Consider the following 119,534-nt stretch of genomic DNA (forward strand, 5'->3'; position numbering starts at 1 on the left):
TGTTTAATTGCTACAATAACATCCATTAACACCTTCATCAATTACACGCACCAGAAAATACAATTATTGTACCGAATAGTGAACACCTGTTGAAAACTCAAGATTGTCATCAGTTTCCTTTAATCTTCAATCTATATGCATAAACATGATGAATATCGTTAAATGAGACAATACACTAAATAAAATGATGAAAAATATTCACATTTTAATTATGTTTTTCTCTTGTTTGATTTCAGTTCTTAATTTGTATTTCACAATTTGTGTATGTATTTTCTGGACAATTATGCACAAATAATGCATTTTGCAAGTTAATTATATATTGTACAAAAATAGTTTTAAAAACAATTAAAAAGACAAAACATATTATTGTTCTAAAACACAAGTAAGAGTAATACCATAAAACGACAGGGTAAAGGTAATACTTCCTGTGATACCTTTATAAAATATCATGTAAATAAATGTAGCAACTGAATTAGATTTACAAGTTTCATTTTTTTCCCTATCAAAATTAACTTTCCTGTCGTTGAAATTGTTTTCTTTTGCATATTTTTTTAATATTTATTTCGAATAATTAATATAAATAAAAAAATGTTTTCTTGTCGCTAAATAGTTTCTTGTTGCTAATATTATTCTTCTTGTCGCTTCTTGACGCTTTTTGTCTCTACAATTCTTTTTGTCTCTAATTATTACTGAACGTAAATTCAAAAATCTAAATGTGCCTAAAATTACGCTATTTTTTTAAAAAGAAAATAATAAACAGAAACGAAAAATATGGTTGTTAACATTTCATGTTCGGTGTCATTTGTTCTCTTTTGGAAAACTGTCTCATTGGGATCACACTTTCTTTCGGGCACCCTTCTTTCTAATTTTTATTGACGGAAGATACTAATATGATACGCAAAACTGATACAAAAAAGACGGGAGATACCAAAGAATAATCAAAACTAACATGTCAAAACTCATAAGTCAAAGAGACATGATATACCATAGAAATAAATAATTAAGAAAAAGATTTGGTGTCTTTAAACTATGATAACCCCATCACAATCGTTGTGTGTGTGTCCCAAGTCTGGAACCTGCACTTTGTGACAAATGTCAGACCTGCTGGTTGAAAAATAAAGTCCTGAATGAACCTGTGTATATATAGTTAATTCAACATAGCTTATAAAACATTTGCATTTTCATTCAAGAAGAGTCAAAAGCAACTTAAATTGTGATAAAAATATTTAATTTTAACGATAATCCAATTAAAAGATTCAAGTGAAATGTTTATTTAGATTAATGATCCAATTATCACCTAATATCAATACAAGGTGTAAATTACAACTGGCACACGTTATGTAATTAAAAATTTCAATGGACGAACACACGTCTTTAAATTATATATTTGGTTCATGGGGTAGCAATACTATTATTTTTATTTTATAAATAAAACAGTTTAAGATATATATATTAATGCAGTATAAGCAAGTTGAATTAGTTTGAATAATTTCACCGGGCAATCTTCTTTTTCTCTTTAGGTTTAGGATTCATCATCAACAAGGTATTTTGTATTCAAATATGTTCCTGTATAAATATAAAGTCATTCTTTCTCTTCAATGGACACTTGTCTAAAATTAAAACAAATAGAAAAGACAATGCTGTGCGAGTTTAAATACATCTACCCCTATGATCCTGTTATTCATGTCTTTTATTTCCCCGACAAGGTCCGAATTTTGTAGCTCAACCATTATATTTTCGATAAAATTCTTTATCATTTTAATGATAAATTATACCTTTCCTATAACAAAATTCATACTTCAAGGAGATTGATTGAAAACAGTTAAAGATTTTGAATAAATTTGACCACAGTCTTTTCAAGCAAATGTATGTTATTTAATTTTCCGTTCAGGTCCGAGTTTTCAACGATATTTTTCATATCTTTTTTTTTAACTTTATCATTATACTGAATTTTTAGTTTCACAAAATCTAAAGTTGAAAGATAACCATTCAATATTAAAAAAGTTATTGAAGTTAGAATTAGTCCGAACATAGATTTTCAGGTCCCTTCAGGTCTTTTCATTTCTCCCTTCAGGTCGAACTTTTGGCATCAAAATTTTGTTTTTAATTTAAAAAATTTAAATTTTAATGAAATATGGCTATTAACAATTGATTAAATTCCAACTTGAAGAAATTCCATCCAATAATAAAAAAGTTGTTGCAATTTGAATAATTTTAGTCGTATACTTTCAGGTCTTTTCAGGTCTTTTCAGGTCCACTTTCAGGTCTTTAGTGTAACCCCATTAATACATAAATAAACCGCGACTTGCGATTTGGAACAAGAACGTTTATTAAATGATATGATGAATGGTTCTCCATTTCTTTATGAGATTACAGTATCAAATATCAGTTTCATAACGGTAAAATATAGAAATACTCCACTTCAGTTCTTGTGACAGAAATAGAATTATCGATCGGCTTTCAGAGAACTCTCGCAAGTTATCAAAATTGGGGAATTCCCTCTGACGTGTTTCTAAATTTATAAAAACACTAAATATAAATGCTGTTTAATTCTGATTTTCCGTATAGTTAAAAACACGCAAATAAGTCTAGGAAAATATCACACTTCAAGATTATGAGTAAAACATTACAGGAAAGTTGTTTATGTTCAATTGATATGCTTGTTTTTACCTTTTATAAAGCAAGACAATCATAAGAATCTGAGATGTTGCTGAATGTTTAGAATAAAACGAATGACGTGAGGGAGTGTATCATAGGGTCAACGGTAAAAGTCTACAGATTGCTTGACAGCAATCGTATCCCAAAAACTATTTACAAGAAAATTTACAAATAAAACTATGTACATCTGGGGTCAAAGGAGTTCTAGGTGTGTGAAGCTCCTGTCAAGGCCTCTGGCAGGATGGTAAGGCTGGCCTTGAACTCTTCTAGTGTAGCTGCTGTTGTGGCTTTTTCCGGTAGAGTGTTCCATTCCCTGGTTGATCTTGGGAAGAAGGAGTACCTGTATTGATCTTTTAGAGTGCGCTGTTGGTGTATGCGGTGGCCTCCTCTGGTCCTTGAATCTCCGGGTTTGTAATAATTAGAGGGGTCAATATCCACCAATCTATTGCGGATCTTGTATGCCATGGTGAGTCGGTCTTTGCAGCGGCGATCTTTAAGAGGCTCCCATTTGAGTCTATCCATTAGGGAGCTGACACAACCTGGGGATACGTCTTGGTATTCATTGTACACGAACCTAGCTGCCCTTCTCTGTACTTGTTCTAGTTCTTTTTCAAGGTTATGTAGATAAGGGTCCCATACAGTGGATGCATATTCCAGGGTTGGTCTGACCATGGTGATGTAGGCGTTGGCTTTGACTTCTGGTTTACACCGTCCTAGGTTCCTTCTCAGAAAGCCTAGTGTCCTTGATGCTTTGCCTACTGTCTGGTTGATATGTGTCTTCCACTGTAGGTCATGGTTTATGGTGACTCCCAGGTATTTCCCATGCTCGACTGCATCTAGTGTGTGACCATGTAGTTGGTAGTTCCTTATCAGTGGGTTTCTTTTGTTGGTAATCCGTATCACGATGCACTTCTCAGGATGGAAATTCATCTGCCATTGTGATTCCCACTCTTGGAGTTTGTTTAGATCGTCTTGAAGTGTCTCGCTATCCTTCACATTCTTTATTTTCCTATAAACTAGGCAATCGTCTGCAAACAACCTTGCCTCAGAAGATGTTGATTGTGGCAGGTCATTAATGTAAGCCAGAAATAATAGGGGTCCGATGACTGTTCCCTGAGGCACCCCTGAGATGACGTCTAGGGGGCCAGACTTATGCCCTTCAAGCAATACGGCTTGTGTTCACTTGCTTAGGAAGTCTTGTATCCATTTGAGTGTTACTCCACGTATTCCGTAATAGTCCATTTTTTGGAGGAGTCTCTTGTGGGGCACTTTGTCAAAGGCTTTGGAGAAATCAAGCAGAATGATGTCTGTCTGTTCTCCTTGGTCTAAATTCTTGCCAATTTCGTCTAGTGTTATCAGGAGTTGTGTTTCACAAGATCTTTTGGATCTGAAACCATGTTGATGGTCACAAAAGATCTGGTGGCGGTCAAAGTGATCCATTCATATGTTCAAATAGAAATCCATTAAATGATATGTATCTAGTATAAATTTGTATTTTCTGTCAATGTTGAACCAGTTTCACGCGCTTAAAAACACGACATCCAGATATCCTGGGCTTAAAAAACACAAAATCCCGAGGTCCCAAAATTCGAAGAAAGTATTCCTGATCCCGAAAGGGTCAATCCTGAAATCCTGAGCTTAAAAACACCCGATCCCGGAGTCCCGATAAAGATCCTATCCCCCCTCTGTATATCTGTCATTTTTCAATGTTTTTTTTTTGTTATTAGGACCATCATCATATGGGTCAATGCATGATTTAAATAAAAAAGTTGATTTGATCAAAGATAAATTATGTCACTTTATCTTTAATATACTGAGATGATAGACCATAGACATACGTGATAATGACCCAGTTTTTTTTAATGGAAAAAGTAAAAACACAAAAATAGTGAACTCCGAGGAAAATGGGGACTTACAATGTTGTATTTCAATATAAACGTTGCCTTATGTAAGGCTTATATTTATAGAAATTGTGTCTTGCCTCATGTCAGATAACTATATTGTCATGTCAATTCAGCATCACTCTATATGATTGTTTTCTTTTTTGTGATGATCATGTGCCACGCAAAGTTCCAACGGGTGGGAAAAGCTAGAAATACTCCGAAGGATTACTACTGGTTACCTTTTGTACCAGTTCGGTCTTATCTAAATACCACAAAACAAAATAAATATATATATAAGGTGTATAACTCTGAACGGGTACACGACAACTCGTACTTTCGGCAACTCGTACTCAACTAACTCATACCCTATATTTACCAACTCGTACCCATGCATTATTTGATATTATTTATCATGTTTATATGTATAGTTATTGTAACTTTCTTTCGTATATCAGTATATATAGCAACATTTAAATAAAAAAAAAACTTTCATTGTTTCAAATAAAATGCAAATAAATTGTTTTGAATATATATAAAAGCTTCATAAGTATTCCTTAGAATTGATTGTTTGAAATTGTTTGGACGGCAATTTATTTGATATGCACATTAAAATAATTATGAATACACAATATACTAATCAGTGGTCATTAGTGGATATAACATACCTACAATAATAAAACGGATTTGTTTAAATTAGAATAAACATAGCGAAGTAAATGGAAACAAAAATTCGGTATAAGTGCGGCACTATGAACATCAGAGACCGTTGAGCTATTTAAGAAATTATTCCTTCACGTCATGCTCTATGCTCATTTTAACATGGGTAGGCGTTATCTTTGCAAATATTTTACACTGAGCGTTAGCCAATGACATAGGAAAAGGTACTATTTTTTTAAAGAAAAATCACATCAAATTATTTTGAAAATAAAAACTAACATACAACATGATAAACTTTTTGATTTAAAACTTATACATGTTGACACTGTAGACAAACTAGTGAAAAAGATCAATATAAAACTGTAGCGTCTTTTTGCAAGTCGTTGATGTAATACAGAGAGAGACTTGGCTCAAAAACTGAGCGTTATGGATACTACACATAAATCCAAATGGACGGATGATGAATATGCTCATTTCTTAAACGACCATTTGCGTTCTTCCAACCGAACAGTTCTTTGTAAACATATTGGTGTTGACTCTAATACATCAAACTAATAGTGTGTATACAAGTAAGCTCTAATTTGCCTAAACATGTTTGCCCTAGCGAAATTCTTTTATCGGTATACATTGTATTAGTTTGTTATCCCGCATGTATGATGTTCTCTAAATCAGCAGGATTAGCCTTTACTAATACCATGAATACTAGGTTGTAACTTGTAAACAATGTTGATTATCTCACAATAGGTCATAAAAGATGATACAATTATCATATGCTCCACAACTTTACAACATATTGACGTCAGGAAATTGGCTTGTTGTTTGCTGCAGTATTGTATTGATTCTATCTAACTCAGAACTGGTGGAGGAAAAATCCAGTCTGTTGGGCTGAGCACAGAGTGTAAAAACAAATTAAGTGACATTGGTAAAAGGCTATCCCAATTGATTGGCAACTCGTAACATTTGTACAATATGCAAACAGAAGATGTCTATGGTGATATTTTAATTAAAAAAATATTCACCTGTATAAAAATCAGCTCAAATGAAAAAATAAACAGCTGCGCCATGAGCGCATGATACGCCCGACGTCTTGTGTGGAAGTTTTATGCAATAATCATAAATAGTTTCTGCTGAGAAAGTTTTAAGCAATAACCATATATTGTTTTTGAGACACGGCGGGACATGTAAACCCCCAACCCTGTTTTTTTTTTTTACAAAAAACTAAATATCACTAAAATAAAATTTTGAATCAAAACCAAAAAGTATACAGATCTTTAGATTAATATAACAAAGAAGTGTGTAAAGTTTTAAGCAATAATCATAAATTATTTTTGAGATACGGCACGACATGTAAAAAAACCCTCCCCTGATTAACAAAATACTCAATAACTCCAAAATAAAGTTTTGAATCATCACCAAAAAGTATACAGATCTTTAGATTAATATAACAAAGAAGTGTGTAAAGTTTTAAGCAATAATCATAAATTGTTTTTGAGATACGGCACAACATGTAAAAAATGGAATTTTGAATCATCACCAAAAAGTATACAGATCTTTAGATTAATATAACAAAGACATGTGTAAAGTTTTAAGCAAAAATCATAAATCGTTTTTGAGATATGGTGCGACATGTAAAAAAAAACCTCCCCCTTTTTTACAAAATACTCAATAACTCAAAAATAAAACATTGAATCATCACCAAAAAGTATACAGATATTAAGATTAATATAACTAAGAAGTGTTTAAAGTTTTAAGCCATAATCAAGAATCGTTTTTGAGAAACGGTGCTACATGTGAAAAAAAACACACCCCTGTTTTAGTTACAAAGTGCCGTAACTCAAAAAGTTTTGATCTTATTTTCACCAAAAAGTATACAGATCATTTGACCATCATAAGAAACAACTATGTTAAGTTTCATGAAATTTGGATAAGTCGTTCTCAAGTTACGGTGCGACATGTTTACGCCGGACAGACAGACGGACGGACGGACGGACACCGGACATTTGTATACCATAATACGGGCGTATAAAAAACCCAAATCTTTTTTTTATATATTTTTTCCTTAACTTTAGTATCCTCGGTTTTCGTTGTTGTCTTTTTGTCATGCAGCTTCTTTAAGATGTATTGAAGTACAAGATTATGGTTGTTGATAGGATTTTTAAATGATTGGTGTAGGGGTCATATTGATTCTAGTGCTGTTCTTCAAGTCCCAACATGGGTAATTCATATCCCAGCCAATGATGATATTGGAATAATTAGTATTTTACAGTGCTATATTTATTTATTAAGGTATACAGGAATTTTTTTATGAGACAAGTGCCTGTGGTTTCACCGTATTTTTCAAACCATTTATTCCTCCATTATGAAAATCTGTCACCTATTCAACATGGCTGCATATAACCAAGAAATGGCCTGATACTGCTGAATAATGGGAAATACAGGTTTTACGTCAATGAGCCATCAATGTTTGGTAATGAAATGTTGAATTAGCCTTAAGTTAACATTGTATCGTTTTGTTTAAAATAAATAAAAAGACCAAAGATTACATAGGATTGAGTTGCAGCACATTTCTAACCCATTATCTGAGATCTAGCTTCTACATTTTATTAAACATGTTTTTTTCAGATATTGTAGTAATATTCAATGATTTATGTATGTGCTTGTTTTTGATATAAAATAAGAGCCTGCATCGCTCACCTGTCAAAATAATATCTTGTATTGGTGATTTTTTTATGCTGTTTAGTTTCTTCAAATGAAATAATGTTGGCAAAAACACAAAAAATGGTCAAACATTATCAGTTATGGGGAATAACTATTTATTGCTATAAAAAGTCATCTAATGTTTTCAGTCTGACATTTTTATACATATAGATTGTATTGCAGGTCCTTTAAATACAGTCAAAATCATCATTAAAGGGCAACCACTCCTTAAAGAGTTGTGGGATAATATAGCTGGTGGAAAAAGGCTGCAGATCTTGCCAATCCAAGCATTTCCTCGATCTGTTATGATTTTCAAAATTTAGGACAATTAAAGTATTGAATCTACAACATAGACGTCAAAAAAGACTTTTAAGGTGAGCTTAAATCGTAAATGGAGGAAATACAACCTTTTGATTGAAGGGACTTGCTGAAAACAGCATTTAAAGATACATCATCTTTGTTTTTAAAAAGCAATTCAGGACACTGTATAGTTATATATCTGAAGTAGTCCAAATTTCTTCTATTACTTTATTAATAGACCCTGAATACCTTCTTGAAAGTTTTGTGCTGTTTGGAACTATTGTTATAACCAGATGCTTCGCAGGGCGTAGCTTTATACGACCGCAGAGGTTGAACCCTGAACGGTTGGGGCAAGTATGGACACAACATTCAAGCTGGATTCCGCTCTAAATTTGGATTGTGATTAAATAGTTGACACAGCATAGGTTTCTGACACAGAATGAATGTATTCAAATGTACTTAAAATTTTTGTTTTCTCTTAGAGCAATTCACTATGCTGTTGAATATTAATCCTCTCAAAAAAATGTTTGAAGAAATTTTCTTTTTATTTATGAAATTTCAAATGAGAAAAATTGAACCCAATTTTTTAATCACATCCCCCTTTCCCTTATTCCAAAACTAATTTCAATTAAAATATTCTAATGGAGTTTGCAACAATTACTACTCATTTAAATACATCATAAAATATTAAGATGTCAAAAAACTGCTTGTTATCACTGAATGGTAAAGATTATTCAAATTTATCAGTTGGTAGTAAAAAGTGAATATACATTGTATATTGTATATAACAAAGATTTAAGTTGATTCTGGTCAAAGAAAGATAACTCCAATTAAAAAAAATTCTTGCAGATATTTCTTGCTTACTATACTGGACAAAGAAAGATAACTCTTAATTAAAAAAAAAATTGCTATTTCACAATATTGTGAAATTAGATATTTCTTGCCATTGCACAATACTGTGCAATTGAAAAGACTTGCTATTGCACAATACTTAATATAATAATTTAAGATCCTGATTTGGACCAACTTGAAAACTGGGCCCATAATTAAAAATCTAAGTACATGTTTAGATTCAGCATATCAAAGAGGCCCAATAATTTAATTTTTGTTAAAATCAAACTTAGTTTAATTTTGGACCCTTTGCACTTTAATTTAGACCAATTTTAAAACTGGACCAAAAATTAAGAATCTACATACACAGTTAGATTTGGCATATCAAAGAACCCCAATTATTCAATTTTTGATGAAATCAAACAATGTTTAATTTTGGACCTCGATTTGGGCCAACTTGAAAACTGGGCCAATAATCAAAAATCTAAGTACTTTTTTAGATTCAGCATATCAAAGAACCCCAAGGTTTCAATTTTTGTTAAAATCAAACTAAGTTTAATTTTGGACCCTTTGGACCTTAATGTAGACCAATTTGAAAACGAGACCAAAAATTAAGAATCTACTTACACAGTTAGATTCGGCATATTAAAGAACCCCAATTATTCAATTTTGATGAAATCAAACAAAGTTTAATTTTGGACCCTTTGGGCCCCTTTTTCCTTAACTGTTGAGACCAAAACTCCCAAAATTAATACCAACCTTCCTTTCATAGTCAAAAACCTTGTGTTTAAATTTCATAGATTTCTATTTACTTATACTAACGCTATGGTGCGAAAACCAAGAAAAACGCTTATTTGGGTCCCTTTTTGGCCCCTAATTCCTAAACTGTTGGGACCGTAACTCCCAAAATCAATACCAACCTTCCTTTTGTGGTCATAAACATTGTGTTTAAATTTCATTGATTTCTATTTACTTTAACTAAAGTTATTGTGCGAAAACCAAGAATAATGCTTATTTGGGCCCTTTTTTGGCCCCTAATTCCTAAACTGTTGAAACCAAAACTCCCAAAATCAATCCCAACCTTTCTTTTGTGGTCATAAACTTTGTGTCAAAATTTCATAGATTTCTATTAACTTAAACTAAAGTTATAGTGCGAAAACCAAGAAAATGCTTATTTGGGCCCTTATTCCTAAAATGTTGGGACCAAAACTCCCAAAATCAATACCAGCCTTCCTTTTATGGTCATAAACCTTGTGTTAAAATTTCATAGATTTCTATTCACTTTTACTAAAGTTAGAGTGCGAAAACTAAAAGTATTCGGACGACGACGACGACGACGCCAACGTGATAGCAATATACGACGAAAAATTTTTCAAAATTTGCGGTCGTATAAAAAATTGTAAGCTGCATAAATAGAAACAAGCTGAGTGTGAAGTCATCCAAACATGGTTGAAGCCATTCCTGTGTGGACAGTAGGAAATTTTCTTTTGAAGTTCTCCTTCATTTACAGTAAGGCAAAGTCCATGTTGTGCTATGTAAAAACCTTATATATCAGTGGATATATAGTAAAAATGAGGAAGTGAGGGGACACTGCACATGGTTAGAAATAATTGTGTCAACATGTGAATTGAAGGAGATTTTGCATAATACCTTTATGAAAGATAGTGAAAAGGACATGTCATGAAAGATAGTGAAAAGGACATGTCATGAAAGATATGGAGATCATTAAATATCTGATATAAATAATTTGTAAAGTTTTTAAAGGATATATATTACTATTAAAGGATTTATAAAAAACAAATGTAATAAATATTTTTTATTAATATAAAATCAACAGTTTCCATAAAATCCTTACACACAGCCACTCCCACATCAAGCATGCATACACACACCTCTCAACCACCCACTTCTAGCAAAATTCTCATGAACACACACATAACAAAGTACTTCACAATTATCTTATCCTCCGTAATAAAATAATTAATCCTATTGCCAAGGCGAAAAATGTTATTAAATACATATCCCAGTCAGGACCAAATAAATATCTGGGATCTAGTTTTTGGAAAAAATTATTCATTTCTTCTATCTGAAATAGACAACATAAAAAACATTATTAATTTGCATATAAGAAAAATTAGTGCTTTGAATATTCATATATTTATCTAAATACATCTTTTATATGTATCAAAGTACATGGTCTTTTTTAGTTTGAAATATTTGTCTTTTTGTAATGCCTTTTATAACTTACAAAACAGTATGAGTTTTGTTCATTGTTTAAGGTCATAAGGTGATCTATATTCCATCCATGTCATTTGGTCATTGGTGAATAATAGTCTCATTAGCAATAATTCTACATCTATATGTGTCAATATAGAGTGCAAAATATCAATTTAAAATTTGAGAGAAGGTTGGTTTGCATATATATAAACAATTTAGCATATTTCTCAATTTAGCATATTTCTAACACATTATCAAATAAATACAACTCAACAGCTTTTTTTTTTCGAGGATAACTTAAACCTGTTGACTTACTTCTTTATTAAATACATCAGCACCATAAAATACTCCTAATTTAAATAATGCTAACATAACAGGAACTTTAGCATCTATACTGGTCTCTGCAGCCATGTCATAAAATCTTTTGGCTAGATGCAGATCCTAAAATTTAAATAACAGTTTTAATATACTGGTACAATCATGGGTTCCAAAATTTATAATATTACATGTTACAAAATTGATGTTTATAAACATTATAAGTCACTATGCATCACATAGTTCATAAATCTGTACTTGATTGAAAATATTACTTGGGTTTTCAAGAACCATAACTCTTTAACAGTGAAAGTGAAAATCGTCAATATCGAAATTGACCTCCATTTTGTCTTCGTAATAGTATATTAAAATTTGAAAGGCTTTGATTCATTGGTTTATGAGTAAATGCACTGACACTGTTTATCAGCTGCCAGCCTGTCTGCTGTATATCCCTAAATCTGGTTTAAAAGCAAAACAATTCCTGTCCTTTTTCAGGTCTTAAACATGTTGAATTTCATTCCTTACAGTTCGCAAATGAACCCTTTAAGTAATGCTTGTGTGTTTAAAGACACTGGGCATATATAAAATATACTGATAAACTGAGCAACACAAAAGTCAAAAGTTAATACATTTGCCTACCTGTTTAAGACCAAGACCCTGTTCATGCATATATCCCAGATTAAACATGGCTTGAGCATTATGTTGCTGTTCAGATGCCAGTCTGTACTGACTAGCTGCTGATTCATAGTCTACTTTAGTACCATAACCATAGTAATGATAATCTCCCATCTTAAGCCTTGCTATAGTAGATCCTTGGGAGGCAGCTCTACCCCAGTGGAGTAAAGCTCTCTGATAAATTTCATCTTCAACAAATAATCCAACTTCACCTGAAATGAAAACTTTACCATAAAATTTTTCATCATAAGGTTAAAGAAAATGTACAGTAAAAAAATGTTTATAACTTTAGTTTGAAATGATTTTCTTCTGGTGTGTTCAAAATAGTTCATATACTATTTGCTTGATCAGATATAGAATCAGAAGACTATAAATATAAACATCAGTCTGCTCTTATTAGACAGACTTTAAATTAATAAAGAAATAATTCCTTCATGTCATACTCTATGCTCATTTTAACATGGGTAGGCATTATATTTGTTGATATTTTACACTGAGCGTTAGCGAGGTGTAAAAAGTGGTCAAATATAATGCCTACCCATGTTAAAATGAGCGTAGAGCATGACATGAAGGAATTATTTTGAATTTAATAGGACAAATACAATATTTTTACAGATCGAAGCGTACGAAAATACCGTAAAAATGTTTAGCTGTTCCCGTTTCCTCCCCGAGGACTCTGTACAATACATTTCATATTTGATAAGTTTAAAAAATACGAGCAGGGTAAATATATGTTGTTCAATATAACATATATTATAAAATTTGTGACGAGTGAACCAACACCTTCTAACGAAAAAGCTGGTAGAGTAACCAAGATGGATACCGAAGTATGCTGCGGTTGTCTTAAAACCTCATGGAAATATAATATGTAGAGATAACAACATCTGGGTTACCGCAAGGTGATAGTTTTATTGAGTCGACATGTTTCGCTAATGCGGTGTCATCAGGACAATATTACAGAGTTTACATGTTCATGAAGTGTATATAATGCGGTTGTATTAATGACGTAAAAGAATAAAAGTGAAAGTAACAATGTAAAATACTGTTCATAATGTAGCAAGAATAAAAGTTAAAAATAGAAATAAAAACAAATGTTTATCTTGACTGGTATGTTCCGAAGTCACTGTGATTGAGGTTCATATATAAATAGAAAGTGAAAGTGAAATTAAAATAAGAATCTAGTATAGTTAAAAGTGAAAGTTAGTAAATAAAGTTATTAACGATGTGGTTAGCTGCTATTCTTGCACGTCTGTGTAGTGGTCCTCATAGAGGTTTATAAAATGTCAGTTCATTTCCAAATTGGACAACACCCCATTGGCCATCCCGTACCAATTCAACTGGCTTCACTCCGAGGGAGGTACTGCTTCCATTGAGGTAGTAAAGGGTGAAGTGTATGATTGCCGCAATTTTGGGAATTGTAAATCTTGGTAGATATGTTCATAAAAATTAACTTGGCTAATAAAATGTCCGTGGATCAAGCTTTTCTTTATAAATTAGGTTTATGGTTTATGTGGTATAAATAATTTTCTGTGAACCCCTGCATTCGCACACGATCCACCTTAGCCGTCCTGCGTTGTAGTTACACGAATTTGTTTACAAAGCGTAATAAGGATGTCATATTAGAATTTTTAATATACTTTAACTAAATTACCTGTCAGTTAAATTAACAAAGAAATTCAGAAATAATTGAATAAAATACTTTGTAAATTTAAACAAAGCAATACATTACCATTATCCAAAATATATGCTACATTTGATTGAGCCACTTCATATCCTAAATCTGCTAGGAATGTATATTTCATTAAAGCTTGATGCACATTTCCTTCTTTGTACAGTGTGTGAGCTTCTTGTAACATAGAAGCCCAGCGTCCCCTTTCTGCCACATTTTTGAAAAACTGAAATGAAATTAAAATGCAAAATACAACTTCAGATGATTTGTTATGTATATTCAAGTGCAAGAAGAGTACTCTCTGTTTTAAATGATAAAGGCTAAAGGGTCATTAAAAGGAATTTATATTGAAGTGGCCATGGTTTCTAAAGTTTGCTGTTCAAAATATTTATATTCAATTGTATAACACAGGCTTTAAATAAGTAAGGAGAACAAGATGTCTTTGAGTTTCACTGATGAGTCTTTTTGTAGACGAAATGTGCGTCTGGTGTAAATATAAAATTTCAATCCTGGTATCTATGATGAGTTTATTCTGTTTTAAATTAAGGTTAATCAAACCATAATGTGACAATAAACAAGTTTCACCAGAATTATTATTAGCAGATGGTCCCCGAGGGTATCACCAGCCCAGTAGTCAGCACTACGGTGTTGACATGAATATCAATTATATGGTCATTTCTATAAATTTTCTGTTTACAAAACTTTTAATTTTTCGAAAAACTAAGGATTTTCTTACGCCCAGGAGTAGATTACCTTAGCCGTATTTGGCACACCTTTTAGGAATTTTTGGGTCCTCAATGCTCTTCAACTTTGTATTTGTTTGGCATTTTAACTGTTTTGATCTGAGCGTCACTGATGAGTCTTATGTAGACGAAACGCGCGTCTGGCGTATTAAATTATAATCCTGGTACCTTTGATAACTATTTACAACAGTTCTCTTTTGAAAGTTTAAACTAATTTTTAGATTTAATCTAGTTTATTATAAAAATTTGCATTTTCAGAATTTGACATTTAATTATAAAGTACTTACACAAGAATGATAAAAGTGTTTAAGGCAATAAATAAGGTTACATATTATAATAGCCCCTTACCTCTACAGCTGTATGACAATTCCTTAGTACCCCTGTCCCTGTAGCATGCATCTGTGCTAGGTTAAAATAAGCTAATACATGTCCTCCTTGGGCAGCCAAGTTAAAGTATTTCACTGCCATTTTATAATCCCTTCTTACTCCTTTACCACCTACAACAAAATCAACATGCATGCAATATATTGTAGATTATTGTTGTTCACCTCACCGAGATTGAGCTGGTACAGCAAAAATGAGAAAAGCAATCAATTTGAGATGACCAATGATCCTCTGTTTATCAATAGTTTACCTATGACAATGGTTATATTGATAACACCACATGCCTCCTTAGTTTCTGGTGATTATTTTTCATATCACTCGACTTTGCTATGAAAGGAAATTATCAGTCAGCAAGATAAAAGGAAAATTTCGTAAAACAGCGATGAATACCATTAAACGAAGAAAAAAATTAAACTGGGCAAGAATTGAAAATTTGAGAGTGCTTACAAGATGGAAATTCTCACTGAACATGGATCAAAGGATGTCAGGTATTTCTATGTCCCCAGCAACAAGTTCCAGGGACAATTATCAATGAAAATACATCAAATAAACATTCAGATTTAATTGCACTGAATCTTTATTTTGTATCCACACACATAAGTGTATGTTGTTACAGAAAGAAATAGTTACAGATCAGAAAGAATAAAATATCCTTTAAAAGTAAATTAGCTGAATGTCTACATTGCTATCTTTTAATACATGCAACTACAATAGAAACAGTAAACGATTCTGAACATCCAATAAATATTTCAATCTATATGTACTATACATTGTATGATGACTTACTGAAGTACATGATACCAAGCTGTAACTGTCCATCTACCCATCCTTGGTCTGCTGCTAGTTGGAAATATTTATAAGCCTTATTAAAATCCTGAAAACAATCATAAGATTTTCATATTAATGTTCAAAAGGATATGAAACAAGAATGTGTCCAAAGTACACGGATGCCCCACTCCCACTATCCTTTTTCATGTTCCATGGACCGTGAAATTGGGTAATAATCTAATTTGGCATTACAATTAGGAAGATTATACTATAGGGAACATATGTACTAAGTTTCAAGTTGATTGGACTTCAATTTCATCAAAAACTACCTTGACCAAAAACTTTAACCTGAACGAACGCACAGACGGACGAACGAACGTACGAGTGAACGAACGAGCCACAGACCAGAAAACATAATGCCCCTCTACTATCGTAGGTGGGGCATAAAAATACAGATGTTTATAAAAACAAAAATTCAAAATTAAGTATTGCTTGTTTGTTATATTTTTTTAAGGACTGGTGGGGGATGAGCTGCACTCAAATAAATTAATTACAGGTATTTGCATTTCACTTAAAATGTTGTAAGAATTAATAAGTAAAATGAAAATTTAATGGTTTTGGAAGATTGGGTTTAAAAAAAATAACAGTAAAAACTACCATAATATACTATTTCCAGAAAAGCAATGGACTCTAATTGCTCAGTTTTATTAAAAGTGTAAATATGTTACTTTTTGCTGAAAATCATACCAAACCGAATAATTTTTGAAAAGATTTAGAAAAATTACCCCCAAAATGTTAATGCAATTCTTAGAATGTCATACAAAATGTTCAAAATCGTGATTTAACAGTTCAATAACTTTGTATTATTTTGTCTTTATAGGAATACAAACAAGTTTTCTTCTCTAAGGCAAGTCACTGACAAAATGTAAGCCATGTATACACTTACCTTTGCCACACCTTTACCATACATGTACATCATTCCAAGACCTGTCTGACCTACTGCATTTCCCTGAAAGTCAAATAAAATCAATAGATGATGCTGGCATTGATAATACTCTTGACATAATAGACAATTTAGCAAAACCTACATTTAATTGTAGGAATAAATAAGTCAGCTTAAGTTCTAAACAAGAGTTTGCGTAGGATGACATGTCCTCCTGCTGATCGTTGTCCAGAGAAAAACAGATATAAAATCTGAAATTAAATATCAGTTCAGCAAGAAGCAGTGTAAATGCTGCATAAATAAACAGTCAGTTAATTGTAATTGAGCATTTAACATCCACCAATCAACCAATACATTGTATATAATTAATTCATTGGTATTTGTTTTGCATTAAATGCTACATTTTTTTTTAAACAAAAGTTTATTTCAAAGTTACATGTATTTTTCCTTTGAAAATGTTTTTTATGAATCTCTTGTGTATATTATTTATTTATTAACAAAAGTAATGATTTTTAACAGGTAAACATTATAGACAGTTGTCTCATTGGCAATCATACCACATCTTCTTTTTTATATTATAGCAATTTTCAAGATTTATAGCCTTGACAATTGATCTGTTATATCATGGGAACCATGGTTTGGAAAAAAGCAGTTTTAAGGATGTCCCACATCATGGTACAATCAAAATCAGAACAAGAGGACAACAAAGTAAATTGGTGCAGGATTCTCATGAATTCAAAGTACATATGACACTGTATTAACTCACCTTATCAGCTGCATTCTTGAAGTACATCATAGCTGTCTGGTTATTCTGTTCTACTGCTGCACTACCTTCTGTATACATCTAAATGTCAAAAGCATATTAAAAATCAATACAAATGTTCTTTGTTTTACAAATAAGTGACATTAAATGTTTGAATCTTTAGATGAATTAACTGCAAGATATATCTGAGAACAATATTAATATAACGACTCTTTTTTGTTCAATTAATAATCTGGGATCATGATTAGATAAGAAATGCTCATCTCATTTTAAAATAAATCTACTTGCCTTCCAAAAATTACTGCCTGAAATCCCTTTGTACTTATTGTATTAGAAATTGGAAAAAAACATGTTTCCTAAGTGTGTGTTTTTTAATGCATATACATTTCCAAGTTAATCAACATTTTCAATCAGATATTAATTCTTCACAATATTGAAATAAAATCTTAATTACAACATGACCATATGAAACAATATTTCTTTTTACAAACCTTTCCCAGATAAGCCAGAGCATTGGCATTCCCAGACTCTGCTGCCATCATGAAATAATGTAAAGCTCTCTGAAAATATAGAGGAATTTTTGAAATTAAATTCAATCATCTTGAATAAAAAAATAAAATTGATACACATATTTGTACTTCTGAATATTCAATATTTTGGCCTTGTGTCTTATATATTTTAACATCCTCATTCTTTAGTCTATGGTAGATAGTTATCTCAGTTAACTTATTCAATGACATATGGATCTAAAGAATATGTTTTGCATTTTCTTTTAAACTTTAAATTGACTTCAATAAACTCATCATAGATACCAGGACTAAATTTTGTATATACGCCAGACATGCGTTTTGTCTACATAAGACTTATCAGTGACGCTCGAATCAAAAAATGTTTAAAAGCCAAAATAAAGTACAAAGTTGAAGAGCATTGAGGACCAAAATTCCTTAAAGTTTTGCCAAATACAGCTAAGGTCATCTATGCCTGAGGTAGAAAAGCCTTAGTATTTCAAAAATTCAAAATTTTGTTAACAGTTAACAATGTTATGTTCCACTGTGCTATCATTTCTTATAGTGCTGATAGTCATCCTTATGCTCTGAAAATTAATATTTTTTCGTATATGAAATCACATACAATATCAATTCTATTTTTTTGGGAAAAAGCTCTAGCCTGTTACAATAAAAATTGTATTGAAGCACTAGATGAACCAATTTTTACTCCCCCTCCCGAAAACAAAATCTAACACCAAACCAGTCTTTACCATAACAGATAGTTCCTAGATGCATTCTAGATTAACAAAAAAAATCCTTATGACTTCAGTTTGTTCACAAGAACTTCCCTGTATGAATTGGAGCTTTTTATCTTATGTAGATTTTGTACTGTTGTGTTTATCTGTTAACCTTTGCACTTGACAGCAAAGACAATGATAATGATGGTCAGTAACTATCATTGCTATTTTCTTTCTTAATTAAGACAATTAATTTAATTACCTCATGATCTACTGGTACTCCTCTTCCACCTTGGTAATACAGCTGTCCTAGTACAACCTATCAAAACATAAAAATCCCTCACTTATAATCTCAGGACAAAATTTTACATTCAAGATCAACTAATACGGATAATATGAATGAACAAAATAAATATTATCTTACTTATAGGAAGGGTAATTAGTGTAAACATATACCTATGCCTAATAACTTTAAGTTAAACTTATATGCAATGAAAATAGTAATAATTTGAAACACAATGACCAGACACAGATTAAAAGCAAAACAGGTGTATAACATCCCCTCACAAAACTACTGTACACCAACTTATTTTCATGGTTTATTCATTGGGATTTTACAAGTACAAGATTAATGTCTGAATTGTTGTGAATTTGGGATCATCAACAAAATCAACTGAAAGACTTAAATGTGAAAATAGAATGGCTTCCAGGTAACAATAACGAGCTGTTTTCACCAAAACCTTTTTTTTCACAGAATTAAAGATATTGTAACATCTTTAGCACCTGTATTGTAATATAAAGCAAACTTTGTATTTCATTCCAAACACATTGTTCCTCTAAAAGGCTGAAGTTCAGGTTTTGTTTTTATTGATTCTTTAAATATCATTAAACATGAAATATCCTGTCCACTTTTGGTTGATAACTGATAAATCTTTAATGTATACACATACCTGAGCTTGCACATCTCCTTTGTCAGCTAGAAAGTGATAATACTGTAGTAAATCATCATCCATCAATGCACTTTGACCTGAGTTTTGATTCTCTGCTTCTTCATGTAATCTGATTCTCTGTATGGCAGGACCACTCGAAAATGTTACAGCATCTGCCACTGTAACAAACAAATATTACATTCATCAGTCTAAAACACTAAATACTAGATTTTTTTCTGCTTAAGGATCCAAGCAACAACTCTCCTTTGGGGGTGGAGGAGTAGAAATTTGTACACCAGCATCAATTTTTGATGTGTTTGTGGTACTAAATCTGGTCTGTCATTTTTGTTTGTAATAGCTATATAGTAATGATAGTGTTGTCCCCCTTTCTTTATTAAAGTTTGAATTTGTGCTCTTTAAATACACTCTCTTTTTTTAAATATCAAATTTTAAGCTGAAATATGTTTTTCATCAGTAATTTTCCTGATACCATAAATATTTATCCTCTATGCATGGCAGCATTAAACTGACATTTGCAATAATTTTTCACTTTCACCAAAAAATTGTTTAGAAAAGCGTTACATTCAAAGAAATTGGAAATATGCATATACATAAACATATTAATATAATTTATGTCTTTTAGAATCACACTATATTTTTTAAAGGTGAAAGTGAAACTTTAAACAAGGATTTAGAAATCTCTCAAATTCAAATAAACTTATTTCTTTTCTAATATTTCTGTGATTGATTCAATACATTTATGTATTTATGTATGTGTTCATGTCATGATTGTCAAAGTGAAAAACTAATGATCGTTTCTGATAAAATTTATACATATATGATCTTACCAGTTGATGCTGCTTTCTTGTAATAAGTTAATGCAGATTCACATTTGGTTTCTACTCCTATCCCTGACCAATATCTGTAACCCTAGAAATTAAATTAATATAGTTTAATTCATCAAATAACATATTTCTGCTAATGAAGAAATTACAAATTGTATAAAAGAGGCTTTTTTTTTAAATACTGTTCAAAACTGTCAAGACTTTTTCCCAGAGTCAATACTTTTTTTTAAAAGAAAGTGGGTATCTTCATGGAGATGACATCTCTGGTAAAAATCTTAATAAATAGTTTTTTTATTTGAATGACAAAACAATTTGATCTAGATTGTGGTTAAATCACTGCCCTTGTATTATCTTACTAGTTGTAAGTATTTCTGAATGCTATTGTTTATTCCATTTAATTCTGACTTGCAAGACAGCGCAAAATCTTACTCAAATTTCATCCTCAGACTAGATTTAGTTTTTAATTGATGCCTTTTCCTTGTTTTTTTTATTCTTAGTCTTGTTGCATTACTTCAGTTTTCTCCAAAGATTGCCATGATAAAAGCTGACAATGTTTGGTTAATTTGAACAAAATCTATCTGTTAATTTGTTATCATATCAATACATACTAAAGTCATCTGTGCCAATGGATCTCCTCCAAGTGAAGAAAATGTGTAGAATATCAAACCCTGAAAAATATAAATTTACTATCATACCTTTGTTAGTTATGAAAAACATGTAATAGTTTCACTGTTGTTTCAGTGTATTTAGCTTAATGTGCTTTTTTAAGATCACAAGCATTGTAGATTTCTTATGCATAGATAACATCAAATATGTTAACTGAGAGTGCAAAATAAAATTCTCCCTAAAAAAAGAATCATTTTTAAGAAATTGGTCTTATTTTTATTTTGGGTTTTATAACAATTGGCTAGTTTATTTCACACAATGATTCTTTTGAGCACTGTAACTTTAAATATTGTCTCTTGTGGTATTAACTTTGTACAGGAATGTTTGTACATTTATTTTGTAATTGGTATAGCATACAATGGTGACCAAAAAGTGGTTAGGTGTAGGTGTATTCACATTTTATCAAATAATATTGTTGATAGGTATGACAGAAAACAATCAAAAACTAGGGTGTACAACAGATGGAAGTTTTTAAAGACATTGACTAGCTATACAGCCCTTGCACGATTGGACTACTAGGGTGTAAGAATATGATAAATCCTTTTAAAGGGCTGTTCCATAAAATCATACATGGGACCCACAATTAGGCACTTCCAAATCTCAACAATGGGTGGGTGTCATCTATGTTTTTGAATAGTTGAAATGTAAGTGAAATTATAATTTGCCCTATAAGAGGTTATCCTGTTTCAAAGTGTCTTCCCTGGATACCATATATGTTTAAATGGAACAGCAATACAAAGAGAAGTTTTGTGACACTGAAAATATTACCCTTAAAACCTCCACAATCTTGAAGATTTGAATTCCATCCTTGTCCTTTTACTGTGGAGTATATTATATTCAAAAATATGTTAACATTTCAAGTCTGAACTGATATGAAAATATATGTTAAGACTATGTTCTAGTTATTGAAACCTTTTAATACATGCTTTGATTATTTTAAATTAGAGGTAGTCAATAACATACCTTTGCCTGGCTGGAGTTGACTGCAATTCCTGCACTACTGAGAAATCCCATTCCCTGTAAATCAAAAATTCAATTAATTATCTGGTTATGAACAGTGTATTTCTTTATTTTAATACTTGGTACATACATATTTTTTTTGTATTGTCAGTATTCCATATTTCTACTCTGTCATAAAATTAAATTAGGAAGTTGGATTAACTTATCCATGACTGGATTTCAGAAAATTTTGAAAATCTAAAAAAAAAAATTATTACTAGGATTCACTGAAATAAGTATAAAGATCTACTTTTTATATCCAGTGTGGTCCTTCCTGTATCAACTCTTGAGATTTGGTTTCTCATGGAGTATTTTTTATTCTAGAGAAAGGAAAAGGTTAATTTTGTACACTCACCAATTGTCCCCTTGGTGACCCTCTGTTTGACAAATCAACAAATAATTCTTTAGCTTTTTCAATACTCTGTGGCATATAATCTCCAAACAGGTAGGCAAAAGCAATATGTTCTAAAGCTTTTGTATGATTCAGATCAGCAGCCATCTTGAAGAATTGGTGTGCTCTACAATTAGAAATCAGTTTAGAAAATTTCTTATTTCTTACAGCACAAGTAAATGGGACAAAATGAAAAATGGGTACCAATATATCAATTATCAGATTACACTGTTTGATGAAAAATATATGTACAGCTAAAACAAACTTTAACTGGAGTCGCACACAGCAATTCACGGTATTTATATTGAATTTCACTATGGAATGTGGATAACAGTACCGCCAATGTTCTCCCCAGGTCGGCTATATACATGTTCAAACTCATGATATTGACTATTGCATAACAAAGTTTGGCAATTTTTTGTTGTTGATTTTTTGTTAACAGGAATACTTTTATTCTAACATATATGAATAATGAAACATTAAAAGATGCTATAACCTTTTCTCAAATTATTATAATGTTACTAAAAACCAGCACAAATGTAATACTATCAAAATAAACTTCTGACTAACTTACTGATGGTAGTCTTTTTGGAATGTTTCATTTATAAGAGCCTCTCCTTGCTTGTAGTATTCTTCAGCTAAATATAATTCAAAATCTTTATTTATCAGTTATCCTAAAGATAAAATTATGACTAGCAAAAATATAGATTAATTTTGTGTACGAATTCAGATGTCATTTTGTTCTTATGCTTCCATTTTATTTGACTATTGATAGTGCTCGAAAACTTTCTTGTACATGTAATAGTATAATCTAATAACTTTTTGTTTTGTTTCTAGGAATTTATATGTTGTTTTTCTTTTTCATTTCATAATAATCGTATTGTAATAATCAAATGACAGTACTTGTGATATTAAGTTGTTAAGTACAAGTTCACTATAACTTTGTATATTTCAAATTAAGCTGGTAGAAATTTGCCTTTCACTTGATCATAAATTAGTTTAAAAAAAAAGACGCATTCTGTATAAGTTTGTCTTAAGGCAGGAAACCTGTAATTCAGAGGTTGTTTTACATACTTTTTTTTATACATAAATCAGGTCGTAAGTTTTCTCATTTTAATTGTTTAACATTTTTTTTAATTTCTGGGCCTTTTACAGATGACTATGCGACACAAGCTTTGCTCATTATTGGAGGCCTTCAGTTAATCTATACGGTAGTTGTTAATTGCTGTGTCATTTGGTCTCTTGTCAATTGTAGAGAGTTGTCTTATTTGCAATCATACATCTTTTTTTTTTACACCACCCATTTACTCGCGCACATCAAATGTAGTTATATATTTTAATGTTTGAACGATTTAATTTTCAATTTAATACAAAGACATTATATACCATTGCCTGCATATGCAAAAAGTTTCTTCAATCAGAATTCTCTTAATTTTACAATACCTTTAAGTTCTTCTGGTGACAAGGGCTTTTCTTCTACAACTTCTTTTGCTTCCTTTTCTATAAAATTTAATGTCAAATATTAATATAAACAGTGACATAAATTCAGAAGTTTAAACAGCTATTAAAAGTTTAAAAGTATTATAGCAAACCAAATGAAAGTTTTCCACAGAGTCGTCTGCTCTTTACCAAGGTATTTAAACTTTTGCAAGTTTACCTGTCCCATTGAATCAACACAATAGCTATTGTTCTCTGTATAGTTTATTCACCTGGACATTTAAATTTCTTCTAGGAGAAATCTATCACTCATTGATTAATTTGCCTGACCAAAAAAATATCTTGGTTGTTGATTGAAATACATGTATAAACTCACATAAACTGCATGTGATACAGTATTTATTCAATATCAATAATATATATATTCAATCTGTTCAATATAAGCACTGATTTAATCGAGGATTTAATTATAAAAAGTTTATTTCTGATTTTTTTTTAAGTACTGTAACTGCATGCATTTATGTTTCAAAGAATCTGCATGATTTTCATGGTTCTTCAGTTATAAAGGATACATTTATGAAGACCTTTATCTAAACATTTTCATTTTAAGTTTTTATTTGTGAACAGACTAAAAAATAGCAAATTTTAATAGGTAAAATGTTGAAATTTGATCAGTAATCAACTTTTAATTTTTATATCAAACAAATTGAAAATGTGTTATTGATTGAATAAATACAACATCACATGCAGTTTAATAATTACTTATTTGTACATGTATTTCCATCATTGACAGTTCAATTTTTTGTTCAGGTAAATTAATCAGTGAGTGATAGATTTCTCTTGCAAGAAATTTAAAGGTCCCAGTGAATAAACTATACAGAGAACAATACCTGTTGTATTTGTTAGATGGGACAATAGAACTGCCAAAAGTTTAAATCGACAGGTAACTTGCTGGTGAATCTGTGGAAAACTATGATAGGCTTTGCAATAACATGTATCTAAATAATCTAACAATAAAATGAAAATATTTATAAATAGAGTACATTTGTTATTATTTTTATATAGCAGACATTTTTTATTACTGTTCCTTTAGCTGATGATGAAATTTCATATACATTTTTTTGCATAAGCAAATTCATATTTTTTTAATTTATATAAGCTACTTTAGCTAGAACTTTATACAAAAGAAAATAAATTGAATTGTGAAGTTGAATAATAAATTTGAATAATAGAAAAAAATATTAATCAGCAAACACTAAAAGCATATAGCATATACAAAACTTGCAACAATACACAAAAATAAAGTATACAAAACACACAACAATAAAAAGTGAATATAGAAAAATAACAAAAGCATAGTAAAATATACATCTATTCACCAATATGTGTACAATTTATAAATAAATTAATATCATTAACCAAAAATATAAAGAGGAACAAGGTATATGTTCATGTGTAAAATAATGGTTAATGAAAAATTATTCAATATTTGGGAAATTTTGGATTTTCTTACTTTTTATTCTAATTGTTTAAAGAACTTAGAATTAAATATAAGAACAGAGAGAAAGGAGGAGACAACTCTTTTGACTCTCACAATCTTTTTACATATTTTTAAGTATTTATACATTTTGTACCTAAAAATTGTTAGTCTTGAGTTTGATTGATATCAAGTACAAATGAAGTAAATAAAGATCTTTCCTCTCTAAATTCAAAGTTATCCTATTAATTTATTTCTGGAAAAGCTTGAAAGTTTAGTTAAACGAAAGGTCACTCATTTGAAGAGTAACTTCATGTGCTGCAAACAAAGTTTCTATATATTCAATTAAATCACACTAAAGACTTGAAGAGGTATTTTGTATTATAAACTTCTTCAAATAAATTGACTTCAAATTAATTTATCAGTGTTCCTGAAACCACATTAATGGAATTTGTCTCAGTACTTACAATGTATAACAAAACTTTTCAGATAGTTGCTGATTCTATAGAAAATTCCCTTAATGATTTTGAGGAAGGAAATATATCCTATCAACATATTGTTTACATAGATCTGCATGTATTACTTGATCATATTAAATGGTTATAATCCATTTAACTTAAATTTACATGTAGCTGTGAGGCATATATAAAACCCTCTTAACCATGCATATATATCTCCAAAAAATATACATGTACACCACAGAAACAAAATTTACATGGTGTTTTTCCATCATGCATCAGAAGCAAAATGGTAAAATTTAAAGCAAAAATCCTCCACTGTTATTGATCTTTCCATTTTCCATGAGCAGCAGAATATATTTGATGTACAGTGTACATGGGATTTATAGACAGCCTCACCTTGTACATATATATCTTCTAACTTCTGATTCTGGGACACTAACTGGGGAGGGGAACCAGGCTGAATGTATTGTTTTACCTCTGTAGTTATCTCCCCTGATGGTTCTATTGTCATCTGATAGACCTGTCCTCTGACTGTTCCCTCTTTATTAGGTTTATAGATAACAACCTCTCTTTTCTTGTTTCCATTTACACTCCTGCTTATCTGATCTACCTCATCCATGTTAAGTCTTTTCTCATTAATAATCTTGGGAAAGTCCTCCATTGTATATTTTCTTGGTTTTGTATAAGATTCTGGGTACTTGAGTTTGTAATAAGTCTTTATATACTCTTGCCTCCCTTCCATCAAGTCAAAAACAGGCATATCATAATAATTACTTCGCCAATCTACAGCTTTCACTTCAGCTTGCTTTTCTTTTTTACTTTCTTGAGTAGCTTTCCACGTCTTCAAGGTCTCTTGTATTTGGGTATATGTTTGGGTAGCCTTCTGTTCGTAAGCCTCCTTGACTTTTTTATCAAAATGTTTCAGCTCTTCCTGATCTACAACAACATTCATAGTATCTCTGAGATGCTTTTTGTGCTGGGTTTTTCTCATCTCCTCTACCTCCTCTACCGACTGTTTTCTTTGACTCAAGGTTTTTAATGCTTCTTTAAACTGTTTTTCAAACATAGGCTTGAGTTGTTCAAAAGCTTCTGGATTTATTTTCTTCAACAGCTGTTCATTGAGGTTTTGTAATTTTTCTTGTTGAGACTCCACAGGTTCAGTGCTTTCCTGGTTTGTAATGACATTTTCAAAATCTATTTCTTTGTTACTCCTTTGTTTATCACTTTCTTTTGTAGATCCATCATCTTTCTGAGTCTCGATTTCAACAGATTCATCCATCTTTAAATGAGAAGGCCACTTACCATTCCTTCTTTGCTTTTCCCATTCAGAGGCATCTTTACCATCAGCACTGTCACCATTGTTTTGTACATGTGGTATATTCTTCTTTTCAGCTTTTCCTTTAACATCTGCAATCTGATCTTGCCTCACTATTTTGTGTGGCAAGTCATCAGATTTAAATTGGGCATGCTTATTAGAAGTGCTACTAGGATTATTGTTAGAAGTACTAGTGCTAGATAGATCACCCACAATATTAGTAGAACTAAAACTACCATGTGCATCAACTTTACCTTCAGTATCTGTACCGTCTTTTGGTTCCCTTCCTGATTCCACAGACTCTGTCGTTGATTCTATACTATGATCATTTAACCACTGATCATAATCCTCCTCAGACAAGGTATCTTCAACATTTTTCTTCAGTTCAACCTCTTCAAAATTTGTTGGTTGATCACCTGTGACTTTATTCACATCATTATCCTTCTCCAACATCTTCTCATTATTAGCCTGGTTTACATTATCTCCTGGATTTGTATCATCTTTTGATCCTGTTCTTTCAATTTTGTTATCTGTATGATCATTTGTTCCTAATGTACTAGCAGGAAAGCCTTCTCCCTTTTCAGAAGAAGGCCCAGGTTTAGAATTTGGACCAGTGTCTTCTTTATCATTTTTATGAGATTCACCTATTTGATCTTTAATAACATTAGTATTAACAGTGTCCTTATCTATATCATTTTGATTCATTTCTTGAACAAGATCATTTTTAACTGATTCATCAACCTTTCCTGATTTAGGTTTAAGGTTGTCTACATCTTTAATATCTTTGCTTTCTTTATCATCTTTAACATTAAGTTTTCTATCATTCTCAGCCTTTTGATTTACTTTTTCATCTGAGAACTGATTTTGAATTGATTGTTCATTAGATTTAACAACATTCTCTACATGTGAATTATCATCAGATTTCCTACCTTGTGTATTTACAGTTTTATCAGTATTGGTGTTAATGTCTTGTTCTGATTTTAAGTCTTTCTTTGGTGTCTGTGGAATTTCTGTGTTTATTTTTTCTGGTTTTACGTCTTGCTTTGAGACCTGTTGGTTTTCAGCGTAAGTTAATGAAACACATAAACAAACCAGAAAAACTATTTCCAATGAGAAGATGACGCTGGTGTTTCTTTTATAACCAGCTTTCTTCATTTTGAATTTCTCAAGATATTGGTAACAACCTTAACACCTAAAAAAGAAAAAAGATTTTTTTTTAGTTACATGAAAATGTACATTTATAAGACACCCATGCAAATATTTTGAATGTTAAAATGATTAACTTCGGAACAAAGTATATATATTTTAATCTTTAATATCAAAAATGTCTAAAGATTTAAATGAAAAATTATTAAAAATGCAATAAGTGATTGTTAGAGAAATTTTGAAATTAAAATGTGAACCCTCTAGGCCAAGACTATTGATAACTACTAAGTCTAAGGACTGGTGTAAATCACTTCTGTTCAATGGACGAAACTACAAAATACATCTTCTGATAACCAAAGTCAACTGCAAATTGTGAAAAAAGCTTGAACACTTGTGACCTCTATAAACAAGACGCCCAGGAGCACAAGACTTTTCGGTGACATCAAATAATAATGTTTGAAATATATAATATTCATTTTGGCTATACGATACTCAATATCCAATACAATAAATACTAAGAAAACTCCAGTTTTTGGCAAACTTGGTTTCTACCTTTTGGAGCACTTCTCATCCCAGTTTTTATCGTGGTTTAGGTTGCTTATTCTTTTAACATTTTTAAGTAGTTGATTGAGATCTTTTTTCGTGCTGTGGTGTACAGCTATTGCTTTAATTTGCCCCTGGGTATCACTATATATGTTAAATTTATCTTCAAGGGCTCTTTTTTACAGCAGTTCTAGCTAATTTTGTGCAAAACATGAGTTATGAAATGTTGCAGAATTTAGGGAAGTCTTACCGAATTAACTATCTTACAAAATATGTGCTATGTCAAATAGCATGTCGCTATAAATCGTCGCAAATTCAGTTAATTTTGCCACGTCCTTTTCACTCGTTCCCTTTTCCATCCATGTTTATTGTTTTGGTTGTGTGGGGAAATTTGATTGGTTGTTCCACCGGAAACAAGATTACCTAATTGTTTCGTCCCATATATTTTCGCCCTATCTTTGGACCATTTAAAAAATATACAATTGGGTGCTAAAAATATAATAATAAAAACAATCGATCTCTTATTTAGAAATAAGGTAGATACTCAATTGAAATAAAATAAAACAAAAAGGTAGAAAAAGACAAATGTGTTCACCTATCGAAAACCAAGGATCTAGTTATCATCCTTGCAGTAATTCACACAAAAATCATAATATGGCTTTACAGGAATATATTAATATTATTAGATATACTGTTCCTAGGGCTATAAAAGATATAAAAAAAATACTGACACTTGATTTCTCACAGAATTGGCATGTGATGGCATGTGATGGAAATATTTCAAGATAATTTGTCCTGCAAAAAAAAGACGGACATCAATTAAAAGCTGTGTTTTGTATATCAAAATCATCAAAATACTGGATAGGACAAAAAAAAATAGTTTTTGACTATCACGATTTTTATAGCTGAATTAAGATAGGTGAAATACTTTTGATCGAAGACTGTATGTCGAAAAAAATATTTATGATAAACCAAATAAAAATTTTAAAGAGATGTTGTTAACCGCGGAACCATTAACATTCCGAGCAATGAATCCGGTTCCTTACCTTGAAGAAGAAGAAGAACCGAGCTCAGAAATTTCAAATGAGATACGATACGGGAAAAATATATCGATCCTATAAACAAACTTTTTCTATATAAATATGTTTTTTACCAATTAAACATTGAATGTGATCTTTGGATATTGTTTCTATAGTTATAAATGTTGATTGTGTTATCAGTAAATTAAAACTACTAATTATAATTATAATATAATTGTTTTAGAAATACATAATAATTTCACAGTTTTATCAATCTGTCGATCCCTGTTTATCTGGACATTGTACACGGAAAGGGTCGGAGTGTTCTCTTGCTATATAATGGTAAACACAGACGTGCCGCTGGTATGCATGGTAACTTTTTTTTTATCAGTGAAAGTCATTTATTTCAATGGGGTGCAACTTTACAGAGGTAATATATCAATGGATAGAATTTTGACTTTGTCAATGGGTCCGGCATATATATAAATGTTCGTGTTCGGGATCTATCAATGAGTGTTTTTTGTTAGAAGCTGCATGCCATATTTGATTTTCGTTCATTGTTTTGAATATAAACAAGGCCGGTAGTTTTCTCGTTTAGACCGTTTACATTTATCATTTCGGAGCCTTTTAAAGCAGACTATGCGGTATGATTTTTGCTCATTGTTTAAGGCCGTACGGTAATCTATATTTGTTGATTTTTGTGTCATTTAATTACTCTCTTGTGGAGAGCTGTCTCATTAGCAATTATACCACATCTTCTTTTTTTATATATTCTAGGAAGACATCATTAAATTATTTATACATGTATGTTTATCAAGTTATTTTATATTTTGTTGGAAGCTGCTAGATATCGACACCGCTGGTAATCTTACCTTATACCTGTTGCAATCGTGGATAATAAAATTGAGAATGAAAATGTATAATGTGTCAGAGACAACAACCCGACTAAAGAGCAAAAAGCAGCTGGTGGCCTTCATTACAGCGAGAAAATCTCGCATCCGGAGGCGTGCTTCAGTGGACCATAACTTGACAAATATGTGTACTAGTTCAGTGATAATGGTCTCAAACCAAACTCCAAAATATATAAAAGAAACAAAAATTTAAATTTCATACAAGACTTACAAAGGCCAGAGGCCAGGCGCAAAAATGCGGCGGGGTTAAACATGGTTTTTGAGACATCAACCATCCCCTTTACCTCTTGCCATTGTAAAAAAAAAACACTCAAAAATATGCACAGTAATACTCAGTTTCAAAAGAAGTCCGAGTCCGATGTAAGATCGATTAACAGAAGAAACTAAACAAAATGACAATGATACATAAATTTTCAAAGGACTACTAGCAGTTACTGAAATGTGTGCTCTAGACCTCAATTAAACTGATTGAAAGATTATGTCTTCATCATATGAATATCAAGCACAACCTCTCCCGTTAGGGGTTTAGTATTATACCATTATAAAATATATGAGAAGAACATAACCCGTATCACATATAAAGCCAACAACTATCATTTTCTGTGTGCAAATGATCAATGTCAGTAAAGTCTTAAGTTTTGCAGTTTATCCACATTGTTACACATTTGTTTACTTTGTTTTAGTTGCTTCCTTAGTAGGGGTGTTGTCTCTTTTGACGTTCTTTATTTAAGAAAGAATTCATGGAAGCCTAGATTGTTGGAAATTTACACATGGCCTAAGTCGTGATATTCGGATTTTATCCTGAGCGTTAGCTAGCTAGTTATGATCAGTTATCAAAAGTACCAGGCCTATAATTTAATACGTCAGACGTGCGTTTCGTCTACATAAGACTCATCAGTGACGCTTAGATAAAAATATTTAGTAAGCCAATCAAATACAAAGTTGAAGAGCATTGAGGACCAACCATTACAAAAGATTGTACCAAATACTGCTAAGGTATTCTATGCCTGGTATCAAAAAATCCTTAGTATTTCGAATAATTCATACTTTTGCAAACAGTAAATCTATAAAAATGACCATACAATTGAAATTCATGTCAACACCGAAGTGCTGACTACTTGACTCCTCTGGGCCGAAATATTCACCACCAGTGGCATCGAACCAGTGGTTATGATAGTTATCAAAGGTACCAGGCTTACTATTTAGTACTTAAGACGCGCGTTTCTTCATTTATAAGACTCTTCAGTGACGCTTAGATATAAAAGGCACCGATATAACTGTTACAATGTAAAACAATTCAAATCTAAAAACCAACGACTTGATTTATGTATTAAGCAACACACACACCATTCACTGAATCACAGGCAATTCACTATTAGTAAGTTATTTTTACTTCCTTGATAGATGACACAACCATGAATAGAGAACATGTTTTAAAATCTACATGAAAATTATTAAAAAAGACATGACGCTATACTGCTAGCATTTCAACAGATTTGAATAGACATGGAAAATAATACAAATAAAGTCACATTACAATATAAATTCATTTGTAACTTAGAGGAGAACATTGTTATCTCATACTGTTTGAAGCTATTATAATCTTAGGAATTATATTATTCCCCACTACTGACATACCAGTAGATTGAAAGTTTGAATGATAATCTTCATAGTACGTTGTTTGATGTTTCATTCCTTAAAATCAAATGAAATATATTTTATTGTTTAGACAATGATCCAATTGATAAGCAAAAAACTGTTTTAACGTTTACATATATACGATCATTCCAAGACTTTTTTTTTTTTTTCAACAATGGCCCGCTGACAAGGAATCTCATTTAACTGAAATGCATATTTACCAGCCTTCTTTTCGAGTGATTGTTTAAAAGTAAAATATATGTTTCTGGGTCACGTTATACTTTAGCAATGTGTGTTATCTTAATTGCATATATATATTTTACTAACTTAGAAGGTATAGTCAAGTTTTATAATAACTTAACTTAAATCACAAAGTACCGAAGAGAAAATAAAAAAAACAATAGGCAACTAGAGACTCTATAAAGAGCCTGTGTCGCTCACATTGTCTATGTAAATAATAAAGGAAGCAGAAGGATTCATGACAAAATTGTGTTTTGGTGATGGTGATGTGTTTGTACATCTTACCTTACTGAACATTCTTGCTGCTTCCAATTATCTCTTATCTATAATGAACTTGGCCTAGTAGTTTCAGTGGAAAATGTTAGTAAAAATTTACAAATTTTATGAAATTGACTTTAAAGGACAATTATAACTCATTGACCATTTGGGTCACGTTGAATTATTTGTAAATATTACTTTGCTGAACACTATTGCTGTTTACAGTTAATCTCTATCTAAAATAATATTCAAGATAATAACCAAAAACAGCAAAATTTCCTTAAAATGACCAATTTAGGGACAGCAACCCAACAAAAGGTTGTCTGATTCATCTGAAAATTTTAGGGCAGATAGATCTTGACCTAAAAACAATTTTACCTCATGTCAGATTTGCTCTAAATGCTTTGGTTTTTGAGTTATAAGCCAAAAACTGCATTTTACTCCTATGTTCTATTTTTAGCCATGGCGGCCATCTTGGTTGGTTGGCGGGTCACCGGATACATTTTAAAAACTAGATACCAAATGATAATTGTGGCTAAGTTTAGTTAAATTTGGCCAAGTAGTATCAGAGGAGAAGATTTTTGTAAAAGTTAACGACGCAGGACGACGGACGACGACGGACGCCGAACGGACCCTTCGGGCCAGATGAGCTAAAAAGGACAGACACCAGTATGACAGGACGAAATAAGACGTACATACACATATCAGTTCATCAGCATTATTAAGAAAACAAGGTCTGAGTAACTGGAAGCAAACCGAAAAACCGAGAGAAGGGTAATTAGGTGCTCCATTCACATAGGCATTTAAAAATCCGAAAATTAGTCGCATATGGTAAAAGCATAATCGAAGAAATATAAGAAGAGGTCGTGCTACTGTTTTACAATTCAATGTGTCCATCCATGTATCTTTTTTCATTTGCTCAGGTTTTGAATAATGTTCTGGACACTTTCTTCTATATTTCCCATTCTCCTTCATTTACTTGTTAAACAAACATGTCTACAAGTATTTCATTCAACTTCAATCAAGTCTGTGAGCTTCACAGAGAGTCAAATAATACATAGTCATGTCACTATCACAGCTAAGATAAAGGCCTCCTCTGAACATTTGAAGGTTCCCACTATGTATTGGTTACCTAAATAACACCAAAAACTTAATCGTCAATTATAGATCGGCCTCTAGTAATATTTCTACTACTAATATTTCAGTGTATTTAACGAGTTGCTTCACTACTTTAAATAATATAGTGAAATCAACCATTTTTGGAGTGTAACAATTGTTTTCAATGTTTTATATAAATTACGTGCTTTTGTTGGGCCTTTTGGTTCAGTTAATAGTTTTGTCTTTTTCCCTCTTTAGATAGATAGATACATTATTCTCTAACAACTAAATACAAGTTTACAGAAAAACATACAATATAATTACAGATACAATAGTTGATGTAAACAAATAAAGTATTGCTAAGATATTTTAAAACTACAAAATTATGATTGCATACATGTTTAGTAACATGTATAATTAAAGCTTGAACTTAATAGAAAAACTTTATAAAACACTTCTACACAATCTAATCGAACAAAACTTTTCAATTAAATGGTCGTTTGATAAAATCTGATTGCATATTTAACTCATATAAGACCCGTTTCTTTAATGAGAAAGGTTAACACAGTAGATATACTTCCCGAAGAAGTCATGACATGATTCAAGCTATAAATGTTCTCTTTGACAACATAAACGTACGTTTAGGCCAAAAAATTAATCGACAGATTTTATGTATTCATATGGGCACCAATTATGCCCCTGTAATAGCAGACTTGTTCCTGTACTGTTTTGAATCACAGTGTATGACTATTACTCAGTAAAAACCATCCGAACTTTCATTTAAATAATAAATTCAAACACAGAAGCAAATATTGATCTTATTCCACTGTCCCAGGTTAGGGGGAGGGTTGGGATCCCGCTAACATGTTTAACCCCGCCACATTATTTATGTATGTGCCGGTCCCAAGTCAGGAACCTGTAATTCAGTGGTTGTCGTTTGTTTATGTGTTACATATTTGTTTTTCGTTTATTTTTTTTTACATAAATAAGACCGTTAGTTTTCTCGTTTGAATTGTTTTACATTGTCTTATCGGAGCCTTTTATAGCTGACTATGCGATATGGGGTTTGCTCATTGTTGAAGGCCGTACGGTGACCTATAGTTGTTAATGTTTGTGTCATTTTTTTTTGTAGATAGTTGTCTCATTGGCAATCATACCACATCTTCTTTTTTATATTGTACTTTTAATTTTGTTTTCAAGCATAGCAATTTATTCTAGAATAGAATTCTATAATCGTTACATTTTTTTTTCAAACGATAAAAAAAATTAAAAATCAAAAACACTATATCCTGACTTCGAATCAATTATGCAAAAACTAGGTTTAAAATCTTTAAAAAATCTGTGAACATTTTGGTGTCATAAAAGGCGCAAACATTTTCACATTCCAAATCTGACGGACATGTATATCAAAATATAAATTTAAGTGTACATTATTTAAATTTTTGAATCAGTACATGTAATAATTTGAAAAAAATACATGTGCATTTATCAGCCTTATCTAAAGAATATTATCAAACACTTTGTAAGTACTCAAATGTTAAAAGTAGTTTGATTGTAATTTGCACGACTTAAAATAAAGATCAAACAACAATGCTGATAGAATGAAATTCAAAACAGTGTGGCTGTGGCTATTGATTGACAGATTAAATTCATCCATTGACTGGGACAATTTACGTGAACGTGTTTCTGTAAAGGCCACTGTTCACGACGTACCTACGATAGACATTTAAACTGTGGGGTCACCAAATGTTTCTAAACGCCTTTAATTATAAAATAATTCGAAAAATTAATCAGGAATAATCTTTATGTTTGGATTGATTTAATTGATATAAATCAAAACATCGTGTTATTTTTTATTAATTTTTCGAATTACTTTATTTAGGTGTTGAGAACCTTTGGTCACCCCATAGTTTAAGAGTCTTTTACAAGTGCATAGTGAGCAGTGGTCGTTACATACAAATTTTCACCTAAATTGTCCTAGTCAATGGATGAATTTAATAAGTCAATCAATGGCCACTGCAACACTGTTTTGAATTTCATTCTAAATGATACTTCGATATTTACAAGAAGATATTGAGCGGGTATACATGCTTAACATGTTTAACCCCGCCGCATTTTTGCGCCTGTCCCAAGTCAGGAGCCTCTGGTCTTTGTTTGTCTTGTATTATTTTAATTTTAGTTTCTTGTGTACAATTTGGAAATTAGTATGGCGTTCATTTCCACTGAACTAGTATATATTTGTTTAGGGGCCAGCTGAAGGACGCCTCCGGGTGTGGGAATTTCTCGTTACATTGAAGACCTGTTGGTGACCTTCTGTTGTTGTTTATTCTATGGTCGGGTTGTTGTCTCTTTGATACATTCCCCATTTCCATTCTCAATTTTATTATTCTGGAATACCGTATAGTCTTCTAGAAAGGCCCCCTACACGACAAATATAAAGCAATTCAAATGATAACAACTAACAGCCATTTAAAACAAACAATTCACGAAAAACAAATATGATAGACATGAACCAACGACAACCACAAATTAACAGACTCCTGACTTTTGAATAGGCACATATACAGGATATGGCGCGGTTAAACACTCCTGACATTGGACAGGCACATACAGAATATGGCGCGGATCTCTTTTATGCTTAATTTACAACAGAAATCATATTTTGTGTATCATATTACTTTGGGTAATAAGTCTTTAACCTCAAAATTTATTTTTGTTTTGTTTACAATTGGTTTTTTTTTTGTGAACATTTGTCCTTCTTAATCCAAAAGTTTACAATTCAAGTATTAGGATAACATTTTAACCTTCTCTGTTAAAGACTTCCAATTTTATCCTATTTCAGAATATCAGCCTGTAAATATACAATTAAAACTTGATAGTGAAATAATTGATCATAGGATGCAAAATACATGCAGTGACTAAAACTTTGCATAAACAGATAACGGCGAATGTAAAGTTAGATTTACAAATGAAGCGTGCTTCTGAATTTTTTCATAACATGTGAAACCCAAATTGGTGAATCCCATTGTAACACTTAAAGCTCATTTATCAAATCGGGTAGACAAAAAATGGCAGGTTACTCATCCGTAAGATAGTTGATCATTAAGTTACTATATGTTCGTTAATCAGTTCTATGACTGAACTTGACACTATTGCAAATGGCCAACACTAGTTTCAATCGGCATGTAAAAAAAGATTTTAACCGATTTCTGAGGTTAAAACCTCTTCTAAATCTGTGTCCATGACATCTTTGAAAAGTTAGATCCAAAATTTATATAGGGACATAAATGCAGCAGTTTCTGATAGTGCTTTTATGGTATCGTGAAGTGGTCAATATCAGGAATGTGATGTTAATCAGTCTGCTCTTATTTCTTAATAATAGATTTGAATCAAGAAAATCAATGTAGTAACATATCATGAGTTAAAAACTACGACATGAGTTAAAAAAAGGCAAGGAAACATTGAATCTTTGTAAAGCTTACGAAAACGTTAAATATAGATACGAAGGGAAATATTAATAAACACCGAAAAGATGAACTTTCAGTGTTACTAGTACATTTGATAATGATGGATTTGGTCAATATCTCCTTCTTAGTACAACAAAGAATTTGGTATCTAATTTTTTTTTATCAAATTTATATTCGTTAGATTTATTGGATTTTCGGAAGCATTGAGGAAAATCCATTGTACAAAATTGACAAAACTTATGATAAACGTTTTGAATGTCATAATGATTCAAATACTTCCGTGTTGAATACTTAGCATGATCATTCTCTTATAAATTAACCAAATATGATCTTTTTATTACTATCATATTTATCTCAACATGTAGACAACACAGATTAATTTTCAATTTTATGTAAGTTTATAATAAACAAGTATTGATAACATTTCAAATTGAGTTCTAAATAAAACTCTGCGAGGTGTTCCAAACAAGATATAAACTCTCTAGTATCCAATAAAAAGTTCGAGATCGAATTAACCAATGAAATATCATTCATGGATATAAATTGGAGATATAAATCTAATTATTATCGATGGTTGTTTAAATTCTTAGAGGTCTCAGTCGATTTTAGAGAGGAAGAGAAAAAAATGTCCTATTTTACTGCAAATATTTTTCTCTTTATTCTGTTAAGTCGGGATGGAAATTGCTCACATTTCAGAGGAGGAACTATTAGCTGGAAACCAATTCATGGCCATACGGTAAGATATCACTAGGCCGTATCTTAGACCGCCGATTAAACGAAAGGTATGAAATGTGTAACTATGGTAGTATTATAATGATTACATGGTGTAACTTATGTTAAAAAGAAAATAAAAACAGGAAAACCGAAAAACCGGGGACACATATTTAAACGAGGCTGTGACAATATATAAGAAACTAGACTAAACTAGACTGATATATATTGGTGTATTGACAGACTAAACAAACGTTTGCGAAATAAGAATAACATTTTATAAAATGCAATCCAGAATATTGACAACTGAAATGTAAACTTATATTTTTAATGAAAAAAGTCACAACAGAAACGGGCAAAGCGAACGAGTTGTGAAATATAAACACTGTAAGATGGAATCAAAGGGACATCATCATCCAAATGAAGGAAAATTAACAATATGGAACAAAAAAATAGTTCCTTTTGTCGTTAATTTTAGTGTGGATTTTTCTGTGTGAAACTGAAATATCTAAATCTAGGATCTGACAGTTATTACCGTTTACACTTGATTTATTTAAAGTAAGTTCCTTTGAGTACATTTCGGCAGTATCTTTATAAAATTCTTGAAAAATTAACGAGAAAATATCATAAAGATAACTGTAATTGTTGAATTTATTAAATTAATGAAACTTAGAGAGGTCTTTACTGAGTTTGCATTGGTCATACACTTTGATACATAACAGTACAAAAACAAGTCTGTTATAAACGGAGCGCAATAAGTGCCTATAGCAATACCTACAACCATGTTGATAAAGTTTGTTGACGAAACGTACATAAATATCATAAAGAAGAAAATTAACAGCATCAGTCATCTAATCACACCCCAAGTTTATTTAGCTTTATTAACTGTCTCATTAGAGAAGAGGGCTAAAAATTAATTCCAGAAAATATATTTGCATTCAGATTTACCAGTAGACAATTTAACTAAATAGATAAACTGTTGTTTCATACGATTGTGTGTAGTTTTAAGAGTTGAAAAGTCAAAACTGTCAAGAGAATCAAAAGGAACATCAAAAACACGTAATTCATATATAACATCCAAAGGATTTTTTACACTAAAAAAATAGTAATTTCACTATTTTCATATATTGTATTACAAAAAATTACCTCTCTCTTTAAAGAAAAGGGCTTTAAATGAGTTGCAGCAATTTTTTTTACATTCAGATTTACCAAAAGAGTTGAAATGACCATTTCATTGAGCATAAAAACTGTTATTTGATTATTTTTTATTAACTGTTATTACTTCTGTGGAAGTGTAGTATACATAGATGAAAATTCAAAAGTACCACAAAATAAAGGCAACAGTAGTACACCGCTGTTCAAAACTCGTATATCTATGGACAAAAAACAAAATCGGGGTAATAAACTATAGCTAAGAAATGTGTTTTTTAAAAACACGTTATTTATCTAAACCCTCCAAAGGATTTTTTACACTCCAAAATAGTAATTCCACTATTTTCATATACTTATATATATTCATATATAGGAATTAGTTCAACGCACTAAACATATTAGTTGTAGAAGACTTTCAAGAGGCAGAGATGAAACAATATTTACTGTTTTATTTAGGAGTTATAATTAGGTATGCAATCCATAGTAGAGACCTTCAAATGTTCAGAAAAGGCCATTAGCTCTGTGGTGGTTATGATATGTTTGCTTGATATATATGACTTTGTGGGAGTAGACGAATTTAATTTTTCATTCTTTAGAACATCTGTGTAGTATTAACGGCTTGAAGTTTATTTATAATTCTGGAAATAGGCGTATGTTTTTAATATTGTTTCATTATTTGAAATTCAACCTCAACACTCAACACCCACCTGCTTAAGCAAACAAATACACAATTGGGTTAGACGGAAGAAACACGTTTATAGCAATCAGATAACAACAGATTTCTTGTTTTTAGTTTATCTATCTCGTTTATTTTTGTTTATTTGATGTTTCTAATGAGACAAGTAAGTTTACCCAAGTCAGGAGCCTGTAATTCAGTGGTTGTCATTTGTTTTAGTGTTACATATTTGTTTTCTGTTCATATTGTTTTGTTTATTTTTTTTGATTATATATATATACATATATATATATATTAATAAGGCCTTTTTCACGTTTGAATTGTTTTACATTGTCATTTCGGGGCCTTTTATAGCTGACTATGCGGTATTTGCTTTGCTCATTGTAGAAGGCCGCTTAACGGACATGCACCGGATATGGACGGACGTCTAACGGATAAGAACGGACGTGTAACGGACATGAACGGATTGAAAAAAGTTATCCGTTAGGCGTTCGTTAGAGCTATCCGGTAAGGTGTGACCGAGGCTTAAGATGGAAAACAATAAGAGAGAGTACACATACGTCATTTTATCTTTGTTGGAGAGTTGTATTATTGACAAAACAAAACACCATCTTCTTGTTTTAAAATGAAAATGAATGTCTAGGGATACGATAATTAGGCCGTGTTCACATTGACCTAAACTCGGTGTTGTGTAAGTGTAACTCACACGTAAACTAAACAATGTTATGTTCCCATCGATAAAACTTAATGTTTACATGTAGTGTAAACTATGTTTTGTCTACATGCAGTCGATACTCGATGTAGGCCTTGTGTAGGTTAAGTATACACAAAACTAGGCATTTAGGACATTAGTTTTACCCTGTAAATATTTAAGGAGGAAACTATTTTTGCGTAAAATTGATATTTTTGATAATTATTAGTATAGTTGAGGAGGGATATGACCTTTACCGTGACTCTGGGATCGGGTGTTTATAAACTCGGGATTTCGGGATCCGGGAATTCCTTTTCTTGAATTTCGGGACCTCGGGATTTCGTTTTTTAAGCCCGGGATTTCGGGGTTTCATGTTTAAAGGCCCGGGATTTCGGGATCAGGACCCCTCCTATCCCGCTCCATAGTTCTTTACAGAAATTGTTGTCTAAATTTTACAGATTTTTTTTTGTTAAATTTTTTTAACGTACTTTAAACAAAGCAGCATCATTGCCGAACCCATAAGGCAGCAACCAATTGATTTTCGGGGGGGGGGGGGGGCTATTATAGTTGAGTATAAAACTTACAGGCAAGGGGCTGGGGGTGGTGAGCTATGGATTTTGTTTTGGAAAAAAAAATGTTTCCAGTTTTTGGCCCTGAAAAATTTTTTGTTTGTTTCATCCTCAGTTGCCACTATATATAATGTTAAAATTGATATCGACTTGTCACAAAAATTTGTCCTGAAAAAAAATCAATAGCTCACGCCCCCTTCCTCCGCTCCTCCTCCCCCTCCCCAAAACATGAAGTAAATAGTTGCTGCCTAATTCATTTGAAAAGGTGTCTTCCCGAATCGACTTGACGTACACAGAAATATTCGCCACTGGTCTTTACTCAAACAACGATTCACGCATAAATGCATGACTAGTAAAAGTGTGAGGTAAAATGATATGTTTGTCTAGTATCTCAGATCCGTTAAATAACACTTAAAATAAATTAAAAAATCGTAACCCTATTCCTTAACCAAATACTCCTTGGAGAAGAAATACCATTTGAAACGAACAGAAAAGATACAAATGTAGTGATCCCTAATATCTCAATCCTTTTTTTCGGCTGTAAGCACGCTGTTGCAGCTAACGTTTTCTAATGCGTAATTGAGACATGTCTAGTATATTCAAACTACTGCAAATTATAAAAATGGCTTTCATAAAGTAGCAACCACTTAACTTAAAACGAGGGTAATTTTTTTTTATCTGAGTCAGATTTTGTTTCGCGTGTTCGTTTTTATTCCTTTTTTTTCGATGCTGGTGATCAAATACTTTTTTCAATATTATTTTAACACTATAATGTATGAGAAACCCTTGATTCAGAATATTTTGACATATGGTTTACAAGTGGGAACAAATCTTATGTACAGGTAGCTAAACAAGGTGTATAGATGTGAACAAATGTAATGTGAAACCAGTGTACACTACACTAAACTAATTGTAAACATGTTTACTCTACACGGCGTTTGGTGTGAACACGGCCTTAGACAGCAGTCTAACACATGAAAATATGTACCTTTAAATAATATATTAAGCTATTAAAATTTCCATATTACACGACTATCGTATCACCAAATCCTCCTCATAATTACTTGCCAACTGATCACCTACTGCAACTTATTGCCTATTTTCCCATTAATTAAACGATTCCGGAAATGCCGCCAGTTGAGCAAGAAATATGTATCTTCATATAGTACTTGGAGAGTTCCACATATGTTTCTATTGTATTTCGTGTTTCTAATTTTATAGTTTTATCAGTAACATTTTTGTCTGTAAGTGTTTGGTTGTTTGTCTTTCGTCTTTTGCCTATGGTGATGTCTTTTAAGTTTGGAGCATGTCAACCAGTATACACATTTTCTGAAATAACAAGATCGATTAAAAAAGCCAGTGAATAAAATATTTATATTTTGAACAACACGGACAATGCGTCTCAAATTACATATTTTAAAAATTAACATGCAAAGTTACTTTCTATATTTAAAGAATTCTTGTTTAACCAAGTGCCAAAGTACCAAGTACCACCAACTGTCCCTTCAAATCTAATATATTTCAAGATTAACATTTAGACTAGTTACTCTTTCAATGTCATTTCATTTAGTCGATTTGGAAAATAACCGATAAAAATCCTTTTTCTTAAGTAAATTTAATGAAAATGATTAACTCTTAAGAATTTCAATTAAGTACAAAATTATAAAAACCATAAACTAGCAAACAGACTTCAAATTTTATTTTGTTATTTGTGGTCAAAACGTAAATTTTCACATAAATATTCATGAAGGACCAACAATGACTTTATGATAACTATGCGAAATATATGAGGTACATTTATATCAGACAACACAATTGGTATAGCACAAATAATATGTTTTAAATATAACATAGAGCTTTACAGAACCAGAAAATAGTATGATCACTTCCTAAAACAAAATTGAAGACTAAAATTGTAGTTGATGCTGAAGTAACACGTTTCCGATATTCTGTTCATATTGTTTTGCTATTCTTAATATACTTGTACTTCTGATTATAGTGTGTTTTTTTTCCGTTTTAAACTTCTATTTAAATAGCGAATCGAATCATCGTGAACTAAAAAAAAGGATCTATATCCGTATTAAGTCATAAATAGCTCATTGTTGAAAGCCGTCATTATAATCATTATTAATGGCATACAATCATAAAACGATGCATTTGCGACCTTAATAAATTATCAGGGTTTACACGTTGTTGAATGTTTTTCTCAGTAAGCAAAGTTGAACTTAAATACTGCAACTGCAAATATGTTGTCTAAAGCGATTTTTAACCAGCTGCTTTTGCCGTCAGAGATAGGGTTCTGTAGTAGCGAGCACTATTCACCTGTGATTTCTAAATTTAGAGCCGTCTTTTATTTTCTTGTTTAAGTTGGTTGTAACTCTGGTGGTATCAATACTATGCCGATGTATTGTGTTTTACTTCAATGAAACAATCTTAAGATATCTAAAGAGGGAGATGTGTGTGCGCTAGAAATATAGTTCCATCACGAATTGTGCATGTACCGAAATTAGGCAACCTCGACCACGTTATTGTTCATTGTTGTTTGTCTAATGTTCTCCGCAATATCTTTGATGATTCATGCTATCCTTTTGGTGTATAATCATAAAAAAATGTTTTTTAGAAATGTATATACAACTTGAACTCATTAATTTTGCCGCAGTGTTTTAATATTTTAATTACAAAAGACATGATTACGCCTTTTTTTTTTAACTTTTAGTATTACAATGGTTTGATAATGAGTTCTGGGAATAGGAAGCGAATCATTTTTTGAAAATATATGAAAATCACCAGTAGAACTTGTACCCAAAAATCATAAAAGTCTGATTATCATATTTTTTTAACGTATTTTTCAGCCTGATATGCATCTTGCAAAAAGAAAGAAAGAAAAAAATAACCAGGACTTTTTTTGTTTTTGTTTGTTTCTATCTAGTGCAAAAGCTATGTCAAATTTAAATCCTTTATATATTTGAAAATGTTCATTAGAAATTAGGTCACAAGTCAGGTATCTAGGGCAGACATTTCCGTACATGTATTTTTTGAAATTCTACTGAATTTTTTTTTAGATTTTCAAATTGCAATAAATTTTCGTTTGAGATAGGAAATTAACTGCATAGACTGACAGGAAATTTAATCTAAAACCTCTCTCTCCAGCTGAGACATTAAGGCAACGAGCCACCTATGCCACCATAAAATTATATTAACACTTATGAAAATGAATCAAGTCCTTGCTAAGCACATGACATATAGCCTTATAATGTTTTTTATGTACAGTATTTTCTACTGATATTTTGTTTCAACTGGTAAAAAGTATCAAAAATCGACACAAAAACTGTTAGTGAAGGTAATTGAAATACTACATTACAAAGTTATTATTTGATCCTTGAAATATATGATTTCGTTCCAGAAAAAACCCAAATGAACATTCGATGGAGACTTTTTGTCTGAGAGTAGACCATTTACTATTTCAGCACAAGGAATAACATCATCACCCCAGTAGTCAGCACTTCTGTGTTGACTTGAATTATCATTGATATGGTCATAATTATAAATTAACTGTTAACAAAACTTTGAAATTTTGAAGTACTAAGGTTTTTCTACCTCATGAATAGATTACCTTAGCTGTATTTGGCATTCAATTTCAGTTTTTGGTCCTCTGTACTCCTCAACTTCGTACTTTATTTGGTTTTTGAACCTTTTTTTATTCGGGAGTCACTGATGAGTCTTTTGTAGACGAAACAAGATTTTTTTTTTCAATCTGGTATCTATGATGATTTTATTTATTAAAATAGTCAATTATCCTATCAAAGTTGTACTATAAATATTGTAGATTGAATTCACATTTAAAATGGGATGGACTTTCGGAAGTGGACCAGGATGTTCTAATAGTAAGATTGGACAGTTTGTTAACGATACATTTATAGGTGATAAAATCTGGAAATGTGATCAAGGTTGTAATGTGGCAAAGAAGCCAGTCGGTACTGTTTTCTATTATTGTACCGGCGCCAATGAAGTAGGTAGTGATGCTGAAAAATGGGAACAAGGAGAAAGTCGTTTTCAAGAGACATTCATTGGAAATGGACCTTTTATTATAAGGTATGTATGAAAAACAAAAGATGTAAAGTAAATCATTGTAAGTTAACATAAAAAATAGAAACAAAAAGATGTCAATGAATTCGGGAGTGAAAGGTATAATATAAGCATGCAAAAAAATTTAGCGAAAGACTAATAGTTATCAAAGGTACCAGGATTATAATTTAGTACGCCAGACTCACGTTACGTCTACATAAGACACATCCGTGACGCTCATTATAAAAATATTTTTAAAGCCAAACATGTACAAAGTAGAAGAGCATTGAGGATCTAAAATTCAAAAAAGTTGTGCCAAATACGGCTAAGGTAATATATGCCTGGGATAAGAAAATCCTTACTTTTTCGAAAATTCAAAGTTTTGTAAACAGGAAATTTATAAAAATGGCCACATTATTGATATTCATGTCAACACTAAATCAAGCCCAATGAAGGTACGATACAAGTGAGAAAACTAATAAATGTCAGAATCATGAACGAGTACAGCTAAAAGTGGTTGAATTAACCGACTAAGAAAGGCTACGCACCTTAGAGAATTGAGTCAATCGATAGAGCTCAAGACGTTACGATGAAAAGTGATCTGCTAAAAGAGCATATCATTTGGCTAGTTTCCAAATGGGAAGATTAAAAAATGCCATAAAACTAATATAACGTAATCCCCTAGACAAACATAAACTTGAAATAAACACTTCTTGGAATTAAAACCAAAAGTGTGGTGTTTAGCTTGTACCTATAATACAGGCATGGAAAGTTATGGATCATTGGACTATGAGTATTTAATGAACATTGAACGTGTTCAGATTTTTTTTGATGTAATCCCCTTCAGAACTAAATATGATTTCCGGAATTTAAGAATGTGATGATGACTTACATATTGAATAAGCATTTCGTTCCAGTTGACCAAATTTTCAAAGAATAACGATTCTTGGAATTGTTCTTGGTGATTTTTAATTTATTTTGCTATTCTGCTGATTTGCAAATAAACAATGAACAATGTATGGTCGTTAAACGAGGGGCGAACGATACAAGAGGGACAGTCAAACTTATAGATCGAGAATAAACTGACAAAGCCATGACTCAAAATGAAAAAGTCAAACAGATAAATAATAGTACACATGACATTGCATAGAAAACTAAAGACTAAGCAACACGAACCCCACAAAAAAATGGAGGTGATATGTGGTGCTCCCGGAGGGTAAGCAGATCCTGCTTCGCATGTATCAATGTTTCGTCTGTATTTTGTCTAGACGTAGACAAATTAACCATCGATATGTCCTCTGAAGACTGCCTGCAGCATATAACTTAATATAAACATAAATATAAATAAAGACAACAGAAGAATACCATTATTCGAAAGACAAAAAATTGATTGAAAAAAACAAATCAAGGATACAAACTAAAACCGAGGGAAACACACCAACTATAAAAGGAAAACAAAGGAAGAATAAGTACACGGAAGTGCCAACATATATTTAAAAAATATGGTGAGTTGAACCTGGTTTTATTGTTAGCCAAACAACAATTAAAACACTACATGACAGAAATATAGTACAAACAAACGAAAGAACACTCGACAACACTAGCAAACTGCTGAACAACAACGAACATTTTCCATCAACGATAAAAGCACAGCAAATCAAAACAATTACACACTGTTATAAAAAAATGTAGAGCCCACATGCAATTGGATTTTTCCAGGTCTATATAATTTCATATTGTACGTTTAAAATATATTCGTCAACGTTATTACTCGTATGAGAATGATTTATTTAGTGTGGGTTCAATCAGTCAATCAAAGGGTTCATTTTACACTTTCAATGATGACATTCTTTTCCTTTTATTAGTTGAAACGTTACCCATCTCCAGCTAAGAAGTCAAATTAAAAGTCACATTAATATGGATTCAAAGAGGTCGAATTATTCACTTGCAAGTGAATAATTTATCAGCGATGTTCCTTACATCCATGGAACAAACTGGTTGCCTCAAATCGAATTATTATTTCACTATCTGAAATTTTGAACTAAAAAATAACATTTTATTGTATATCTCGTAGCTAAGAAATGCCCCCTTTAATCTATTTCAAGATTGGATGTGCCTTTTTTCTTTTGATTGACTATTCGCAATAATGTTGAAGGTGGATACTTTTAAGGCGTTTAATTTTTTAACACATCAATCTCTATATTTGTTTTATTTTCTTAAACAAAATAGTTTCAGATGTGTAAGCAGATATTGCTCTATCCGTGTTGCAAAAAAATAAAATCAAACAGAAACCTCGACAGAAACATGCGATTTCATTAATGAAATAAAAAAAATCTCTCAACTTGAGGTCACTCTTCAATTTGCTTATAAAAAAACATTTAAATTTTAGTTAAAATGTAATGTGTGCTCAATAGACCTTCTTGTTTTGGCAACTCAAGTTCAGTTAATAACTTACATAACATAGTTAACATAGTTTTATAAACACTAAAATGTTATATTAATTACAACTAAACTTAAATGACCGCAATTTTATTTGAACTCTTGGATGTTAGAACTCCACATCTCTTTTGAATGATATTTGTTAAAAAAAACCTAAAAATACATTTAACATGGATGCAACTTACATTATGTAGTACCATGATAATTCAAAGAGGTGATCGAATGAAAAATATTCACTTGCAATTATTTATTTGCAGTTATACTGGAGCGATGTGGATGAATTTAGATTTTGGTAATCCAAATGGATGGAATCTTCAAACAACAATAGATCTCAGAGTTAGAGACGATATAAACTCTACAAATTCCAGTCCAATAACTGCCAGTAAACCACTATATACGTACGTATCCAAATTGAGAATAAGAATTTTGAAAGTGGTGTCCTGCCCTCAACTCTGAAGTAAAGTTGAGAATTGAAATGTGGAATGTGTCAAAGAGACAACAACGCGATCATAGAACAGACAACAGCAGAAAGGGCACCAATAGGTATTCAATGCTGACGTTGCTGTTAATAACAAAGTCAATTTAGGACTTTCTTTGAGGTATTATAGTGTCTGGAAGACTCAAATGATGATCCGCAGATGCAAAATGATTACCAAATATACAAAGTTTAGCACTAAGGGCACATTTGTTTAAGCTTCACTGTAGGAGGAGTTATCCGAAAACATTACGCACCTTTTATGTCATTTAATACTCCACAAAAAAATACAAAAGTTCATCTATCTCACAAAAAAGAATTACCAATAACTTAAACAATCAATCTTTATTATTGTATCTTTATTTCTCGATAAACCCAATTACATAACTTTGAAGTTAAGTATGATAAATGAAACCCATAGCTGGTCGTAGATGAATTTGACTATGATTTTTATGTTACTTTAAGTCATAGATACAAGAAGATGTGGTATGGGTGCCAATGAGACAACTGGTTATCCAAGTCCGATTTGTAAAAGTACACCATTATAGGTCTTCAACACGGAGCCTTGGTTCACACTAAACATCAAATTATAAAGGGCACACAATGGCCAATTTAAACAAGAAAACCAACGGAATATATAAACAGAAAAAAACCACTAATGAATCACATCAACAAACTGCCACGACTAAGAACAGTGCAAACAAATTCAGCGGGTTTAAAAGATTTAATAGGTTATATCAATTAACATAAAATACCTATCCTTCGTTGTTTTTCAAATTGTTAGGTTAGAACGTTCTTGATACAGATATATATATATATATATATATATATACAACTCGTCTAAACATCAACCCATCAATGTTAGATCTGTAAATTTGCTTTCGCAAATTTTTGGTTCTTCCCTCGCCGGGATTCGAACCCATGCTACTGTGATATCGTGACACCAAATCGCCTGCACTGCAGCCGTCCCGCTAGAACATATATATATATATATAGAAAAGTGTTTCGGACACAGCAACTTTACAAAGTGTTATGTTCGCTTGGTTCTACAGGAATTCGATCAAACATTGAGGAGACAAAAAGATATAAAAAAAACCAACAAGATTGACATTTACAGTGATCGCTCGCAAAAAATTGGCACAGTAATATTTGGCATACTTGCATATATAAAGACGAAGAGGTTCAATTCCTGAATTCAATAAAAACAAATGAATATATTGTGTCAGCTTGTGCCACAAAATACGAAATACATTACCGACAAAAATATTTAAAACATGTTTATGATACTTTTGTTATTTCTTATTTGAAGATTACAGTTTTCTTGTTACCACGAGCTGAAACTTCCAATGTATGATCCCGATGGTGATCTGGTTAAATGTAGATGGGCCATTGGTAGAGAATGTGAAAGTGTGTGTCATGCCTTGCCATCTTCGAGTCTAGACGAGGTAAGTTAAAATCTGAATGCTTTGATCTGCATCGACATTTGAATGATTGCAAAGTGCAATTGTTGTTTTTATAAAACATGGTTTTAAAAGAGCGACCAATGATAACAAATGGAATTTTTTTCTAGTTAAATCGAAAATAAACTGATAACGCCATGGCTAATAAAGTCCAACAGACAAACAACAGTACACACGACACATAATAGAAAACTAAAACGTGAACGCACGAACCTCACAAAATATAAGGGCAATATCAAATGCTCTGTAAAGGTAAGCATATCCTGATCTTTTAGTGGAAAAGGTCATGCTGCTCATGCAAGTACAACCCTGGTCATAGGATCGGCATTTTTTGCAAGACTGAAAAGAATGCAGATAAATACTTTGTTCATTTTGTAATTATGTTCAAATTGCACAATAAAGTTTAATTACTGGTTACGTATCTTTATTGACACGTGTTTTCGTAAATATATTGAAATATGTGGATAAGAAAATTAAGATATGATTTTTCTGCAACAGGATTTATGTTTTAAAAAGTCTAAGTTTATCAATTTGGAAATAATACTTTATAGAATTGTTGGACAAAGAAATTTCCCCAAAACCTATATCCCGAGTCTACAATGTGAATAGGAATGATATAGGTCTAGGTAGAGAGCAAACTAGATGTGTTCATTACTAGAGACCTTTACTCATTTGAATGTCATTAAGTAAATGCAGTTTTGTGTTTTCAAATTCAGGACACTTGCACGTTAAAGTTCAACACTTCTACTGGAAGTAACTACATAAATGACGGTTGGTATGCTGTAGCACTCACGATTGAGGACTTTCCTACGAAAACGATACACGTTGGCAATGAACAATTCAATGAGACAAAACCTATGTCAACAGTTCCATTACAGGTAAAACTAAAACATCAAACGTCTACAATAGATACGACAACATGATGGAATGTGATTATTTTGAAGTTCATTAAAACTTTTTGAAACCATTTTGGGTATATCACTTACGCTTCATAAATGTTTTCAAAGAGCATCTTAACAGATGTACAGAAGCATATATTGAAACTTATATATATAATTTATAAATCATTGTTTAAAAGGGCAATACCTGAAAAATTCATCCTCACTAATTTATCTCAAATTCTCCTATTCGACTAATTACATACTGAAACGTTTATCCAAATCAAAATATTCTAAAATAAAAAGTTGATGATGCGTTAACCCAATATAATGTATCATCATTTCTTGTGTATTTTAGTCTAGACGCCATCTATATAACCATCAAGATCGCCTTCCAAGACTAATGACGGTCACACAACCTTATATCAACATAACCGTTAATATAAATAGATAACAGATTCGTGAAATTGGATTTTTCTGCTTGATTTCATCGTATAGATGTAAACAATATGTAAATATTCATTTTTTCCAGTATAAAAAAAAGGTTTTTGCAGATTGAATCAGTCATTTAAATGGTTCACCCTTGTTTGTTTCATTGTCAACATTCTTTTTATCTTCAAAGCTTAACATGCCTAGCACATGGGTTATCCATCTCCAGTTAAAAGGTTCAATTGCAGTTCACAATGAAGTCGAATTAAACCCTTGCAAGTGAATTATTCCTCAGCGATGTGTCTTCGCCTATTTTTATCCAAACTGGCTGCGAATTATAATTTCACTATTTCAATTTTATTAATCATTGAACAAAAAGTAAATTATTTTATCTATATCTTGTAGTTGATGCCTCGTAAAAGGTTTAAACAGCACAAACATGAACGGATTTTTTCTTTTTTTTTGGAGAATCAACATTTACATTTACGTATAATAAATGTGACAATTATATAAAATGCATTGTTCATAGTTTTAAAGCAAGTGTTAAACAAATACAATTCCTTCAAATTGGTTTCCGAAATAGTTGTCAAAGAGTTCTCATTAATCTGATTTTGAAAAGTTTCAACAGCTATGATTTTATTCTTTTGTAAGATTTTTGAAAATTCTTTGTCATTTTAGATACAATTGACTACTTTCTTTAAATAAGTAAACCTATACAATAATTCTCTTTTTTAAAACTTTAACCATCTACCCTGTAACTGTTTCTCTGTATAATTGTTATGTACTGTTTCAATTCAGAAATGTGAAATTCAGCATTTAAATAATAACAAGAGAGGCAATGCGATAATCATATAAACTGCATATAGTTTTTAAGTGAAAGTTAAACGTATAATTTTTCACATTGTCTTCCGAAAGTTTTCATCCTGATAGTTCTCTATTAATCTTATGTGAAAACAAAATGTTTTATTTTCAGCAGCTAGGGTTTTTTTTTTGTGATGTTTTTCTGAATTGTTTACATTAAATTAAGGTGCAATTTCATAGATAAGTAAACATAATAAATAGGTTATTTTATTTATAACTTTGGCATCTCCTCTGTAATCGTGTCTATACATTCGCTGAATTAGTGTACTGTACTTTTTTCATGCAATCATGTGATGTTATTTTTCCTTTTCAGTTTCTTATTCATCTGGTGGGGAAAAATTCACCGTGCAATTGGAAACCAGAATTTGTCTCGCCTACTCCTCTTGCGGGAACAAAAATCAGCATATCGGCTGGGAAATCATTTACACAGAAGATATACGCAGCAAACTTGGCAAATAAAAAAGAAACGTAAGACTAAATAAAAAATGGTTATTCATTGATGAAAATATAACGTATAGTTGGGAAGGATTTTCAAGTAAACGACTATTCGTCTTGTATGTATATTATTGTGTTTTATTAAACTTTTTTAAATTTTTGCAGCGTGACCAAACTTAGTCTAACCAGGCCTGCAGGAATGGTTTTGAAAGGTCCGACAAACGTTCCAAAAAGAGCTGGAGTCGTTTTCTGGGAATTGTCATGGACACCGACAGTAAATGACAAAGGGAATCACATTGTATGTGGCATGGCTGAAGACAGCACAGGGTAAAATCTCAAAAATGTATAAATAACTTTCACTAAAATCATATGAGACCGATCGCAAATAATATTGATTGCTATTGACTTAAATGACTTTGTAATTATTATGAGCATATGATGTAATTGCCTTTCCAAATAATAGAGCCTGTAATCTAGTAGTAGTCCTTAGATGATGTTTGTAATTTTTTTTATGTTTATTGTTATGTTATTAATCAGGCTGCCTTTTTGTTATGCCAGTGATTTCTCATTGTTGACGGTCGTTTAGTGACTTATTGTTGGTTAGATTAGTTTCATTTTGGAATCTTTTGAAGAGTTGTCTCATTTACAATCCAATCACATTACAGTGACCCATCTATTATGACATCAAAACGTTAGAAAGAAAACAGTGGCTTGCTTTTTTTAAATGACCACGCGTCTAAGTGACGCAAACATGTTAAAAAAGAGACATCATTTGCATACACAACGGCAGTGGTTAGATATGAACGAATTTCATCTGACATATTAGATAAAACAAAGAAAGTAATTATTCGATATCAAGGAAATTGAATAAAGATAAAGAGATATTTTAAATAAAAATTCATTATCAACTTGTTTGTATTATAATAACTAATATAGCTTGATATGCCTATTGTTAAACAATAAATGTTCAAGTTTAAACATAACCGTCATCTGAACACGCGTCACAGGTTTTATTGGACAATTGCAAGCTGCCGTTTACTTAAAAATGTTTTGACAACTTGAATAATATTTTTCTTTTTTTCAAACTTAGGCATACAAGTGACATGAGATGCATAACACTGATAGCCTGGGGTAAGTATCACTATAAAATAACGCTAATGATTTTTTTAAAAGTTGTCTCATAAAGTCATTTTGAATTAAACCAATATTTGCATGTACCGGGATTATAACTATGTTCGCCAGACGCTCATTTCGTCTACGAAAGACTCATCAGTGACGCTCGAATAAAAAAAGTTTAAACGTTCAAGATCGCTTAGGACTTAAAATAGCTATACGTGTTTCAAATAAAACGTAACGGATATCATATACTATTCAATGTTCTTTTGTATATCAGAAGTGCAATGCTATTTGTAGGTTCATTTATATTTATTTTGTTTCTCTTGATTCAGATGCAACAGATCCTTGCAACCCAAACCCGTGCAATAAAAATCAATCGTGTTCAAGAATTGGGTCATCATTAAAAATAGAATGTGTTTGTCCGAAGAAGACGAGATTGATTGGACAAGTATGCATCGCAGGTAATGAGTTTTTCAATAAAAAAATAAAAAAGTAAAAGGTAAAGACTAAAAACACTAACTAAAGTCTAACTGAAGTTATAGCTTGTTTTAAAAACTAACCATCCTTGTCGAATAGAATTTAGCACAGACTATCAAACATCTGTTACTATCGTAGAAATCTCTAAACCACAAATTAAAAAAATAAAAGTTAATGATGCAGAAACTGTCTTTAGTTTTCTAATTCCCGTTTAGAGAATATATTGTTTAAGAAATGTACAATGACCCATAAAACACAAATACAATAGTATTTTTTATGCTCAGTTTCAGATATACCAACAACTATCCCTATGATAACCACGCCTATGACAACTTCTAAGACCACGACCATGCCGTCGATAATATCAACTACTCAGCCGACTACAACCAGGCCAACAACGACCACAACTGTTGTAACGAATTCCACAACCATGCCAACGACCACCAAAACTACTAAAATGACCTCCACAACCACTCAACGGAGTACGACTACGCTAGCTTCAAAAACGTCGACAACTACAAAGAGTAGAAAGTATCCACAGACAACAACACAAAAGACCACATCACATATGAGATCAACAAATATAATGAAACAGGTTGCGACGGTCGTAAATGTATTTACGAAAGTTATAAAAGCAACTTCATCATCCATACAAATACCGTCAACAATAAGTACATCACAAAATGGTAAATCTATAAGGTTTATTTGGGAGATGGGTTTTGTTTTTTCTCAATGTATTTATAACTTTGAACACCTGTATACTACTGTTGTTTTCATTTAGTGAATCATTCGGATACAATAATTGTTTCATTTAGGACTTTGTTTTGTTATAACTTTGTTTTATCGGCAGCGCTGTATGTTCATTTGTCAATCATATGTTTTTAAATAATATTGTAGATTTTGGCTAATTGTAATCATCGTTGTTAGAACTGATTATAGGCGTTTACCACATTCTTATGTATTGTGTTTGAATGTGAATATGGTATCTTGCGCCTCTCTATGGATGTTGATTGGATGTGCAGGGTATTTTGATACACAGGGAGTCATATCACTGACATTGATGTTTTTGTAAATGTTGCTAACGGGCTATTTCATGCCTCCCATGTACACTATAAAACAGTATTTTATGCTGTGTGTTTACCTGTATACCTGGATAGTGGATAGTTGTCTCATTGGCAATCATACCACATCTTCTTTTTTATATGATGTAAAATGTTAGAAAAAAAATACATGTGTCAGTTTGCCGAGGTACTAGACCGAACAAGTACTTTTCAAAAAAATGCTGGCTTGAAAATGCATGTATGAATCTTAAATATAATTGGCTGTATTATAAGAATTTACCCGCCATAATACCATGGAAAAAGGACCGTCAACTTGTCTTAAAATGCAAGGTTAAACTTTGTCATAAAACGTAAGGTTCAATTTCAGAAAATGTTATGTAGTATAAATAGTATTACTGAATATGTATTCCTGATTTATTTATTCAATTTTATGCTCAAATAGTTAGTAAGAAAAATGGAAAAAAAAAGAAATATAGTTTCTTTAACACAAAAGGCTAGGCCTACTCTATGTTTTAAATCTGTCATTTTAAATTTTAACAGGTTTTTTTCATTTTTATAGGTGATTCTGTAAAACTGAGTAAAACGTCCAATGTACACAAGAAAACCTCAGGACATATCTGCTTCAAATCAGAACCAGTAATTTTATTAACAACATTCTTTTCTATTTTACTGTTTGCATTGGGAGCAGTTGGTGGAATATTGGGATATAAGGTGATCAAAACGAAAAATCAACTCAAAGTTATGGATTCATCAAACGAAAGTTTTAACATAAATTCTGAAAAATGAAATAATTTCAAATTTAGTATCGATTATAGCTGTATAATGTTTCTTTCTAAAACCAAATATGTTTTAGGCTTTGAAACGTTTTTTGTTGTTGTTGTTTTTGTTATGTAAAACGAAACACTGAAGGGTAGACGAAATCCTGACTTTTAAAGACTGAACTTGGTTAGCTCTTTGGTAAATACGTTCAGCATGGTCAATAACTCATTCAATAAATGATGGTCGATAAATCATTATGTGAATTTGAAGCTACATCGCGGACAACTAGATTATTTATATGAAAATAACGAACGTTCAATCATTTTCCGTTTTTGAAGTTACAAAACATTTGCTGGAGACCTCGACGTTAAAACATGATACACTTTCATCGTAAACACGACAGCTTTGAAATGTTGTTTTGAACAATATGATGTACATCTGAATAATAATGCGTATAAAAAACAAGTAGTAAATATATCAAAATGAGTCCATCGAAGATCTACCATTAATACAAAATTATCTTAATAACAAAAAAATATGTGACAATGCTTTCGAAATTCTTTACTTGTTTCTGGGTAAACCTAGATGTTGAAGATTTCAACCCAAACGTTGTTGTCTCGATTATTGGTGCTCGCAGTTACAGTAAGGGAATTTCGTTCTAAACTATCACATCGACTTCTGCACCTGATAATAGATTTCATACAGCAACTTCATAAGTAACAGAGGAACGAAAGATAGCAGAGGGACAATCAAACTCATAACTCGACAACGCCATGGTTAAACACGAAAAAGACAAACAGACAAACAATAGTACACATGACACAACATAGAAAACTAAAGCATAGGCAAAACGAACCTCACCAAAATCTCAGGTGATCCTGCTCCCCATGTGAAACCCGTCGTATTACTCCATGTTATAACAAATCCGATAAATAGTCTAATTCGGTAGGTCACATTCATGAGAGAGAAGGGGATTGTGGTTACGACGTAAGGAACATATCCGATATCATCTGTGAAACGGTTATTCCATAACGGTCAACCAGCTCGTGATGGCGTCCGTAAAATTTACGAAGGGATGATTTCAACTTTCCCTGTGGAACTCTTGGTTTAATAGTGAGCAGCAACAAACTATCAATAAAAGCATGAAAGGAAATACAAGCACGGGAATATCGTATCAATTGGGAGATATATGGTCCGAGTACACAGTTATCGTCCTTCACGAATATAGTCCTTAGTGTGGACATTGTGTTACTTGCCAATTTTCGTTATACCCCTTCCAAATTTATTTCGCCATGTTTCATTTCTCATATAGCAAGTAGGGGGTGAAATGATACTGTAATAAAAAATTGGGTCATAAATATAAATGTGAAGTAGTGATTAGGTCCAATTGAAAAAGGTAAAAAATTAGCACTTCGGACGCTATCTAAAGATTTCAAGACCCCCTTAACATAAAATTGTCCATATTTTGAGTGAGAGCTGATGAAGTTTTCTTTAATTTGTCCCAAAAGTAGTACAACACACTGTAAAAATATTGCTAAGAAAGCGCAGGTGGTTTTTTTTTTTTTTTCATTTTTGTCTTAACGAAATAACTGTGTACTCGGACCTAAATATATACCCCGTGTGCAGGTGCTGCTGAAATATTGCTACTGAAATTGGAATTTTCACGATTGGAAAGCTGAAACCATCTCTTTTGTCGAAATTTTTTGTTTTCAACCGAACCTCATTGTCAATTTCTAGATGTTAGTCAAGATATGAGGTCGACCTAACTGTATCTGTTGTATCTTTTATCTCTAGTTCAATGGGATAGATACGTTCAAAATAGTCACCATTTTTTTAATTATTTAGCGGGATATCATCTATATAGCGGAAAGTAAATTAAAGGATGTTGCTTACTTCTTATCTTTCTTCCTAAGGAGTTTCTGTATAAATTCAGCCTCATAATTATAAAGAGTTGAGTCGGCAAAAAGAGGGGCACAATTATTTCCCATTGGAATACCGACAGTCTGTTGAAAAACGTGTCCTTCTAACGTAAAAACTGTGTTGTCAATCAAGAAGTCAAGCATCTCCATAAAGTCAGATTCAGATAATTTTTTGTTTGTATCAGAGTGATCCTTTACAAAGTATGATTTATCCCTCATGAGGACAAGATACTTTTACGTTGGCCATTTTTTTTTTATGAAACAAAGCAATACATATATATATAATATATGAAGACACGATGTATACTGAACGATTTTAAAAACGCAACACTCATTTTGTTGATTTTTTTTTACCAAATCTTGTTTGATTTTCTTACAACTACTTTTCATGCTTATCATACTTCTTTCTCCTTACAAAAAACTAAAATCTAATTAACCTGTGGTTAATTGACCATACCGAATTTTGAAGTCGCACGAATTTATTAAAGCGAAATTTTGGACCCATGAAAGATTGTTTCATTTTTTTTTGCCTTGTGAAACAGTTCTTGCAATCCTTTGCCTCACTTAAATCAGTTTCAAAAGAGGGACGAAAGATACCAAAGGGACAGTAAAAAAATGTTGCATCTCCATTTTGCCAAGAATGAGAAATAAAAAACTGAATTAGGCCTTAAGAATACTGCAAACATTTAAACATAAACGTGCTGCAAGCATACTGAATGACTTCAAAAACTCGTCTTACTGTCCTTCCGAAAACGATACAAGTAGACAAGTTTTGTTGCTGGCCATCAATGAACAAATCAAAGTGTAGTGATAATGAAACGTCAACAGAATTTGATTACGCAACGTCATTTGCCAGACATGTTTACGACCGCAACGTCAACTGCTAATCAAATTGCCGAGTGCCATTAAGTACAGATTCATGTCATAAATATTTCCCATCAACTGAACTGCCAAAGAATTGACTGTAGGAAAACCTTTAAAGCCCCCAAGTTACAACCGCATAATTGCTAAAACCAATTAATGGGTTGAACAAATGCAAAATCAGAAGGTGTAAAAACAGAACCCAAAACATGTCAGACAGAATTTGTTGATCTTTCTGACAATCACTTTGGCATTTGTAACAGGCAGTCATCGCTTTTGACGGTGACACATTCATTCAAAAATAACACAAACATAATCCAGTATTGCGTTTCTTAAGTCGGTCAGTATACTTTAGAGAAGGTTTACAAAACAATTTCATAAACAGTTCCTAGAGATATCATTTTGTACATTGTCTAGAATATATGGGAACAAAATATCGGTGCAAAAAAAACTCCAAAAGATGCATCTAACATCTTAGTCGCGACTTAAACGAATTTCCGTTAATCTCCAAAAGTACCCGACGAATGGATTGAGCAACATTATAATTATAATAGCTGCCAACGAGCTTAATAGTCTGATTGGTTGTCAAAAGTTCAAAACACACTATAAAAAAAAAAAAAAAAATTTGTGAAAGAACTAAAATATTCCAAAGGTTGAGAACACTGAGAGGTCATACCGGTGTTATGATGCCGCAAAACGTTTCGCACACGTACCTTGCGCTTAAAATCATTTAAATCTATTTATCCTACAATTGGGTGTTCTACTATACAGATACATCCCTACAGATATCACTATGCTGTATCTGTATACTATATCGCTTTAAAGCTCCGCCCACTATCGGACTGAGTATTGTATGAACCCGCGTGACCTCAGAATCTGTATTGCAATCGCATTCCAACGACGTATCAATTGCGAATTAACGATTTCTTTTATACGTTCTGTTTCTTTTCCAACATTTCTTTAGAGCAATAAGAATCACACCAATTTTCTGATAACATACACAAATAAACAGCAGTGTTTTCTACGATGACAACTATCGATATCAAAACTTGAATGTGTATGATTGTGTAACAAAACCAACCATGTCAATTTCAGCATGCATGTTTAGTGAATGTCGAGTCTGAAGCGTAGGACAACTCGTACACTCCTGTTTCAAATTGAACAATGTTTCGTTATTTGTTTTTACTGTTGAAATTAGTTGTTATGTTAAAAAAGATAATTATTCACTTAGAGCGATGTATTATTGTTGACCATTCGAGATTCTTTTTTTGCGAACCCGTCTTCAACTGAATGTGTGATTACTGTACATTGTATTACTACACGGGCCTCAAGGGATTTCAAATGAAAAATAAATGCGAAACATGTGTTTTTTGTGTCTTTCAAAACACAAATAATATACAGAAGTAATTGCAGGATAAAGACAATAACTGTTTAGTGTCTTTAAATATCAGCTATATTTGTACTCCGCTCGAAACAGGTGTAATAGCTCGCTAAAAGCTCGCATAGACCTTGTTTCCTAGCCTCTTACAAATACAGCTGATATTTAAAGACACTAAACAGTTATTGTCTATGCACACGCACCGTAAATTGTGTTTGGGGATGAAACTGTCATTTATATCATGTGTATTTTGATAATTGTAAGGTCACTGGTGTGCATATCTGTTTGGTAGTTATCGTATTACCACCAGTCATGTATTCATCATCCAACATAACTTGCGGTCATTCAATGTACTTTAATTAATGTTATATTAGCACGTGGCCTTAAAACCTGGAATATATAATAGAATTTGATATATCAAATAGTTTTGCTTGACTACAATATGAAAAAGAAGATGTGGTATAATTGCCAATGAGACAACTATCCACGAAAGTCCAAAATGACACAGACAGTAACAACTAGAATCATATTCAAAACAGTGTAGCTGTGTTCATTGATTGACAACCTTAAATTATCTCATTGAATGGGGCACATTATGTGAACGTTTGTCTGTAACGACCGCTGCTCACTATGTACTTATTAAAGACACTTAAACTGTGGGGACACAAAAGGTTCTCAACACCTAAATAAAGTAATTAGAAAAACTAATCAGGAATAACACGATGTTTTGATTTATATCAATAATATAAATCAAAAGATATAGTTATTTCTGATTATTTTTTTGAATTATTTTAATATTAAAGGCGTTAAGAACCTTAGGTGACCCCACAGATTAAATTCTATAATAAGTAAGTAGTGAGCAGTTGTCGTTACAGACACACGTTCACCTAATCTGTCCCAGTCAATGGGATAATTTAAGGTCATCAATCAATGACCACAGCTTCACTGTTTTGAATATGATTCTATATAGGTCACCGTACGGTCTTCAACAATTTTGCACTTTAAGTTTTCTAAAACATCTATCTTTATTATTTCTGTGGATTTTTTTCCCACTAGTGCTTTTGTGTATTGAAGCGACCATTACCGACCTTTTTTCTGAAAATTTCTCTTTATTTTAAAATTATTATTTTTTTACCTGCTTCAATCTATATTGAACTAAACTTCAACTGAACATCTTAGCTAGCGAAGGGTTACGCAATAACTATGCGTTTAGCAATATTCAAAAGAAAAAGAATGTCAACATTTGAAACAAGGGCACCCATTTGGTTGACTTCTTTGATTTACAAATACTCAATCATATACAGGGTTGCGTTCAATATAGTAGCAGCTACGTAGTGCTACGTAGATTTTGACTGTTGAACGTGAAGCTATAGACTAGCTGCTACAAAGATATTGATAGAAGCTAGGTAGCCCCTTCGTAGCTGCTACGATATTGAACTCAACCCTGCTAAAACGATTATTAAAATATGTTTAAAACCTGTAATACGAAATCAAGCTGACATAAATAAAATCTTATTGCACGAGTTCGCTTTCTATTTACATCTATTTTTATGTTTACATCAAGTAGTATGACCTTACAGACTTTAAAAGGGTGACCTCGAAATGTGATACACATGATCGAGTCTGCGCTATGTAAATTGTTATTTTAAACTTTTTAAAATATGGATTTACGTTTTAGTATGTTATGAAACAAATTTCGGGAATTTGGGTCAATTCGATGAACATAAGTTTTACAACTAAGTTACATTTAAACAAAAGAAAGGGGATTCTTTGTTAAAGAAGGTAAACATGTCAATTTGGTATATTTGGACATTTATACATCTGTTTCTTAAGGCTTTCAAAGTTGAATGTATGTTCGTGATTTAAGGTTTTGTGCATCTCACATACGTATTTTTACTTTTAAAAGTAAACTAACAAAAATATCGAACTCCGAGAAATATTCAAAACAGAATAATAAACTAGTAATTAAATGGCAAAATCAAAAGCTCAAACACATCAAACGAATGGATAACAACTGCCATAATCCTGATTTGGTACAGGCATTTTCTTATGTAGAAAATGGTGGATTCAAATATTAATGGCTCTTCGAGATAATTGAACACTTTTAAATAATTACATTAGATGTATGTTTCATTATATGACGTTATTCTGATTGGCTAACTGCACTTCACATGTTATTCCGTAAGCAATTGCATAAGACAATAAAATTTATCATTCATGATGACACGAGGTCTCACAATAAAGTGCACAGGTGAATCAAATAAAACTTGATAAAAATCGTGTTTTCATGATCCTAGCTAAAACAAGTGAAACTGCGAGCTACTGCTCACTGATGATACCCCCGCCGCAAGTGAATAATATTAATAGTGTAAAAATATACAAGTGTTCGGTAAACAGGAAGTTGTCGAGTGATGAATCTGAAAACGCATCACACGGTATAGCTGACTATATAAATCCTGAAACCAAATTTCAGAAATCCTTGTACTGTAGTTCCTGAGAAAAATGTGACGAAAATTTTCAACTTGGCATTCATGTGTAAAATCATACTAGTGTTCGGTAAACAGGAAGTTGTCAAGTGATCAATCTGAAAACGCATCACACGGTATAGCTGACTTAGATAAACCCTGAAACCAAATTTCATAAATCCTTGTATTGTAGTTCCTGAGAAAAATGCTACGAAAAATATTCATAGGACGGACGGACTTACTGACGGACTGACGGAAGGACAGACAGAGGTAAAACAGTATACCCCCTTTTTTTTTTTAAAGCGGGGGTATAAAAATGTAATTATAAGTATTGAATGCTTCTTTTTGTAACTTTATAGGGTTGTTAAAGAGTTGATCGTGCGTACATTTTTAGAATGAATTTAAAGCGCTTCCGCGCTTAATACAAAATGTACTTCGGTCAACGCTTTTACATCCCAATTATTTACAAAAAGAAGCATTTAATTCTTAAATGAAAGACAACTTTTCGCAAAACAATCGATTTTGGTAGGTACAAGTCAAATACATGTAGTTTTATTTTCATTCCACCGAGAGAGAAAAGAGAGATGCAAGAATGATCTTTATAAAAGAGGTGTGTTTGAATGTTTTACTTACAAAACATGACGGGAAAAAGTCTAAAAGGATCTTTAAAATGCAAAACTTGAAAAAAGATTTGTATGTGTTATCTCGGGTATTAAGTCTTCAACCTACAACACAAAATATTTTGTCTGCTCTTCCACAAAATTAATCTATCTAAAATTCACCCTTATAACCGATCAGACAATTATCATAAATTGACAGACTATTAAATGATGCTTAATAGTTAGTACAGTAAATACATTTTTCTTTGTAGATAAAACAGGGTTGCGTCAATATCGTTGCTGCTACATAGGGCTACCTAAATGAATGACTATAGAACGTGTAGCAGCTTGGCTAGCTGCACGTTCAATAGTCATAAATCTAGGTAGTCCTATGTAGCCGCTACGATATTGAACGCAACTCGGTTATATAAGAATCGTGACGAAGTTGTATGCCAACTAAATCTATCTGGGTTGAGTTCCATATCGTAGTAGCTACATGTACGTAACGACCACGTAGCTGCTCTGACGTTACGGGCGATGTTCGTACATGTAAGCGTAACACAACGTCGCGAATATTTCGTAACGTTCAAACCAAAAATTCGACTGAAACGTTGGTTTTAAACAAGTGCGACATTCTTGTCAGACTCCGCAAAATCGACGGTGCTTTTTAAGAACTTATCGAAAATTGACGTATTTTAGTTTTTTGAAAAATTAAGAAAAATAACATTTTAAAAATCATAAAATTCTACCATGATAAGAGCAGTGATAAGCAAACAATTGACGTAAATTTGAGTTCAGTTTGTTTTTACGTAAACAAATGGCGGTGCGGAAACCTTGTAAGCCTTTGAAAAATCGCTCATAAATTACCATAGGAGGCCTGTTTCATTTTTCAGGATATTTGTTTTTAAATTAATAAAATTAAGCAAATAACATTGATGTAGTAAATACAAATACTCACCTTTTTTTTATTTGAGATGCATGTTTTTTATTCTCAAATCTGGAATCCCATTTTTTTCCCGTGGGACAGATTTGCCCTTGAAATATGGACGTCATCATAACGTCATAAAAAATGCACAAAAGACTGAAGGAACCATTCTGTTTAATAATGGAAAAACCCGTTTTTCAAAATATTAAAAAGTTTTGACTAAAATCATAGTTAAATGGTTACAATAAATGAAATATGTTACGCGGGACAACCTAAAAATCGCCGTTTTTTTTTTAAATGAAGCTTGTCGCATGCAGCATAAAACATAGTTTCAACAATTATTTTTTCCGTTTTTATTTTTAAAAATCGTTATTTTTTAAAATACGTACAATAGCAAGGAATATGATATCACAAAATTACATATTTTGGACTTGCATCTTGCCAACTACACCGAATTTCCAATGAGGTACGAACATCGCGTGTAACGTCTATCAATATCTATGTTACAACTAGTCTATAGCTACACGCTCAATAGTCAAAATCAACGTAGCACTACGTAGCATTATATACCTGCTATGACATTGAACGCGACCCGGGTTTCAAGATCTATGTTGACAGCGCGTCATCCCAACAATGGCTTCCATTTTCACGAATAAAAGAATCTATGAAGAAATGATGGCTGTTTACGATGTAAAAAGATGTACACAATCCAAGTATATAATTCCTTCTCTAATAAAGAGTTCTACTTCTTTGTTTGATGATTAAGATATCGGCCTATAAAATGTACTATTTAAACTTGATAGTGAAATTTCTAAATATCTGATGCAAAATATTTGCGTTGACTAAAATTTCGCTGAAGGATTGATATGTCGTATGTACGGTAAGATTAACAACTGGCGCGTGTGTCTGGATTTTTTTCGTAACATGTGAAACACAAATTGTTGAGTCCTATTGAAACACTTAAAGCTCATTTATTAAATCGGTTTGACACAGACCAGCAGGGTTACTTGTCCTTGTGATAGTTACACGGTCAAAATATGTTTCATCCGCATATAAAGAAAAAAATATGATCACACTTCTGCAAAGTTTCTGGTAGTGCATGTATGTTGTCATGAAAAGTTCAATAGGAGTTTCAAATGAAAAATTACAATGATGTTTATAAGTCCGTTCTTATTTTCTGTTTTATAAATTTGAGTGATTCTGTGATTCAGAAGATTCACTATAGCAACACACCAATAGTTAGAATACAACATGAGTTTCAAACATTGAAACGTTTTTTCAAAGCTACTGAAGATTTTATACAAGATGTAATACAATTTGCTATGAAGTAAATATAAGTATACACCGAGGAGATGAACTTTCAGTGGTATCTTTAATAAAAGTGGATTTGGTCAATATCTTCTTCTTAGTAAAACAAAGTATATGATATTCAATTTAAATATATTTCTTATCAAATTTAAGTTCGTGATATTTTATTGGATTTTATGAAGCATATGGAAATTCGTTGTATAAAGTTTAATGTCTAATGAGTCAAGTACATCCGTGTTGAATGCTTAGACTGATCATTCTGATATAAATCAACAAAACATGATCTTTGTTAGTATCATATTTATCTTAACATGTAGACAAAACAGATAAACTTTCAATTGTATATAAGTTCATAATAAACAAGTATTGATAAAATTTCAATTTGAGTTAATCAATCAAGTCTTCCAAACACGACATAAACTATCGTACAGCCAATAAAAAGTTGTTGAGATCGAATTTGTTATCAATGAAACTTTTATGTTTTGAAAATAAATTCACCAACAAAAAGTAATTCTGAAGACGTAAATTGGCAATATCAATATAATTACTATCGAAGAATGTTTCAAATTTAAGACACTCTTAGCCAATTTAGGAGAGAGAGAAACATGTCATATTTCACTGGAATAATTGTTCTCTTTATCATGTTAAGTCAGGTTGGAAACTGCTCACATTTCAAGAGGAGGAACCATTAGCCGGAAATCAATACATAATCATACAGTGAGCGTTTGGAATTAAGTCACTGGGTCTTACCATAGATTGCCAATTTTGTAATGTAACTAAAAAAAATTACTTAAAAATGAATGTACGATAACAATAAGAGGAAAAGAAAAAGAAAGAAAAAAACTTTCTTGCTTTGGGGTTTATTTTCTAATGTTTATAGATAAAGACTTGTGTTGGCTTGTTTAATTGCTTTGTTGTATTAATGTTTGCCTAAGAATTGTAATTAAAATTTATATTTGCAAAAAAAATATACAATAGGCAGAGTTACATTATACTTAAATTTCATTAGATGTTATCCTGAAAGATAAGAACATCCAATTGTACAAACCCATGTTGGTAAGGTTTACCTCCAATTCATATTGTTTATATTGTTTGCAAATGTCAATCTCATTTACAATGGTTGGGCACACGTGTATACCAACAAAGCAAGCTAGTCTACCAATGTTCAAATCTACAAGCACAAAGAATTTAGCTCTAACACATCTCATCATCGCAGATTTCACTCATATAAACATGGAAAGAAGTATTATTACAAACGTTTTATAAATATTAGAAATATATAAAGTTGAAATAACAAAATGCATATATCATCACGTTTTTGTATACAAGAAACATTATGCAAGGGTCATCCTTTGTGTTGGCCATGGTGTCTTAAGGGCATACGATACAGTTTTGATCCCATACTGAAATTTTGATGAAAATTTGCAAATAGGCTATTGTTTCCCTGGTTTAATCAAATATGTTATAAGAAATATATCTTCATGGGCTACTTTTGGAGTAAAATGAGGACAAAATTTCGGATATTTTCTCAAATTTCGGATATTTTCTCAAATTTCGGATTTTTGGACAAATATTTCCCTTTGACAGAAATGCACAACCATTTTGTTTCAAAAGATAAACACAAGCTGTATTATTTAAATTATTTATTATTTCTCTTTTATATAACTATCCTATAAATTTGTGATTTGTTTTTGTTTAGAATTTACAAAATTTAACAAATGTTCATGAATGTAAAAAAAAATGTATATTTATCAAATTTCAAAAAGTTGAGTTATTAACTTTTTCATGAAATTTGGTACAAATAGTTTTCATAAATAATCAAACCGATCCTGTTTTTCCGTGAAAATACCAATTTTCCGTCCTATCCAACCCTACAACAAAATAACCTATATATTTATATCACACTGTTTATATGGTCTCGTCTTAAACATGCATGACATATTTGCCACCATCAGTCTCTAAGCAATTAACAATCAAGCAATCAATCCCTTTTGGACTACAACCTGATGTTACGAGTAAAGCAAAAGTAAAATCATAAAAAACTGAACTCAAAACGGTAAGTCTTTAATCAAATGGCAAAATCAAATGATAAAACACTTCAAACGAATGGACAACAACAAGGCACGTGTATCCTTAAAGAACTGTTTGAAGAGTTTTACGTAAGTTGGTGTGTTTTGTTTGTTTCATGTTTAACTTTCTAAATCTTTATTTTAGTTTTATAAGTAATAGTGGTGTCTTTTTTTTATTATCTTTATACCGTTAGTCTTTTTTTTAAGTTTGAAGCATTTCTACCAGCATACGAATTGTCTGAAAAAAGATCAAATACGAAAGTAATTGAATAAAAAAATCTACAACACGGTTTCTTTTAATTGCATTTCTTTTGAATTTTTGTCTCAAATATAACCAATCTGATAATGTGTAAGATTGTCATTAAAAGCTGAATCAACTATTTACGTGTCGCACGAATTTGGACTGAGGAACATTTGTATTGGACGAACCACTGGATAAAAAAACAAAATTATAAATTTTAAATACAGAAAGGAATGGATTAGTTTAGCTGTTGAGACATTATTCTGATAAAGTGTTTTGTTTTTGTTGAACATACTTTTAATCATGGTTAAAGCGTGTGTTTTATTTTTTAAAACTACATTCTAAATGGTTACTCAAATTAACGGGAAAATAAAACATATTAAGGCAAAGTCACAAATAAAATACATATTCCATATCATTGTTTTTCTGCAAATTTCAGAGCTAAAATTGGTTATCTAAATAGCCCTTCAACACTCGGTCTTTTAACCTAGTTTGTATTACTTTAAAGGCTCAACAATGTCAACCATAGACTTTATGAAAAAGAAGTCCGAAATATTATTCACATTGGTCTTCTTGGATTTTTTGAAACGCATTGTATTTGCTAATACCATCATATCCTTATTGTATAAACCAAACTTTACATTCTATTATAGCAATGGTCTTTCGTGTTATCTACATATTTACATATGAATAAACAACCAAACATGTATTAATTTAGATTTGAATGTGAAATGGAAGAAATCTTGAAATTTTTTAATATTCATTATGTCACGTTTTAACAAACAGATTACCGAAAGTCCAATGAAAAGAAAGGGCCTTTAAAGATTACAGTATATGAAAATCGAATTCAAGTATTTATCATTTTAACGGAATTATGTAGAACACTACTACCACTGTTTCTTTGTAGATAACTGTATAAAAATTAAATTACAGGAAGTATAATATATTTCTTACTATAATTTCGATGCAGCATACGATAGGAGTAGGTGTACTTCTTTTTGTGTTCAGTTATTATGGAGAATGTTCACATTTCAGAGGAGGAACTATAAGCTGGAAACCTATACATGGCCATACGGTAAGACAAAACACTCCAACTAAAACATATATGAGAAAAAAAATTGTGGCATGCGATTTTTCATACTGTAAATCTAAACAAATCTATAACTTCACTATAAAAAGAACAAGTCTATATTTCACATTTCAAATCAGATTAGGTCGTAGAGGAAAACCCTTTTGATTGAAAAAGAAAATTGTTTATTCTATTGTAGAAAATCATAAAACAACCAGTTGGTTGACACATTAATCCATGTCTTCTCTTGGTAAGCATTGTTGCTGTGGTTAAGTCATCCAATGTTTTAATGTACATGCCAATATTTAATTTACTACTTGCCAACATTTCTCTTAAAGTACAAACATAAATTGATGTAAGAATGACAATGTTGGATAGCAAGATTGTATTAGTAATTGCCGTGTTAACTATCCATACGCCCCCGACAAAAAAAAATTGCTTTTCTGGGTTCGTATGGATAGTAATCACGGCAAATAGTAACAAACCCCTGTGGTTGGATTATTTAAGGTTTATCATAACAAATGGACAAATATGGCCGTATTTTCACCTCAAAAACTACTCTGTGTACAGACTTACCTGTGCTGTTTGGAAAGTTTTAATGCCTAGCATCCACTAGATATATAAAAGTTAAATGCATTTTGTGTTTAAGAAAGATAAAATCTTTCTTGGTTTTTGATTGGCATTTTTTTCCCTTTCTTCAGAAGGTGCAACAATAAACAAAACACTTGAATTACTTTGATACTGTCCACTCTCTGACTCAGATAAACTCTTTAACTCACCTATAGTTGTGAAGATACCTGGTGTCCATGTCAATTTAGGACAATGAAAACAATACAAACCGTTTTTTTACCTAAGGGAGCATCTCATAGTTGTACCACAACTTAGTCAATTTTCACACCTTTTGCATGAAGGGAAAAAAATGCCCATCAAAATCCAAAAGAGATTTTATCTTTCTGAAACACAAAATGCATTTAACTTTATTATATCTAGTGGATGCTAGGCATTAAAACTTTTTCAACTTTACAGGTAAGTCTGTACTAAGAGTAATTTTTGGCCTGTAAATGCAGCCATATTTGTCCGTTTGTTATGATGAACCTTAATACATCGTTTGCTAAATGACGGTGAATTAAAAACATGCCTGCCTAGTCGTATTATTAGTTGCCTTTTATACTTAAATACTTGAACTGTGAATTCACTGTCTATAGCGATATTCAACCAGGAAATTTAACCGCCTGAACTAGTGTTTAGTAGTCCATTCCATTCTGTGATTTCCAAATTAGTCCTTGAACCCATATGATTTCGTTCGAGGAAAAGGTTATTCGAATGACACTTATGATCTAAACGTAGACCATTTACTATTTCAGCCCAAAGATGGCATAGGGAAGGGCCTGATTATCCTAATAAAGTTGTACTATACATATTGTAGATTGAATTCACATTCAAAATGGGATGGACTTTTGGAAGTGGACCAGGATGTTCAAATAACAAAATCGGACAGTTTGTTAACACAACATTTATAGGTGATAAAATCTGGAAATGTGATCAAGGTTGTAAAGTGCCAAAGAAACCAGTAGGTACTGTTTTCTATTATTGTACTGGTGCCAATGAAATAGGTAGTGATGCTGAAAAGTGGGAACAAGGAGAAAATCGTTTTCAAGAGACATTCATTGGAAATGGACCTTTTATTATTAGGTGTGTATTAAAATTATATAAGATCGGGATATAAATCAATTCAATTTGACTAAAAATAAAAGAGTAAGTATAAGAAAGGCTACTTGCATCCTTATTTGCATAAGAATGGAGAAAAACGATCAAAATCAAAGACGATATTCAGATGAAATGTGATCAGCTGAAAAAGCGAATCTTTTTGCTTATTTTCAAATTGAACGATAAAAAAAACCAATCCTCTACAAGAACTTATACCCCGTTAAAAACACATTTTAATATTTTCTTTGTTGATATGAAATGTACATACACTGCCTCTACTCAAAAGGTTAGAAACATTTTACTTGCTCTGATGTTTTTAATCACATTCAGACCGTTCCAAATTGTTATGATTAATGATGTCCTACGTATTCAATTTTATTTCGTTCTGATTTTTGCAGAATTAAGGTACTTGGACTTGAAATATAAAATAACGTTTTTGTTGGGTTTTTTTGTGGGTTTTTTTTGTTTTTTTTATACATCGTGTAGAGTTTTTGCACTTTACTGCATGATGATGAATCACGATTGGGTTTGCGTTTGTCGCATATGACTGACTCTTCACGACAATTCGTTTTTCAGTAATTTAATAAACAAAGTTATTATCCTTAACAAAGAAGCGAAACACACCAAAAATAAAAAAACGATGCAAAGTCCAAGAGAAACCAACAAAACTATGAAAAAGAACAAAATAAAAAAAAAAAAAAAACACCAGACATTACTATAAAAAAGAATAGAAAACTAAAATATAAGCAACACGATTGCAACAAAAGATATAGAGGTCTCTGGAAGAGTAAGCAGATTCTCCACCTATAACACAGTACGAATTGTCAACTTAAATACTATTTTCTATTACTGTAATAAAATTAACGAAAGTCTGTCTACACATATCAACTGTACAAACTGTCTTGCCAAATGTTAGGAAACTATTACGTCTAGATCACGCTGAAGCGTTACAAATTTAAACACAGGCAAGAATAATTCACTGATGATTTGAAAACTTTTAAATTGGTGTTACATGGGGAGTGAAATAATATTTCATAGAGTCAAACAAGCGATGAATTAGGATGACTCATATCATGATTTGACGATCAATATATCTTTTTTTCTTAACGATCTGAGTTCTATGGGTGCAAGTATATTTTAACTTATGTAACTACATAAATTCGTTGTAATAGTAAAAGTGTCCTGGTCTCAAACATGATGCGTTCCAGTCTATCGTTTTCCCTGAACGTCAAGTGTTCCAAACTCATCCACGATTATAAAGACACGTGATGTATTAATGTACCGGATGTGTGTTTCTTAGCGGGCTTGTTATGAATTGTAAAAAACATCGACGATGAAAATGAACAACAAAACTTGATTTAATAGGTATGTATGTCTATATTTATAACACATAACGAACATAAAATTTATTTTTTAAGTATTTAATCGACAAATTCCTCTCATACTGAAGTATAAATGGTAGCAGAACGTTTCGTTTGAACACCGAACAATTCGTGTTGAATGTGCTGTTACGTCTTGATCGTTTCAAAAAGTAGGAGGTTCTTTGCGTGAATAAATATAAATGAAAAATATCATATTTTCGTCTTTTCAACGAATGTAAACTTCTATATGTGAACAAACCCTTATGGTAAAGAACCACTAACTCAGACCCGGTCGGAGAAAACATACTACATACTTTAAACAAAATTGTTCCTACGCATAGCTGCATCTCTTTCAATAGGTGAAATATTTGGGTAGTTTCTGGTATCAAAAGAAAGTTTGGGGACTTTGTTTAGATCAGAAGTACCTGTTTTGTACTATGTAACTTCCAGGAACCAGAACTCTCTAATACGCAATTAAAGGTATGACTTTTGAATGTTTTAGCACAAGTGCAGATAAGGTATAGTTTTGATATGAAATGACTGCCACTTTTTTTTTTAACTTCAGACAAGGTAGCCATTGCAAGATTTAACATAGAAACCAATGGGCCTATGACTTACTAGTAGTGGTTTTATACTTTATGCATTGCGGTTTTATCATACTAAATGTATATCTTCAAACGTGTGGATAATCCTCTTATCTAATTGTTGCTTTCTTTAAACATTATTCGCCTTAGGTAATTGTCATTATTTATTAGGGGGGTCATTACCAAAACTATACCGCTGGGGGGCTGCAATCAAAATATCTATTTACTGAGGGTCAAACGAAGAAACGTTTTATGTCTGACAAGCAAATAAAGTATTGGCAATATTGAAGTGAGTGTGCAATCTTTTAAATATTTATGTCGCTATTAAATCTTTGATAGTGTACAGCACCAGCAGGATGCATAATCTTCCAAAGATAGTGAATATGATCACTTCTAACAGAAATCACCCCGTATAACCCCGATAAAATTGAATCCGGAAGTTGACGCATTCAAATCGAAACCTCATGTACAACTGAGTTCAGACAGTGGAGAATTGACAATTTAAAAAAAGTCCAATATTAATTCTTCGGATATTTTACTCCAATGTATTCTTTGCCGTAATACTCATTTTTGACTTCAAGGTTTTTCAAATATGTTATATAATAAATGGCAAACATTATAAAACGCCTGACCACGCCACTTATAAAAGCATGCTTGCATTTTAAATAAATTTTATATATGTTTCTCGTGCCTCATATTTTTTAAAAGCATACATTTTTGACAATATCATAGTTTAAGATTAACAAACAAATTAAGATCGTAGGTTTATGTTTTATCTAGAAACAATGGAATGCATGTTTTAATGGGATTTTAACTGGCAAGGTCAACCACTCAGTTCAAACTGCAACACTCTAATTTTAATGTTCTCATGTATATGGTTTTGTTAGTTTTCACATTTTTAATTATTTGATTCTAAAAAAGAAATAAGTTATTTATTTCAGCACTTCATATTGTAATGTACTCCTTTGCTACTGTTTAGGGTACAAACACAGCCATTTAGAGGTTATTCTGCATACTTGGAGAAAGCAGAGAAATAACGCAGATCTTGTTACTTTGAAGATGACTATTTATCCAGCACCATAAAAGTATCTTATGTAAGTTTAAGAATTGCATGAGTGCGTATTGAATCCTTACAATTTTAGGAGTTTTGGAAATGCAGATTTATCACTAAAACGTACGCCCTCACAAACAGTCGATGAAATGAATCAGAAAAGTATTTCAGCAGAATCTATACAATTACTTCAAATTTAAACCAGGGAAGAATTTTGATAATCAAATGGTTGAATAACCCGTATAAATACAGTTCAATGATGAAATTCCTAAAAATCTTTAAAAAAACACAAATAACAAGCAATTGGTCTTGTTGAGATGTTCGCAGTCAATTTAGTGGCTTAAAAAACCTACAATAATGACCTTTGCTGTACTATTCCTTTCTTCTCTTTTTTCCCCTCAAAAAGCTGTGTAACGCGAGAGCCTCGTGCTTGGAAATGTACCACTTTTGACAAATCAAACTGTAAAAAAAAACATCTTATAAATGAACTAAATTTAAAATCATACAAGAATAACAATGGCCAGAGGCTCATGACATGGGGCAGGCGCAAACAAGCGACGGGGTTAAACATGTTTTGTGAGATCTTATCCCTCCCTCTATACCTCTTGCCAATTATTTAGTTATATACTTTATATTTGAAATTTCAGAACTGGAGGTTGATATATAACAAGACTAAGGAGTAGTTATAACCAAAGGAGAAGAATCCACTTAATTGAGGAAGCTCAAAAAACAATTGTAGGCGACTCGAATCAGGTTTTTAAAATGTCAAGGTAGCACCCTTACATGAGCACTGACTCCGATTACTAGCAGCATATCCTCAGCATAAAGAGGATATTTTATGTCTGATATTGACTATCTGAAGTGCTATGCAGGCAGTGGATTCTGGAAAATGTTGGTGACAAGCGATCTATTGACATCTAAGTTTTTGTAAAGAAATTTCGGGCAATGCTTGACTTTAGAGATTGTAAACGATGAGTTAAACTGTGTTCATAAGCCAGTAGACTTTCTTGGTTTATGACTTTATTCAACTTGACGAAATTTTTGAATGATTAAATCAACAAAAAAGTCGACGGGAGGACGAGAATCTGTAATAAAGATGTATATATATCTATATGTATATGGACACATTTTGTCAATTATTTGTTTGTGAAATTTCTAACTTGTCTTATACTTTATCACACTAGGACAACGATCTAGCGACGACCTCAGAAATTATGAAAAATTTTGGAAGTCGTGGTCAGATCGTGGTGGTCGTTGTTAGGTCGTATATATAGTAAGGACCAGCAAAGTCTTCATGATCGCTGAGGTTTACGACCAACTTTGAACATACTCAAAACATTCATAGTGCATTCGTGCATTCGTGGCCACAACTAGTTGTAGCGTTGGAAGATCGTATAGTAAGAACGAAGTAAGATCTGAATGGGCATAGACGCCTCTTATTGGAAACCTGGTTCAACTAGTAAAAACAAATGAAACTATTTTACTGCGACCTAACTACCATTTCATTGAGACTATCCCGATTTCACTACGTCTTTATTATGCTTCTGCTACGATATTATTACGATGAAGAAAACAATAATACGCGCTTGTCGTCATGACCAGTCGTAGAGTTACAAAAGTTTTGTGAATACGGGTTCTGTGCACGATAGTTGCACGAGCTTATTCTGTTAATACCTCTAATTTCAGTACTACGTTGTTTTTTTTGGGCAAATACTGGCATGATTCTTCAAGGAATGTACAACGGGAAAGTTAACTTATAACTAAAAATATCTTTAAGTAATTTTCCTAAAGTTTTGATGAACAATTGTTTATAATATCGTTTTACTTACTTTTTAAAAATATCTTATTTTACGTTTTCGAGTATCGGGAATTTATTCATAAAAAGGGGTAATTTTCCAGTTTTCGGAAAATAACTAAAAAGCGCATGTACTTGTGGTTATGTCTATTGAAATAAGCTTTGATTTGTTTTGATATGACATGTAGTTGTGGGGGGATAACTTTGTTCTTTAAAAAATCGTCGAAAGCTTCCATTTGTTCACATTTTGTACGGTTATATGCTTATATTCATTCATAAATGAGATAAAAGGGTGACGTGTGAACCTAACACTTGTAATGGGACTTTTTATCAATATAATATGTATGTAAAGATATTATTAGACGGATTTAACATGTGCGAGTACACAAACCTCACCCTCCGTCCCTCTTTAACCCGGAAAAGTAGTGTTACATCCCAATAAACGAACCAATTCATATGCCGAAATGAAACTGACAAAGCCATAACAAAAACTGAAAACTACAAAAAACAAACAACAGTCTAATAAAATTAACGGTACCAATTTTCTTGCACCAGATGCGCATTTCGACAATACATGTCTCTTCAGTGAGGCACGTGTCCAAAATATTTGAAATCCAAAGCTTATATAAAAGATGAAGAGCTTTTATCCAAAAGGTCAAAAAACAGCATACAGAAGACATGCTTCACATGTGGCACACTTCGTGTTGATCAGCCTCATTCGGGATATTTAGCAACAATTTTATTTACATGATGGCATATTCATTTCTTATTGAACAGTTCTTTGTCATTCATGGGGAATTTTTTATTGACATAATTAACATACCATATAATAAAATATCTTTTGTATCGATCACCGAAATGGAAAGTGGTTGAGAACACAGTATTATTTTCTATAGGGGGTTCACTCTATACACGCAAATTTTTATTGTCTTCACTTCAAGGTAAATCGGGCAAATTTCAACAAATTTTGATGTTTTACAGGTTTTCACTTTTAACTACGGGCTCACGAGGATCTTATATCTGATCTTACTGCTGTGTCCACATTTATAAACCTACGTATTTCACCTGTATTGGTTTGGACAATTCCATGGACTATTCCATACACACACCATTATGCTTAAGGGGTTTTCATATGTCATGTCAAGATGATATAGGCTATTTACCGTTGTTTGCCACAAAAAAAATAATCTGGTAAAGTCACTTTTCTGAAAAACCAATATAAATATAGTTAACATATTTATATATTTTATCTAACTGTTCATTGACCCGAATGTTAATGACAACACACACCTAAAATTCGTTTTGGTCTATCCCATGACATTTGCGCGGGAAATATTAATCAGAGACTTAATTTTAATGGACGTTCATTTGGAAAATTTTACAATCTATTTTATGTGAAAAATTGTCATATGTGTTTGTGTTTCATACATTCAAAGGATTGACGTTATAAAATTTCCTATATCTTCATTTGACATCAGGTTTGTACGCATTTAGTCTCTTCTCTTGTCTATAATCTAAACTGATGGCCGCGAAGGATCATGACATGTGCTGCATAATCCCACACATCTCAACGAAAAAAAAACAAACTATTGAATAGACTTTATCAGCTGTTTATAGACATATCTATATGCATTTCATCTAATGCCAGTCATGACAACTGACATTAACAGCGGAAACCGTGTATTCTATGTCCTTCGCCTGCTATGGACTATTCCATACAACATTGTATTTTAGGGGTTTACATTATGGACGATTCCATATAACATTGTAGTTCAGGGGTTGTTTACATGTTTGGTCGTATCTTATCTTCATGATAACGTATGTATTTTTTATGCCCCACCTACGATAGTAGAGGGGCATTATATTTTTTGGTCTGTTCGCCGTTCGTCCGTCTGTTCGTTCGTCCGTCTGTCCCGCTTCAGATTTAAGTTTTTGGTCAAGGTAGTTTTTGTTGAAGCTGAAGTCCAATCAACTTGAAACTTAGTACACATGTTCCCTATGATATGATATTTCTAATTTTAATGCCTAATTATATTTTTTACCCATTTCACGGTCCATTGAACATGGAAAATGATAGTGTGAGTGGGGCATCCGTGTACTTTGGACACATTCTTGTTTAAGTTAACAATAAAAATATTTATTTCGTGAGCATTTAAACGCAACAAACTAACAATAAGAGTAAACATTTTGTGTACCATAATTCAAGGCGGTGATTAGAGAAAAGAGTCTACTTGCAATCATTTTTTTTCCAGTTATACTGGAGCGATGTGGATGAATTTAGATTTTGGTAATCCAAATGGATGGAACCTTCAAACAACAATAGATCTCAGAATTAGAGACGATATAAACTCTACAAATTCCAGTCCAATAACTGCCAGTAAACCACTATATACGTACGTATCCAAATAGTACGAAAGTCGGTTAGTGTCCGGGTGAATTTTTTTTTTAGTCGTTATAACGACTTAGCTAACTTGTAATAACGAGTTTACCGTCTTCCGTTAAATAGAGAATAGGAATGTACAGGCACGGCCAAATATAATAATACATGTAAAAGGATAACACGAATGGCAATAATACGACACAGTACATATGGAATATAAATATAAAATGTATTTTTACAGAGAGTATGCTACAATAACAAAATGTATAAACAGCAAAAATAATTTAAAAATGAATATCGTACTTAATCGATGTCTCTACTTTTCTTTTTAGATTACAGTTTTCTTGTTACCACGAGCTTAAACTACCAATGTATGATCCCGATGGTGATCTGGTTAAATGTAGATGGGCCGTTGGTAGAGAATGTGATAGTGTGTGTCATGCAATGCCGTCTGCTAGTTTAGACGAGGTTCGGTATAATAAATAACAACCACCTAATGCTTTGATTTGCCTCATATTCAAAACAATTGCAATACGTCATTTATATATTTTTTAATAAGGTCTTAGATTACATCACGTGTTTGTAACAGAGAAGGGCATGCAATAGTTTGTCTCTGTCTCTTTTGGACAGTTGTCTCATTGGCAATCATACCTTATCTTCTTTTTTTTTAAATTTGCAGGTTGGTTTTTTTCATTTCTTCAAATTTGAATGCACAATGAAGTTTTATATTGGATATTTTTAATGGGTTCGTGTTATCCTTAATATATTTCATTATATATTAACAAAGTTTTGAACCTGAATCATGTTTAATTTGAATTATCATTTGAAAACTAAAACTATACCATATGGAATCTTCGGGTGACGAAAGATCTTCAAATCCGTATTTATTTTTCGCAAATAAGGTTCATCTGGATCATTATCTTACCCACTTTTGTCAAACTTGTCTCAAATTTGTAGAAATCATCCCTTCGTAATTTTTACGGAAGCCATCACGAGTTGCTTGACCGTTATTGAATAACCGTTTCACAAATTATATCGGATATGTTCCTTACGTCGTAACTACAATCCCCTTCCCTTTCATGAATGTGACCTACAGAATTAGACTATTTACTGTATTTGTTACCGGATTTGTTATCACATAAGCAACACGACGGTAGCCACAGGTGGAGCAGGATCTGCTTACCCTTCCTGAGCACCTGAGGTCACCCCTAGTTTTTGGTGGGGTTCGTGTTGCTTGTTCTTCAGTTTTCTATGTTGTGTCATGTGTACTTTTGTTTGTCTGTTTGTCTTTATCATTTTGGCCATGGCGTTGTCGGTTTATTTTCGATTTGTGAGTTTGACTGTCCCTCTGGTATCTTTCGTCCCTCTTTTGAGGAAGATACCATTTCAAAAGTGATGATGACAAGAGATAGATTACAATCTAGGTGTGTTCTTTGTTTTAGATTTTTATTTCAAATTCTTTGAACATAGTATGTTAATGCAAGTTTTTTCTTTCATATTCAGGATACTTGTACATTAAAGTTCAACACTTCTGCTGGAAGTAACTACACAAATAACGGTTGGTATGCAGTTGCATTGACGTTTGAAGACTTTCCAACGAAAACAATACACGTTGGTAATGAGCAATTCAATGAGACAACACCTATGTCAACTGTCCCATTACAGGTAAAACTAAAAACCCAAACGTCTACAATAGATACAACTACTAGTATATAACGGAAAGTGGTCCCTTTGAAGTTCTAATTACATCAAAACTCTTGGAATCATTTTCAGTTGATACGTTACTTTTTATAAGAAATTTATGGAATTATCTTTCAAAACTTATGTATATAGTTGATAGTTCGTTGTTAAACGAAATACAAAGTAAATATACAAACTAAAACTACAATTTTGTAGAAATCAACACTCACATTTACTGAGAATGAATGCAACAATTACATGTAGTTATATAAACTGTAATTGTCTCTAGTTTTCGGGCGAACGTTAAACAGATATAATTCTTTGATACTGGCTTCCAAGAGTGTCCGTCCTAAGTTCTTTATTTATCTGATGCTACACAAAGCTTCTCTTACTTACAAAAAAAACATGTCTTCTATTTTTAACAGCTAATGTTTTGCTCTTTTGTGAGATTTTCTGAATTGTTTGCCATAAATTGATTTTTTTAGAGATTTCACATGCACAATAGTTCACTTTTTATTTATAACTTTTTCCATCTACTCTGCAACCGTTTCTATATATTCTATGAATTAATAAATCGTACTTTTTTCATGCAAATGTTTGAGATTACTTTTATTTTCAGTTTCTCATTCATTTGGTGGGGAAAAATTCACCATGTAATTGGAAACCAGAATTTGTCTCGCCCACTCCTTCTGCGGGAACAAAAATCAGCATATCTGCTGGGAAATCATTTACACAGAAGATATATGCTGCAAACTTGGCAAATAAAAAAGAAACGTAAGACAAAAATTAAAAAGAGTGATTGTTTATTTTTTAGAATAGATCCTTTAACTTGGATGAATTTTTGGTAGATAATGGACTTTAATATGTATATTATAAAACAGTATATATTTACAAGACTTTGTAACAAACACCATTCTTTCTATTTATTTGTTTTATCTCCATCAACAGGCAAATAATTTTCTCATTGGCAATTATACCACATCTCCTTATTATTAAATCTAGAAAAAGGACTGTCACCTGTTTTTCTTATTTTTTGCCTAGAAAATATGTATAAAAGATGAATTGGCATTAGCTGAGCATGTGTGTGTTTGTGTGTTCGTCACGTGTATGTATGTGTTTTGATATGGTGCTGTGTCATTATAATATAATGGAATTTTACACGACTGTCAAACAAGTGAGAGGTTAAGCTAGTTGTAAAACCAGGTTAAATCTATCATTTTCAATATAAGAAAAAAGTCTGTCACAAGTCAGGAATATGACAGTTGTTATCCATTCCTTTGATGTGTTTGAGCTTTTGATTTTGCTTTTTGACTACGGACTTTCCGTTTTTAATTTTTTACGGAGTTTAGTAAAAAAAACATTTTTTACCTTTTTTCATTAACGTATACACGACTAACCCCATCACCTGCTATTCATACAAGTATTTTTTTTCTTTTGTATTAAATCATTGCCAGTGCATCTTTTCGCTTGCCCGCTTTCTTTAAAAAATGATTTGCATCATTAACAAAAATAGCAATGAATGTAATCAATATGTCTTTGGTATTTGGGAGTAATAGTATGGTTAATGTCTTCTCAGTCTATTTTAGTTATGATGTTTGTTCACATATTTAATTTATTTCGTTTTGCACTTTTTGTAGTGTGACCAAACTTAGTCTAACCAGACCAGCAGGAATGGTTGTGAAAGGTCCGACAAACGTTCCAAACAGAGCTGGCGTCGTTTCCTGGGAATTGTCATGGACACCGACAGTAAACGATCAAGGGAATCACATTGTATGTGGCATGGCTGAAGACAGCACAGGGTAAAATTTAACTAGTTCATAGTGATGAATCATACCATGAGACCGTTATTACAGAATATTTGCTTATAATTTATTTGTCTTCTTTTCTAGTATAAGTATACATATGTTTTGCCTGTCTCAAGTTCAATCTCATTTCATAAAAAAAAATGTCACGAGAAAAAATATTCATAATCATTTCACTATAATTCACGAACGATCAATTTTTGTCGTAACATATTTTGTGAAAGTAGCCCCCGCTGTAATCTGTTGTTGGTGTTTGATGTCTGGCATATTTGTTTTATACTGCAACTGGTTGTGTTTATTTCCTAAATATAGTAACACAGCTATATTTTGTGCAATGTCAATTTCATCATGGAACACTTTTTCCATAGTCAGGGGTTCACTAAGGGATGCAAATAAGTTTAAAATGTGTGGTACAATCTAAATAGCTATGAATTTATTTATTTAAGTTGCAGTATAAAACCAATATAAGGTCAGTGTCAGAAAAATATCAACTTTTTTTGTACTCGGCGCAAAACTGGGGTCTCCAATTTTTCTCAGCCTCATACAAAAAAGTGGATATTTGTCTGACCTTGACCTAATACTGTATATGATATATATACGTCTATTGATTAACTTAAAAATTGTTTTCTTAACGATTATATGGTTTCAATTTTTTTCATGTCTTGACCTTTTAGAGCTGACTGTACGCTAATGGTTTTATTATTGTTGAAGGTCGTACGTTGGACTTTAGTTGCTTCTTCTTCTGAGTCTCACAGTAAAGTACAGTTCTCACAGAGATGTGTTGCTGTACTGTTTAATATTATAATTGAATACTCTATGTGAGGAAACCATTATGGAAAATATGCGTCATATTTAGTGCATTTGTGATCCCGTAAAATCTTGTTCAAATGTCGTCGCCTTTTCATCTTGACACCCTGCACACCTGGTTTGAATGACTTCATGGTTGACAGGGTAGAATGAATGTCTGCAAACATCAGTTCTGGCAATGGTACTAGGAATCTGTCATCATATCATCGAGAGGTGGTTGCTAGTGGCATGAGACATTGAATATATTAATTTGGAATCAATGCGTTATAAAGAAAACACTTCCTTTTTTTATTTGATCTGGCGTCTACTAGAAGAAAATCCAAAAAAAGAGACATTCTTGGGTAAATTCATCGTAGGTTGTCGAATTTCGTTGGATAAATCACAAAAAACAGGATAGTAATTGATCAACACCAAGCACATTTGTATAAGTAATTTTGAATAAAAACTGCGCAGTTATCATATTATTGTGTTATGCATGCATGGTCACTAATATATATAAAGTGGACATGCCTACTTTCAAACAATCACAATTTTCAAGTCAAAACGTAAGTCTCTTTGAACACACTATTATATAAGCCAGTTTTTTTTTTAATATACAACATTATGCCCTAAAATGCTTAGAAATAACTTGTACATTTTTAACTTTAGACATACAAGTGACACGAGATGCATAACACTGATAGCCTGGGGTAAGTATCTCTAGGAAATGGCAAACTTATTATTTTATGTCTCGTTCACACGGACATTTAATTCGAATTGAATTCGAATCGAATGCGAATCGAATTCGCTAATCGCGTTCACACAGTCTTCTTTTTTAATTCGAATTGATTCGATTTGGCTAATTTGAATAACCCAATTCGAATTAGAAATACGTTTTTGTTAATACGAATTAAACGTTAACGTCGTTTGGAGAGTAAAGCGAATTTGACGCGCATTGTAATTCGAATTAGAATTGACGTTAGGACGTAAAACGTTTCGAATGATGGAATTTACTGACCCTGCATATATGATATTCGGTCACTAACGGCACACTATGTAACTAATAATATACAATACATACCCCATTATACAGATACAGATATAGTTACAGACATTTCCTATAAATGCATTCTTTGATAAGGATCTATAGGAAATATATAACATAGAAAAAATCCATATGTACTCAATAATATTAGTTATCTATGAATTTTCAACAACGGTGTAAAATTCCGTACACCCCTGATTACACCAAGATAACGAACTTATTTCTTTTGAACAATTCCTTTACACATTTTGAAACCAGGATGAAAAATTGAATGAATAGTTATGAAAAATTTCCAGCGTAATATTTTTCAATGTCCATGTTGCTGCACATGTCATGTAGATTTTTACCTTATTTTTGGAAAAATTCAGATTTTTTTGTGTTCTTTTGAGTTTTCAAAAAAAAAAAATATATATTTCAAGTTAATAAAAAAATGAATTTTGTGTGTTTTTTTTGTTTTTTTTTTATCATTTTCTTATTTTTTTATTTATTTTTTTTTATTTTTTTTGTTAATTTGGGCAAAATTTTATTAAAAAAAAAAATTTGGCAAAATTTTATTCATTCCGTGGTGAACCAGGGTGGGGTGTTATTTACACCGTGGTAGTCAACCAATCAGATTGCAGTATTTTTGCTGCATAAGAAATAACTTTTTTTATTGTCTTGAACATGCATGAAATATTTCCAATTGGACATTCAGTAATCAATATCATTTATGATTATAGCTATATTCGTTCAAAATGATAAGTAACAGTAGTTAGTCATATAGTTCCATGATTTTGATTGCGAACAGACTATGCAATTTCATATGATCCTTTTGTAATAAAATTTTGTTCTTGATTCAGATTCACCAGATCCATGCAGTCCAAATCCATGCAAAGGAAATCAAACGTGTTCAAGAATTGGGTCGTCACAAAACGTAGAATGTGTTTGTCCGAAGAAGATGAAATTGATTGGACAATTATGCATAACAGGTAATAAGTATATAGAGAATAATACATGGCAAAATCCGTATCATATGTCGTATCATCCCGAGACATCAATATCAGCTCGAGGGCCTTTAGGCCCAAGGGATGATATTGGTCGAGGGTGATACGGCATGTGATACGGATTTTGCCATGTATTATACGCTTTATCATATATTTCAACAGAAGAGTATTATATTATATGAACTGTTTTCTGATCCATAGCACTGGGTTACCTTCATTTCTGCTTTTTTCTTGTTTCAAAGCCTTAAAAAAACTGCTCAATTATTTATACGAAGCACCTGGGTTACCTTACAATCTGTTGTTTTAAATATTTTGTTTATTATTGTATTTATTTGAGTGTTTTGTATGTTTATAGTTGCATTTAGTGTGCCAAAAAATATGTTGTAAAAACGTAATGTTCGTGACGTCACATAAAATATGAAAACTTAACGTTCGTGACGTTACATACCAAACAATGACGTCATTCAAAAAATTGACCTATTTTTTGGAAATTTTTTCTAAGCAAAAAAAAACTAAAAAACTGACTTGATGTATAAAAAAAAAAAAAAAAAGGTATGCGATACGGGGTATGCGATACAGGGTAGGTGATACAGACTGGAAAAAAGAACCTTTATTAGATATACAAAATAGCTGTATTTTGTACTAAATATATGATAAATTAAAATAAAATGGAAAAATGGAAAAAAAATAAAAACCGAATACTTATTGTCAACTTCAATAGCTTGTTTTAAAATCTAATCAAAATATAAATAGCTCCGTTTTTGTATTCGTTGATTTTGTTTAAGATACATCATAATTGTCATATAAAAACGAAATGATGTAAATTTCTTACGTCAATAAGCATTTTTTTATTTCGGCAAAAAAGAATAATTATGGAGTTAATTTGAACGGTAGCAGCAATTGTAATGTCCCCGTTAAATCTTATATGTATAATAGTTAAAATGATTTATTTATCTTTGTTGGTTCATTTATATCATTTGTTTCATTTCCTGTTTCATTATACTCATTATGACATTTGACTGAGACTGATGACAGTTCGTATGTCACTGCATGTAAGATTTCAGATTCTCATCACTGCGAAATTTAGGATAAATGCGTCAGTAAGTATTAAAATATGATTGCACTCATGTAGTAAAATAAATGTTACGCTTCATGAGTATATTTTTTGGGGTTAGTTTTTCATTAACTGCGTAACCTTCTTACTAACTGAACGCTTTTAAGCTAAAAGACTATTTGCGTTAATTCTGTGAATCGAAAAAGTATAATTTACAGTTTACTGAAAGAATTTCATTCAGTAAAAGTTATGTAAAAAAAATTAGTTGTACTTTTTACATTCTTTTTACGTTAAAAATTACTTAACTATAGCAACATTATGTTTACTGCTTAATTCACTGCGAAATTTTGTAGTGCTTTGTCGAAAAAAGTCTGTCAGTTCTTTATTTGGCTTGATATTATATTTGGTGAATGAATTAATGTATTTGTTTTCCGAATTTGTTGAAAGATTTGTTTATGTTTAAATAAATATGTATTTGCAATATATAAAAGCTGCACTGTTTTTTGCCATTGCAGAATTTATAATATATATATATATATTTTATATACAACTCGTCTAAACATCAACCCAACAATGTTAGATCTGTAAATTTGCTTTCGCAAATTTTTTGTTCTTCCCTCGCCGGGATTCGAACCCATGCTACTGTGATATCGTGACATCAAATTGCCTGCACTGCAGCTGTCCCGCTAGACCACACGACCACCTGGGCTCTACAAAAATAGAGCTTTTGCTGGCCGTGTGTTACCTTTCCTCGTCAGTTTTAAACTAGTGGCGTACTACAGTACATGATATATAAGGCATGAAAATGTTATTGTTACAGATCAGCTAAATTATCTATAGTAAAGGATCCTACAAATAATGTAAGATACAGTCACAGAAAATAATTATATTTATAAGTACGTCTGAGTCAGTGACAACTCTACAACAGATGTATCCATCGGATCGCCATCAATAATGGTGATACATGGCTGTGTAAATAATGTATATATATACCCAGTCCACTGTGACATTGTGAACTGTCTTCATATCTCTTTCAAAAAAGTTCCAGGTGAACAAACAAAAAAATTAGAGTTGTCTTCCTTAAATATCAATGTTCAATCTTTGTATTTAACAGTTACTGTTTTGGAAACATATAGCCATTATACAATCATTTTTTTTTATTAAATGTGAACCAAAGATACATATTTGACTTGTTTTACACTAGTTATTTTGAGGCACTTTATAGCTTGGTGTTCGGTGTGAGACAATGTTCTGTGTTGAAGGCCGTTCATATACTTTGACATATATTTGTTTACTTTTTGCACATTGTGACTTAGATGGTGAGTTGTCTGATTGACATTCATACCACATCTTATATCTAAATATGGCATCAGACGGCGAACAAATGACATGAAACCCTTGAGACATCCAGGTCAACATCCGTTCTTCAAGATAGGCCGTATTAATCGTCCAGGGTTTAAAAAAAGATGTAGTGAATTTATTCGAGGCTAAGATCAGCCACCACTATTAAACTCATTAAATAATAATAGAAACAGAGCATTGACACAAAAATCTCACTGATGAAGTTTTTGTCATTGGAACTTATTCTTCATGTTTCCAAAATTCATATTAAGAGAATTCATCTTTAATCTTTACAGATACAGGCAATGATTTTAAGTAACCAAAAAACAAACATAATTTATTTTGTATGCTTACTTACAGATATTCCCACAACAACCCCTATGACAACGACACCAACGACTACTACAACAACAACGACGACCACGCCAACTACGACAACAACGACAACAACCACACCAACGACGACAACAACGACGCCAACGACGACAACAACGACGCCAACAACGACCACAACCGCTCCAACGACGACCACGACCATACCAACGACGACAACAACCACGCCAACGACAACCACGACCACACCGACGACATCAACGACCAGACAAACTACGACGCCAACGACGATATTACCGACCACAACTACCACAGCAGCGATTCAAACAACAATTTCTACAGCAAAGCCAATCATGATACAAACCAAAACTACACCAGCAAATACTAAGAACAGAAAGAACACACAACAGACAACATCACAGATGAGATCAGTAACAAAGATTACGTCGCAAAATGGTAATTAAAGATTTGTTTTGTAGATGGGTTGTTAAGCGAACTCGATTATTAAATTATTGTTTAATTTTTTCCTGGACCTCGTTTTAATTCAACGTTTGTTTATCGGTATGGTGTTTGTTCAATTGAAACAGCATATCCACAGTCATTGGTAGGATGTTTAATGTTATTGTGGAATTTGGGCAATCATAGTTATCGTTGTTTGAAACAGATCGTAGGGGTTTACCATAGCCACTATATTTGTTTTGAAACGTTTAATTAAATAAAACCTAAGAAGTTTTACTGAATATACATTTATATGACGATAATTCAAAGTGTTGCTTAAAATCAAGTTAAGAAAAATTTTTAAAATAAAAGATATATAGCTAGTTGGTCACACAAGACTAGTTTGTTGTTTCTTAAAAACTGTCACTACTATAGGTATGAACATATCAGATGTTGATAGCTTTTTCATATTTATAGGTAATTCTGTAAAACAGGGCCAAACGTCCAATGTACACAAGAAGATCCCAGGACATAACTGCTTTAAGTCAGAGCCGGTGGTTTTGTTTGCAACATTTTGTTCTATTTTACTGTTTGCATTGGGAGCAGCTGGCGGCATATTGGGATATATGGTGTTCAAAATGAAAAATCAACTTAAAGTAATGGATTCGTCAAACGACAGTTTTGACATAAATTCAGAAAAGTGAAACCATTTCAGATTTAGTTTCAATTGTTAATGTGAAATGAATAATTTGATTGAGAAAAAAATGTATTTTGGACATCGAAAACAAATGAATTATTTGATGTGATACGAAACACTAGAATTTAGTCTTAATTCTTGACAGAGGAACCATTGTTATCTTTGTATTTAAATTTATTGTTTCGTTGTTGATTTCAAGGACAGTGTAAATGCTAATTTTCGTGTGTATAACGGAATATAATTTCAAAAAAACTTATAAATGGTTTGTTAAACTTTGTTTAAAACACTAAAATCAAATATCAACACAACACAATATTCTCTCAACGATAACAACACCGAAATAAACAAAACTTCTGACGTTTACGAAAAGCAAGCATCTAAGTCAATTCAATTTCGTTGAGCATAGCTTTTTTTTGTTTCTCAAATTAAGAATAAAGTTTGGGATCTTCTTAAGGGCAAGTTTGTTACGATACTAACCGATAAAATTCATTCAAATAAAAGCTTAAAATCAGTCTGGTCTTTTAGAAATACTCATGTTACATGTCCGGCTTTTGATTCCTTTCGGTTTTATGAGCTCTTCAAATGTTTTTGTTAGGGTTTTAACTTAGTTTTGCCTCAAGAATCTCAGAAGAGATTTATTAACGAAATGTGCATCTTATGCAATACATTTGTTATCGTTTATGCTATTATAACTCATATCTTCATTCGCAATGTATTACAAGAAATCATAAAAAAAAATTACGAAAACATTCTATTTTGATATTTTTACGTATACAATACAAAGAATTTTTTTTAAATTGTGTATTCAGTTTCTTGTTATTCTTTCCATCGTCTTCTTCGTTTCAATGTTATTGAAGTAATATTTTCCTTTAAAAAATATTCAGGAGACAATGTCTTTCCTCAAAATTCCAGATTTCTAAAGCAAATTTTTCTCAAATCCAAACCGATAAAAGCAAAAAAACCTGTATGTAATGTTATTACACCAAATTCATCCCTCAGTTTGGGATGTATGTTTATTAGATATGTATTTTTGGTCCATTCACACTGCTCAGATACGGAGAACAATCTAAATACAGTAATGTAAATACTACCGAGCCACCTCAAAGAGTCTATATCATATACATTAAAAATTATTTTAGCAATTTTACATATTTCCATTAAATTAAAATTCTATTAAAATATCATTGATTGTATCAAACAATACGTGTTCAATCGCATCATTCAAGTTACAAACTTTTGAAGTATACATGATTTTTTTTCTGAATATTGCTACCATATTGATCAACCAGAAACAACACAATGCCACACAAATACAAAATATACAAATATGGATAATGGAATTGTTTGAAAGCCACAACTATTAGTACACACACGTACATCTAGAAATAAACATGCTAATACGACGTTAAATAAGATAATATTTCTATTCTCTTTCATACGTCAGGCTATAATATTTTCTTAAAGCCGTTACAAAACTGTCAACAGTAGTCTTCTTAATATCACAGAGATAAATGTTCTGAAGGCTATTCTGTTTACCATGTGATTGTAGAAAGTTGTCTATGGCCTCCACTATCCACTCTGTGATCTCTTTAACAGGAAACCCAGAATGACCTGTGTATAATGCAGGTATCGCAAAACTTGTAAATTTCTTTTCTTGGGTCTTTCTCATGGCCTCCTGCACAACCCTTACAAGAGATTGTTTTTCTTTCTCGTGATCATTTGACCATGATTTCCCACCGACATGGGCGACCAATTTACCTCTTAGCTTTCCCGCAGAGCTACAAAAAACTTCCTCTACATCCAGTTGCTTGTTTGGCTTCTTTGCAAGGTAGTCCTTACATTCTTTTTGGATTTCAACACCACCTGGAAATAAAAAAACTTTCGGGTACTTTTTAAACAACTGGTATATATAGTCAGATACTACAAAGAAAAGTAGCACATATTTAAAAAAAAAATTGACAACATATATACTTACCACACCGAATGAAAAACGATCTAAACAATATAGGTTTTACGTATGAAAAAGATCAAATTAAAATTTCTGCAGTAAAAAAATACAAATATGGCCAGACCATTTGAAATTCCTAACAATTTCTTTTGTATTAGTTACATGTATTCATGTTTTTGTATCTGTTGAAGTGTATCCCATAAACACAGTTACACTGAAACTGAGAGGATTGATCATTATATACGATGGTATGTACCTTTAATAACAAGATCATGTCCAACACCACAACTGAGTTCAAGTGACCTACTGGAACTGCATACAATCACGTCGTTGTCAAGATCGGTGATGTCACCGACTATTGTGGTTATTGTCTGACCATTTTTTGTGCTGAAATGTGTTGTACCACGTACCTTCTTGTCCGGATATTTATGAAAGATTTTGACGTGCTCCTCAATCGCTTTTGCATTGTTTTTTGGAATTGCAAATATTATAACTTTGTTATTTTCAGTTGTCACGATGTTGACATGTCCACCTTTCTTTTTCTAAATATGCTCTACCTCCTTGTTCCACTCTTTATTGTCAGGTTGGGTATCAACATCAATGGAAACTTCCACTACAGAATCTTCGACTAAATGTGCTGCACTCTGAGCCGAAGTTTCCGTCAAAGAATACATCACTAATGTGTTGCCGTTTTTAACTTTCCATGCACCAAGAATTCCATTTTCCTTCAGTAGATTATCCAATTCTAATTTTACAACAGGCGTTTGAAGAAACGCTATCTCATCGGGCGAAAATCCACTAATCGGTACTTCTGCTACTTTTTGAAGGGCTTCAGCCACTTGCTGCTTTGCAACTGCTACAAACAAAGCTGTTCCAGAAAATTCTATGATGTTTCTGTCTAATTTTCATTCCTTTGAAATCTTTGCAGATATCATCAAGGACCTTTCCATTTGACAGTTAATGTATTTCAAACTCTTCAAGCCTTTCATTTATAATGACGTCTGCTGTAAACAGGCGAACTTTATGTGTTGCATCAATGAAAGGGATCTTGTACCCAACAATCACAATATAAAACCTTGTTTTATCTTCGTCTATAAAAACCCTTTTGTCGTTCGTAACCCGGATTTCACGGACAAGAAAATCCAATTCATCGTCTTTGATTTTTTCTTCTGTAACATATAAAGTTTCTAAGAACTGTTGTACTGCCCTTTCAACACATCTCCTCCATTTGTGTGCTTTCTTTTTAAAGTTTTTCATATCTGGATCCAAACAGCATTCAATGATCAAGGAGCTTTCATCATGGATACTAGACGATCATTGTATTTTGGCATCTAATTGTTGAAGACGTTCGTCTAGAACTTCCTTGCTTAATGGTGATCCTAGGAGGAACTTCATTTTATTCATGTTTAAGTTGGCAATTTTGACTGGGCTAGGAATCTCGCTGTTATGCATTTCTATTGTCAAGTAATGGCCTTCGAATTTCAATCTCCGACCCGAAAACGGTTTCAAAACTGTAAAAAAAATTATAAAAATCGCTTATCATTACATTGTCCTTAATAACCAAAAGGATAATATGTAAAGTAATGGTTAAACATTTTAACATCTATTTTTTTTAAATCTACTTAAAGCTCTTAAAATTTACAAACTGATTTATTTTGCTATGATATTCAACCTCTTGTTCTGTTTTTGAGAGATCACACCTACCATCTGTATTAGAAAAGACAACTTTACACCATCCTTCATCCTCATCCATCTGTACGTCACACACTTTGTTTTTTCCTGACACCGGCAGTTCATTGAAATAGTCTTTTATCCTGTTAGGTGGGGTACCATTAGGAAATCCCTGAACAATTAAACTATTTGACTCGTCAGACTCCATGTATTTGCTACCTAAAATATACCATTCATAATATAATTATCAAATAACGCATTTACTCTCCTTAACAGTTTCATATATTTTTATTTATTTTTATAGTTAACTAGTTAAATAGGGTAACTATGAGGTAAAAGTGTTTCCGAATGACGACAAACATGGTTCATTAAAATTATTTCGACACATCGAAAGCAACATTAACAGTATTATGCCAGTTTCTTTCATCTATTTAGCCAACTACCTTTTTTTTTTTAAATAAGTTGTCCATAAACTAGAGTTGCAAAAGAGAGGCGAAAAGAATATTCAACTCATAAGTCGAAAGCAAACTGACGCTGACATTGAAGAATAAAACTAAAAACGACGAAAAAGACACCAAAAGAAAAACAGTGCATAAAACACGACACAGACAACTAAACGTATTAGCAAAACGAATCCCACGGAAAAAAACCGGGTATGATTTGAGTGCTCCAGAAAGGTAAGCAGATCTTGCTCCTCATGTGAAAGTAAATCAAATCATGTAAAGTGTCATGGCGTTGGTTTCTCAGCGTAGAATATATTTTTGGAATATATTCATTAAGGAATACATTTTTCTCTCTCATACATCATGCACATATCGTTCGAGTTGAATTAAAATTACGATGTTTTTTCCTACGTTTGATACCGGAGGCAACGAATGTAAAAGCCTTAAAATATAATACATAATTGAGAAAATAAGTGTTAAACAAAATGTTGAAATTATAAATGTATATCTTTCCCTCATTAGGGAACATTATTTTTTTAAAAGCATCGACTACAACTTGAAATAAGGAGATATGCCATGACAGTATTTTAAATAATGCACACGAAAAAACCAACGGTGCATCCTATTTCAAAAGAACAAACGAATTTAAAAAATGACAGAAAGCAACCAAAGGAAAATAAAAAATGACAGACAGCAACAAAAGGAAAATAAAAAATGATAGACAGCAACCAAAGACAACCACTTATCTACAGGAAAATGTAATATAACAAAAATACCAAACTCCAAGGAAATTCAAAAACGGCAAGTCCCTTATCAAATGGCAGCCCGCTCTATGACAGGACCATACAAAATATTGCTCGGTTATACATGTTTGTGGGTACACAATCTTTACTCAACCGATAAGAGTGATATGTCAGCATGTAGGCTTAATCTTGTGACGTTTGACACAGTAAATGATCTCACACGACACGAAGATTCATTTGCAGGTACATTCTTTTTCAGTTTTATTTTTCATATAGTCGCATAACCATTTTGTATTAATGTCCTATTATTATAATAATAATAATAATGATCGTTATTATTATGATTATGATTATTTTGGTTATGATTATGATTATGATTATTATTTTATTATTACTGTTATTATTACCATTATTTTTTTATCTACATACCAAAGTCATCATCATCATCATCATCATCATCGTCTTCCATATAGACGTCCGATGAACCTGAAAATATTTGTTTTCGTTTATTGTTTTGACTAGGCTGGCTTAATATCAATGAATTCAATGAACATCTATTTAAAAAAAAGAGTCATTGTGTGCCTATCTTGTTGTATATAATCGACATCTTCGTCATATTTCATGAGAATTGTATTGAAATGTAGTCCAATACATGATATTACCTACACGTCTCATTTAGATTGACCATTCTACATAGAAACGTAATACCGTAAAAAAAATCATACAATCGGCGCAATAAAATGGGTTGTTTTTTGTTGGGTTTTTATTGGGTGGGGGAGGGGGGAGTTATACCTAAATTTTTTAAATTGGAGTGACACAAAAGTAGCATTGGCGCAAAACAGTTGTTGCGAAATGAGTTTATTTTTGGTTCGACCTTATATCGCTTTTATATAGGTGAGAACGTGAACAGAATAAAAAAAAATAAAACAATCGGTGTCTACTACGTAGCCAGTTATATTTGAAAAAAAAATATATAGCTACTAATAATTCCCTTTGTTGATTTTGTACTCAACACACATTGTTACAGGAGCTCAGATTATTCAGATATCGCTCGGCACACTTTTGTAATATTATGATTAATATCCTTACCACATTCATCTTCAGTTTCAAAACATTCCTCTCCATTGCAAAAGAAAGCTAGAAAACATTCAATAGTTTATAAAACAATAGATGGAAAACTTCGTCTTGTATTCTGAATATATGATATTTTATAAAGAAAAATATGTATATTACATTATTCTGTTTTGCTTTCAACGTTTTACTAAACCATAGTTGACCACATAAGAAACTGTAATAATGCAGTATGTTGAAGGGAAATTAATAAGATCACCTGTTCATTAGACCATATACAAATAAGTCATGAAATTAAATGCAGGCTAAACAATAGATTCTAGTTGAAATTAAAAAAAAAAAATTGAAATCGACAACGATAAAATATTATTTCTTTCTCTTTCTGCAAGATTTCAAACTATCTCATAAACTTGTTTTTTAGTTTGTCTACTCACCCTCTTCTTCTTCATATTTGTCACCATTTTCATTGAATCTGTAAGAATAATGATAAAAGTTTGAAATTTATACACGTGTGGATATGTTTAAATTTTGATTTTGTTACTTTGGAATTTCAATTTTCTTTATGTCTTGTCACTATAATTTTTGAAAGATAGCTGTTTCTGTTCATATCACAAGTAACTACATATATATTGTACTATGTATTTGTATTTGTTTATGTTTATTTTGTTCATTTCACATTAATTAAACAATCAATAGATGTTGGAAATATGCATACCTGTTTCGTGTTCTACGCATTCCATTTCTGGCAAATCTTTGAATTGAACTCCATTCACCAACAGTTTTAAGCTGTAGGTTCCGGAGTTTTTAAATGTGCAATCGACCTCGTATACGCCGTCTCCAAATTCTTTAAAATTAATTCTGGCTCTTTTTCCAGAGCTTTCTTCGTTTACTAACAATGACACGTGAGCTGATTCATCAACTGGTTTTGAATTGTAATCTCGCAGAGTAACTTTGAAGGTTTTGCTTAGATTTCTGAACATTGAATTTGGTATTGCCAATTTTGACGTATCAGGGTATGCATCGGATGATAGAACATCTCCAAATGTTTTCACCTTTTCCTCGAAGCATGCGCCTTTGCCTTCAATAAAAAGGTGAGCTCACTGTGTATGTTTGCCTCAGTCTCAAACTCCAAGGTGTTTAATTCTTCTAAGTGTTTATAAATCGTTGGAGTTAAAGTGAGGAATGCAGCAGGATTCTGAGACAAACAAGCCTGTTTTAGAAAGGAAGAGCCATGAGAAAACCTGCCTTTTCTACTTTCTAAATCTACTTTCTGATTTCTTAAGTCTTCTAGCTTTTTGTCCGACATTGTGTTCAGCTTTTCTAGCAAAAATTCTTTTCTTTTTCCAACAAATGAATACAACGATTGAAAAACGATGCTATTTCTAACTCAGCTTTAATCGTTTGTCTGCTTACATCATCAGTTTCGTCATTTAACCACTCTTGAAGTCGACTAAGGTTCACAACCTTTTCATTTACCACATCTTCTTTAGTTAAAAGAAGATTTGTTTCTTCTTCAAATTGGTTTGTTATGTCTTTTCTAATATGGTCGTTGCCGGAATGGTCCTCCATCCAGCACATACTACAAACTGTCTTTTTGCATTCCTCACCTGCACAATATATATCCAATGGTTTGTCCTTATGTCTGAGTATTGTACACAACATTTCCTGTTTAAAATCGAAGACATCTTTTATATCTGCTATGGCAATTATTTTATGATGTTTGAGTTTTCGAATGTTTATATGACTTTTTCTGCATGGTGTACATAGAAACGTTTCGCAATGTTGGCATCTATAGGCAGCAATTTTACCATCTTCACAGTTCTCACATGAAATGTCTTTGCCTTGATGGAACGAATTGACAAAATTCACAATGTCTAATCGTGTATAATCGACAATAAACGCATTCGGTGAACTATCAGGTACTTCATACTTCCGACTACAATCTGGACATGACAATTGCGATTCTTCAATACCATTATTCACACATGAGGAACAGATAGTGTGAAGACATGGTAAAACTATTGGTTGCCGGTCATCTTCGTCGAATTGGTTCTTACATTGCATACAATCTAAATACTCTTTGTTGATACCTTCACATTTATCAAGGCCTTCAACTTCCTCTGACATATTTGAACTACAAGAATATATAAGTATCTTAGACGTGGTCACCTGAAGCTTATAGTGTGTATACCGATATACATGAATATATTTTTATACGGAGAGTTGAAAAAATATGATATTCTATATCAAATTAAGAGTTGCCTCTGATAAGGTCTTACTACAAGTAATGATAGTTGAACTGTTGTATACATGATGAAGGTGGATATTATGTGGAGGGAGCAAGCCACTCAACACGTTTCAGAAAATGACTAAGAGTATAACTCTTTTCCGCATATCAAGTTCTAACGTGTTTTAAACTGGTGAACCCACCAACAGTGTGTGTGTGTGTGTGTGTACCATTTTTGTCTATCTGGACCATATGTTATTCATTGTTTGACTTTGTTCTGTTTTCTGGGAAGAGGGGGTTGCTGTCTGATGTGCTGTTTAATTGTTATTTTATTAAAGGAGGAAAAACATGTTGCCATGTGTGAATTCAAACTAGGAATGGCGGGAAGCAATCTGTCATGTAGATTTTAATCATGATGGAGACGGAGAAGCGTTATATACATTCAAAAGATTTACCCACCAATCTTTAAAAAAAAATGATATTCCTATTTGTGTAAATAAAGGCAACATTAGTATACCGCTGTTCAAAAATCATAAATCGATTGAAAAAAAACCACGCAGGTTACAAACTTAAACTAAGGAAAACACATCACATATAAGAGAAGAACTACGACACAACAGAAACACACCACTAAAATGCAACACACATAGAAAGAAACTATAATATAAAAATGGCCATTTTACTGACTTGGTACACGACAATTTAAGAAAAATGGTGGGTTGAACCTGGTTTTGTTGTTAGTCAAACCTCCCGTGTTTATGGCAACGTTAAATATAACACTAAAATGACAACATTACATGAACGGACTACACTACAAATAAATTGGAGAACATACAAGAGAGAGAAATACACAAATAATAGCTATAAAATAGTATCAGGCTTATAACTTAATACGCCAGATACGTTTCGCCTATATAAGACTCTTCAGTGACGCTCATATACAAAAAAGTTCGAAAGCCAAAACAAGTACAAAACTGAAGTGCATACCAAAAGTTCCAAAAAGTTCCAAAAAGGTGTACCAAACACGGCTAAAGTTATCTGCCTGGGATAAGAATATCCTTAGTATTTAGAATAATTCATATTTTTGTAAACAGTACATTTATAAAAAAAGACTATATAATAAATATATATATCTTAACACCGAAGTGGTGACTTACTATAGAATAAAAATTAATACGTAAAACAATCTAAACCAGCACAAACAAAAGGGGCACAGCCGAGTTCGCCGAAGAAATTGACGCACATTAGAATTTCGAATATTTCCCAACAATATGATAGAATTCAACATTAGGTTTGTAATACTGATATAACATGTATTAAAAAAAATGAAAATTACAATACTTTAAATAATATAACATTTTTTGTCACTCCCTACCCTTTACGAAATGCTTGTTTAAAAAATCCTGGATAATTAATCCACCTTTTGAAAGTCATCTGCAAATGTTGAACCTTTATATATATTGGTGTAAAAGTAACAAAATTCCAATCTGAAACATCTTGAAAAACTTTTGATATAAACAAACTTTCTTCGTCACTTATATCACTGCTTTATCAATGAGGTTTAAAGTATTGTTATAATAAAAAAAGGTATATACAACTGTCATTCTGTTCCTATGAAATTGAAGGCTAAGTTTATAATAAGTCTTTTCGTATATTAACGTAGACTATAAAAAAGAAGATGTGGTATGATTACCAATGAGACAAATCTCTACAATAGACCGAAATGACTCAGAAACTAACAACTATACGTCACTCTACGGCATAAGTAAAACAATTCAAACGAGAAAATGAACGGCCTTATTTATATAAAAGAAAAAGGAACGAAAAACAAATATGTAACACATTAACAATAAACTCATCATATATACCAGGACTAAATTTAGTATATACGCTAGACGCGCGTTTCGTCTACAAAAGACTCACCAGTGACGCTCGAATCCAAAAAAAATAAAAAGGCCAAATAAAGTACGAAGTTTGCTAAATTTAGTATATACCCCAGACTCGCGTTTCGTCTATAAAAGACTTACCAGTGACGCTCGAATCCAAAAAAGTTTAAAAGGCCAAATAAAGTACGAAGTTAAAGAGCATTGAGGACCAAAGTTCCTAAAGGTTTAGCCAAATATACCTAAGGTAATCTATGTCTGAGGTAGAAAAACCTTAGTCACTGAATTACAGGCTCCTGACTTGGGACCGCCACATACATACATAATGTGGTGGGATCCCAACACTCCCCCTAACCTTGGACAGTGGAATAACAGTACAACATAAAAACGAACTATAAAAATCAGTTGAAAAAGGCTTAACTCATCAGATCGACAAAAATACAAGTGGACGTGGCCGGGTAACTTGACGTTTTTTTTTACTAGTTTGGCCTTTGTTAGTCTGGTAGGATTTTTAATTTTAGTTTCTTGTGTATAATTCGGAGTTTAGTATGACGTCCATTATCACTGAACTAGTATGTATATTTGTTTAGGGGCTAGCTAAAGGACGCCTCCTGGTGCGGAAGTTTCTCACTACATTGAAGACCATTTGGTGGCCTTCGGCTGTTGTGTGCTCTATGTTCGAGTTGTTGTGGCTTTGACACACTCAACTTTTCCATTCTCAATTTTAGTGTTATTGGGGACACTGCCCTTCTGTATCTTAGTATTTTTTTACTTGACACAATTTGAAATAAATATCCACGAAAAAAATCATTTGAATATGTGCATGTCAGTGAAATTCATGTATGGCAAAAACAACTTTATTGGTCTTAGTTATTGGTCTTTCTATACAGTTATTGGTCCTTCTATACGTTTTAAACTTTATATTAAAATTGACGTCGTAAAAGTACGTGGCTTTAAAAAGCATGAATCGTATGTCATAATGTGTATTAGAGTCATTGGTTGTTTACCTTTCACATCATTCACCCCTAGAATCGACCAAAATAAAACTTGTGCTAGTTCTTCTTATAATTGTATTCATAACCAAATCGTTTATTGTCAAAACCCTTTCATGAACCTGCAATAAATAGACCTCTATATAGCGTATTCTTACTTATGTTACAATTGATTGAGTTCAAACTTTGCCGTTCTTTAACATGTTTAAGTTAAGCTGCAAATAGTGAAATAATCCATATTCATATGATAATTGGATTTCGGAAGAACAGTTGACAGTCAACCACAAGTTATTTAAAAACAAATAGCAACATCTTAGGTGAAGCTTGAATTATATGACAACTATAGAACCTTTTTTTTTTACAAAAAGGAGACACTCTAATTGAAATCAAACAGGTACTTACTTCGGGAAGCTAAAATCGCACAAGGAAGTTCTTTGTTCCATTGATTGATATTCCAAGGTAGATACTCATTGGAACTTTGTTTCAATGTCATATGACAGTTCAAGTGCGCATCGAAATTGGCTTCAAATATTTTTATATCATTGGTAATTGCTGGTATCGAAGGTAAAGAAATACGTTTCGTTGGCAACAAAGCCTAAATCATGCATGCTCTCAACAAATGGAAATTAAAACACTAAGTAGTTGTTTTTTAAATATTAAATGCCTGGCATCTTATAAAGGTCTATTTTGACAAAAGTCTATTTTGACTAATTAACTAATAAACATATTCACATTTTATAAAAGTAATTCTTGTAATTTACATTGTCAAATGTTATAAAGCTTCACCAATCATATTAATATTAACCCTGTTAACCGACATCACATGTCAACCCTTTTTCGACAGTTAGTAAAGGTTCTGTTTCTCCTTTTCTAAATAGTTATGAACCCATTTTGTTTCTTTCTCAAGGAAAAGGTTAAGTCACAAAAAACACTGAACTCCGAGAAAAATTCAAAAAGAAAAGTCCCTAATCAAATGGCAAAATCAAAAGCTAAATTTCGTCAAACTAATGAATAACAATTATCATATTCCTGAATTGGTACAGGCATTTAATGTACTAAAAAGTAAAATCACAAAAATACTGAACTCAGAGGAAAATCAATTTGGAAAGTCCATAATCACATGGCAAAATCAAAAAACAAAACGCATCAAAAACGAATGGACAAGAACTGTCATATTCCTGACTTGGTACAGGCATTTTCAAATGTAGAAAATGGTGGATTAAACCTGGTTCTATAGCGCTAACCCTCTCACTTCAATAACAGTCTCATCAAATTCCGTTACATTTACATGATGCGTTAAATAAACAGTCACAATCAATAAAATAGTCAAAATATGGGAACATCAGTCATCATCGTATAACAATTTAACAGGACACAACAACATCTACTATCTACGAACACATGGATTGATTTGAGTGTCTGACGTCAGAAAAATTATATACGTCACATAAATTTGTCGTTGAATGTGCATACAATAGTTATCAAAAGTACCTGGATTATAAACAATTTTTAAATTTTACACAGGCAATGAGCGCAGACAGGGTTTAAAAATCAAAAGTATGTTAGAATAAATTACAGAAATCAAACTAGTCCAAAAGTTATACATAGAATTTATGAGAATCCAAAACTTTTAAAAGGAACAATTTAACAGGACACAAAAACCTATCCACGAACACATGGATCTACTTGAGTGTCCGACGTCAGAAAAATTATATACGTCACATAAATTTGTCGTTCAATGTGCATACAAACAATTTTAAAATTTACATAGGCAATGTACGCATACAGGGTTAAAAAATCAAAAGTATGTAAGAATAAATTACAGAAATAGACCGAGATTCAAACTAGTCCAAAAATTATACATAGAATATATGAGAATCCAAAACTTTTTAAAGGGAACAATTTAACAGGACACAATAACATCTACTGTCTAAGAACACATGGATTGATTTGAGTGTCTGACGTTAGAAAAAATATATACGTCACATAAATTTGTTGTTCAATGTGCATACAAACAATTTTAAAAATTTTTCATAGGCAATGTACGCATACAGAGTTAAAAAATCAAAAGTATGTAAGAATAAATTACAGAAATAGACCGAGATTCAAACTAGTTCAAAAGTTATACATAGAATTTATGAGAATCCAAAACTTGTCAATTCCACTACGCCATTCCGAAGAGAACGGCTATTTTCGTTCTATGTTCCGCCAGTGGTAGCATATACAATACCAGCGTTATACCAAGTTATGTTTCAAGATTACACGATTGTATTTATATTTAGTTATTGTTGTGTCGTCCCAAACACAATATGATCCTTAAACTCTCTGTTATTTATTATCTTCTGCAAGTAAAGTTTTAATTGGTCAAATGTAAATATTTTTTTCGACTTTCTGCAATGATGCTCTAGTTATTATTGATTTTCGATTACTCCAAACTTTCTGAAAATCTCTGGGATCTCTTAATCTATAAATAAATACGTATGGACATAATTTGATGGATACGAGTTTAAATATAACAGTTATATTACTTCCTCATTTTGGTTTAGAGAGAGTACATGTAGATAAAAGGTAAGTCATATTTAAAATCGAAATTAAAAAAAAATCATCGACTAATATTGATCTTACATCAAGGTCATTTTTCATTTATTTTCATATTCACATGTTGATCTGGTATCAGAATTGTTTCGTTGCTTACAAGTTATCAAATATTCATTATTCGCTGACGAAATTTTTCAGGCTGACGTCTGACACTTTTAAACTTTAAATATAACTTCGAAATATTATCTTATGTTATTACTTTCTTCATCATTTTTTCAGTCTTATAATCATCTCATAAAATTCCAGAACATGTTCGAAATGTACATATTGCATTGAGGATAATTGAATGATGCTAGTCTGGTAAAGTACTTTTAAAATATGAACCCGTCAAGCCGCAAAATCGTTGAAAGTTTGATGTTAAATTTGGGTCATTGGTCTCTATATACAAGATTTGTTAAGACCATAAATGTAATTTACGTATCACATCTATGTTTAAGACTTACATCTTGATAAGTTAGACGTGTGATTGAATACTTCTATTTTTAAACAATGACAGGCCATTTCGAATTGATTAAAATAGGTTTGATAAGGAAGATAACATTTTTCTCGATGGGTTTTGAATTCTAAAATTGATAAAAGTTAACAACGGACGTGATGTGGTTTCTCTCGCTCGTATTTTAAAAATTGAAAAGGCCTATATTTTGATTTTGAAAAGCTAACATGTAAAGTAATAATTATATTAACAGCAGATTGTCAAAGCAGATATGAAATTTTAAATACAACATTAATTAGATAAAGCTTAGAGAATCTATATTTGTTTTGAAAGCAGACAGGAAATATAATGGCGTCTATAATTAGTAACTACGAACACTTTATATTAGAGGAAATTCGGCAATAAGTTGGTAACTGATATCATACATTAAACATTGTGTAGCATTAATCACCGGACATATGTACTTACGAAGCGGTGGATAAACGTCAGATCAATGTTTCATATTTTCAATATACTCTTCTTTTGATTGCATGTTAAGTTTTGTGATATTGATTGTTATAAAGCAGCTTCTATTTAGGGCTGAAAATGATCCTGCTTTCGCGATATCTAGACCTGAATCAGACAGGATTGTTCCTGTTTAAGCGATGAACAAAGCATTTTCTACAATTAAAAATGCCTGTACCAAGTCAGGAATATGACAGTTGTTGTTCATTCGTTTGATGTGTTTTATCATTCGATTTTTGCCATTTGATTAGGGACTTTCTGTTTTGAATTTTCCTCGGAGTTCAGTATTTTTGTGATTTTACTTTTTTCAAAAACTTTAGCCTTCAACTATTCATTTGATGTTTTCGTAGGATACAGGAATATGCCATTTAAGCTTGAACAATACTGAATTGTTGTTTTCTGTACGGGGATTATAATAGAATCAATTTTATAACAGCGCAGACAACCGTAATACGTATGTTGGTATTAATACTGAATCATTTACCCTTAACTTGTTTGTTATTGGCTGTCGATAACAGTGAATTTACGCTCACTCGATCGGTCAGAGGCGTTTCAATCGGAGTTTTAATATAATTATAGAGGAGAGAACATGTATATGCACGAGAACCAAAAAAAAAAGAAAGTTTCAGTATTCAACATTTAAATCAACACACAAGGTTTAGTCCTATGCTAGTTATTTGTATTATTGGATTTAGGCTCTAAAAACCTTTGACAGCCCACAGTTTAAATGTCTATGATACGTACGATATGACAAGTGGGCGTTACAGACGAACATTCACCTAAAATGACCCAGTCAATTGATAACCTGATCGCGACAAGAAGGGGGTTTGTTCACGCTGTTATAAAAATGATTGTATGTACTTTTTTTTCTTTGTTTCCATGGTGGGGATGTTTAAAATTGTTGAAATTATATATGCAGGCAGTAAATAATAATAGTCTTTAATTTAGTGAACCATGGCAGAAGGAGGTTTTCATGGAAGTATAAGAGAAAAACGACTTCAATGTTTACACTGTAAAACACAGTTTGATGAAGAGGATCATCTACCAAGGGTGTTACCATGCCTGCATACTTTCTGTTCGACGTGTTTAGAGAAGCTTTTAAAAAACAATATCCTTACTTGCCCAACATGTCATGATAATTCTAAAACATCCGCAGATTCATTGGAAACGTACCAGGTTGATTTCACCCGAAAAGATCTAGTTTCCTTCCATAAAAGTTTTCTGCCAGTCATCAAAAGTAGAGTGTGATATGTGTGATAACAAAGCCGATTTCTGGTGTGACGTTTGTGAAAACCTTTTATGTAGCGGCTGCAATAAAGGTCATGAGAAAAATAAAAAATGGAGAACTCACAAAGTTGTAAGCATTACTGAAATAAAAGATCCTTCGGATTTCCGACATGAGGTGCTATGTAGTAGAGAAGGACATAAAAACAAGCCATTAGAAGTCTACTGTACAGGGGATAGTTGTAAAAAGGCTGTATGTGGTACATGCTGGATGGTTGACCACTCTGACAAGACTGAACATACACCAACAGATATCGAGGACCAATTCGTAGAGGAAAGAGACAGTCTTCTCAAGAAAGCAGAAAAGCTAAATGAAAAGCAAGTTCAGATAACGAGACTTCAAAAGAGAATAGATGAGGAAGCTTATGATGTCACAAAGCAAACTATTTTAGCGGATTTTGAAATAAGTTCTTTTTTTAACCAGTGTATCAAGCTGTTAGAGAAAAGAAGAGATGAGCTGTTGGAGACGGTTAACACGATTTCACAGAACAAAGAAATTGTTCTGACTAATCAGAAACAGGAACTAGAAGAGTCCAAGTATAGATTGTCAGATGCAAACATTTTTCTTGAGCAATCATGTCTTTCGAATAATTCAGCAGGATTCCTGAATCTCGTTCCAGTTATAAATAAAAGATTTGAAGATTTGATACAAGAAAAATACGACAAAGCTCCAAGAGTTGGTAGCCAAATCGGTTATTCAAACGTAACCACAGGAGATGACTCACGTATACTGAAAGGAAAAAATCTACAGAAAATTATTGAACACCATGCGGCAATTTCAGCTACAAATGCATATCCACCAAGGACAGAAATTATAATAGTAAATACGAGAGGGAATAAAATTCTTCAAGTAACTTTGAAGGATTTCAAGGAAAATACCATAAATGATTCTTCTTTATGGGTGTCTGCTGTTCTTAAGGGCGAATCCTCTGGTGATGTAACAAAATTACGATTTAACAGTATGGGTAATGGCAGATTCAAATCTCTACAGAACATTAAAGATTCGGATGTTTATATTAAAATTCTGCTGAATGAGAAACAATTCACAGAAGAAATGAAGATTGAATCATTGAACTGTGTAACAGGTATAATTATAATTAGTGTGAATGATTTATTAAAACGAAAAAAGAATGAATTGATTGATATAAAAAAACTAAATACAAATTTATAATAATAAGAATATTTCTTGTTTATATGTTCCCGTGCAATTCATGTCTTTAAAGGGGCACTAGCTACGATATATATAAAAAAATAAAGTATGATTTTTTTTAGATCAATCATTAATCAAATTGGAATAATGAAATAATAATTTGCTTTTAGCAATCAATTTCCTTTAATTTTGTTGAAATAAGCGATTAAACATAATTTTTGACTGATTCGCTTGCAAGTGAAAACGTCATCATCATTCTAACCGGTATTCATGTGAACTTCAAGTTAACCCCTAGCTAGAGATTGACAACGCATGCATTGTATGTGTACTGGTTATTTAAATAAAAAGAATGTCAACAATGAAAGTGAAACTACGGTAAATCATTTGATTACTAATTCGATGCACAAAAAATCATTCTTATATGGTTAAAAACAATTAGAAACATCTATTTTTAATCTATAAAATAAAATCAAACAGACCTATAAAAATGCAATTGCACGTGTTGTTTTAATCTATTCGTATCTTTATTTTTGTTTACATCGCTTATATGGTCATCTGAGGTCAAATCGATAGTTAATTAGATGGCGTCTGGACTAAAATACACACGAAACGAACCTATATAGTATCTACCCCATGCTCTGTAAACTGTTTATTTTAGACTTTTGATAGTTTGGATAAATGTTTTACATTGTTATAAACCAAATATGAGCATTTGAGTCAAATCGGTTACAATGAATTTGACAGCTAGTGCCCCTTTAACAAAAATCTGTTCGCTCAATAAAAAATATTAACGTTTTTTACAATTTCTCTATCACAGACATTTCACTTGCAGTTCACAAAAAGCCAATATGGATGCCATGGTATTTTAAAAAAAAGGATGATTTAACCAAAAAGATTAGTCTCTTGCAATAGCTGCACTCCATGTTCAAAACAAATAGTATCTTTCATGTGAAAAAAACATTTGTTCACAATTAAACGATTTTATGATAATTTTTGGTTTACAGAAACAAGTATAAAGTAAATTCACAAAAATATTTAAGGCCAAGGAAAATTAAAAAAGGAAAGTCAAGTATCAAATTCCAGAATCAAAAGCTCAAACTTTAAAAACGAATAGATAACAGCTGTTTTATTCCTGACTTTGTACAGGTATTTCCTTTTGTAGAAAATGGTGGAAATCTAGTTTTATATGTAGCTACACCTCTCACAAGTATGACCGTCGCATCATGTTCCATTATATTGACAACGATGCGCGAACAAAACAAACAGACACAATAGGTTAAAAATGTCAAAAATAGGTGTACATCTGTGAACATCGTGCTTTCATCTTAATTACCATGAAAAAAACAAATGTACAGAAAGAAAGGCCTACATCAAATTAGACATCCTCATTTTGCTTTTGATTTTAACTTTATATATATATATTCATTAATGTATTTTCATAGGTAATCCAGAAGAAGAGATAGATAGTGTAGAAGAAAATGGTAAGCATTACAATTAATCAACACTTAGTTTGTTTTTATTTGAAGTGTAAAAGAGTTTACACTGACTGGTGTGCATCATTATCGCTATTTTGTGCACCTTTCCTTTGATTTTTTTTGTGATAATTTTCATATCATGCTACTCACTTGAGATGGAAAACGGTCGCTAGAAACTAAGGAGGCACGTTGACTTGCTAATAAAATTGACATAAAATTGACAACGTCTTCATAGGTAAAATAGCGATAAACAGATTATCATTGGTCATCTAAACTCGATTGTTTTTCTCGCTTTTGCCATCCCGGCACAAGCGAGAAAATCAATCTCGTTGAGATGATCACCGATAATTTATAATTATCGCCTCCATCCCCTCATATGAGATAACAAAATCATTGACTAAAATGAAAATGAAATTACCTTTGGTGTTTTGTTTTTCGATACTTCATTTTGAAATGATATGACTTTATCTCAAAAATGTAGTTAAAACAGAAAGTATGAAGATTGAATCAGGATTTATTGGAGTAAAGTTCAACGCAAAATGTGTAAACTGTCAAAGTGGTTATCTCATGACTCAACAAAAGATTGTAGTTAAGTTCTCCAAATACCAAAAAAAATCTGGACTTTTCAAATGTTTATGTACATATTTTTCATAGCTTCTGTGACACGTTTAAGGGATTTTTGAGTTGAGAATGTTTGATTCAAAAATCAAAATCTGAGTACGCCCCCACTTCTTTTTCTATAAATGTTTTAACATTTATAAGATAATAAAAGTGACTAATCTGATACTTTATGACTAAACAAGTATTTGAATGTGCTTATTGTAATATTATATAGTTTATATATGAATAAGTGTATACAAACATCAACACTTTAGATATTTTATTTTTAGAATTAATCAGAGAAGAAAAAGAATTTACAGATTCAGAAGAAGAATGGGGTCTGTAAATGTTTTATATTGGTACATTACTGTTGCTTTATTTACACTTCTCAATAAAAATAAAAAAACGAATACAAAACGTCAAGGTAAATTTGAAAAGAAATGGTGGAGTCCTCTACCTCTTTACTGACCAAATTAAACTTTGTCGACCAAAGTAACGGGTAAAAAACAACTGTTACATTCTTGACACGATTCAGTCATTTGCTACGTTAAACCTAACTAGACCTCCACTTATATGACAATTGTTTGTTTTTCCGTTATATTTATAAAACGGAAACATGCAGAACATATACAAGAAGAATGGTGATTGTTAATTCGCGGAACATGTGTCATATAAAAAAAAAATATGTCAGTTTTCCAACATGCACACTGTGTAAGATTGTATTAGGTTTCGGAAACGTGCGGAATTTTATATCTGTACTTTTGTGGTTGTGTATTGATCGAATAAATAACAATTGAAGACGACTTAGACAAGTTAATCATTCTTTTGATAGATTTCAGTACTGCATAACTTTAATAGAAATAAGAATATATGGCACGAATGCTTAGCATAATGAGACAACTTTCACAAAGTCACAATTTGTAAAATGTAAACAATTATAATAGTAGGTCAAATTATGGCCTGCAACAAGGAGCTTTGGCTCACATCATACAGCAACATATAAAGGGACCAACAATGACTTGTGTAAAACAATTCAAACTGGAAAGTCAACTGTCGAATGTATGTAAAAAAAAAACCGACGATGAACCACCTTCAAAAACAACAACCACTGAACAACACTATCCCTTTTCACAAAATATATTTTTAGGTATAAAATGTATTCCTTATCAATTTAACCAAATATTTTAAACGTAAGATTAATTTTACACTTAGGATTTTTTTTTGTGAAAAGTTCTAATTTTAATCAGTGGTTCCTGACTTAGAACAGGTGCAAAAAAATGCAGCAGGTTTAAACGTTTAAACAGGCGCAATCCTTCAACCTGACCATGCTGACATGAAACATTAAATGTAACATTACACTATAGAGAGACATACTATAAAATATTAATTGACGGGCTTAACTCAAATAAAAGAAGATGCATTTTATGTTTTGGTAATTGAAACATACAAACCGATTATATAATCATTTATTTTTATTTTCTAGATTTCAATCCAGATAGGGATGATGATATCAATCACGAAAATGGTAAGTTTGGTTGTTTCTGTTATATTTTTTTTATATATTTTTGATTATTGACACATAATATTGTATGAATCTTTTGATATTTGATATTTCTATATTTCTATTTCGAGTTTTTCTACATCTGATAATTGACTTAACTTTAGAAACAAAAGTATCGTAGGCATTTGCAGAGTAGACTTCATATCTTCATCAGATTGAAATAACTTAATTCCAGTTATTGCTTTAAATTCAAAGTAGCATGGTTCTATCATAGACTTGATGTAATGGTATATCTAGTGTCTTTATTTCTATTGGATTGCAAAATAGTAGACCACAATTGGTCTTAATCTGTTATGAATCGTATTCCGTATATTCAGAAATTATTGCAAGGTTTAATACGATAAATGCAACAGAGTTAGTATCGCAATAATAATAACTAGCATTTTTATATCTGATACATATATCTTTACGCTCATTTTCCTAACATCGCAATAATGAATCTAGCATTTTTATCCATTTTTCCAAAAAAATTGAAATAATAAATGCACGGAATAATTGAATTTATAGCACATTATTCTTTTTCAACTACCAACATAAGGGTAAATAGCTCAGATAATCTAATTTCGTAATTGCTTTATTAAATTTAGTCGGTTATCTTTCTTTCTATTCACACAATATATATTTTCCCCTGTATGATTCTTAACAGCCTGCTTTTTTATCATATTTTAAAGACATAGCATTATATTATTAAACTACATTTTGGTATTTTGCCAATAGTTATCAAAGGTACCAGGATTATAATTGCCAAATTTTGAAGAAATGTAGCGTTTCAATTTTGGATCCCTAGTTATCAGCATTCAGTTAATATTGATACATATAAATGAAACCGTTTTATGACGTCACGTCACGAGTTAAAATTTCTACACAGAAGAACTAATTTCGTTAGCGTTGATATAATCAGTTGATCTGAGCAGCGTATCGTGTTATAGATATAAACTCACTCTTAAAATAAAGTCTGTGGTCAGGTTGTTATTTTTTTGACACACTCCCCATTTCCATTCTCAATTTTGTATGTCATAAATTTAATTTTAAGTTTTTAGTTGTGTAAATTCGGGGTTTCTATCACTTCATCAAACAATGTCCCTCTAACTTTATTCAGTTCGTTTGTAAGTCGGTCGAGTTTACATAATCCATTCAAAAATAGTTAAGCTATATCTTTCCTTTTGTAAACTTTCCATATTACTGTAGTAAAATCCAACCTGCACTCTGCTATACTGTTTCTTGTCAGGATATGCTTGATTGTTTTAGTGTAATTAAATCTTTAGCTGAGCTGTTTGCAATAGACAGTTAGCGGTCAGTGTCTTTATAATATGGCTGGAGATTTAAGAAATGTATGCATTAACCTCATTGACTTTTTGTTGTGTAATGACAATAAATACATAACTTTTTCACAATTTTTACCGTCCAACAATTACACCTTTTTGTTAATTACAGAAGCCGTGTCGTCAACGACGGATGGAGATACTTGCAGTATTCTAATCGACGGTTTCTGTGAAAGTAAAATAACAGAAACTGATGTAAGGGATTATTTTAGTAACAAGGATCTCTCTGGAGGAGGTACAGTGAAGGAAATTGAATTCAATACTGATGAAGGATGGTGTGTTGTAGTTTTTACAAGCTCTCAAGGTAAGTTGTTGGCGCCTTTAATTTATTCTAAAACAAGAATGTGTCCATAGTACACGGATGCCCCAATTGACTATCATTTTTCATGTTCAGTGCATCAAATTTAACATTAAAACTAGAAAAATCTTATTATAAGGTGCATGTGTTCAAAGTTTCAAGTTCATTGGACCTCAACTTCATCAAAATCTCCCCCAAGGGTGACTGGGGTATAGAAATATGGTCACTTGGTCTTCTCCCGACCGGCAGTAAAACGCTTGCAGAAGTGGGGCGTCCGTTTGGCTATGCGGGATGTATCAAGTTCGAAGTCACGTCCGGTCAGAAGGGGGACGTTAAATCCGATGCCTCGTATAAAGAGAGTGCCACGCTCTTTGCACGTAAAGAACCCTTGCAACAACTCTTTGAGGGGTCCGTAGGTGGCCTGTTGCAAGGCTAAATTTCTGTCCCTATCCGATATACCCTCCTTTTCCCAGATGGCCTATATTGTAACAACCTACCTATTGTATTTATTGTGAACTTGTTCTCGTCCTGAATATGCATGAAATATTTGCCACTGGACGTTGAGCAACCAACAATCAATCAGTCAATCATCAAAATATACCTTGACTAAAAACTTTAAACAGAAAATTTAACTCACTGAAGTGGGACAGACGGACAGAGGAACCAACGAACGGACAGGCGGACCGACATACAGACCAGAAAACATAATGCCTATAAATGGGGCATAAAACATGTTTAAATAAATGGTATAGAAGTCAATAGTAACAAACAAAATCGTGTTATGTATATTTGTGGCAATGTCTAATCTAAATTGAAAATAATTGATTCTGCCAGTTCTCTTCATACGTTACAAAATCATAACTGAGCACATTTTTCGAAGGAGAATCACGTTTCTAAAACCGCTTAATTTATTGGAATAAAATAAAGAGTTATCGAAAATAAATTGACAATGCCACGGTTAAAAAAAAAATATGTTACTATACTTATTCAAAAATCATATACAAAGAATGAAAATTGGAAAGCAGCTTACTTAAACACTGTAGATTTCATGCATAGGTGATAAGACTCCGCCTCTAATTCTCAACTAATATAGGTATTTCTTTAAAACTATAGACTCGTGTACATTCCTGTAAATTTAACATTCATACCTATTTATTTTAAAAAAAAATAAACCCCAAAAAATGTTTTATAATCTGGTTGTCTTAATAATATTTCACCATGATATTAGCTAAATTTAACCGATACATTTCTATTAGTTATATTATTGTTCACAATGAAAATGAACGTCTTTCGACCAAAATGGAATGGAAAATGATACCAACAAGTGTTTCCTAAAAGAATAATTAACACATTAAGTTATGTTTTTATATATTTGTTACAGCTTTTAATGATGTTTGCATCAGACGACATAAGCTGAAGGACCACGACATGAATGTAAAAGCTCATGGTAAAAAAAGACAAAATGTCCCAGAGGTCAAGGTGATTTCTAACTTAGATGAACACAAATTAGCTTTCATTACAGCTTCAAATATAAGCAAAGATGTTCTACAAACTCACTTAAGCATATTTTCAGCTAAAATAGACTGGTCTTCTGTGAAACCAGACAATCGTTCTCTACACATAGCTTCAAACCTTACTTCAGATATGAAAGATTTTCAGAAGAAAGCTAGGGTATGGGATAAACATATTGAAAAAGAGGTATTACAGTTCTTTGAATTATTACAAATTAAAGAATACAAAATAGATCCAAACGAATGGGATTTAATCAAGAAAAGCGTTCATCCAGTTGATGTAAAGGATAAGGAAAGAGTTATGATAACAACCAATGAAAACAGATTTAGCATAGTAGTAGTTGGCTACCGTATTCCTTATAAATCTTTGGTCAATCACATCAATCTCCTGACAAACACCGTGAGAGTCAGGGAAAGGTTAGAAAATAGCGAAATACGTTTGTTATCCGCGGGAAAAGAAATGGAAAGTATAAAAAACGAACACAAATCCATAAAAATTGTTGCAGATTTGGCAAACGGTAATATTGAATATTCAGGAACTGCAGCCATAGTAGCATCAGCAAAGCAGAGAGTTTCTGATACACTAAAAACAAAAGTAACTCTCATTATCCCAGATATTGCAAACGAAAGATATCAATTTTTCAAAAGAAAATCAGTTCAGAAAGAATTAGAGAAAGAATTCAAAGATAAAGGTATAACATGCGCAGTTGGATTTGAAAAAGATAACAAAATTTTTATTTACGCGTTATCTAAAACAGAAGGTGAAAAAGCAGTCAACGTTGTGAGGGCGTCAATAGCAGAAGTTAACGTTGGTAAAGAAACGCCACCTGGACCTCTCGACAAAGAGTTGCAAGAAGTCAGAAAAAAGAAAGGCGACACAGTAGAAGTTCGAAGATCTGACAGTAAAATTATAATTTACGCAATACCACTGTCAACTGTAGAGGCTATCAAAGATCATATCAATTTTTTTGTTCGATATCCCCATGGAAGTGTCCGTTGTACAGCCCATTTCTGTACTGAGACAGGCCAATCTATAACAACATTGCTCGGTGATATTACAGATCTTGATGCAGATGTAATTGTTTGCAGCTCTGACAAACATTTGAAACTTGGTATTGGTGTAGGCCATGACCTTGTTCAAAAAGGTATTTATTTGAAGATAATTTATATGTCTGGTAAACAGTTGCTATGATATCAATATAAACAAAAAGAAAGTATCATTTATCAGGTGAACATTTCATACTGTGTCGATACATTTGTCCGTTTACGAACGTATCAGCATTTGATCTTACTCTTGAATGAGTGTAGATAGCAAACTTTTTTTTTAATTATTTACAAAATCAAGAAATTTTAGGTTAATTTCAAATACAATATCATGCTTTTTAAGTATGCTAGCTATGGAACTGATTTCATTCCAAATAAAGCATAAAACAATTCAAATTTTCCGGAAAAAAATGTTTAATATAAAGGTATGGTTTTTAATCTTCTTGACAGGTGGAAACCAAATACAGTTGGAATGTCACACCTTCCTCCAATCAAAACAAATAAAAGAATTGAATAAAGACGAGATATTTTGTAGTTCATCTGGGAAACTTACCAACTTTAGATGGATTGTTCACATACCTGGTGAAAAATGGGAAAATGTCAAAGAATCTAGTGAGATTGATGGGAAGAATAATTTCATCAAGTTGATTACTTCATCTCTTGAAAAAGCAGAAAAAAAGAAAAGTAAGAGTATTGCCATGCCAGCATTATGTTGTGGAAATAATGAGTACCCTGTCAACAAATCTACTGATTGGATTGTGGAGGCTTTAAATGAGTATCTGAAGCGGCCTGGAAATAAAACAAACATCCGAAAGATTTATCTGTGTGATAAGAACCCAAGTGCAGTTGACAACTTTGTGAAAAAATTAAAGACTTATAAATATGCATTGGTGTACAATAGAGACAAACAACAAATTTAAATCGAAGATCATTTTGGAATTGACAGTAGCTAAATCACCTTATAATATTCATTATTGTCCTAATTTGTATATATATATATATATATTTTGCCCAAAAGGTCCTACAGAAATAATAAGTAAATAAGCTTTGTGTTTTAATCAATGTGCTTATTAATAATGTCGCTTTTAAACTTAAAGACATTAATCTTAATATAGTTTTTAATGCTTTTGTTGCACAGGAAATATACAAATATTTTAATACCAAAACGTACGACATTTATCACAAGTGTTTATCTATTACATTTACATATGTGCACTATATGATCCAAACGAAATATTTATGACGTAAGTGTTTTAAATGAGATAATACCATATACAATATTACAGCCGTTCATTGTAGTTGTTTTCTGCTGAATGCAAAATTTGTAAGCTTTGTTGCCCAACAAGATACACAATGAACAAATTGCATAACATATATCACAAATAATCATCACCATGTTTGTCTTCATTTACAAAATACAAATAAATACAAAATTATGCCATTGGTTGGTACTTTTGACGTCGACAAATGCTTAATCAACTCCACATGTTAATAATAATTTGTAGATATATGATCACATAGGTCCTAACATTTATCAATTAATTTTGATTCTTAGATAATACACTGAACCTTTGAATAATACAAAATTCAATGTAAAAATCGTTTAGCTGAAAAGAAAATAAATATAAATGTTTGTCAGTTAAGGCGCAGCAACTGGTGCGATTTAAATGATAAATTACTTTAAAGGCAGAGCTGGCTTTAAGGTATCGGCTGATCTTTTATTTAATCTCACTGGGTTTTACTGTGCTAGCGATATTTATATGTTTAGCCTACTTTGTCTCGGTCATACCTAATGAACTTTATCCCAGAACCACGTGCCGTGTAAAAAAAAATACGGTTTTCATATAATATGTATGTCTTCTACAGTATTCTATATCATATAAAATTATTTCAAATATGTTTCCGTACTTTTCCTCCCAGGAAGATGAATGTACAAAATCATGAATATGACAATTGTTATCCATTCGTTTGGTGTATTTGAGCTTTTGATTTTGCCATTTGATTAGAAACATTCCGTTCTAAATTTTACTGAGAGTTCAGTAATTTTTTTTATTTTACTTTCAAAAGACAATAACAATCAAAACCAAGGAGTAAAAAACGACTCGTAAAACCAAAAGACATTTACATCAACAGTTATAAATAATAAATAAGAAACAACACGAACTCCACTAAAAAACCTCGTGTGAAATCAGGTGCTTCGGAAGGGTAAGCATTTCCTGCACCTTATACGGCATCCGTCGTGTTATTCTTTTTTCAGTCCGGTAATAATGGAAGGTTATTATGATTGAAGAAGAATATCAGATATGATTTCTGACACACCTTTGTCACAATGGCGATTAAGCTCTTGATGGCGACCGTATAATTTTTTAAGTGATGACCTTAATTTGATTGATTCATATACCTAACGAACTTTATCCCAGAACCACGTGCCGTGTAAAAAAAAATACGGTTTTCATATAATATGTATGTCTTCTACAGTATTCTATATCATATAAAATTATTTCAAATATGTTTCCGTTCTTTTCCTCCCAGGAAGATGGATGTACAAAGTCATGAATATGACAATTGTTATCCATTCGTTTGGGATATTTGAGCTTTTGATTTTGCCATTTGATTAGAAACATTCCGTTCTGAATTTTACTGAGAGTTCAGTAATTTTTTTTATTTTACTTTCGAAAGACAATAACAATCAAAACCAAGGAGTAAAAAACGACTCGTAAAACCAAAAGACATTTACATCAACAGTTATAAATAATAAATAAGAAACAACACGAACTCCACTAAAAAACCTCGTGTGAAATCAGGTGCTTCGGAAGGGTAAGCATTTCCTGCACCTTATACGGCATCCGTCGTGTTATTCTTTTTTCAGTCCGGTAATGATGGAAGGTTATTATGATTGAAGAAGAATATCAGATATGATTTCTGACACACCTTTGTCACAATGGCGATTAAGCTCTTGATGGCGACCGTATAATTTTTTAAGTGATGACCTTAATTTGATTGATTCATATTCCTGTCTTTTGAGAAAGCAGTATTCCACGTTTAACAAAATCAACGTACTTTGAGCTAGTAAGTTCACTTGGATATATCAAATGTAAGTGATCACTGAATCTACTATTATTAAGAGACAGAACATCATAAATATACCGAAAGGTGAAATAAAAAGACTGGGCTTATTTCTTTTCTCATTTCTATACAAGCCCATGAATAAATTCTGCTTCAGGAACCTAAAAATAAATCTGCGAGTAGAGGAGCGCAATTGGTACCTATTGGGATTCCAATAGCCTGTTGAAAGACCAAATCCAAATTCAATAAATATGTTGTCAATAAAAAAAAGTCCAGCATGACAGGGATATCCTTTGCGGTGTATTTTCTGCTCGACTCTGTATTATTTTTAACAAAGTCAGTTGAATGCCTGCCCAAAACTAGATATTTAAAACGAATAGTACCCTTTTTCTTAAAAATTACATAAGTAAGCTGACGAGTTCTTTCAGTCGAGCGTTAAGTTTAGTATGTGGAATAGTGGTATAAAGAGTTGAAAAATCAAAGGTTTTAATGTTGGTACAATGTTTTAATGATTGAGATTGTAAATTCACCAATACCTATTATGAATTCTTCAGTATCCACATCAGATTAACACCACTTCTTGACTATGCCGTATCTGAATATTTCTGAAGTCCTGCTGCAGTGAGTATGGCAGTAAGAACTTTAGAAAGGGGTTTAGTGGATACTTGGAAGAACCTGCAATATACCTTTCCTTCACGGATTCTTGTTGAGCTTAGGAATCCAATATAAGGATCAAAGATCCTGGTATTCATCCTTTGGATTAACAACAAAGGAGATTAGAACTAAAGGAATAAACAATACATCGATGTCAATATAATGAAATTTGATTCGACTTTGATACAAGTGAGAGGCTAACTTCAAAACCAGGTTCAATCCACTATGTTCTACATAAGAACATGCCAGTACCAAGTCAGGAATATGATAGTTGTTATCCACTTGTTTGGTGTGTTTGTGATTAATTTTGCAATTTGTTTTCGGACTGTCCGTTCAGATTTTATCTCGAAGTTCATTTTTCTTTTTCATTTTTTTAACACCAAAATAACAACAAAAGAAACGATTTCTTGAGACGTCTGGGTGTCAACCATGATGAAAAAACAATTACTATTAATAGTTCGCCAGTAAAAAGCTCAGTATGGACGATGGCCAACAAAAACAATTCCCACAACGGCTACTAGTATTTAAATATCATAACACAAACCTAGTCAAATCTTGCTTTAACTGAAAGCATCCACTAAAATGCTTTTCATTCTAAGAAAAATTATAGTAATGGCGGTGAATCAAAATCTATGGAACGTACAACTGTTTTAAGCTGTACTGCCACACCACTGTACGCTTATCAAATGTTTGGGGGAATATTTAGCCGAACATAGCATGAGGGGTCGTCTTTGTCTAGTTCATCTACACGTTCTTTTATCTATTGATCGAAATTAACAGAGGGAGGATTGAATATAAATAATTGCTTATGTGGGAAATAAGCCAACTGTTTTAAAAAGTTGTATCTTAATGGTTTTTGTTCTTCAAAACTTGTTTATGAATTAATAAATAAATAAACAAATTCGAACTAAGAAAGGCGGGAAGCAAACTGTCACGTTGATTTATACAGTCAAAGGATTTACATACCAATCTTTTTTTAAATGATATTCTTGTTTATGTAAATAAAAGCAACATTAGTATACATTTGTTCAAAATTAATCAATCGATTGAGAGAAAAAAAACGGGTTACAAACTAACACTGAAGAAACACATCAGATATAAGAGGAGAACTACGACACAACAGAAACAAAACACTAAAATGCAACGCACACAGAAACAAACTATAATATAATTATGGTCATTTTCCTGATTTGGTACATGACATTTTAAGAAAAAAGGGTGGCTAGAACCTTGTTTTGTGGCTAGCCAAACATCCGATTACATGACATGACTAAACTACAAATAAATTGGAGAACATACAGGACAGTGAAAACACACAAATCATAACTATTAAAAGGTACCAGGCTTATAACTTAATAGGCCAAACGCGCGTTTCATCTACACAAGACTCATCATTGACGCGCATATCAAAACAGTTCAAAAACCAAAAAAGGAACAAGATTGAAGAGCATTGAGGACCAAAGGTTTTCCAAAATTGTACAAAACACGGCTAAGGTTATCTGCATGGGATAAGAAAATCAAAAGTATTGAGAATAATTCATACTTTTGCAAACAGTACATTTATAAAAATGACTATATAATTAATATACATGTTAACACCAAAGTGGTGACTTACTATAGAATAGAAACGAATATGTAAAACAACCTAAACCAGCACATAACAAAGGGACACAGCAAAGTAAGTCGGAGAGATCGACGCACAAAGTGACGTCACTTTTGAATTTTTCTTAAATTTCCCAAAAATAAGATATAATTCTAGGTTAGATTTATATTACTGATATACCATGTATTAATAACAACATAAATTACAAGACTTTAATTGATATAAAATTACCTGTCACTCCCTACCCTTTTCAAATTGCTTGTTTAAAAAATATGGACAATCAATCCACCTGTTGAAAGTCATCTGCAAATGTTGAATCTTTATAGATATTGGTGTAAATATAACAAAATTTCAATCTGAAACATCTGGACAATTTTTTGATATACACACATTTTCCTTGTCACTAATATTATAGTTGATCAATGAGGTTGAAAGCTATGTTATAATAAAAAAAAAGGTAAATAAAACCGTCATTCTGTTCCTATGAATTTATAGGCTAAGTTTACAATAAGTCTTTTCAGATATTGAGGATAGTGCCCTTCTGTATCTTAGAATTTTTTACTTGACATAATTTGAAATAAATATCCACGAAAAATCAATTTGAATGTGTGCATGCCAGGACAATGATATTCATCTATGGCAAAAACAACTTAATGTTAACTCAGTTATTGGTCTTTCTGTACGTTTTAAACTTGATAATGAAATTGATGTCGAAAAATATGTGGCTTTAAAAAGCATGAATCGTATGTAATAATATGTTCTAGAGTCATTAGTTGTTTACCTTTCACAACAGTCACCCCTAGAACCGACCAAAAATAAAACTTGTACTAGTTCTTCTTATAATTGTATTCATACCCAAATCGTTGATCGTCAAAATTCTTTAATGAACCTGAAATGAATAGACCTTTCAAAAGTGTATTTTTAGTTGTTTTGCATTTGATTAAGTACACACTTTGCTGTTCTTTTAGATCAGCTGCATAAAGTTAAGTAAGCCATTTTTACATGATAATTGGATTTTAAATGAACAGATGACAGTCAACTACAAGTTATTTAAACACAAATGAGCAACATCTTAGGTGAAGCTTGAATTATATGATAATTAGAGAAATAAGAAATGTCAAAAAGGAGACACTCTAATTGAAATCTAACAGTAACTTACTTCGGAAAGCTAAAATCGCAAGGAAGTAATTTGTTTAATTGATTGATATGGACATTTTTGTAGACATTTTTTGGATCTTTGTGTCAATGTCATTTGACAGCGTTAATGCGTATCAAAATTGGCTTTAATCATTTTGATCTCATTGGTCATTGCTTGTATCGAAGATCTAGAAACACTTTTCGTGGGCATGGAAGGCTGTATCGTGCGTTTTTCTCAACAAATGAAAATTAAAACGAAGTAGGTTTTTTTCAATTATGAAACACTTGACATCTTATAAAGACATATTTTAAGAAATAAGCATATTCACATTTTATAGAAATAATTGTAACTACATCGTCAAATGTTATAAAGTTCCATCTACCAGTCCACATCAATACAAATCGACCTCACTTGTTAATCATTTTTGAGTGTTTGTTAAGGTTCTGTTTCTTCGTATTAGTTATGCGCACAGTTTGTTTATTCTGCAATGCAATAATACCTGATGTGTAAATATTTTACAACTGATTAAAATATAACTAATTCCGAAACGGTCGTCTTTTTCTTTTCTATGTTTCGACATAGGCAGCACATTCGATTTCAAAGGTATACAATTCAAGTTTCC

The 119,534-nt window shown here is 31.9% G+C and overlaps 8 protein-coding genes and 1 long non-coding RNA gene across 12 annotated transcripts; 5 read left to right on the forward strand and 4 right to left on the reverse strand.

Moving 5' to 3' along the window:
• Window positions 1–10,827: 10,827 nt before the first annotated feature.
• On the reverse strand, window positions 10,828–29,325 carry LOC134711671 (protein sel-1 homolog 1-like). Of its 2 annotated transcripts, none has more exons than XM_063572434.1 (19): window positions 29,188–29,325; window positions 28,178–28,440; window positions 24,002–24,058; window positions 23,133–23,196; window positions 22,523–22,685; window positions 22,132–22,185; window positions 21,111–21,170; window positions 20,506–20,587; window positions 19,679–19,836; window positions 18,991–19,047; window positions 17,995–18,063; window positions 17,507–17,584; window positions 16,744–16,806; window positions 15,816–15,903; window positions 14,994–15,142; window positions 13,963–14,128; window positions 12,198–12,445; window positions 11,559–11,684; window positions 10,828–11,112 (listed from the first exon to the last, which is right to left on the reverse strand). In XM_063572434.1, exons 2-19 carry the CDS (start codon window positions 28,401–28,403, stop codon window positions 10,981–10,983), a joined length of 2,040 nt encoding a protein of 679 aa, XP_063428504.1. In that variant the 5' UTR covers window positions 28,404–28,440; window positions 29,188–29,325; the 3' UTR covers window positions 10,828–10,980. The 2 variants fall into 2 exon arrangements, with proteins under 2 accessions (XP_063428504.1, XP_063428503.1); XM_063572433.1 differs by having other exon boundaries at window positions 27,503–28,440.
• A 15,874-nt stretch (window positions 29,326–45,199) lies between these two features.
• Window positions 45,200–54,021, forward strand: LOC134710837 (uncharacterized). Its single transcript, XM_063571240.1, has 8 exons — window positions 45,200–45,459; window positions 48,129–48,269; window positions 49,656–49,791; window positions 50,523–50,684; window positions 52,288–52,442; window positions 52,575–52,736; window positions 53,500–53,540; window positions 53,858–54,021. The coding sequence occupies exons 1-8, from the start codon at window positions 45,212–45,214 to the stop codon at window positions 54,019–54,021; spliced, it is 1,209 nt and encodes a 402-aa protein (XP_063427310.1). The 5' UTR covers window positions 45,200–45,211.
• Window positions 54,022–54,299: 278 nt separating this feature from the next.
• Window positions 54,300–55,857, forward strand: LOC134709490 (salivary glue protein Sgs-3-like). The gene is made up of 2 exons (XM_063569648.1): window positions 54,300–54,688; window positions 55,623–55,857. The coding sequence occupies exons 1-2, from the start codon at window positions 54,313–54,315 to the stop codon at window positions 55,847–55,849; spliced, it is 603 nt and encodes a 200-aa protein (XP_063425718.1). The 5' UTR covers window positions 54,300–54,312; the 3' UTR covers window positions 55,850–55,857.
• A 12,605-nt stretch (window positions 55,858–68,462) lies between these two features.
• On the forward strand, window positions 68,463–87,895 carry LOC134709491 (mucin-2-like). 2 transcript variants are annotated; one of them, XM_063569649.1, is made up of 11 exons: window positions 68,463–68,662; window positions 70,083–70,348; window positions 77,407–77,547; window positions 77,867–78,002; window positions 79,038–79,199; window positions 79,834–79,988; window positions 80,852–81,013; window positions 82,472–82,512; window positions 83,687–83,815; window positions 86,586–87,014; window positions 87,474–87,894. In XM_063569649.1, the coding sequence occupies exons 1-11, from the start codon at window positions 68,552–68,554 to the stop codon at window positions 87,698–87,700; spliced, it is 1,959 nt and encodes a 652-aa protein (XP_063425719.1). In that variant the 5' UTR covers window positions 68,463–68,551; the 3' UTR covers window positions 87,701–87,894. The 2 variants fall into 2 exon arrangements, with proteins under 2 accessions (XP_063425719.1, XP_063425720.1); XM_063569650.1 differs by lacking the exons at window positions 68,463–68,662; window positions 70,083–70,348 and adding an exon at window positions 76,507–76,632 and having other exon boundaries at window positions 87,474–87,895.
• A 1,168-nt stretch (window positions 87,896–89,063) lies between these two features.
• Window positions 89,064–91,520, reverse strand: LOC134710838 (uncharacterized). The gene is made up of 4 exons (XM_063571241.1): window positions 91,346–91,520; window positions 90,340–90,509; window positions 89,898–90,183; window positions 89,064–89,556 (listed from the first exon to the last, which is right to left on the reverse strand). The coding sequence occupies exons 1-4, from the start codon at window positions 91,518–91,520 to the stop codon at window positions 89,117–89,119; spliced, it is 1,071 nt and encodes a 356-aa protein (XP_063427311.1). The 3' UTR covers window positions 89,064–89,116.
• A 1,424-nt stretch (window positions 91,521–92,944) lies between these two features.
• LOC134711672 (uncharacterized) lies at window positions 92,945–94,035 on the reverse strand. The gene is made up of 3 exons (XR_010106212.1): window positions 94,004–94,035; window positions 93,588–93,635; window positions 92,945–92,984 (listed from the first exon to the last, which is right to left on the reverse strand). It is a non-coding gene; the product is annotated as an uncharacterized LOC134711672 (long non-coding RNA).
• Window positions 94,036–94,290: 255 nt separating this feature from the next.
• LOC134711673 (transcription intermediary factor 1-beta-like) lies at window positions 94,291–99,155 on the reverse strand. Of its 2 annotated transcripts, XM_063572436.1 has the most exons (3): window positions 99,074–99,123; window positions 98,687–98,793; window positions 94,291–95,703 (listed from the first exon to the last, which is right to left on the reverse strand). In XM_063572436.1, the coding sequence occupies exon 3, from the start codon at window positions 95,694–95,696 to the stop codon at window positions 94,890–94,892; it is 807 nt and encodes a 268-aa protein (XP_063428506.1). In that variant the 5' UTR covers window positions 95,697–95,703; window positions 98,687–98,793; window positions 99,074–99,123; the 3' UTR covers window positions 94,291–94,889. The 2 variants fall into 2 exon arrangements, with proteins under 2 accessions (XP_063428506.1, XP_063428505.1); XM_063572435.1 differs by lacking the exon at window positions 98,687–98,793 and having other exon boundaries at window positions 99,074–99,155.
• A 4,161-nt stretch (window positions 99,156–103,316) lies between these two features.
• LOC134711674 (protein PML-like) lies at window positions 103,317–107,070 on the forward strand. Its single transcript, XM_063572437.1, has 3 exons — window positions 103,317–104,575; window positions 106,083–106,121; window positions 107,006–107,070. Exons 1-3 carry the CDS (start codon window positions 103,456–103,458, stop codon window positions 107,059–107,061), a joined length of 1,215 nt encoding a protein of 404 aa, XP_063428507.1. The 5' UTR covers window positions 103,317–103,455; the 3' UTR covers window positions 107,062–107,070.
• An 85-nt stretch (window positions 107,071–107,155) lies between these two features.
• LOC134710839 (uncharacterized) lies at window positions 107,156–114,342 on the forward strand. Its single transcript, XM_063571242.1, has 5 exons — window positions 107,156–107,207; window positions 108,199–108,240; window positions 109,711–109,902; window positions 111,278–112,552; window positions 112,902–114,342. Exons 1-5 carry the CDS (start codon window positions 107,156–107,158, stop codon window positions 113,369–113,371), a joined length of 2,031 nt encoding a protein of 676 aa, XP_063427312.1. The 3' UTR covers window positions 113,372–114,342.
• Window positions 114,343–119,534: the final 5,192 nt, after the last annotated feature.

The sequence above is a fragment of the Mytilus trossulus genome, chromosome 3 (genome assembly GCF_036588685.1).
Source record: "Mytilus trossulus isolate FHL-02 chromosome 3, PNRI_Mtr1.1.1.hap1, whole genome shotgun sequence".
NCBI classification, from domain to species: domain Eukaryota; kingdom Metazoa; phylum Mollusca; class Bivalvia; order Mytilida; family Mytilidae; genus Mytilus; species Mytilus trossulus.

Excerpts from the sequence above, each read along its gene's own strand:
- LOC134711671 (XM_063572433.1), bottom strand. The coding sequence starts at position 28,403 with ATGAAGAAAGCTGGTTATAAAAGAAACACCAGCGTCATCTTCTCATTG. Across the intron at positions 24,059-27,502 it reads AGACGGTACAGATACTGAAG|AAAAGGAAGCAAAAGAAGTT; the intron begins GTAAAGTTGATG and ends TAAATTTTATAG. Across the intron at positions 14,129-14,993 it reads ATTGTCATACAGCTGTAGAG|TTTTTCAAAAATGTGGCAGA; the intron begins GTAAGGGGCTAT and ends ATTTCATTTCAG.
- LOC134710837 (XM_063571240.1), top strand. The coding sequence starts at position 45,212 with ATGGGATGGACTTTCGGAAGTGGACCAGGATGTTCTAATAGTAAGATT. Across the intron at positions 48,270-49,655 it reads GCCAGTAAACCACTATATAC|ATTACAGTTTTCTTGTTACC; the intron begins GTACGTATCCAA and ends TCTTATTTGAAG. Across the intron at positions 52,443-52,574 it reads TTGGCAAATAAAAAAGAAAC|CGTGACCAAACTTAGTCTAA; the intron begins GTAAGACTAAAT and ends AAATTTTTGCAG.
- LOC134709490 (XM_063569648.1), top strand. The coding sequence starts at position 54,313 with ATGATAACCACGCCTATGACAACTTCTAAGACCACGACCATGCCGTCG. Across the intron at positions 54,689-55,622 it reads AATAAGTACATCACAAAATG|GTGATTCTGTAAAACTGAGT; the intron begins GTAAATCTATAA and ends TCATTTTTATAG.
- LOC134709491 (XM_063569649.1), top strand. The coding sequence starts at position 68,552 with ATGCAGCATACGATAGGAGTAGGTGTACTTCTTTTTGTGTTCAGTTAT. Across the intron at positions 68,663-70,082 it reads AACCTATACATGGCCATACG|ATTGAATTCACATTCAAAAT; the intron begins GTAAGACAAAAC and ends TACATATTGTAG. Across the intron at positions 87,015-87,473 it reads AAAGATTACGTCGCAAAATG|GTAATTCTGTAAAACAGGGC; the intron begins GTAATTAAAGAT and ends TCATATTTATAG.
- LOC134710838 (XM_063571241.1), bottom strand. The coding sequence starts at position 91,520 with ATGGAGTCTGACGAGTCAAATAGTTTAATTGTTCAGGGATTTCCTAAT. Across the intron at positions 90,184-90,339 it reads GAATTCTTGGTGCATGGAAA|AAAAAGAAAGGTGGACATGT; the intron begins GTTAAAAACGGC and ends GAGCATATTTAG. Across the intron at positions 89,557-89,897 it reads ACATGATCTTGTTATTAAAG|GTGGTGTTGAAATCCAAAAA; the intron begins GTACATACCATC and ends TTTTATTTCCAG.
- LOC134711673 (XM_063572435.1), bottom strand. The coding sequence starts at position 99,114 with ATGGAACAAAGAACTTCCTTGTGCGATTTTAGCTTCCCGAA. Across the intron at positions 95,704-99,073 it reads TGCGATTTTAGCTTCCCGAA|TTCAAATATGTCAGAGGAAG; the intron begins GTAAGTACCTGT and ends ATATTCTTGTAG.
- LOC134711674 (XM_063572437.1), top strand. The coding sequence starts at position 103,456 with ATGTGTGATAACAAAGCCGATTTCTGGTGTGACGTTTGTGAAAACCTT. Across the intron at positions 104,576-106,082 it reads ATCATTGAACTGTGTAACAG|GTAATCCAGAAGAAGAGATA; the intron begins GTATAATTATAA and ends GTATTTTCATAG. Across the intron at positions 106,122-107,005 it reads AGATAGTGTAGAAGAAAATG|AATTAATCAGAGAAGAAAAA; the intron begins GTAAGCATTACA and ends TTTTATTTTTAG.
- LOC134710839 (XM_063571242.1), top strand. The coding sequence starts at position 107,156 with ATGGTGGAGTCCTCTACCTCTTTACTGACCAAATTAAACTTTGTCGAC. Across the intron at positions 108,241-109,710 it reads TGATATCAATCACGAAAATG|AAGCCGTGTCGTCAACGACG; the intron begins GTAAGTTTGGTT and ends TGTTAATTACAG. Across the intron at positions 112,553-112,901 it reads CCATGACCTTGTTCAAAAAG|GTGGAAACCAAATACAGTTG; the intron begins GTATTTATTTGA and ends TCTTCTTGACAG.